Source organism: Lathyrus oleraceus, chromosome 3, assembly GCF_024323335.1.
Source record: "Lathyrus oleraceus cultivar Zhongwan6 chromosome 3, CAAS_Psat_ZW6_1.0, whole genome shotgun sequence".
In the NCBI taxonomy this organism is placed as follows: Eukaryota; Viridiplantae; Streptophyta; class Magnoliopsida; order Fabales; family Fabaceae; genus Lathyrus; species Lathyrus oleraceus.
This window is the reverse complement of record NC_066581.1, coordinates 237,322,447-237,466,625: the sequence shown is the minus strand read 5'-3', so window position 1 is coordinate 237,466,625 and position 144,179 is coordinate 237,322,447. Positions and strand designations below refer to the sequence as shown.

Genomic DNA, 144,179 nt, shown 5'->3' with positions numbered 1-144,179 from the left:
TAGGAATTGCAACCAAAGTCTGTCTGATATGGCAAACATCATAAACTTTATACTCTCTAGGACAACCACCTACCATGTTGATTGAAGCATTACCATGAGCGGGCAAGGGATTGGCTTTCACATTTGGTGCACGGTCCTCGAAGGACACCATCCCACTCTTTATAAGCTTCTGTACCTCATACTTCAACGGGTAGCAGTTCTCTATGTCATGGCCAGGGGCTCCCTGATGAAAGGCGCAACGGAGTTCAGGCTTGAACCACCATGGAAGTGGCTCGGGAATTTGAGGTGGATTTCTGGGTTGAAGTAGGTTCTTGAGAACCAAAGATGGACACAGTTTGACATATGACATAGGAATAGGTTTAAAAGAGACCTTTTTCCTCTCGAAGTTTGGTTGTTGATTATTGTTGTTGTTGTAGTTGGTCTTTTGTTGCGGTTGTTGTTGATGTTGTTGTTGCTGAATCGGAATAGATTGATTGTTGGAATTATTGGAAAACACTGGAATTACTAATGAAACTTGATGTTGATGTTGACGCGGTTGAGGATTTCTTCTGACATGAGGCCTCCTCTGCCTCCCCATAGAAACTGAGTTGGTTTCCCCTTCCTTCCTTTTGGCATAACCACTTCCATACTTTTTGTTGGACGACGCTTCTTCCTTGGACAGACGTCCTTCGCGGACTCCTTATTCTAACCTTATCCCCATGTTCACCATTTCGGTAAAGTCACTGGTGGAACTGGCAATCATTCTTTCATAATAAAATGAACTCAAGGTCTTCAGGAAAATATTTTTCATCTCCTTCTCTTCCAATGGAGGATTAATCTGAGCAGCAAGTTCCCTCCATCTTTGAGCGTACTCTTTAAACTTCTATTTATCCTTCTGAGACATAGACCTCAGTTGGTCTCTATCAGGCGCCATATCCATATTATACTTGTATTGCTTCACAAAATCTTCACCCATATCGTTGAAAGTGTGAACACTTTCACTGTCTAGCCCTATATACCATCTCAGAGCAGCACCAGTCAAACTACCTTGAAAGTAGTGAGTTAGTAACTGATCATTATCAGTTTGAGTTGACATCTTTCTGGCGTACATAACAAGGGGACTAAGTGGACAAGTGTTTCCCTTATAACTTTCAAAGTCAGGGACTTTGAACTTCATCGGGATCTTTACATTCGGTACCAAGCAGAGTTCAGCAGCACTCTTCCCAAACAGGTCTTTTCCTCTCAACGTTTTCAACTCCTTGCGCAGCTCAAGGAACTGATCCTTCATTTCATCCATCTTCTCATAAACATTTGGGCCCTCAGACGAATGAGAATGGTAAATGGTATCCTAAACATGAGGCAAGGTATGAGCAACTGGAGGTGGCACAGACATGAACGGGCTAGATGCTGACATAGAAGCAAAAGTGGGTGCAAACCCTTCAGACATGAAATTTGGTGGCATCCCCCACGGGAATCCAACATGCATAGACGAACCAAATTGAGTAGCAGCAACAGGAATGGTTGAGGTAGCAACCTCAGAGATAACAGTCCTCTGGGGAGGAGTTGCGAGAGTTGGTGAAGACTGATTCTGCGCAGCAAGAACAGACTCCATCATGGCAGTCAGTTGGGCAATCTCATCCTTCAGCTCTTTGTTCTCTTGTTCTGAATGCTCCATAATTCTGGGTTGATTGACACGAATTTTGTATCGGTGAGTCAGCTTGGCTGAAGAACTGAAGAATAACCGATAAGACATCTGGCAGAAGAAAACCTGCTATGCAAACGATGCATGAAATGCAATGTTTTTGTTTATTTTAAATTTCAAGGAACATATGTGAAGTTCTACTTTCAAATATATTCAAATAATAATAGTAATGGCAATTTGATTGACCATAAAATCATTTTTTATTCATAAAATTTGGAAGGATTACACTGAGTACAATTTCAGAAACCATAGTACAAATACAAGAGAAAAGGAAACTAATCATCCTAAGAATCCCCTAACAGCAGTGTCAGATGATCTGGCTGCAGGCGCGTACTTCCTTCAGATGCATCAAATCTCGGACTCGAAAGATGTCTTCATCTAAGCCTTCTCAAGGACAAGCTGATCAACAATCTTCTTCCAAGCACCGGAAGGATGAGGCATACTAGAGGAAGATGAACCCTTTGGCTCTCTCTGTCTCTTCATTGCTCGATCTTCAAGAAGTTCAATAAGTGCATCATTGTCCTTTGACTCAAGCTGTAACTCCTCATGCTTTCGACTCAAAGCATGGAACCGCTCTTCCCACATATCTTTCTCTTGCTTCATCTTGGCGAGTGCGTCTTCCATATCCTCTACATCTTGGTTAGGGAGAGTTGATGTCTCAACCACAACCAAATACATAGGTCTTTTACAAGCATACGACATCTTCAACTTCAAAGCTCTCTTCTTTACCCAAGTAGTGTAAGCTTCCAAAGCTACACAGTTGTACGAACCAAACTCGTATCTTCCTTTCTTATGCATATTATGCAAAGCATGTACCATTTTCTGCTTTAAATGTTAGGGATCTTTACCCTCTTGATAGAAAAGACCTTCTAACTAAGTGTTATTAGGTTTATCTCTCAAGGGAACCCAAGTTGACGACGAGCCAAAGTAGGGTTGTAATTGATTCCTCCTTGTGTACCAATGAGGGGCACATTAGAGAATTCACCACAACTGTCAATAATATTCAAGCCACTCAATGTAGAATCATACCAAACAATATCATTATTAATGAGATACATAGGTCTCTGAGACCACCGTAAATATTGTTTGTTCTCCATAAAAGCAGGCGCCTGAGGCAAGTGGGAAATAAACCACTTGTATAGAAGAGGAACACAACATACAATAGTCCCACCACCTTTAGAATTCCTTAAATGCAAAGAGAAATATATATCACCCAACAGAGTAGGAATAGGATTCCCAATCAAAAAAATTCTAATGGAGTTAATATCGACAAAACCGTCAATGTTAGGGAACAAAGCTAAACCATAGATGAGCAACACAAAGATGGCTTCAAAAGCATCCACACTACCAGCTTGAGAAAAGACAATAGCTTTACCAATGAGAAACTCATAAGTCAACCAAAACATTCCTCCTTTCTTCACCCAATGAGCCTCAATCTCATACTTCTTCAGATGAAGAGCTTCAACTATGATATGAGATATGGGAATCTCCTCTAATCCACTAAAAGGCACTTTGTCAGAAACAGGTTTTCCTAAGAGATGGGCATACTCCTCTAACGTAGGCATAAGCTGATAATCAGGAAAAGTGAAGCAACGGTAGAGAGGGTCATAAAACTGAACCAACACACTCAAGAGTCCTTCAACCACATCAGTAGATAACACAGATAGAAGCTTCCCATGATGTTGCTTGAGTCCAAGGGATCTAATACAAAGGATGATAACTTCCTTAGCTCTTTTAAATCAGGACATCTGAAACTGTACTTCTTAGTGTTCCTTCGTCCATAATCCATGGTCTGAAAACATTTGCAAATAAGACCTTATTTCCTTGAAGTTACTTTTGTGTGATAAATGTCATGATGTACATGGATGCATGAATGCAACAATCACAAATAAGGGATCATACACAAGGCAAACAAACAAAGGTCAAGGGATGAATCAAGTCATTGTCAAGATCAATAATCCATTTTGGCGGATTATGGTTTTCACTTTATCAACACCCAAGTTTCATTGATATTGACAAGACTTGATTAGATCAACCAAGAATCAAAGGGTTTGTTACGAGTCACAAGCATGGAGTCAGGTTAAGAACCATTTCAAAGGAGTGTACTAAGGATAAAACCTGTAGATCATGTTCTAAAAAGTTCCCAGAGTCTTAATTCCATCTATCGGATATTAAAGGTTAGGATGACTGACTCATCAACCCATAATATTCTCAAGAGAAACTCGTTTGAGTGTAGTATTGTGTAACAAATGTTATTAAGTCTACACCTGAACAGTCTCTGCACTATATCCTAAATAGGCTAAGTTGGGTTAAATGTTCTACGGTCCTCAGCTTCTCGGACCCCAAATCAGAGAAAGTAATGCCTAACCACAAATAACTTGTGTGACATTAGTAACTCCAAAAGGGTCTCCACTGAATAGATGGATCTCAAGCCAACTTGTTAAGGACTACTCCACACAAGTCGAACATGACTATACCATCCTCCTATCCTAATTGCACTCAAGTTCGGGTTAGAACTTATCTCACCACTCAGAGATCACCAAGCATAACAAGCAGATTATATCACACAAAAACTTACGGTTCAATTTCATACAATTGACTTTTCAAAATAACATACAACAACAACAACAAACAACAATAAAAAAAACCCATAAAATCTCGAACAAGAAGAAAATTATGTGAAACATAACAATAACATACACGAAAACGAGAGAATAAGAAAGAAGAATAATACATTTATGTATGAAGAACAAGATTGAGGCTATACTATAGAATAGGAAAGATAACGATAAAGAAGAAGAGAGAAAGTGTGCGTTGGGATTTTGATGTGAGAGATATGACGATACTGTCAAGAAGCGAGAGTTAATTCGCTTATATATGGGTAAACAATTTCACCATAGTCGTATCCAAAAACCGTGATGAAATATAATGACTTTCATAACGGTTGACATTAACAACCGTGGTGATATGTACTTTAACTTTAACATATATATCATATTATAAAGACAACACTCAATTTAACGAAAAAATAGAAAATTGTTGGAGCTGAGATTCAAACTCTGTCACTCCATGAAAGTATAATCACGGTTAATTAGTTTGACCGTAATGCAATATTTTTTCATAAATATAAAATAACAAAGCGTGTCTAAAAATAAGATATTACCATGAATAAAAGTTACACCGTTGTAATTTAATGTTACAAAAGGTCTATTTTGTAGTAGTGATATTTTAATTCAACAATTATTGTAATTGTAAAATTCCGTCATACAATTAATTAGATAAGTTAGACAAAAATTTCAAAATTCAATTCAACTGTAAAAGAACGATTTAATTAGTCTCGAAGTAATAGTTAAATATTGCATTTCTCTAATGATATAATAGTTAAATATTGCATAGAAATATGTATATATAGAAATATATATATATATATATATATATATATATATATATATATATATATATATATATATATATATATATATATATATATATATATATATATATATATATATATAACCATAGTGACACATTTGCTTTAGAGAAATATTTGCAAACAATGGTCCTTATAAAAAATTTAAACAACGTCACATGACATATTTTGATGTATTAGATACCCATTTGTAAACAATACCCTGATAGTGAGCCCAATCAAACCACTATCATATATATCATAAAGAATTCAAATTTTACTACAAAATTGAACATAGATTCATTCATTTCTTACATAATCATCAGTAGTAGAGTAACACACTCGTTATTCTCTCATTTCTTATTGAACTTATAATAACATAGTCATAGTTCTCTTATTCTCATAGAAATAGTAGAAAATAAAAATTAACATTTATGAAAAGGAAGCTCGTACTGTCGGAGCAATGCAAAAAAACATAAAAAATCATAAGATTTGATAGAATGAATTACATGATCTTGTGATGAAAACTAGTTAGATTTAATATCGGAAAATCCTTCATTAAGTTGTAGGGTCGTTGTTATTTTTAAAAATATATCAAATATAATAACAAATATTAGACAAAATAAACAATTGAATAAAATAAAACTATGAACAAAATATGGTTATATATATATATATCATGTTTGAGATTTTCTAAATCTTCCAAGTGTCATTTAATATCCTCTTTTAATGGATGTGAATTTCATTCTGTAGCGGTAAATTTATGACCATTAAGATATGGATAAACTTAACGTCAATAAAACCTGAGTCGTCACCGCGTTTTTATTGTTTACAAAGGAAAAGGGAAAAGTACGAACAAAATCCAAAGATAAGAAGTTTTCAAATCAAAATTAATAAAAGGCCAGAGATTACAGGTAAGAGGGTTGGTTTAACAAAGAGAATGTTATAGCACCCAAAGTGTCATGGGTACTCCAAGGGAGCCATTTTTTACGTGTGTATGTGTTTTTGGTATAAAAAGATGTTTGCAACAAATAGAGTGTGAGGATGAGAAAAGAATTCATTAATTATATTTTTGTGTTTGACAAGACCTTCGGACTTGTGTCTACGTACCAACATAAAAATGAGGGATCAAAACCTCGTAGTTCATGGTAACAATTTCAAAATGAATGGTTTGCTTTTAACAAAAGTTTAAATTTTAAAAGAGACGCAAATGGCCCAAAAATTTGAATGAGGATTAGTTCTTTTTGTCTTTTGAAATTTTTAAGTCAGTATGATTAAGTTCATTTATAAGTTTGATTTAAGAAAAGAGTTTAAAAATGCAATGACATAAGGTCAAAGTTTCTAATTTGCAATAAAGTCTAAGTTTTTAAATCACAAGCAAAGAAAGTTTTTGAAAAGGGAGAGAGATTTTGAAATTTAAGAAGTGGGAAGAGATGAAGAGACTAATTCTAAGCATAAAATTAAAAGTTAAGATTTGAAAAGATCTGACCTATGGGATGCAATCCAACAGACAAGAATGTCATATAGAAAACCCAATTTCCCTTTGGACTTCATTGGTCAATGAAATGAATGGGAAAGAATGGGATTGAAGATCAAGAAGGGGGGGGGGGGGGGGGGGGGGGGGGGGAGATGAGAGAAACACAAATTGGTCATGGGAGAAATTTTATCAAATTAAAATCATTTATTCATTTTGGGAAATGAAATGTACATTTCATCAATCCCCTAAATTCAATGATTTTAACTTAACAAAAGTCAAAGCAACCTTGACCAAGGCCCAAACACATAGTCAAACATCACAAGTCAATAAAAATGGCTCAACATAATTTCTATACAATTAATCAATTAAAAATCAAATTAAAAATGCATTTAAATTAAATTTAGTTTGGTCAAAACCTAAAACTCTTCAAAATACCAAATAAATGACCAAGAGATTTATCCTAGGTCAAAAAAGTTCAAAGGACTTTAGATAAAAAATTTCATGATTTTTGAAAAGTCAGAAGTATTTTTAAACAATTAAAAATATGCACAAAAACAATTAATTCATGAAAAATAGAAAAATTAATCCAAAATATAATTTTAATTCAGAAAATGAAAGAGGAAAATATTTTAAGATTTTTGGTGAAAGTCCCATATTTTTTGGATTAAAAATGAAATTAATATGAATTAATCAAAAATATGGGTTGAATATAAAAATTAAAAAATTAAAAAAACAAGGGTCATCATATCTCCCTCATTAATTGATGTGGCAGATCTGATGGCCACACACGTGCATTCCACCATATTACTTGGTCAATGCGTTGTACACGTGACAATCACAATGAACGTTTGAGATTAAAACATTTGATTATATTAGATGGCTTGGACTTTGCCAACACACTACCGGAGCCCTAGATCCGGTCATCTTCTCCGGTGATCACCACCAGTCTGGTTCAGGCTCAACTTCATGAAAAATGAAAAGTGAATACACTAATTTGAAGGAAAAATGCTCAGGATCACAAATCTAGCCTCAATTTTCTCCAATTCCAAGTATATAAAAAGATACAGGGATTTGAATTTTGAGGATCATGAATTGAGTTGCTTCGATTTGACCTCAAAGCAACTCAATCTTCTTGCTTACATTGGTAGAACTTCAGCCAACCAAAAATCACAAAGAATGGTGATGAATTGAGACAGAATCGAAGAGATGAAGTTTCTGAAAAATCACCTTCGAGTTGATTCAATTTCACTTGATCTTGATTTGGATTTGCTTGCTTTCTCTTCCTCTTGCTTGCAGAAACCAATTGAGATGAAAAGGGAAGTGAATTTCTGGAGTTTGAACTTCTAAACAGAGGGTATGGATTGGTCTGGCAAACCTTGGGCGAGGTGTTGATGAAGTTCTGATCACATTGCTTCTATATTTATAGCCAATGCATATGTTTTCCACACACTTTCATTTCAATGTCCAAAATTAGTAACATCCTTCACGAGCTTGCATGGGCGTGTACAAAGCCGAAAGAATGATTGGCAAAGGTCCAAAAGTGTGCACGTGCCATGTTGAAAGTGTTGCATTAAGCCATGCATTGTTGAATTGAATTGGATCATGAATTTCTTCCAAATGGTACCTCACATTGCACCTATGCACAAGTCCTTCATTTTTTGGCCAAATGAGATGATCATGAACTTTTTGGAAAGGTGAGATCAAGGGGAACAACTTTCATGTTGAACATGTTTTCATTTTAAGCTTGGATCATGATGAATTTTGAGGTGGAAGTTTGGGAAATCAAACATATTTGAAAATTTTCTAAATCCCAAGTCAAATGTTCACTTCTTCCACCTTGAATAACTTTTGCTATGGACTTCAAATGAAAACAATTCCTTCATCAAAGTTATATCTCTTTCAAAACTCTTAAATTTGGTCACAAATTTGACCTCATTTGGATTTGGCATGAAGGAGTTATGCATTTTAAAAGTTGAGGAAAATCACTTGTTCAATGGTATTGGCCCAAAATGACCTATAATGTTTCCTCTTGGTAGATGCATTTGAAAGTTTAATTTATACTTACTGCAAACATAAAAGTTGAAGTAGGAATATTTAATTTGATCATGGAATTTGAATGGATTTCATATCATAAGAATTGAGCAAGTTATGGTCCTTGGAAGTTGACCTCCTAACTAGGGCACATACAAAATGAGCTATAATCTTTCACCATAAAAAATGACTTTCCAAGCAAAAATAGCTCTTGACTTAAACATGAAAGTTGTTTGGAATGTCATTTTGAGAAACCTTTATCTTGGAATCATTTTTATACGATAAATATTGTAGGAGATAGGGTCTAGGGAACCCCAGTTTTGACTAGTTGACTTTCTCTGGTCAACCACCATGAACCAACTTGCTAGCTTGATATTCTCTTGACTTTTGGGACTCATGAAGGATCATATATTTGTAAGATTATGTAATATGAAGAATACCTTGAAATATTTGATCAAATGTTGAAGAAACGTGTTGAAGAAGTCACACAAGATACTCAGATGAATTAGGGTTTCCAAGGCAAACAAACTTCAAACTCTTGATGAATTATTGATCAAAATAACATGTGAAGATCATGGGGATCCATATATGATGTATAGGGTCAATTTGAACCATTTCTTGATTGAACTCTTTGCATTGAGGGTCTCAAACCCTAGATATGAGCTTGAAGGAAGATAAGTGAGCATACACACTACCTACAAAAGCAACAAACTATACATTGACATATTTTTGGTATTTTTGTTAGTAAATAATAATAAAAAGTATGATACAATCAAAAGTGCTTGGTGATCTCTCCCAATGCAAACCTAATGGATGAGGGGTAAGGAGGATGCCAAGGTGTGATCCCAAAGCTAATGCGTATGATGAGCTAGCATGAGGGGTCTTAGGGTCAAAATTGGGGTCTTACACATCCTCCATTCTATCATCTAACCCTCGAAACACTTTTTAATCTTTTTTCAATTATATCTCTCTTATGAGATGTTATTGAACAAAAAAAATAAGAATCCTTTTATGTAACTTCTAGTCTTGATCAATAAAATACACAGTAAGAATTATATAATTAATATTTTGCACAGTAGTCAAAGCATCAGTTGTTAGACAATCATTTTGATTTGTTTTAGTAAACAAGTTTCTTAACTTATGTTTCACACTCATATAAAGGCTCAAAGAGTCCCTAGCAATTGAAATCCTTCACGGAAGTAGGAGACTAGGTTGTGTAACACTCATAAAATGATGAAATCCTTAATTTTCAACAAAGGAAAAGAAAACTCATCCACAATTATCATTCTAGCTAAAGCTTGTCTACACAATTCAATATCAAAAGGGACACCAACGAGTGCATTATAGTTCCTTTACCGCCTCCTTGAAGGCTAATAAAATAGAACTATAGTGGAAATAAATGACTAGAAAGTAAAGAGTTAAAGGATGAGAGAAAAACATAAGAATTATAAAGGCTTGGTCTAATTAAATGACCTACTCCTCTCCCCAGGAATTCCTTCTTGAGAGTTTCCACTAAGATGTGAGTTTTTGACAGGATTTTCCCATGAACCTACATATACAAGGATTGGAGTTTTATAATGGGTAACTTCCCAACCAACACAAAGTTTTAACTATATAGAGTTCTACAACCAACCGAGAGCTTTTGACAATAGGCAAAGCTCACGAACCTGAAGGTAGAGAAAAATAAGAAAGAGGGGTTTGAATTGTTTTCAAAGAAATTAATTTTTTTTTGCAACAACACACACAGAATAAATAATAACAACACAAACGATTTATCCTGATTCGCTTGAAATTCAAAGCTACTCCAGTCCACCCGGCCAAGGTGATTTTGCCTTCAACAAGGACTTAATCCACTAATCTCGACAAATTACAAAGTTCGTCTAAGAGTTCAACAACCTCTTAGCCCTCTCAAGTCTACAGACCTACATAAGTCACTTGAGGAATCAAAAGCAATTACAAGAATTACAAAGTGTTTCGCTAGATGCTTCTAAATAAGTAATATAGACACAATTCCAGAACAGTGAAAGATAACCACATAATATTGAGCAACAACTCTTGTATAGAAACCTTTTCTTACAACAATAATGGTGAAGAAATAATATTGTATGCGGTGAGTTGTTCTTCGGAAGAATGGTGAGAAGGTTGTATTACAATGTTATTTTATCAATGTTGTCTAAGAGTCCCTTATATAACACTTGAGATAATACCGCTAGGGGGAAATCAATAAAGATTTCGTGCCAACTGTGGGAGATAAATGTAGTAAATTTCTTGTCTTTTCCATAGCATACTTGGAGCATAATTAAATGTTTCCTTAAAAGGATTGAACTATAATTTGAATGTTTCCAACTTAAGTTTCTGACCAAGTGACATCTGATGGCGTGATTATGAGCATGTGTCAGAGTGAGGTGAGCATGATCAGAGTATTCAGAGTTAGAGTCTTCAGATATCTCTTGCAGAGTCTTCAGATAGAAATCTCAATCAGATCATCAGAGCTTAAACTTCAGAGTCAGATTCTTCAGGTGATTGTTCCTCGTATGCATTTTGTTTAGACACAAATGTGATTTCTCTTTATGTTGGGTCAGCGCTTCTAGACTAATTCAGATGCCAGATATTCGTTACTTCAGAGTCATTTTAACTTAAAATCCCACACACTTAAGAAAATTGTAAGAGTACCAAATTGTTTCATTATTTGTTATCATTAAAACTTAGAGATATATTGCAGAATCAAAATCTTGTTCTTACAATCTCCCTATTTTTTATGATGACAAAACTTAGGATTTTGATGAAACAATAAGCACTTTCAGAGATACTAAATTGAAAAAGATCAGAGTCAGATAGAAAAGTGACCCCCCCTGAGATTAGCAATTTCCCCCTAAGTCTGATATTTAAAATGTTTTAAAGATGTTTAGTATCAGATATGGGTTTATGGGGTAGAGAATTTCTTACCAGATCTTATTAGGTTGCTTGACTTGATTTAGTAGTTTCTCAGATAAAAATGCAGTTTCCCTTGATTCAGATAGGTCCTGAGAATTGACTTAGAACTATGCAATAATTTTATGTCAGAATGTAAGTAGTGCATTTCTAAGATTTAGATAAAATAATTCATCAAAAGACTTCTATCTAATTCTCCCCCTTTTTGTCAGACTCAAAAAGTAAAAAAGGCCAGAAATTCATTGATTAGAAAAACTTTAGAGAGTACAGCGACAAAAGAGTAGAAACTAAGCCTTAGAATTAAAAACACTTATAAATAATATTACAGAGAAATCCTAAAGTGTCTAAGGTTTAGGTGGAGGAGGCATCCTCTGAAGTAGCTCAACTAGCAAGCTCTGAATGCTGGTGTTGACCTGATCTTGTTTGTCGAGTTTGGCTCTAACCAGTTGATGTTCCTTCTGTAACTATTCTAGAGTTCTTATGACTAGAGGGGAAAGATCAGTCGTTGATGACTCTCCTTGAGTCAGAGAAACCTCAGTAGCTTTATCAGATACAACCTTCTGAGCAACTTCTGTGGCCATCTTTGCTTCTGCCTCTTGCTCAACTTTCTCCTTGGTAGCAGCTTCTGCAGCTGCTTTCTTAGCAACCTCCTTGGCAGCTTTCTCAGTTGTTTCCTTTTCAGCCTTCTCAACCGCTTCCTTCGCAAACCGAGCCTCTAGCCTTTCCTCAACATCTATAATGAAGTCATTTCTAACTTGTTCAGAGAGGCCCTTCATCTTGAAGATCTTATAAGTCATCCATCTGATGAATCTGTTCCAGTTAGTCCTTACTTCAGAAGGATTCTCGCTGGTGATGGAATCGTCAGAGAGCTTCTTGAACCTAGAAGCTGAACTTTTATAGAATTTGTCTAATGCCTCATCAAAGGTGGGTAGGGTGAGTTCAGGTTTAGAAGGTTCAGGAATAAGTTGGTCTGCTGGTACAGAAGGAGTTCTTTTTGAATCAGTTGTGTCTTGAAACTCTTCAAGGTTTGGGGAGGTTGGGTCGGGATAATCTGAACCAGAATGTTCAGAGTCGGAGGTGAGGTCATATTAAGGAGGGGAGTTATAGGTGGTGGAAAGGGTTGGTGATAAGGGTTCGTTGAACATGAGGGCTTCAGAGTGTGGGATGGAGGTTGTTTGGAGGTTGAAGAGAGGTAATGGAGGATAAATTGTGATGGTTTTGAGATGGATGGGGTTAGAGGTTGTGGGTTCTGATGGAAAGGTTTAGTTAGATGGGTTTGGTTCAGAAGGAATTGGTATGGATGGTGTTGGTTCATATGAGGTAGGGAGTGAGGTTGTTGGTTGTTGAGATTTGGATTTTCCTGTGGTAGATGGAGTGGAGGAAGTTGTAATTGTGGTTGAGAGTGTGGAAGGTGGTAGAGGAAGTGATGAGTGTAGGTGTTTAATTGGCTGCATTATATGGTAAAACACTAGATGGTTACTAATATCTTGACTGATGTCATGACATGTATGTGTGACTACAGTGTAGTTACTGCAGGACTAGCTAACACAGGATTTATTGAATGTCAAACTGGATGCTGTGACATTCATACCTGTCAACAGATACTAAGGAATAGAACAGCAGGTATTCTGTTAGAATTTAGTATCTATTTCCAGTCTGGTTATCAAGGAAAGACCAGACCTGGCATAAGGCCTACTGACTGAATGTCAAACTGGATGTTATGACATTCATCATTGACAGCAGCTGCTGAAGATTAGACAGAGTGGTGTTCTGCTATACTTCAGCATGTAACTTAGTTTGTTCTTCAAAAGAATAATAGAACTAACTTAAGGCCAATTGTGTAAATGTTAAGTTGGACACTTTGACATTTATTAATGTAAGCTTTCACTGTAGTATGGTCATTTTGATCATGTACAGGTCAGCAAAATTGTACAGTCTGTTTTCTGGAAAAACAGACTCAGCATATGGACCTTGATGTCAAGCTGAATGTCGTGACACTCATGCCTGACAGCATATGCTATATTGTAGGTTGTTCAGTTTTCTGTTTCAGCTTTTTCTCAGGCTATTCTTCAGGAAGTCAACAGCTTAGAGAAAAACCAGGAAATCAACAACCAATCTACATTCAATGAACCTAACAAATAGCCTATTTGTTAGTAACCTAAATGTTGAATTTATGGGAACTTGTGTGACCTTAAATTCAGGAGAATACAGGTGCAAAAGCCCAGGATACTGCAATATAAAAGGAAGGCGTTCCTTCATTCAGTTTCAGGGATTTTGAGGCGTGAAGATTTTGTGTGTCCATCATACTTCACTGCTGTATTTTTGTGAGTCTTGTATTAGACGTATCTTGTAAGCCAAGTCATTATCAAGTAGATGATAGCTTTGGCATAGGGTGTTCATTGAGTTGTAAGTGTTGTGTCACTCAAAGCTTTTAAGCGTGAGTGCTGTGTATCTTGATTAAAGCTGTGAAGCACAATCAAGAGTTGTTTGAAGTGTGACTTCAACTTGTCTTTAATATTGTTTAAAGATAGTAATCACTGAGGTGATTGAGGGGGAGTGAGTAGGAACTCTGATCTTAGGTTAAGATTGAAATTGCATTGGGTAGGGATTAAGTGATAAGTTGTAAACGGGTGAGTTTAGCTTTGAATTGATACTACTAATAGTGGATTTCCTCCCTGGCTTGGTAGCCCCCAGACGTAGGTCATGTTGGACTGAACTGGGTGAACAAACACTTGTGTTATTTACTGCACTTACTGTTAAGTTCTGCATAATCCCTGTCTGTGCAGAATTGGATGTCATAACAACCAGTGTGACATCCAAAGTCTGATAACTAGAATTTCAATTGGCATCAGAGCAGGCACCCTGCCTGTGAACTTCTGGGTGAGATCTAGGGAAGTTACTTTCTAGTACCATGGACAAGGAGTTAGGACACTCAAACAGACCACCCATGTTGGATGGCTCTAATTATGATGACTGGAAGCCTCGTATGATAGCCTTCTTAAGGTCTCTAGACAACAAAGTCTGGAGAGCTGTCAACAAAGGATGGGAACATCCAATGAGGACAGGTGAAGATGGAGTCAGTGTGCAGATTCCTGAAGAAGAGTGGGACAAGGAGCAAGAGGCATTAGCTCTTGGAAATTCCAAGGCCTTGAATGCATTGTTCAATGGAATCAGAAAGAACATCTTCAGGCTGGTACACCACTGTGAACTAGCTAAGGAAGTTTGGGATACCCTCAAGGTAACTCATGAAGGTACTTCCAAGGTGAAGATGTCCAAACTTCAGATGCTGACCACCAAGTTTGAAAATTTGAGGATGAAAGAGGATGAGACTATTCATGACTTTCACATGAATATTCTTGAAATTGCAAACACCTCTGGTGGACTAGGTGAGAAAATGGCTGAAGAGAAACTTGTAAGAAAGATTCTCAGGTCCTTGCCTAAGAGATTTGCTATGAAGGTCACAGCCATAGAGGAGGCGCAGGACATCTGCAACATGAAGGTGGATGAACTCATTGGTTCCCTCCAAACCTTTGAAATGGGCTTGGGTGAGTATGCTGAGAAGAAGAACAAAAGCATAACTTTTGTATCTAATGCTGAAGAGGAGTCAGAAGCAGGATATACTGGAGGTGATGAAAGTATATCAGAAGCCTTAGCCATGCTTGGGAGACAGTTCAACAAGTTCGTGAAGAAGATTGATCAAAGAGGTAGACCCAATGTCAAGAACATCCCGTCTGACATTAAGAAAAGATCAACTTCTGATGAGAAGTTCAATCACGGCAAGGGAATCCAGTGTCATGGTTGTGAAGGGTATGGACACGTCAGAGCTGAATGCCCTACTTACCTCAAATTGCAAAATAAGGGGTTAGCTATCACATGGTCTGAAGGAGACTCTGAAAGTGAATCTGAAGGAGAATCTGCCAAACATGTCACTGCACTAACCAGTGTATGTGCCTCTGAAGATGACTCAAGTGCAGATGAACTGACCTTTGATGAACTTGCTGCAGCCTATAAGAAGTTGTGTTCCACCAGTGTAGAAGTGTGTGCACAAGGAGAAAAGCAAAAGAAACTCATCAAGGAACTGGAAGATGAGAGACAGATGCAACTGTCTGTCATAGAGGGTCTAAATGGTGAGATAACCCTGCTGACCTCCAAGCTGAATCAGATGACTAAATCCATCAGAATGATGAATAAGGGAACTGACACCTTGGAGGAGATTCTAAAGGTGGGACAGCCGTGTGGAACCAAATCTGGCCTTGGATTTGGGAAAAGATCCCCAACTGAACACAAACGCCCAAAGGCTAAAGTTCAGAAGTTCAAGCGGAAGTCAAAGCCAATGTCTCAACATCGAGGAACTAGGATGAATGATCATCAGAAGAGGAAATACCAGGAGTGGAGGTGTCACCACTGTGGTAGGCTTGGTCATATAAAAGCCTTCTGCTACTGGATTCAAGGTTTCCCTAACCAAGCCTTGCATGTTAAGCCTAAGCATAAAACACATAAGCCCTATGCTTCCATTAAGAAGCAACAATGGTATGCTAGGATAACACACACTGCTCTAAGGGCCTCTTCCAGAGAAGACTGGTACTTTGACAGTGGATGCTCAAGACACATGACTGGTATGGAAAATCTACTGGTAGATATTCAACCTCACACTACCAGCTATGTGACCTTTGGTGATGGTGCCAAAGGAAAAATAAAAGGTGTGGGAAAACTGGACTGTTCTGGAGTGCCAAAACTGAATAATGTGCTGTTAGTAAGAGGACTAACTGCAAACCTCATCAGCATAAGTCAGCTGTGTGATCAAGGGTTTCATGTTCAGTTTACTAAGGAGCTATGCATTGTGACAAATGGTGACAATCATGAAGTTATGAGAGGAACCAGGTCCAAAGATAACTGCTACCTGTGGGAACCTGAAGTCTCAAACCTTTCCACAACATGCTCCTCAGCCAAGGAAGAACAGGATGTGAAGTTGTGGCATATACGTCTTGGACATCTTCACTTACGGGGAATGAAGAAGATAATATCCAAGGAAGCTGTCAGAGGAATTCCAAAGCTCCTGATTGATGAAGGAAGAGTCTGTGGAGAATGCCAGGTGGGCAAGCAAACCAAGATGTCACATCCAAAGCTGGGACATCCCACAACCTCCAGAGTTCTGGAACTGTTGCACATGGACCTAATGGGACCTATGCAGGTTGAAAGTCTTGGTGGGAAGAAATATGCATACGTGGTGGTGGATGACCATTCCAGATACACGTGGATAAGCTTCATCAGGGAGAAGTCAGATACATTTGATGTCTTCAAAGACCTGTGCATAAGACTTCAAAGGGAAAAGGACAGTTGTGTGGTCCGGATTAGAAGTGATCATGGTACGGAGTTCAAGAATTCCAAGTTTGATGAGTTTTGCTCGTCTGAAGGAATAAGTCATGAGTTCTCCTCACCTATAACTCCTCAGCAGAATGGAATAGTTGAAAGAAAAAATAGAACTATTCAAGAATCTGCTAGAGCAATGATTCATGCAAAGAAGCTCCCCATGCACTTCTGGGCTGAAGCAATGAACACCGCATGATATGTTCACAACAGAGTCACCTTGAGAAAAGGAACCTCCTCCACTCTATATGAAATATGGAAAGGCAGAAAACCCACTGTGAAGTACTTTCATATCTTTGGAAGTAAATGCTACATTCTTACAGATCGTGAACAGAGAAGGAAGCTAGATCCCAAAAGTGATGAAGGTATATTTTTGGGATACTCCACAAACAGCAGAGCCTACAGAGTGTTCAACTACAGGACCAATGTCCTGATGGAATCCATAAATGTTATTGTGGACGATAAAGAGGAAGGAACCGATGTCATGGAGGATGTTGAAACATTCCTTGACAGTTCAACTGACAGTCCAGTCAAGTCTAAAGAAGTACAGGAACCTCCTCCTGAATGTGAAGTAGATGCAACCACCAAAGTGCCATCTATCAGAATTCAGAAAGACCACCCTAAGGATCTTATCATAGAGGATCCCACCAGTGGTGTAACTACCAGGTCAAGAGGAATAAACTCAAATTCCTGCTTTGTATCCAAGGTTGAACCAAAGAATGTGAAGGAAGCCCTGACTGATGAATACTGGATCACTGCCATGCAAGAGGAACTTGAGCAGTTCAAAAGGAATGAAGTCTGGGAGCTAGTTCCAAGACCTGAAGGGACCAACATCATTGGTACCAAGTGGATCTACAAAAACAAATCTGATGAGAAAGGAGTAATTACTAGGAATAAAGCAAGACTAGTAGCTCAAGGATACACTCAAGTAGAAGGGGTAGATTTTGATGAGACATTTGCTCCTGTGGCTAGACTTGAGTCCATCAGATTGCTGTTGGGGGTAGCATGCATCCTGAAGTTTAAGCTATTCCAAATGGATGTGAAGAGTGCATTCTTGAATGGCTACCTGAATGAAGAAGTCTATGTGGAACAACCTAAAGGGTTCTGTGATCCTAACCAACCTGAGCATGTATACAAGTTGAGGAAAGCCTTGTATGGGTTGAAACAAGCACCTAGAGCATGGTATGAAAGGTTAACCGAATTTCTGACCTCAAATGGATACAGAAAGGGTGGCATAGATAAAACCTTGTTTGTGAAGGATGAAGAAGGCAAAATCATGATAACTCAAATCTATGTTGATGATATAGTCTTTGGTGGAATGTCAGAACAAATGGTTCAACAATTTGTTCACCAGATGCAGTCTGAGTTTGAAATGAGTCTAGTGGGAGAACTGACCTATTTCCTTGGAATGCAAGTAAACCAAATGGAGGACTCTATGTTTCTCTCCCAAAGCAAGTATGCCAAGAACATAGTTAAGAAGTTTGGTATGGATAATGCTAGGCACAAGAGGACTCCTGCTCCCACTCATCTGAAGTTAACCAAAGATGATGGAGGGCCTAGTGTTGATCAATGCCTGTATAGAAGCATGATAGGTAGCCTGTTGTACCTAACTGCAAGTAGACCTGACATTTCTTATGCAGTTGGAGTGTGTGCCAGATATCAAGCAGAGCCTAAGGTGAGCCACTTGAATCAAGTCAAACGGATCCTCAAGTACGTCAATGGGACATGTGACTATGGGATGCTGTACTCACATGGGTCTGAGCCGGTCCTATCTGGGTATTGTGATGCAGACTGGGCTGGGAGTGCTGATGACAGATAAAGCACATCAGGTGGATGCTTCTTCTTAGGAGACAACCTCATATCTTGGTTCAGCAAGAAGCAGAACTGTGTCTCTCTGTCCACTGCAGAGGCTGAATACATAGCAGCTGGAAGCAGTTGTTCCCAACTGGTTTGGATGAAACAGATGCTCACTGAGTACAATGTCACTCAAAATGTCATGACATTGTTCTGTGATAATCTCAGTGCCATCAATATCTCCAAGAATCCCATCCAACACAGCAGGACCAAACATATTGACATTAGGCACCACTTCATCAGAGATCTGGTGGAAGACAAGGTGATCACTTTGGAACATGTAGCCACGGAGCTTCAACTGGCTGACATATTTACAAAGGCTCTGGATGCTGCTCAGTTTGAAAACTTAAGGAGCAAACTGGGAATATGTCTCTCTGAGGCCTTATAGCAACCACTGATGTTTGGGATAAATTGTTTGATATCTCTGCCTATTAAACAATTTGTACTAGGCTATGATTGGTCACCAGATCATAGCTATGCTACCTGCAACAAGGGTGGTTACAGGAGGGTAAGGAGACACCCTACTGTGAGAAGACCAATGTATCTACAGGAGTTCAAGGATGTTGTTCATGCAGGAGTGGTTCTGGATGTCAGAAACAACATCATGGCATCTGATATGGTGGTACCTACTGTAAAGCAAAAGTGGGTGATTACTTGATCAAAGCTGTGAAGCAAGATCAAGTGGATGGTAACTTGGTTGAAACTGTGAAGTAAAACCAAGTCTGTAACTCTGTCGTTAGTCTCTGGTTATGTTGTTGGCTTTGGCAACATTTTTGACAAAAAGGGGGAGTAACCCCTGAACAAACAGAGTGGGTGTCTCTACAACAGACACTCATGGGTCTCTACAACAGACTCTCAGGACGACAGATTCCTCCCCTGCAGCAAGTGTGTGTGAAGTTTTTATTTAACTTCCATGTGTGTGAGTGTGCTGCCACTCTGAGTGTATTAGCTAGTATTATTTCCTGCTAGGTGTGTGATTCCGCTGCTGTGAACTCTGTTATGGGGATCAAAGTGTTTTAGCCAAAAATTTGCCAAAGGGGGAGTTTGTAGGTGTTTAATTGCCTGCATTATATGGTAAAACACTAGATGGTTACTAATGTCTTGACTGATGTCATGACATGTATGTGTGACTACAGTGTAGTTACTGCAGGACTAGCTAACACAGGATTTATTGAATGTCAAACTGGATGCTGTGACATTCATACCTGTCAACAGATACTAAGGAATAGAACAGCAGGTGTTCTGTTAGAATTTAGTATCTATTTCCAGTCTGGTTATCAAGGAAAGACCAGACCTGGCATAAGGCCTACTGACTGAATGTCAAACTGGATGTTATGACATTCATCATTGACAGCAGCTGCTGAAGATTAGACAGAGTGGTGTTCTGCTATACTTCAGCATGTAACTTAGTTTGTTCTTCAAAAGAATAACAGAACTAACTTAAGGCCAATTGTGTAAATGTTAAGTTGGACACTTTGACATTTATTAATGTAAGCTTTCACTGTAGTATGGTCATTTTGATCATGTACAGGTCAGCAAAATTGTACAGTCTGTTTTCTGGAAAAACAGACTCAGCATATGGACCTTGATGTCAAGCTGAATGTCGTGACACTCATGCCTGACAGCATATGCTATATTGTAGGTTGTTCAGTTTTCTGTTTCAGCTTTTTCTCAGGCTATTCTTCAGGAAGTCAACAGCTTAGAGAAAAACCAGGAAATCAACAACCAATCTACATTCAATGAACCTAACAAATAGCCTATTTGTTAGTAACCTAAATGTTGAATTTATGGGAACTTGTGTGACCTTAAATTCAGAAGAATACAGGTGCAAAAGCCCAGGATACTGCAATATAAAAGGAAGGCGTTCCTTCATTCAGTTTCAGGGATTTTGAGGCGTGAAGATTTTGTGTGTCCATCATACTTCACTGCTGTATTTTTGTGAGTCTTGTATTAGACGTATCTTGTAAGCCAAGTCATTATCAAGTAGATGATAGCTTTGGCATAGGGTGTTCATTGAGTTGTAAGTGTTGTGTCACTCAAAGCTTTTAAGCGTGAGTGCTGTGTATCTTGATTAAAGCTGTGAAGCACAATCAAGAGTTGTTTGAAGTGTGACTTCAACTTGTCTTTAATATTGTTTAAAGATAGTAATCACTGAGGTGATTGAGGGGGAGTGAGTAGGAACTCTGATCTTAGGTTAAGATTGAAATTGCATTGGGTAGGGATTAAGTGATAAGTTGTAAACGGGTGAGTTTAGCTTTGAATTGATACTACTAATAGTGGATTTCCTCCCTGGCTTGGTAGCCCCCAGACGTAGGTCATGTTGGACTGAACTGGGTGAACAAACACTTGTGTTATTTACTGCACTTACTGTTAAGTTCTGCATAATCCCTGTCTGTGCAGAATTGGATGTCATAACAACCAGTGTGACATCCAAAGTCTGATAACTAGAATTTCAATGAGGCAAGTTGCCTAGAGCCAGATGAGTTCAGATCTTATGAGATATAGATCTTACCAGAAGGTGCTAAAGAAGAGGTCAGGGGCATTGGCTTCTTCTTGGTCGCTGAAGACTCTCCTAGCTTAAGAATCTTCTTCTTCTGGACAGTCGTCTTCTGAGAGGGTTCCCTCTTTCTCTTCAAGAAGTTAGGAGGATGATCTGGGAGCCAATCCATGCTGAAGTCAGAGATGTCGTAGCCTTGAGCTTCCAGATCTTGCAGATAACATGTTATAACTTCTAGAGGGTCAATCTTGGAGAAGAGGTACGTCTCATTCACTTTCTCTCTTGTATCCTTCAGTTCATCCCAAGAGGTGTTTCTGGTGGGTTTGACAGGGACCTTGTCAATCAGTCCCATACTCTTCATATTCCTCCCATTGAGAGGCTTCCCAACATCCATTGTGATGTCTTCCATCCGATTCAACTGAATGAGATGATCCACCAGACTACTCTCAATCAGAACATCTGAAATCAACCTGCCCAGAGGGATGTAGTTCCTTGGCTTCATGTTGTTCCTGGTATCTCTAACAGAGTCTCTTAGGTATTTGAGAGAAGAGATGGAAGGTTGAGCTCCAGAACCTTGTGCACATAGTAGAGGATGCACTTATGATATGTGTTGACATAGTCAGAAGAGATGGATGATGGACAGTAGTGGATGCATCCCAAAATTATCTTGATCCACACCCTCAGATTGTTGTGCAGCTCTTGATTCTTAGAGGATGTTCGTCCTTCAGGGTCCTAGGAAAAATGATGGGGATAATTTCCTGGGACATGTACTTAGCCCTAGGATTGATGTTGTAAATTATTTTGCACCCAACTTTCTCCATGTTCAGAAGCGCAACAATATACTTTTAAGTTATTACTATCTTGATACCCAAAACATGAGAGACGATGTACTGATCGTCACAGTCAGCAAATCTCCGGAATTCTTTCACCAGATTTGTGTAGATAGGACGATAGATACGGTTGAAGTAGGTGAGCCAACCCTGATTCTTCAATTCTGGTGTTAGATCCATACCATTGTCTTTGAGTTTTTCAAATTCCACCAGCAACTCACGTAGAACTTCCAGTTGTTCAGATGGTGTTGATAGGTTGATGTGGGTTGGACGATCAGGAACATAGGGTTATTGATAAGGGGTTGTTGTTTGAAGAGTAGTAGTGGGGGCGACCTGTTCTTCTGGGGTATTCATCTCTTGAGAGAACTGGAATCCTTGTTGTCCTTGAGCATTCATGATGAAGTTGTAAATAAAAAGATGAAGAGAAGTTACAGAGAAAATTTGGAGGTTTAGGTTTATGTAGGTAGTGAATAGTGAAAGTGTGAAAGTGGAAGTCGTGGGAGAATATAAACAAAATTAAAATATTGCAAAAACAAACGGTAACTTGAGAAGGAACACAAAACTAATTGTTGCTAGGGAAAAATTAAATGTAGCTAATGATGAGATTCTAATCTCAAGATTTGCACACTTCTCGAGGGGATACCAACAATTTTTCCCTTAAGTTATGAGCTAGACATATGTCTAGAAGAGCCAGAGCCACATGTTTGAGAGACCACGTGTTGATGTATCCGGAGTCAAGAATACCAAAAGGTTTCTGACTAGAGAAGTTTTTGATAAATATATCTTCTACCTTGTAGAAGTGTGTTTACCAGTGATTTCTGATAAACAACCGCTTCCAATATTATAGGTTTTTGGTAACTTACAGGATCGACTAGATTGATCCTAGGACATGTGTCTCAAGAACTATTATTACGGTGATTTGACTCATGGTTAAGTTTGTTTCTGGTTTATGAACAGCGAAAAGTGTTTTGACAATAATTCTGAACGAAATTTATGACTTTATGAATAAAGAGTAAATGACAATAACTTTGTAGGAAAGGGTTCTTAAAGATAACGAAAGTACTTGGAAAAGGTGAAGATAAGTGACTTGAAGTAAATGTTTTAAATTTTGAGAAAGTACTGGAAATGGAAACTTGGCGAAATGTAAATGCAAAGGTAAAAATGATGATAAAATACTGAAAATAAGGGCAATTCGACAGAAGAAAAGACAGTGAATAATTTTAATTTTAATGACTTGCATGAAATAGATAACATGAACGAAATTATGGTGTTCTTCATACATACATTTTCAGCATAAAACTCTTTTCTCTCGCTCTGGTACTTTGAGTATTTTTTGTGAATTTCTGTATATTTGTTTGAACACACCTGGAATCTAAAACTAAGACCCCTATTTATAACAATTCAACCCTAACGGCCTCTACATAGATGACTTCCACGTTCGACATTTTCAAACGTTGCATGTCTCAGATGTTTCCACGTGTTGGCCTGACGAAACTGCTTCGTTCAAATTTCAAATCTTTCCCGCTTGAAGCTTTGACTCTTTCAAAACGCCTACGTCGAAGAGGGCTTTGTGGAGATATAAAAATCTTCTAAGTTTCAGGCTTCGACAATAAAAATTTGTTCACCCAAGAAAAGAATTTAACAGACAGCTTCGACACAACCATTTTTTTTATTCTCCAAAACGTAAGACTTCCAAAGAACTTCAACTACTTGTCGAAATCTCCAGTTAACAAAGTGTTAGAATCAAAATCAGATAAACATCATATGCTTGAGTTAGAGTCTAATTTTACATTAGAGATGAGAAACACAGGTTCAAAGTCATTCTGGGCAATCTGCCATGTTTAGATTTTTCAGAATGAAGAGAAATCTATCTTTAGCTAAGAGTTTTGTAAAGATATCAGTCCATTAATAATCTGTATCTATACATTTTAAAGCAACTATCCCTTTCTGAACATAATCTCTAATAAAGTGGTGTTTAACTTCTATGTGCTTCGCTCTAGAATGTAAAATTGGATTCTTACTTAAGCAAATAACATCAGTATTATCATAAAAGATAGAAATGTTACTCTCATAAATCTGAAAGTCCTTACGCTGATTCTTCATCCAGAGCATCTGAGTGTTGTAAAGTGAAACTGAGATATATTATGCTTCTGTAGTTGATAGTGCAATGGTTGATTGTCTTTTACTTGCCCATGAGATGAGGTTTCCTCCCAGAAACTGACAATTCTCATATGTGTTTGTACGTTATAACCTATCTCCAGCATAATCTGCATCGCAATACCCAGAAATCTTGTACTTTGATGTTTTCTTATATATCAAGCCAAGATTAGGTGTTCCTTTCAGATACCTAAGGATTCTCTTAACAACAGTTAAGTGAGATTCTCTTGGATCTGACTGAAATCTAGCACACAGATATACGCCGAATAATATATCAAGACAAGAAGCATACAAATAAAGGAGAGACCCTATCATACCACAATAGAGTTTCTGACAAGCCTTTTGACTTACCTCTTCCTTCTCCAGAATGCAAGTAGGATGCATGAGAGTCTTAGCTGGCTTGCTTTCTGACATGTCAAATTTCTTCAAAAGATATTTTACGTATTTGATTTGATAAGCATATGTGGCCTCTGATGTTTGATTGATTTGAATTTCCAAAAAGAACTTCAGTTCTTGCATTAAGCTCATCTCAAATTTTGCCTGCATTAACTCAAAAACAATTTGGCAAACAGAGGGGTTAGCATAACCAAATATTATATCATCAACATAAATCTGACAAATCATTAGATTGTTTCTCATGTTTTTGCAAACGAGAGTGGAGTCCACTTTGCCCATGATAAAATCATTTTCTAGAAGAAATGAACTAAGTCTTTCATACCAAGCTCTGGGAGCTTGTTTCAGACCGTAAAGAGATTTCTTAAGTTTGAAAACATGTCCTAGAAGTTTTGAATTTTCAAAGCTAGGAGGTTGATGGACAAACACTTCTTCAGAAATGTAACAATTCAGAAACTCACTTTTGACGTCCATTTGATATAATTTAATAGAATAATTAACAACAAAAGATACAAGGAGATGGATAGATTCTAAACTCGCAACTGGAGCAAAGGTTTCATTGTAGTTAATTCCTTCTTGTTAACTGTAACCTCGTGCCACCATACGTGCTTTGTTCCTGACGACTTCACCCTTTTAATTTAGCTTGATTCTATAAACCCACTTAGTTCCAATCACATGGGTTCCGTTGGGTCTTGGTACAAGATCCCAAACGTCATTTCTGGAAAAATGATCAAGATCTTCTTTCATTGCCAGAATCCATTCTTTATCTTGAAGAGTTTCTTCACGGGATGTTGGCTCTATCATAGATACTAATCCTAGAAGTGTTTCTTCAGAAACTTTGAATGTTGATCTTGTTCTGACAGGTTCAGCCTTGTTCCCAAGAATTAGTTCTTCAGAAATATTATGCCTATTTCTTTGTCATTCCTAATTGATTATGCATTCAGGTTCTTCTGAATTTCCTCTTTCTTCTTCTTCAGAACCATTTGTCTTTTCGTCAAAGCCTGCAAGTGTGATCTCCAGATCTGCAAATTTCTCAACTAGCTTTGACTTTTCAGAGTCAAGCTTGCCATCAAATATGACATGAATTGATTCCTCCACAATTTGTGTTTATGTATTGTATACTCGATATCCTTTAGAACGTTATGAGTATCCCAACATAATACACTTTTGTGCCTTAGAGTCAAACTTGTTCAGATTGTCTTTAGTGTTCAAAATAAAATAAGAGCATCTAAATGATGAAAATAAACAATGTTGGGTTTTCTTCCGTTGCACGGTTCATAAGGAGTCTTCTCTAGAATATGTCTGATGGAGATTCTATTTTGAATGTAACATGTTGTATTCACATCTTCTGCCCATAAATGTTTAGCCACATTAGTCTCATTGATCATGGTTCTGGCCATTTCTTGGAGAGTCATATTCTTCCTTTCTACAACTCCATTTTTTGTGGAGTTCTAGGACAGGATAAATCATGTGATATTCCATTAGAGTCAAAGAGTTCTTCAAAAAGTTTGTTTTCAAATTCTCCACCATGATCACTTATGACTCTGATAATCTTAGAGTCAAATTTATTTTGCACTTTTGAGCAAAAACTGGAGAACACAGAATGTGACTCATTCTTGTGCCTTAATAATTTTACCCATGTCCAATGATTGTAGTCATCAACAATGAGAAGTCCATACTTCTTACCATTTATTATATTGTCTTAACAGGTCGAAAAAGATCAATGTGTAGAAGTTCTAGAGGTCTGAAGGTGGAAACAACATTTTTGGTTTTGAAAGTTGTTTTAGAAAATTTCCTTTCTGACATGCTTTACAAAGAGCATCTGAAGAAAACTTCAGCTTAGGAAGGCCTCTAACTAACTCAGGTTTATTTATCTGAGAAATCCTCCTCAAGCTAATGCGACCCAAGCATCTATGCCACACCCATTGCACTTCATTAACAGACATCAAGCATTTCACATTTTGATTTTCCAAATCTGAAAGTTTTATTTTATAAATGTTGTTTTTCCTCTTTCTAGTGAAAAGGATTGTTCCATTTTTATGATTGACAATCTTGCACGTTTTTTGATTAAAAATAATATCATAACCGTTATCAGTTAATTGACTTATGCATAACAAATTGTGCATTAATCCCTCAACATAAAAAAACATCAAAAATAGAGGGAAGAGATCATTTACCAACTGTTCCAGATCCTCTGTTTCTTCCTTTCTGATTTCCACCAAATCCTACGAAACCAACATCTTTAAGTTCCAGGTCTTAGAACATATGTTTTCTTCCCGTCATGTGTCACGAGCATACATAGTTCAAGTACCATGATTGGTATTTTAACTCTGCTGCATATGATATTTGCAATGTACACTATTTTATCTTTTGGTGCTCAGAATCTTTTGGGTCCTTTAGGATTAGTTTTCCCAGAGTTTTTGAGAACTTTGGGTTTTCTAGCGTTACTGGACTTCTGTGTCCGTGTCGGTGTATAATGGTAAGAAAAAGGAGATTTTGGTTTGTTTTCTATAGAAGGTTTCTGATCATATTCATCGGAGTCATAACCAATTCCTTTTTTTCAATTATGACTTACACCATAGTGTAAGACCCCAATTTTGACCCTAAGATCCCTCATGCAATTTCATCATATGCATCTGCATTGGGATCATAACTTGGCATTCTCCTTACCCCTCTTTCATTGGGTTTGTTTTAGGGCAGATCATCAAGCACCATGTGATTGTATCATACTTGTATTTTAGCATTTCACTAACCAAAATACCAAAAATATGTCTTTGTATTTGCCTAACTCTTTGTATTTTAACAATCATGGGAAAAATTAAATGTAGCTAATGATGAGATTCCAATCTCAAGATTTGCACATTGCTCGAGGGGATATCAACAATTTTGCCCTTGAGTTATGAGCTAGAGATATGTCTAGAAGAGCCAGAGCCACATGTTTGAGAGACCATGTGTTGATGTATCCGGAGTCAAGAATACCAAAAGGTTTCTAACTAGAGAAGTTTCTGATAAATATATCTTCTACCTTGTAGAAGTGTGTTTACCAGTGATTTCTGATAAACAACCGTTAGTTTTCCAATATTATAGGTTTTTGGTAACTTACAGGATCGACTAGATTGATCCTAGGACATGTGTCTCAAGAACTACTATTACGGTGATTTGACTCATGGTTAAGTTTGTTTCTGGTGTATGAACATCGAAAAGTGTTTTGACAATAATTCTGAACGAAATTTATGACTTTATGAATAAAGAGTAAATGACAATAACTTTGTAGGAAAGGGTTCTTAAAGATAACGAAAGTACTTGGAAAAGGTGAAGATAAGTGACTTGAAGTAAATGTTTTAAATTTTGAGAAAGTACTGGAAATGGAAACTTGGCGAAATGTAAATGCAAAGGTAAAAATGATGATAAAATACTGAAAATAAGGGCAACTCGACAGAAGAAAAGACAATGAATAATTTTAATTTAAATGACTTGCATGAAATAGATAACATGAACGAAATTATGGTGTTCTTCATACATACATTTTCAGCATAAAACTCTTTTCTCTCGCTCTGGTACTTTGACTATTTTTTATGAATTTCTGTATATCTGTTTGAACACACCTGAAATCTAAAACTAAGACCCCTATTTATAACAATTCGACCCTAACTGCCTCTACATAGATGACTGCCACGTTCGACATTTTCAAACGTTGCATGTCTCAGATGTTTCCACGTGTTGGCCTGACGAAACTGCTTCGTTCAAATTTCAAATCTTTCTCGCTTGAAGCTTCGACTCTTTCAAAACTCCTACGTCGAAGAGAGATTTGTGGAGATCTAAAAATCTTCTAAGTTACAGGCTTCGACAATAAAGATTTGTTCACCCAAGAAAAGAATTCAACAGACAGCTTCGACACATCCATTTTTTTTTATTTATTCTCCAAAACGTAACACTTCCAAAGAACTTCAACTACTTGTCGAAATCTCCAGTTAACAAAGTGTTATAATCAAAATCAGATAAACATCATAAGCTTCAATCAGAGTCTAATTTTACATTAGAGATGAGAAACACAGGTTCAGAGTCATTCTGGGCAATCTGCCATGTTTAGATTTTTCAGAATGAAGAGAAATCTATCTTCAGCTAAGAGTTTTGTAAATATATCAGTCCATTAATAATTTGTATCTATATATTTTAAAGCAACTATCCCTTTCTGAACATAATCTCTAATAAAGTGGTGTTTATATTCTATGTGCTTCGCTCTAGAATGTAAACTTGGATTCTTACTTAAGCAAATAACATCAGTATTATCATAAAAGATAGAAATGTTACTCTCATAGATCTGAAAGTCCTTAAGCTGATTCTTCATCCAGAGCTTCTGAGTGTTGTAAAGTAAAGATGATATATATTATGCTTCTGTAGTTGATAGTGCAATGGTTGATTGTCTTTTACTTGCCCATGAGATGAGGTTTCCTCCCAGAAACTGACAATTCTCATATGTGTTTGTACGTTATAACCTATCTCCAGCATAATCTGCATCACAATACCCAGAAATCATGTACATTGATGTTTTCTTATATATCAAGCCAAGATTAGGTGTTCCTTTCAGATACCTAAGGAGTCTCTTAACAACAGTTAAGTGAGATTCCCTTGGATTTGACTGAAATCTAGCACACAGATATACGCCGAATAATATATCAAGACAAGAAGCATACAAATAAAGGAGAGACCCTATCATACCACGATAGAGTTTTTGACAAGCCTTTTGACTTACCTCTTCCTTCTCCAGAAAGCAAGTAGGATGCATGAGAGTCTTGGCTGGCTTGCTTTCTGACATGTCAAATTTCTTCAGAAGATATTTTATGTATTTGATTTGATAAGCATATATGGCCTCTGATGTTTGATTGATTTGAATTCCCAAAAAGAACTTCAGTTCTTGCATTAAGCTCATCTCAAATTCTGCCTGCATTAACTCAAAAAAAAATTGGCAAACAGAGGGGTTAGCAGAACCAAATATTATATCATCAACATCAATCTGACAAATCATTAGATTGTTTCTGATGTTCTTGCAAACGAGAGTGGAGTCCACTTTGCCCATGATAAAATCATTTTCCAGAAGAAATGAACTAAGTCTTTCATACCAAGCTCTTTGAGCTTGTTTCAGACCGTAAAGAGATTTCTTAAGTTTGAAAACATGTCCTAGAAGTTTTGAATTTTCAAAGCTAGGAGGTTGATGTACATACACTTCTTCAGAAATGTAACCATTCAGAAACTCACTTTTGACGTCCATTTGATATAATTTAATAGAATAATTAACAACAAAAGATACAAGGAGACTGATAGATTCTAACCTCGCAACTGGAGCAGAGATTTCATTGTAGTTAATTCCTTCTTGTTAACTGTAACCTTGTGCCATCATACATGCTTTGTTCCTGACGACTTCACCCTTTTAATTTAGCTTGTTTCTATAAACCCACTTAGTTCCAATCACATGGGTTCCGTTGGGTCTTGCTACAAGATCCCAAACGTCATTTCTGGAAAAATGATCTAGATCTTCTTTCATTGCCAGAATCCATTCTTTATCTTGAAGAGTTTCTTCACGGGATGTTGGCTCTATCAGAGATACTATTCCCAGAAGTGTTTCTTCAGAAACTTTGAATGTTGATCTTGTTCTGACAGGTTCCGCCTTGTTTCCAAGAATTAGTTCTTCAGAAATATTATGCCTATTTCTTTGTCATTCCTAATTGATTGTGCATTCAGGTTCTTCTGAATTTCCTCTTTCTTCTTCTTCAGAACCATTTGTCTTTTCGTCAGAGCCTGCAAGTGTGATTTCCAGATCTGCAAATTTCTCAACTAGCTTTGACTTTTTAGAGTCAAGCTTGCCATCAAATATGACATGAATTGATTCCTCCACAATTTGTGTTTATGTATTGTATACTCGATATTCTTTAGAACGTTATGAGTATCCCAACATAATACACTTTTGTGCCTTAGAGTCAAACTTGTTCAGATTGTCTTTAGTGTTCAAAATAAAATAAGAGCATCTAAATGGATGAAAATAAGCAATGTTGGGTTTTCTTCCGTTGGAGAGTCATATTCTTCCTTTCTACAACTCCGTTTTTGGTGGAGTTCTAGGACAGGAGAAATCATGTGATATTCCATTAGAGTCAAAGAGTTCTTCAAAAAGTTTGTTTTCAAATTCTCCACCATGATCACTTATGACTCTGATAATCTTAGAGTCAAATTTATTTTGCACTTTTGAGCAAAAACTGGAGAACACAGAATGTGACTCATTCTTGTGCCTTATTCATTTTACCCATGTCCAATGGCTATAGTCATGAACAATGAGAAGTCCATACTTCTTACCATTTATTGATGTTGTCTTAACAAGTCGAAAAAGATCAATGTGTAGAAGTTCTAGAGGTATGAAGGTGGAAGCAACATTTTTGGTTTTGAAAGTTGTTTAAGAAAATTTCCTTTCTGACAAGCTTTACAAAGAGCATCTGAAGAAAACTTCAGCTTAGGAAGGCCTCTAACTAACTCAGGTTTATTTATCTGAAAAATCCTCCTCAAGCTAATGCGACCCAAGCGTCTATGCCACACCCATTGCTCTTCATTAACAGACATCAAGCATTTCACATTTTGGTTTTCCATATCTGAAAGTTTTATTTTATAAATGTTGTTTTTCCTCTTTCTAGTGAAAAAGATTGTTCCATTTTTATGATTGACAATCTTGCACGTTTTTTGATTAAAAATAATATCATAGCCGTTATCAGTTAATTGACTTATGCATAACAAATTGTGCATTAATCCCTCAACATAAAGAAACATCAAAAATAGAGGGAAGAGATCATTTACCAACTGTTCCAGATCCTCTATTTCTTCCTTTCTGATTTCCACCAAATCCTACGAAACCAACATCTTTAAGTTCCAGGTCTTAGAACATATGCTTTCTTCCCGTCATGTGTCACGAGCATACGGAGTTCAAGTACCATGACTGGTGTTTTAACTCTGTTGCATATGATATTTGCAATGTACACTATTTTATCTTTTGGTGCTCAGAATCTTTTGGGTCCTTTAGGATTAGTTTTCCCAGAGTTTCTGAGAACTTTGGGTTTTCTAGCGTTACTGGACTTCTGTGTCTGTGTCGGTGTATAATGGTAAGAAAAAGGAGATTTTGGTTTGTTTTCTATAGTGTAAGACCCCAATTTTGACCCTAAGATCTCTCATGCGATTTTATCATATGCATCTGCATTGGGATCATACCTTGGCATTCTCCTTACCCCTCTTTCCTTGGGTTTATTTTAGGAGAGATCACCAAACACCATGTGATTGTATTGTACTTGTATTTTAGCATTCCACTAACCAAAATACCAAAAATATGTCTTTGTATTTGCCTAACTCTTTGTATTTTAACAATCATGGGAAAAATTAAATGTAGCTAATGATGAGATTCTAATCTCAAGATTTGCACACTGCTCGAGGGGATATCAACAATTTTGCCCTTGAGTTATGAGCTAGACATATGTCTAGAAGAGCCAGAGCCACATGTTTGAGAGACCACGTGTTGATGTATCCGGAGTCAAGAATACCAAAAGGTTTCTGACTAGAGAAGTTTCTGATAAATATATCTTCTACCTTGTAGAAGTGTGTTTACCAGTGATTTCTGATAAACAACCGCTAGTCTTCCAATATTATAGGTTTTTGGTAACTTACAGGATCGACTAGATTGATCCTAGGACATGTTGTAGCGGTGTATTCATCACTTTATGATTTATTGATTAAACCCAAAAGCAAAGCATACAAAGGTAGAGTCGCCACCGCACTTTTATTTATCCAAAGGAATGGCTAAAAAGTGAACAAAAGCCTAAGAAGTTTTACACATAGAAAACTAATGAAAAGGTCAGAGATCTGGGTAAGGGGTTAATTACGCAATGGGAAGGTGTTAGGCACCCAAAACGTCCTAGGTACTCCTAGGGAACCTCTTTTCACACTTGTTGTACAAAATGTTTATTTGTTTATGAAATATTTATTGTGCAAACATGGATTGAAGGGATGAGAGAAGAATGTACAATTTTTATTGTTTTTGTGTTTGAACGGATGAACCCGTTGCCTACGTACCTTTCCATGGAAGGTAAGGATCAAAACGCCGTAGTTCGGCTAAAAGATTTCCAAAAAGTAAGTGGATTGATTTTAAACAAAAGCCCTAAGGTCTTTCATTATCCACGGGAGAAAACTCAACCTATGCAATAACAAGTCCACCATGTGAGAATAGCTTCGACATACTAGAGGGGTTAACCCTGTTTTCAGTATGGAAGTCTTACAGTTTGATCACTAAGGACAAAAGTCGAGATTAACATCAACCACTAAGATAATTGAAATCTATGGCTAATGTATGAAAATTTTGATTAAGAAGTGGACTGAGCCACAAAAGCAATTGAGTGAGTGAAATTTACCAGTTTGGAGTATTCACGAAAGATGGTCAAAGAATGATTAGAGTTCAATTCAAAGAAGTATTATCAAAAGTGAAGTTTGAAAATCAAAGACCTAAATCCTAGGTTTCTAATTTGAAAAGAAGTGAAAATGTTTGCACAATAGTTTCAAGTTTGGGTTAACATGCAAATGGAGGTTTAAAGAAACAAAAGGTGGGAGGGTGAGGAAGTAAAACTTCTTAGATGTTCACCTCTTGAGATCATATGTAGATGATTCAAGTGATTCCTTTGGAATAAGCAACAATGCAAATAACAGGTAAACAGAGTATCAAGCAAGGCCAACAAAGATGGATACTGGATGCCAATCACTGGACTTATACCAATCTCCTACAACAAAAATGGATACCAGATGCCAATAAATGGACTTATACTAGTCTCACAAGAGAAACAAAACATGGATACCAGATGCCAATCAATGGACTTATACTAGTCTCACAAAGAATGCTCATAGGAAACAAATGCCAATAACTGGACTTACAATTGACTCCTCACAAAAAACAGACAAATGCAATAGGCAAGAGGAAACAAATTGCCAATAAATGGTCTTACACTTGACTCCTACCAAATCACAAGAAAATAACTGCCAATAACTGGACTTACAATTGACTCCTCAATGGTCAAAGGAAACAAAGATGTCACAAAGCAATGAACAAATGATTATGAAATGATATACAAGTAATGATGATAAATTCACAAAGCACACATAAGCAAATATGCACAGATGAATCAGGTAAGCAGACAAACAAGTCAATTAGCACACACTATATACAATCAATTAGGCTCAAGCAAGGTTAGGCTTTACAACCAACTGGAATGGGGTATTTTGTGCTCTTAACCCTAACATTGAGAGTTAGGGTGAAGCAGATGAAATGGAGATGAGGGGTGTACCTCATAGCTCTTATCCCTGGTCAGGGAGAGCTTTGATCAATGGAAAGTGTGGGAGTTCATAAAGTTGGAACTCTTCTCCATAAATGATTGACTCTATAAGATCTTGGGTTATTATTCACCATGCATCAACACATGGTGTGATCAAGGTGAATGACACACTGAGTAGCAGGAGATGGCTTACACATCTCTTTTATCTACCAATTGCCTCATAAGAGGACTTTTCCTGCTTGGCACAAAGTTAAACAAGCACAAACATTACCTCTTAAGGAGGGCTTCAGACAGGTGCCTGCCAAAGTAACATGGCAGGTCTTCCAGACTACATGAAGATTAGAGATTATACCTAAGTGGTTAAGCAACCAAGCAAAGCAAAGTTCAAATGAACTTAAAGCAACTTAAGAATTTTGAAGCTATTTGGGTGATTGTTGACAGATTGACAAAGTCGGCCCATTTCATTCCGATCAGAATGGATTATCCGTTAGAGAGATTAGCTGAGTTGTATATTGAGAAGATTGTAAGTTTGCATGGTATTCCGTCGAGTATTGTTTCGGACAGAGATCCTAGATTTACATCGAAATTCTGGGAAGGTTTGCAGAAGGCTTTGGGAACTAAACTGAGATTGAGCTCTGCATATCACCCGCAGACTGATGGTCAGACTGAGAGGACGATTCAGTCATTAGAGGATCTTTTGAGAGCTTGTGTTTTGGAAAAGGGAGGTGCTTGGGATTGTTATTTACCTTTGATTGAGTTTACCTACAACAATAGTTTTCATTCGAGTATTGGTATGGCACCGTTTGAAGCTTTGTATGGTAGGAGATGTCAGACACCTTTATGTTGGTATGAGTCCGGTGAGAGTGCTGTGGTTGGACCGGAGATTGTTCAACAAACTACGGAAAAGATTAAGATGATTCAGGAGAAGATGAGAATTGCTCAGAGTCGTCAGAAGAGTTATCATGACAAGAGAAGGAAGTCACTTGAGTTTCAAGAGGGAGATCATGTGTTTCTTCGTGTTACTCCGATAACTGGTGTTGGTCGAGCTTTGAAGTCAAAGAAGTTGACACCTCGATTTATTGGTCCTTATCAGATTTTGGAGAGGATATGAGAGGTAGCCTATCGTATCGCTTTACCGCCGTCACTTGCGAATTTGCATGAGGTTTTTCATGTGTCTCAGTTGAGGAGGTACATTCATGATCCGTCGCATGTGATCCAAGTAGATAATGTACAGGTGAGAGATAACCTGACTGTTGAAATATCGCCTATGAGGATTGAGGATCGAGAGTTGAAGCAGTTGCGGGGTAAAGAGATTGCCTTAGTGAAGGTAGCTTGGGGAGGACCAGTAGGTGGCAATGTGACTTGGGAACTGGAGAGTCAGATGAAAGAGTCTTATCCGGAGTTATTTGCTTGAGGTATGTTTTCGAGGACGAAAACTCTTTTAGAGGGGGAGGGTTGTAACACCCCGAATAAAATAAGGCTAATTATTTAATTTGAATTAATATAATATTTATTAATTTAATTAATTAATTGGAAATATTATTGGATTATTATTATTATTTTGGAAAATATATAAGTTGGAATAAGAAAAAGGGTTTTCATTGTTGGTAAAGAGTTTTACGTGAAAAAGCAGAGAAGCGATAGAAAAGTGGAAAAGGGCAAAGGGGAAGAGCAAGAGCAGAGGTTGAAGAACGGAAAGGCTTGAAGCTCAAAGATTTGCCGGATTAACTCAGGTAAGGGGGGTTTATCGTCGTTTGATGGGTATTATAGATTAACATGTCATGGGTAGTGATAGCCGTTGAATTGACCCTAATTGGGATTATGAATGCTGGAAAATTTCGTTGGATGAAACTGTGTTTAGGCTGTAATTGAATATGTGTTTGGGTTAGTTGTGAATTTCCGAACGTATGGCTTTTTACGGAATTGGAATCGGAGGTCCGGAAGTCCTCCAACGGCGGAAAATGCGGAGAACTCTGCATTCTGCCTTGTGTTAGCGCAGGGACTGCTGTTTTGCCTGCGTTAACCGGTTAACCCAGGGTGTTAACCGGTTAACACTGTTATAATTTGTGAAAATGTGCTGTTTTGCCTGCGTTAACCGGTTAACCCAGGGCGTTAACCGGTTAACACTGTTGCGTTTTGCCAGAAAATGTATTTTTGTCCTGCGTTAACCGGTTAACCCAGGGCGTTAACCGGTTAACACTGTTGGAAATTGGAAAATTTGATATTTTAATGTTGTGGACATAATTGGTGATTGGCTTATTCTCGTTGATTTCGATGAGTAATTTTGTTGAGTTTATGTTATGCAGTGTTGATATAAATATGTTGATAAGTTGTGTTAAGTTGTTGAAAATACTGAGTTGTAGGCTTGAAGAGCCAACGTTGATTATAAGTTGATTATGTTGAAAACCTTGTTGTGTTGCTGTTATTATTATGTTGTCGGGATTTAAAGTCGTGTATGCCATGTACATTCATATGCATTAAGTCGGAGCTTTGCTCACACCACGTTGGCCTGGATTGGCAAAAATCGGAGCTTTGCTCACACCACGTTGGCCTGGATTGGCAAATTTTAAGTTGAAAGTTGAAGGCTTATGCCTTGATGCCCACTAAAATGGCAATGATTTTAAGTTGGGAGTTTTACTCCGAATGGTACCACATGCATGACGAGTCGAGTCTCATTTGAGTTGCATTTTATGTCGTTATTGAGTTGCATTTTACGTTGTTATCGAGTATGATATTTGAGTTGATGTGCCGTTACTGAATGCATGATATGATTAGGGTGATTAACGTGAAATTTTACTTAACATAACATGATAATTTATAATGTGTGTTATATCGATTGAGGAACTCACCCTTACAACTATTTTTCAGGTAACGAGCAATGAGTTGAGTAGAAGCTAATGCTTGGAGTCTAGTGTAGTCTACGTAGTGGGTCGTGCTCTGATAGATGTAACATCGGGACGGGATGTTTTAATTGTTTATTGTCGGTTGTTGAACCATTTTTCATGTAATACGTTATATGTTTTGAATAATTGGTTGATTTCTATCCGCTGCGAATTATGCAAACAAAAATGTTTATTTGATTAAATAAAGAGCATGACAGTTTTTATGGTGTGAAATGTTGTGTGACACCCTTGGTGCATGATTACTCTGATATAAATATTGTTGTTGTTATTAACTAATTGGGGTATTTTAGAAGGGTGTTACATTAGTGGTATCAGAGCAGGTCGGTCTGTCCGGCCAGTTGTCGTGTCGTTACTGTCTAACAATTGTGTAATTGTTACTAGTCTAACTTTTAAGTTGTGTTGTAGTGATAAGTTGGAATGGCTGGAAGGAATGACGCTGCAATGGCTGCCGCAATGCAAGCAATGGCACAAGCTGTGCAGAACTTGCCAAATGCTGGTGGTGATGCTGGATCACGTAGCTTAGCGACTTTTCAGAGAGAGAATCCGCCGGTGTTTAAGGGGAAGCATGATCCAGATGCAGCCTTGGGATGGTTGAAAGAGATTGAGAGAATCTTCCGTGTTATGGATTGCACTCCAGCTCAGAAGGTTCGGTATGGTACTCACATGCTAGCAGTCGAAGCTGATGACTGGTGGCTAGAGACTCAAGAGAGGTTGACCGTGGCAGGTGAAGTCATTACTTGGGATGTATTCCGTAGGGAATTTCTGAGGAAGTATTATCCGGAAGATGTCCGTGGTAAGAAAGAAATTGAGTTCCTTGAGCTGAAGCAAGGAAACATGTCTGTCACTGATTATGCTGCAAAATTTGTGGAGCTGTCCAAATTTTATCCTCATTACACTGGTGCTGGTGCTGAATTTTCAAAGTGCATCAAGTTTGAAAACGGATTGCGCTCTGAAATTAAGAAGGCTGTTGGGTATCAAAAGATACGCATTTTTACTGAATTGGTTGATAGCTGCAGGATATTTGAAGAAGACAATAATGCTCATTACAAGATTGTCAGTGACCGCAGAGGCAAGCAACATCAAAATCGTGGCAAGCCGTATGATGCTCCAGCTGGAAAAGGGAAGCAAAGAGCTGCTCCGGCTCAGAGGGCTAGTGGGGGAGGTGCTCCTGCTGGTATAGTTTGCTTCAAATGTGGTCAGGCTGGTCATAAGAGTAATGTATGCACTGCTGAAGTAAAGAGGTGTTTTCGCTGTGGTAAGATTGGTCATGCAATAGCTGATTGCAAGCACAAGGAAGTGATTTGTTTTAATTGTGGCGAAGAAGGGCATATTGGAAGTCAGTGTCAGAAGCCAAAGAAATCTCAGACAGGGAGGGTGTTCGCATTGACCGGAACTCAAACCTCCAGTGAGGACAGACTTATCCGAGGTACGTGTTATATTAATGGCTTTCCTCTTGTAGCTATTATTGACACAGGTGCGACTCATTCCTTTATATCTTTGGATTGTGCTGTGAAACTTAAGTTAGAGATATCTGAGATGTTTGGTAGTATGGTAATTGATACTCCTGCGAAGGGTTCAGTGACTACTACTTTGGTTTGTTTAAATTGTCCCTTGAGTATTTTTGGTAGAGACTTTGGGATGGACCTAGTGTGTCTTCCACTAGTGCAGATTGATGTTATTCTGGGTATGAACTGGTTGGTGTTTAACCGAGTTTCTATCAATTGTTTTGATAAGACGGTGGTCTTTCCTGAGATTGAGGAGGGAAAGAGTTTGTTTCTATCAGCAAGGCAAGTAAATGAGGAAGTAGCTGATGGGGCAGAGTTGTTTATGCTGTTAGCGACTTTGGAGGCTAAAGATAAACTGGTGATTGGCGATCTAGCCGTGGTGTGTGATTTTCCTGATGTGTTTCCGGAAGAAGTGAACGAATTGCCGCCAAAGCGTGAAGTGGAGTTCTCGATTGATTTGGTACCTGGTACTAGGCCGATATCGATGGCTCCGTACCGTATGTCTGCTGTTGAGTTAACTGAATTGAAGAGTCAGTTGGAAGATCTGTTGGATAAGAAATTTATTCGTCCGAGTGTGTCACCGTGGGGTGCACCAGTGTTGTTGGTTAAGAAGAAAGAAGGTACTATGAGGTTGTGTGTGGACTACAGGCAACTGAATAAAGTGACGATCAAGAATCGGTATCCTTTGCCGAGGATTGATGATTTGATGGATCAGTTGGTTGGTGCAAGTGTGTTCAGCAAAATAGATTTGAGATCTGGGTATCATCAGATCCGTGTGAAAACCGAGGATATTCAGAAGACTGCTTTCAGAACAAGGTATGGACATTATGAGTATTCTGTAATGCCTTTTGGTGTGACTAATGCGCCTGGAGTATTTATGGAGTATATGAATAGGATTTTCCATCCGTACCTAGACAAGTTTGTTGTGGTGTTTATTGATGATATTTTGGTGTATTCGAAATCTGAAGAAGAGCATGCCGAACATTTGAGAGTGGTTTTGGAAATTCTACGAGAAAAGAAGTTATTTGCTAAACTATCCAAGTGTGAATTTTGGTTAGAAGAGGTTAGTTTTCTTGGTCATGTGATTTCAAGAGGTGGTGTTGCTGTTGATCCTTCTAAGATAGAAGCGGTATCTAAGTGGGAAGCTCCGAAGTCTGTTGCTGAGATTCGAAGTTTCCTTGGTTTGGCTGGTTATTATAGGAAGTTCATTGAGGGATTTTCTAAGTTGGCGTTACCATTGACGATGTTGACTAGGAAGGGGCAAGCGTTTGTTTGGGACTCAAAATGTGAAGGAGGTTTCCAAGAGTTAAAGAGAAGGTTAACTACTGCTCCTATCCTGATATTACCGAGTTCGTCGGAATCATTTGAAGTTTACTGTGATGCTTCATTGTTGGGTTTGGGTGGTGTGTTGATGCAGAATAAGCAGGTTATAGCTTATGCTTCAAGACAGCTGAGGGTTCATGAGAGGAACTATCCGACGCACGATTTAGAGTTGGCAGCTGTGGTATTTGTTCTGAAGTTATGGAGGCATTACTTGTACGGGTCAAGATTTGAGGTTTTCAGTGACCATAAAAGTTTAAAGTATTTGTTTGATCAGAAAGAGCTGAATATGAGACAGAGAAGATGGTTAGAGTTTCTGAAGGATTATGACTTTGGTTTGAATTACCATCCGGGTAAAGCAAATGTAGTGGCTGATGCGTTGAGTCGGAAATCATTGCATATGTCTATGTTAATGGTTAAGGAGTTGGATTTAATTGAGCAGTTTAGAGACTTGAGTTTGGTGTGTGAGAGTACTCACAATAGTGTTAAATTGGGAATGTTGAAGTTAACAAGTGGTATTCTGGATGAGATCAGAGAGGGTCAGAAATCCGATGTGCTTTTGGTTGATAAGTTGACTCTAGTGAATCAAGGTCAAGGTGGCGAATTCAGAGTTGATGAAAATGGTATTCTGAAATTTGGTAAGCGGGTGTGTATTCCGGATGTTGCCGAACTTAAGAAGAGTATTCTTGAAGAAGGACATCGTAGTGGGTTGAGTATTCATCCTGGAGCTACGAAGATGTATCATGATTTGAAAAAGTTATTTTGGTGGCCGGGAATGAAAAGAGAAATTGCTAGTTTTGTTTATTCTTGTTTGACTTGTCAGAAGTCAAAGATTGAGCATCAGAAGCCGTCTGGGCTAATGCAACCGTTGGCTATTCCCAGAGTGGAAATGGGATAGTATCAGTATGGATTTTGTTTCTGGTTTACCGAGGACAATTAAGAATTTTGAAGCTATTTGGGTGATTGTTGACAGATTGACAAAGTCGGCCCATTTCATTCCGATCAGAATGGATTATCCGTTAGAGAGATTAGCTGAGTTGTATATTGAGAAGATTGTAAGTTTGCATGGTATTCCGTCGAGTATTGTTTCGGACAGAGATCCTAGATTTACATCGAAATTCTGGGAAGGTTTGCAGAAGGCTTTGGGAACTAAACTGAGATTGAGCTCTGCATATCACCCGCAGACTGATGGTCAGACTGAGAGGACGATTCAGTCATTAGAGGATCTTTTGAGAGCTTGTGTTTTGGAAAAGGGAGGTGCTTGGGATTGTTATTTACCTTTGATTGAGTTTACCTACAACAATAGTTTTCATTCGAGTATTGGTATGGCACCGTTTGAAGCTTTGTATGGTAGGAGATGTCAGACACCTTTATGTTGGTATGAGTCCGGTGAGAGTGCTGTGGTTGGACCGGAGATTGTTCAACAAACTATGGAAAAGATTAAGATGATTCAGGAGAAGATGAGAATTGCTCAGAGTCGTCAGAAGAGTTATCATGACAAGAGAAGGAAGTCACTTGAGTTTCAAGAGGGAGATCATGTGTTTCTTCGTGTTACTCCGATAACTGGTGTTGGTCGAGCTTTGAAGTCAAAGAAGTTGACACCTCGATTTATTGGTCCTTATCAGATTTTGGAGAGGATATGAGAGGTAGCCTATCGTATCGCTTTACCGCCGTCACTTGCGAATTTGCATGAGGTTTTTCATGTGTCTCAGTTGAGGAGGTACATTCATGATCCGTCGCATGTGATCCAAGTAGATAATGTACAGGTGAGAGATAACCTGACTGTTGAAATATCGCCTATGAGGATTGAGGATCGAGAGTTGAAGCAGTTGCGGGGTAAAGAGATTGCCTTAGTGAAGGTAGCTTGGGGAGGACCAGTAGGTGGCAATGTGACTTGGGAACTGGAGAGTCAGATGAAAGAGTCTTATCCGGAGTTATTTGCTTGAGGTATGTTTTCGAGGACGAAAACTCTTTTAGAGGGGGAGGGTTGTAACACCCCGAATAAAATAAGGCTAATTATTTAATTTGAATTAATATAATATTTATTAATTAATTAATTAATTGGAAATATTATTGGATTATTATTATTATTTGGAAAATATATAAGTTGGAATAAGAAAAAGGGTTTTCATTGTTGGTAAAGAGTTTTACGTGAAAAAGCAGAGAAGCGATAGAAAAGTGGAAAAGGGCAAAGGGGAAGAGCAAGAGCAGAGGTTGAAGAACGGAAAGGCTTGAAGCTCAAAGATTTGCCGGATTAACTCAGGTAAGGGGGTTTATCGTCGTTTGATGGGTATTATAGATTAACATGTCATGGGTAGTGATAGCCGTTGAATTGACCCTAATTGGGATTATGAATGCTGGAAAATTTCGTTGGATGAAACTGTGTTTAGGCTGTAATTGAATATGTGTTTGGGTTAGTTGTGAATTTCCGAACGTATGGCTTTTTACGGAATTGGAATCGGAGGTCCGGAAGTCCTCCAACGGCGGAAAATGCGGAGAACTCTGCATTCTGCCTTGTGTTAGCGCAGGGACTGCTGTTTTGCCTGCGTTAACCGGTTAACCCAGGGTGTTAACCGGTTAACACTGTTATAATTGTGAAAATGTGCTGTTTTGCCTGCGTTAACCGGTTAACCCAGGGCGTTAACCGGTTAACACTGTTGCGTTTTGCCAGAAAATGTATTTTGTCCTGCGTTAACCGGTTAACCCAGGGCGTTAACCGGTTAACACTGTTGGAAATTGGAAAATTTGATATTTTAATGTTGTGGACATAATTGGTGATTGGCTTATTCTCGTTGATTTCGATGAGTAATTTTGTTGAGTTTATGTTATGCAGTGTTGATATAAATATGTTGATAAGTTGTGTTAAGTTGTTGAAAATACTGAGTTGTAGGCTTGAAGAGCCAACGTTGATTATAAGTTGATTATGTTGAAAACATTGTTGTGTTGCTGTTATTATTATGTTGTCGGGATTTAAAGTCGTGTATGCCATGTACATTCATATGCATTAAGTCGGAGCTTTGCTCACACCACGTTGGCCTGGATTGGCAAAAATCGGAGCTTTGCTCACACCACGTTGGCCTGGATTGGCAAATTTTAAGTTGAAAGTTGAAGGCTTATGCCTTGATGCCCACTAAAATGGCAATGATTTTAAGTTGGGAGTTTTACTCCGAATGGTACCACATGCATGACGAGTCGAGTCTCATTTGAGTTGCATTTTATGTCGTTATTGAGTTGCATTTTACGTTGTTATCGAGTATGATATTTGAGTTGATGTGCCGTTACTGAATGCATGATATGATTAGGGTGATTAACGTGAAATTTTACTTAACATAACATGATAATTTATAATGTTTGTTATATCGATTGAGGAACTCACCCTTACAACTATTTTTCAGGTAACGAGCAATGAGTTGAGTAGAAGCTAATGCTTGGAGTCTAGTGTAGTCTACGTAGTGGGTCGTGCTCTGATAGATGTAACATCGGGACGGGATGTTTTAATTGTTTATTGTCGGTTGTTGAACCATTTTTCATGTAATACGTTATATGTTTTGAATAATTGGTTGATTTCTATCCGCTGCGAATTATGCAAACAAAAATGTTTATTTGATTAAATAAAGAGCATGACAGTTTTTATGGTGTGAAATGTTGTGTGACACCCTTGGTGCATGATTACTCTGATATAAATATTGTTGTTGTTATTAACTAATTGGGGTATTTTAGAAGGGTGTTACATTAGTGGTATCAGAGCAGGTCGGTCTGTCCGGCCAGTTGTCGTGTCGTTACTGTCTAACAATTGTGTAATTGTTACTAGTCTAACTTTTAAGTTGTGTTGTAGTGATAAGTTGGAATGGCTGGAAGGAATGACGCTGCAATGGCTGCCGCAATGCAAGCAATGGCACAAGCTGTGCAGAACTTGCCAAATGCTGGTGGTGATGCTGGATCACGTAGCTTAGCGACTTTTCAGAGAGAGAATCCGCCGGTGTTTAAGGGGAAGCATGATCCAGATGCAGCCTTGGGATGGTTGAAAGAGATTGAGAGAATCTTCCGTGTTATGGATTGCACTCCAGCTCAGAAGGTTCGGTATGGTACTCACATGCTAGCAGTCGAAGCTGATGACTGGTGGCTAGAGACTCAAGAGAGGTTGACCGTGGCAGGTGAAGTCATTACTTGGGATGTATTCCGTAGGGAATTTCTGAGGAAGTATTATCCGGAAGATGTCCGTGGTAAGAAAGAAATTGAGTTCCTTGAGCTGAAGCAAGGAAACATGTCTGTCACTGATTATGCTGCAAAATTTGTGGAGCTGTCCAAATTTTATCCTCATTACACTGGTGCTGGTGCTGAATTTTCAAAGTGCATCAAGTTTGAAAACGGATTGCGCTCTGAAATTAAGAAGGCTGTTGGGTATCAAAAGATACGCATTTTTACTGAATTGGTTGATAGCTGCAGGATATTTGAAGAAGACAATAATGCTCATTACAAGATTGTCAGTGACCGCAGAGGCAAGCAACATCAAAATCGTGGCAAGCCGTATGATGCTCCAGCTGGAAAAGGGAAGCAAAGAGCTGCTCCGGCTCAGAGGGCTAGTGGGGGAGGTGCTCCTGCTGGTATAGTTTGCTTCAAATGTGGTCAGGCTGGTCATAAGAGTAATGTATGCACTGCTGAAGTAAAGAGGTGTTTTCGCTGTGGTAAGATTGGTCATGCAATAGCTGATTGCAAGCACAAGGAAGTGATTTGTTTTAATTGTGGCGAAGAAGGGCATATTGGAAGTCAGTGTCAGAAGCCAAAGAAATCTCAGACAGGGAGGGTGTTCGCATTGACCGGAACTCAAACCTCCAGTGAGGACAGACTTATCCGAGGTACGTGTTATATTAATGGCTTTCCTCTTGTAGCTATTATTGACACAGGTGCGACTCATTCCTTTATATCTTTGGATTGTGCTGTGAAACTTAAGTTAGAGATATCTGAGATGTTTGGTAGTATGGTAATTGATACTCCTGCGAAGGGTTCAGTGACTACTACTTTGGTTTGTTTAAATTGTCCCTTGAGTATTTTTGGTAGAGACTTTGGGATGGACCTAGTGTGTCTTCCACTAGTGCAGATTGATGTTATTCTGGGTATGAACTGGTTGGTGTTTAACCGAGTTTCTATCAATTGTTTTGATAAGACGGTGGTCTTTCCTGAGATTGAGGAGGGAAAGAGTTTGTTTCTATCAGCAAGGCAAGTAAATGAGGAAGTAGCTGATGGGGCAGAGTTGTTTATGCTGTTAGCGACTTTGGAGGCTAAAGATAAACTGGTGATTGGCGATCTAGCCGTGGTGTGTGATTTTCCTGATGTGTTTCCGGAAGAAGTGAACGAATTGCCGCCAAAGCGTGAAGTGGAGTTCTCGATTGATTTGGTACCTGGTACTAGGCCGATATCGATGGCTCCGTACCGTATGTCTGATGTTGAGTTAACTGAATTGAAGAGTCAGTTGGAAGATCTGTTGGATAAGAAATTTATTCGTCCGAGTGTGTCACCGTGGGGTGCACCAGTGTTGTTGGTTAAGAAGAAAGAAGGTACTATGAGGTTGTGTGTGGACTACAGGCAACTGAATAAAGTGACGATCAAGAATCGGTATCCTTTGCCGAGGATTGATGATTTGATGGATCAGTTGGTTGGTGCAAGTGTGTTCAGCAAAATAGATTTGAGATCTGGGTATCATCAGATCCGTGTGAAAACCGAGGATATTCAGAAGACTGCTTTCAGAACAAGGTATGGACATTATGAGTATTCTGTAATGCCTTTTGGTGTGACTAATGCGCCTGGAGTATTTATGGAGTACATGAATAGGATTTTCCATCCGTACCTAGACAAGTTTGTTGTGGTGTTTATTGATGATATTTTGGTGTATTCGAAATCTGAAGAAGAGCATGCCGAACATTTGAGAGTGGTTTTGGAAATTCTACGAGAAAAGAAGTTATTTGCTAAACTATCCAAGTGTGAATTTTGGTTAGAAGAGGTTAGTTTTCTTGGTCATGTGATTTCAAGAGGTGGTGTTGCTGTTGATCCTTCTAAGATAGAAGCGGTATCTAAGTGGGAAGCTCCGAAGTCTGTTGCTGAGATTCGAAGTTTCCTTGGTTTGGCTGGTTATTATAGGAAGTTCATTGAGGGATTTTCTAAGTTGGCGTTACCATTGACGATGTTGACTAGGAAGGGGCAAGCGTTTGTTTGGGACTCAAAATGTGAAGGAGGTTTCCAAGAGTTAAAGAGAAGGTTAACTACTGCTCCTATCCTGATATTACCGAGTTCGTCGGAATCATTTGAAGTTTACTGTGATGCTTCATTGTTGGGTTTGGGTGGTGTGTTGATGCAGAATAAGCAGGTTATAGCTTATGCTTCAAGACAGCTGAGGGTTCATGAGAGGAACTATCCGACGCACGATTTAGAGTTGGCAGCTGTGGTATTTGTTCTGAAGTTATGGAGGCATTACTTGTACGGGTCAAGATTTGAGGTTTTCAGTGACCATAAAAGTTTAAAGTATTTGTTTGATCAGAAAGAGCTGAATATGAGACAGAGAAGATGGTTAGAGTTTCTGAAGGATTATGACTTTGGTTTGAATTACCATCCGGGTAAAGCAAATGTAGTGGCTGATGCGTTGAGTCGGAAATCATTGCATATGTCTATGTTAATGGTTAAGGAGTTGGATTTAATTGAGCAGTTTAGAGACTTGAGTTTGGTGTGTGAGAGTACTCACAATAGTGTTAAATTGGGAATGTTGAAGTTAACAAGTGGTATTCTGGATGAGATCAGAGAGGGTCAGAAATCCGATGTGCTTTTGGTTGATAAGTTGACTCTAGTGAATCAAGGTCAAGGTGGCGAATTCAGAGTTGATGAAAATGGTATTCTGAAATTTGGTAAGCGGGTGTGTATTCCGGATGTTGCCGAACTTAAGAAGAGTATTCTTGAAGAAGGACATCGTAGTGGGTTGAGTATTCATCCTGGAGCTACGAAGATGTATCATGATTTGAAAAAGTTATTTTGGTGGCCGGGAATGAAAAGAGAAATTGCTAGTTTTGTTTATTCTTGTTTGACTTGTCAGAAGTCAAAGATTGAGCATCAGAAGCCGTCTGGGCTAATGCAACCGTTGGCTATTCCAGAGTGGAAATGGGATAGTATCAGTATGGATTTTGTTTCTGGTTTACCGAGGACAATTAAGAATTTTGAAGCTATTTGGGTGATTGTTGACAGATTGACAAAGTCGGCCCATTTCATTCCGATCAGAATGGATTATCCGTTAGAGAGATTAGCTGAGTTGTATATTGAGAAGATTGTAAGTTTGCATGGTATTCCGTCGAGTATTGTTTCGGACAGAGATCCTAGATTTACATCGAAATTCTGGGAAGGTTTGCAGAAGGCTTTGGGAACTAAACTGAGATTGAGCTCTGCATATCACCCGCAGACTGATGGTCAGACTGAGAGGACGATTCAGTCATTAGAGGATCTTTTGAGAGCTTGTGTTTTGGAAAAGGGAGGTGCTTGGGATTGTTATTTACCTTTGATTGAGTTTACCTACAACAATAGTTTTCATTCGAGTATTGGTATGGCACCGTTTGAAGCTTTGTATGGTAGGAGATGTCAGACACCTTTATGTTGGTATGAGTCCGGTGAGAGTGCTGTGGTTGGACCGGAGATTGTTCAACAAACTACGGAAAAGATTAAGATGATTCAGGAGAAGATGAGAATTGCTCAGAGTCGTCAGAAGAGTTATCATGACAAGAGAAGGAAGTCACTTGAGTTTCAAGAGGGAGATCATGTGTTTCTTCGTGTTACTCCGATAACTGGTGTTGGTCGAGCTTTGAAGTCAAAGAAGTTGACACCTCGATTTATTGGTCCTTATCAGATTTTGGAGAGGATATGAGAGGTAGCCTATCGTATCGCTTTACCGCCGTCACTTGCGAATTTGCATGAGGTTTTTCATGTGTCTCAGTTGAGGAGGTACATTCATGATCCGTCGCATGTGATCCAAGTAGATAATGTACAGGTGAGAGATAACCTGACTGTTGAAATATCGCCTATGAGGATTGAGGATCGAGAGTTGAAGCAGTTGCGGGGTAAAGAGATTGCCTTAGTGAAGGTAGCTTGGGGAGGACCAGTAGGTGGCAATGTGACTTGGGAACTGGAGAGTCAGATGAAAGAGTCTTATCCGGAGTTATTTGCTTGAGGTATGTTTTCGAGGACGAAAACTCTTTTAGAGGGGGAGGGTTGTAACACCCCGAATAAAATAAGGCTAATTATTTAATTTGAATTAATATAATATTTATTAATTTAATTAATTAATTGGAAATATTATTGGATTATTATTATTATTTTGGAAAATATATAAGTTGGAATAAGAAAAAGGGTTTTCATTGTTGGTAAAGAGTTTTACGTGAAAAAGCAGAGAAGCGATAGAAAAGTGGAAAAGGGCAAAGGGGAAGAGCAAGAGCAGAGGTTGAAGAACGGAAAGGCTTGAAGCTCAAAGATTTGCCGGATTAACTCAGGTAAGGGGGGTTTATCGTCGTTTGATGGGTATTATAGATTAACATGTCATGGGTAGTGATAGCCGTTGAATTGACCCTAATTGGGATTATGAATGCTGGAAAATTTCGTTGGATGAAACTGTGTTTAGGCTGTAATTGAATATGTGTTTGGGTTAGTTGTGAATTTCCGAACGTATGGCTTTTTACGGAATTGGAATCGGAGGTCCGGAAGTCCTCCAACGGCGGAAAATGCGGAGAACTCTGCATTCTGCCTTGTGTTAGCGCAGGGACTGCTGTTTTGCCTGCGTTAACCGGTTAACCCAGGGTGTTAACCGGTTAACACTGTTATAATTTGTGAAAATGTGCTGTTTTGCCTGCGTTAACCGGTTAACCCAGGGCGTTAACCGGTTAACACTGTTGCGTTTTGCCAGAAAATGTATTTTTGTCCTGCGTTAACCGGTTAACCCAGGGCGTTAACCGGTTAACACTGTTGGAAATTGGAAAATTTGATATTTTAATGTTGTGGACATAATTGGTGATTGGCTTATTCTCGTTGATTTCGATGAGTAATTTTGTTGAGTTTATGTTATGCAGTGTTGATATAAATATGTTGATAAGTTGTGTTAAGTTGTTGAAAATACTGAGTTGTAGGCTTGAAGAGCCAACGTTGATTATAAGTTGATTATGTTGAAAACCTTGTTGTGTTGCTGTTATTATTATGTTGTCGGGATTTAAAGTCGTGTATGCCATGTACATTCATATGCATTAAGTCGGAGCTTTGCTCACACCACGTTGGCCTGGATTGGCAAAAATCGGAGCTTTGCTCACACCACGTTGGCCTGGATTGGCAAATTTTAAGTTGAAAGTTGAAGGCTTATGCCTTGATGCCCACTAAAATGGCAATGATTTTAAGTTGGGAGTTTTACTCCGAATGGTACCACATGCATGACGAGTCGAGTCTCATTTGAGTTGCATTTTATGTCGTTATTGAGTTGCATTTTACGTTGTTATCGAGTATGATATTTGAGTTGATGTGCCGTTACTGAATGCATGATATGATTAGGGTGATTAACGTGAAATTTTACTTAACATAACATGATAATTTATAATGTGTGTTATATCGATTGAGGAACTCACCCTTACAACTATTTTTCAGGTAACGAGCAATGAGTTGAGTAGAAGCTAATGCTTGGAGTCTAGTGTAGTCTACGTAGTGGGTCGTGCTCTGAAAGATGTAACATCGGGACGGGATGTTTTAATTGTTTATTGTCGGTTGTTGAACCATTTTTCATGTAATACGTTATATGTTTTGAATAATTGGTTGATTTCTATCCGCTGCGAATTATGCAAACAAAAATGTTTATTTGATTAAATAAAGAGCATGACAGTTTTTATGGTGTGAAATGTTGTGTGGCACCCTTGGTGCATGATTACTCTGATATAAATATTGTTGTTGTTATTAACTAATTGGGGTATTTTAGAAGGGTGTTACACACATCATGAAGCATCACCAATTATGGAACTTGGATGTTCAACCTGAAATCAAAGCTCAAACATAAGCAACAAACCACTAGGTCAAAGCCTAGGGTCAAAGATGGAGAAAAATTTGAAACAGGAGCTGAAATTTAACATGAATCAACTTCAATCACATATTGAAACATTCCAAAAGGTCTCACATCAATATCATTAACCAAAAGCATTTCATGATCAATTGAAGTTCAAGGCAATTTCAAAGCTCATATGTGATCAACATGAATGAAAAATTCAAATCAAAACAGAAATGATTCAAATAAATCTGGAAAAATTCATGCATATTCAAGACATCTAACATGATCAACATACAAAATATCAGGAGCATTGGAGATCATTTGGCATGGCAAACACATCATACAAGTTGAACATCAAAAGGTGTGACACAAATTGTCACACCAACTTAGCACAAGCATAAAACAGAGATGATGCATAGGAAAAATACCAAATCAAAGCCAAAATGTCAAGCACTGTGTCTAGTTTCATCATGCAAAATTTCAAGCTCATTGGATAAGAAACAAACATTTCACAAAGGAATAAGCAAGGCAAGGTCAAATAAGGACACACGTTCAATCATTCTAGCACCAAATAAAATCCAGCCAAGCACAATTTTGAAATTAATGATCAAAAAATAATAGACAGAACAAGGATCACAATGCAAAAAATTGGGATGAATTTGGATGATTTTTGAATTTGTTATGAATTTTGGAAGATGAGAAAAAATTTAAAAAACATCTGAAGCATAGTATATAAAATAAGGAGGGAAAGTGGAAAATGATGAAGCATTTGAAAATATTGCACAGCCAGGAATCGAAGTCAGTATGCATTTGAATGTTGCGCGCCTCAACCAAAACGGTACCGTTTAGCCTAAACCCTAGCGCGCCAACAAAATTCGTAGCTAATTCAAAAAATCGTAGCAAAATCAAAGCAGAATGGTAGCAAAACCTGGAAACTCAAGATCTTCATCTTCATGAAGATGAACAGTGCACACATTCATGCACGTCCAGAAAAATTATTCCAGAAATCCAAATCAAGCATATCAACATGTAGCATATTCAATGGAGATCATGAATCCATGCATGGCTAAGCTTAATTCCAAGTATCAAGATCAAATCGAACCAAACAAAATTCATGCATGAAACTTTAATCTACTATAACTCAGTCAATATTGCATGGAAATTCACGATTCAAAGCTCAGAATCATCAGCACATTAAGATCTAAAACAACATCATAATAGATTTGAGAATTAGAGAGATCGATTCATGACCTCTTGAAGTGCAGATCCGTTGAATCGTGTTATCCAGGCCTTGTGATGCTCCAAGACTCTTCTATGATGCTTGTATGGATGATTGAATGAGAGATTGAAGCTCAATTGCTCTTGATTCCAACAGAATTTGACATCACCGTTAATGCTCCAAGCTTTGAGTATGAACAAAACAGGCACGGTTTGCTTTGGTTCCACGTCCAAACTTGCTCAAGAACTCTTCAGGATCAAGAATCAACCAGTAGAAATGGCTTGGATGTGAAGAATTTTGAAGAAAGTTTGAGAGAAAAAATTTGGAGAATTTGAGATTCAGATCTGAAAGTTGTTGCTAATCTGAAAACAGTTAGGGTTTATGCTTATATATGCAATGCTAATCATGTTTAGCAACTGTTTAAACCAAAGCTAATTGGAATTAACCAAGTTATGGAGTGTATGCACAAATTGGTTTTTCACCCCTATGCATGGAATGCATGTGTGAACAGTACACGAATCTGATTGAAATCCACTCAAACAAGGCCCATGCAAGTTTCTGAATTGGTTTTGTAAGCCCATGATCAACCAAAATTGTTTTATGGAATTTTCTTCATAAAACTTCATGAATGTGCACTTGATCATGCAAGTGAAATTCATGTCATGTAATGGATGTTTTGGAAAGTAGAGGTTATGAGGATGAAAATGCAAAAAGAGCCACTTGAATTGGAGCTTTGGTTTGAAAGTTATGCTCATTTGAATCTTCAAGTACACTTTGCCATGATTTGATCATATCTCCTCAACCACACATGAGAAATCCATGATCTTGGACTTTTTGGAAATGGGAGAGAAAGATCTACAACTTTTATGTTCAACAAAAGTTCATTTGAAGCCTTCTTGATGATGTAATCTTGAGTTGAAGTTGGTGAAAAACCTTGCCATTTTTGGAAAGTTCAAATTATAGGTCACTTGCTATTTTGGGAAATTTTTGACTTGACCTCAAATTCTTCAATGTGAGTGTTTGAAATGTCAAATGAGACTTGTTTGAACATGAATGAAGTATTTCTAGTCACTTCCCACCTCCAAATCCACAGTTGACTTTGCAGTTGACTTTCTAGGGTTTCAGTTGACTTGAAGATGTCCTGATGAATTTCAAACCTCTACCACTTGGGATTTTGCTTCAAAATGTCATCACAACTCATATGAGCTCTTGTGAATGGTTGTGGGATCCAAATCTCATGAGTGACCACCACCTATTGCTCAATGACTGCCTTCAATTGCCTTGACTTGTGATTGCTTCATCTGCAAGTAACAAGGTTAGATGACATATTTTTGTACTTTTGGTTAGTGATTAAAAGAAAAGCAAATGATATACAATGCAAACAATGCTTGGTGATCAAGAACCACTCAAAAGAGGATAACCCACCCACAAGGAAGCAAGCAAGGTGCACAATGATCCTTGAGGCAATGCAATGATATGATATGATACCATGAGGGATCTTAGGGACAAAATTGGGGTCTTACAGATGCCCCTATTTAAGGTCATTCTAGCCGGAGAAGTGAAGGTTGAAGTCTTCATCTCGACGCGGTAGAATGGGCTTAAATAACCATAATGAGACAAATTTTTGGTCCCTGAGAGACCTCATGATGCAGATGTATGCATGCAAGCAAACTATTTCTCTGTGGGGATATGAGTCCACAAAGAAGAAAAGACGATCCATCGGAGTAATATACTCGCCAGGAACAAAGACTCTAACAGGACTCTCATGGGGATAAGAAAAGAATGCGTAATTAGGACACGACTCTGAACTAAGGGAAAAACTTGACATTGCATGAGCAGGGCACGACTCGAAACTAGAGACTACACTGGGGAAAAAAACTCAAACTGGGGAGGAAAGAGTTCCAAAGGAAGACAAATCCCTTGGAAAGACTCAAGCTGACTCACAAAGAATGCGTGTATTGGGAAAAGCGCCAACACAACGAGACGAGAAACCATAACTCCGCTGGGGAAATCTAACAAAGACTTTCTAGGGGAAGCCAAAGGATGAGATGTTACTAGTTAGCGAGTAACATGCTCAGGAAGAATGAATATCTAAGACCTGTGTACGGGTGAGAGATATCAATCGACCAAATCATCTGAGGAAATCCTGAAAAAGGTATACTTCAACTCAGGGAAATCTGACTCCACAGGGGACCAAGGTCAAAATAGGGAGCAGACAGGAAGGAACACCAAGGATACCGGGTTGTAGGCATGTAACAGGTGACCGACCAAGGCGTGAATTGGTGTGTGTTCCAAAACACTCATCATCCTGAAGAAAGCTAGAAAAGCAGACTTGTTTATAGGATGGACATTTGATTCTATAAAGAATGCAAATCTTACTCAGTTGGGGAAAGAAACAAAGGATTCAACCAAAGAGTGCATGAGATATATTATCGATAGCCGTCAAAACGTAGATAATACACTCGCATGGAAGATTATCCATAACCGGGTTGTAGGTTGTTAAAGGATAAATCTACCGAAATCGTGAATTGGTTTGTGTTCCAAAACACTCATCATCCTGAAGAGAGCTAGAAAAGCAGACTTGTTTATAGGATGGACATTCAATTCCACAAGGAATACGAATCTTACTCTGATGGAGAAAATAATCAAAAGATTGACCCAAGAGTGCATGAGATATATTATCTATAGCCGTCAAAACATAGATAATAACCTCGCATGGAAGATTATCCATAACCGGGTTGTAGGTTGTTAAAGGATAAATCATCCGAAAAGAGAAATAATCGTTACCAACAACAGGGTAGACGAAAGAAAATGACTCGCAGAGGATAAATTGCAAGCGTCCGGCAATTATCCAGGAGAAAAGGGTGAACATTCAGTTCCGCAAAGGGACGACGAATCTTACTCAACTGGGGAAACACGAAAGGCTTCGACCAAAGAGTGCATGAGATATATTATCTATAGCCGTCAAAACGTAGATAATAACCTCGCATGGAAGATTATCCATAACCGGGTTGTAGGTTGTTAAAGGATAAATCATCCGAAAAGAAAGGCATCGGGATACCAAACTAGGTATTGTCGCATTACGCGAAAAAACGGCGGGAAAACGAAACAACAGAGCCGCCACCGTGCGTTATTTATCCCAAAAGAGTGAAAGGAAACGCTCAGAGTAAACCTGGAAAAAAGCATGGTCTCGCGACCAAAGAGAATGGGATCGGGAGTCGGTTATGCGAAGGGAAGGTATTAGCACCCCTACGCATCCGTCGTACTCGACGGGATCCATGCACAAAAGGAAGGAAAATGGTTGCTAAAACACTGCTCACAAACAAACACACTGGCTGAAAGAGACACAAGAAAACAAACGAGACTGACTCGGCGGGATATCGCATCCCGGGCCTACTTAGTCTATCAAGCATAGACATCAGAGTCTAAGTAGTTCGGACTGGGGAAAAACACATGCTTGCTAGGATGTCGCATCCTATGCATACGTATCTTCTTGGACTAAGAAGAATCAGAGCATTCGTAGCTCGGCTAACGCACGCCAAACACAACAGACACAGGCAAACGTGGAATCCGAATGCCAATCGCTGGACTTACATCAGATTCCGAACCAAAACGCACCCACACTGGAAACCAGATGCCACTTGATGGACTTACACCGGACTCCAAGCACACAACAAGAGGATACGGAATGCCAATCGTTGGTCTTACATCCATCTCCTGACACACACAAGACAAAACAAAAAGGGCGCCCGGAGAGATCAACTCATCTCCTGCCTACGTACCTCATTTGGTATGAAGATCAGGGCGACGTAGTTCCCCTACGCAGGGACACAAGACTAGCCTAACCAGATAACAGAGGGAGACACAACTAGGGAGACTAACTCGAGCCTAGATGTTATCATGCAAAATCATCCCTAAGTCAAGGTTGATATCTAACTTGCACAGGAAGCAAGCTAAACCTAAGCACAGGCAATAGCAAAGTAAACAATCACAGATAGCACACACTATATACACACCAAGTGGGGCTCAAACAAAGGTTAGGCTGCAAGAGCAAGCCAACTGGAAGGGTAATGTTAGCTCTTAACCTTGACATTGAGAGTCAAGGTGAAGCCAGATGAAAGGTGAGTGAAGATTAGACTTCACAGCTCTTATCCCTGGTCAGGGAGAGCTTCAGACAATGAAGTGTGGGTCCAGAAAGTGGGAACCCTTCTACACTTGTGACACTGACTCAACTGATCTTGGGTTAATATCCACAAGGCATCAACATGTGATGTGAGCCAAGGGACGACTCAACAGAATAGCAGGAGGTGGAATACACACCTCTTGTGTCTGCCAATTGCCTTAACAAAGGTCTTTTTCTGCTTGGGGACAAAAATAAACAAGCACAAACATCGCCTCTTAAGGAGGACTTCAGACAGGTGCCTGGCCAAGTAACAGGCCAGGTCTTCCAGACTACATGGAGAAGAGATCATTATACCTCAGTGCTCAAGCTAGCAAGCAAAGCAAACACAAGTTCACAAGGGAACTATAGCAACTAAGGTACCTGAAATCAATCCAACATAATCAGTACTCAGCTCAAACAAAAGCAAACAGACAATGGTCAATAGTTAACTATACAGTCAAACAACAGTCAATGCACAAAGGTGCAAGCCATAAGACACAAGTTCAAGTCTCAATGCCTACAAAATAAACTCAAAGTTAGTCATAAACAAGCTATAAGCCAACTCCAATTGAGTGCACATCATCAATCATAAGCAATTGTTCTCTTAACCTGAAACAAAGCTCAAATGTGAGAGCACAAAACCACTAGTACAAGACTAGGGTCAAAATGAGAACAAAAACTCAAAACAGAACATGAAACTTATCAAAAATCAAGATCAATCAAATAAGAAACAAATCCAAGTGGTTTCACATTCATATCATCAACCATTATCATTTCATAAGGCAAAGAGTGCAAAACATGCAATTTAGAACCTCAAAGAACCAAACAGAAAGATTCAACTCAAATCAATTCACAAACATTTCAATAAATCCCCAAAAAACTCATGGTCAAACATCATTCATAACATGACAATCAAACCAAATTTCAAGTTATTTGGACCAAGGGAAGCAAATCAATTAAATTCATAAAGTCAAGCCAAGTTCAAACAAGCTCATACAAGGCATCAAAACATGCATCCACTTCAAGCAATCATAAAACATAGACCAAGCATGATAAATGAATGAAATCAAAGCCATGGCAAACTTCAAGGTGTCTATAATACACATGCCAAATTTCAAGTCCATCCAATAAACCACCAGAATTTCACAAATCAAATAAAATCATGTCTCACAAGAAGTCCACATTTGGTCAAACAGGGGAGAAATTATCAAACAAATAGGAAATGCATTCAAAAATTCCAGGAAAATTCACATTCAAACTCAACATTCATAAGTATCAACATGCAAAAATCCAGCTCAATTCAAGTTCAATAAGCATGGCAAATAAAATCAAGAAGTTGGACATGAATGGTGTGACACAAATTGTCACACCTCTATTCAAAAAACCATATCTCACAATCCAGAAACTCAAAAATCACAAACCACGTATCAAAATGCTCCTAAAGGTGTCTAGAATAAGCACAAAACATTTCAGCCTCATCCAATTAAGCATCATTATTTCACAAGCAAAATGGCATGGAAGGTAAAAATTGGATACACATGAACAAACCCTAGGCAAAACAGAAATCCACACGTGCATTAATTCTGGAAAAATCACCATAAAAAACTAGAGATCATGAAGAACATTTCCCAAAAAATCCCATATTATTTGGACAAATATTGAATGACTTATGATTTTTCTAAGATCAGCATACAAAATGAAATAAAAATTGAAATAAAAAATGAATTAAATGGAATTATGGACTGAAAATGGCAATTTGGTAAATACGGAGCCACTTAAGTGAAACGCTGCGTTTCACTTAAGTGTGTGGCGCAACGCTATTGGCTCATGGCTCGCGAACACTGAAACGCATGCAGCAGCAAGGCAAAATGGATCAAAACATTTCTGGAGATGAAAAACCTAGAATCTTCAACAAGTTCATCACGTGTTCATATCACCAAGATCCAATGTTCACAGAAATGCACGAAACTTATATCAATCGAACCAGCATTCATCACACATTACTAATCTAATCATGATTTCATCCAATTCTAACTACATGAAGAGAATCGAATCAAATAAGTTTTGCAATCAAAAATTCAAATCCAGATATCTTGATCAAATCTCAATGGAAATTCATGATTCAAGTTGCAGAATGTTCAGCATGGAAAGATCTACCAAAAGCATAGCCTAATTTCATGAATTGAAAGTTTTGAATTCCAACCTTGTGTGAAGTGCAGATCTCGATTTGTTGAATTCAGAGCTCCAATGGTGAAAACAGATCTTCAATGATGCAAAGGAAGATGAATGAAGGATATTCTTTAGCTCAACAGTGCTCAGGTTCGAAGAAATCTCAAACTGCCATGGATGTGCAAGGTTCCAACAGTTCCAATTCTTCAAGCTTCTCCACACTTTTGCTTCAAACAGATCTTCAATAAAGCCTGTAGAAGATGATCAACACAAGAACAAGCAAAGGCAATGGCGAAATTTGATGAAAAAAAGTTCAAGAAAGTTTGAGAAAGTTTGAGAGAATTTGAGAAATTTTCAATTTGGATCTGAGATTGTGATTGTTAATTCCAATTTTCTGTTATGATTAACACTTTATAGTCCCTGTTAATCCACTTCCTTAATCAAGATTAGCAACAATGGACTGGATTAGTGAATGCTTTTGTTATGTCATTTGGCCAAAATGCCCTTTTTCCAATTGAACCAATGGAACAGTAGAAAACCAGTTGAAGCAAGTCACAAAACCTGTTTTGAAGTGATTGGAAATGGTTTGGCATGAAAATTGCATGTACTTTTGAAAATCACCTTTTTTCCCACCAAAATTTAAATGGTTCACTTGAAAAATGGACTTTTGATGTGATGATTTTTGATGAAATGTGATGATGGATTATGATAGTGCATGTCAAATGGAGTTTGCTCAAAAAAGAATCACTCAAATTGGCCAAATGGTTCAAAAGTTATGCCTCCTTGAAGTTCAACTTTTCTTGAAAATGATTTGATCATAACTTGCCAACCACAAATAAGAAATGGGTGTTCTTGGACTTTTTGGAACGGTGAGAGCAAGATCTTCAACTTTCATGTTGGACAAAATTCCATTTGAAGCTTGTATGATGATGTAAATTTGAGGAGAAGACCTTTCCATTTTTGGCAGTTTGAAATTACAGAACACTTACTATTTTTGGAAACGTTTCCTCTGACCTCAAATTCTTCAATCTTGATATTTGAAATGTCAAATGAGACTTGTGTGGACATGAATGAAGCCTTTCAAACCAACTCCCACCTTCAAATCCTTGATTTCTGGCACAGTTGACCACAGTTGACCACAATTGACTTTCTAGGGTTTCAGATGAAATTCAGCTTGACTGTTGAGCTTTGATCATCCAATCCTTGGCTAAACCACTTCAAAATGATCCTTGAATCGTATGAACTTATTGAATCAACCCTAGGGATTTGTTTCAATAAGAAATGCACTTGCTTGCTTGCTTTTCTTGCTTGACTGATTCTCCTGATCATCTTGACCTAATCTTGTCTGATGACTTGCACTTGGGCAAAGGACAATGCAATGCTATGCAATGGACTATGTAATGTTAAGGACCTAATCATGAAAATGTATGTACAAATGGGAGGTGCAAATTTGAGGTGCTACAGCTGCCCCTATTCAATCAACTGGGAACCCGAACGGATGAGAGCAACGGCTGTCAGACTTTCAGGGTAAACAGGGATTGAATACCGAAGAACCGTAGAAATTTGCACAATGCTGGGATCCAACAACGGAAACGTCCACTGGGATCTGATATTTATTGCTGGGGATTTTGATTTTGCTGATTCTTTTCCTTCTCAAAGATACAACCACCTCCAGACATCTCGAGACGATGAATGGGAACAGAAATCACAACTAGACGTCAACGGACGACTAGGAAAAACTCGATGTTTACCAAGACCAACGGAGAGGTAACCAATCATTAATGAATGACTGGAGGAGATACAACCACATGTCAGCGGACATAGTGGGAAAAACTCAACGTTTACCAAAACCAACGGAGAGGTAACTCTACTGGGGATGACTAGGAAAAACTCGACGTTTACCAAGACCAACGGAGAGGTAGCCAGACATCAACGGACGACGGATGAACTGGGAAGACTCGACCAGATGTCAACGGACGAAAGGGAGAAGCTCGACGTTTATCGACACCAACGGAGAAGGAGACCAGACATCAACGGACGACGGATGAACTGGGAAGACTCGACCAGACGTCAACGGACGAAAGGGAGAAGCTCGACGTTTATCGACACCAACGGAGAAGGAGAAAACTCGACCAGACGTCAATGGACGAACGGGAGAAGCTCGACGTTTATCGACACCAACGGAGAAGGAGAAATACTGGGGAATATACAACTAGATATCAACGGATAACTAGGAAAAACTCGACGTTTATCGACACCAACGGAGAGGAGAATCTGAGGTGAAAGGGATACAACTAGTTATCAACGGATAACTAGGAAAAACTCGACGTTTATCGACACCAACGGAGAGGGGAAGCCACTTCACTAAGGAAGGGGTGTAACAACCGGAAACCGAATAGGATGTCCAACAACGACTCTACTGGGATTCTGGATGGGAAACAACCAGACATTAACGAATGACTGGGGAATAGGATACACAATCAAACGTCAACGGACGAATGAGAAAAACTCAACGTTTACCGAGACCAACGGAGAGGTAACTCTGCATGGGAAAATATATCACCAACAACCATCAACAGACGATCGGGAAAAACTCGACGTTTATCGAAACCAACGGAGAGGTAATTCGGGGGGAATCAACAGCCATTAACTAATGATCTGTGGGGAATAAGCAACTATACGTCATCAGACGCATATGAAAAACTCTGAAAGGAATACAACTGGTTATCAACGGATAACTAGGAAAAACTCGACGTTTATCGACACCAACGGAGAGGTGACCCTACTGAGGAAGAAAATACAGCCAGTTGTCAACGGACAACTAGGAAAAACTCGACGTTTATCGACACCAACGGAGAGGAGGATTCTTCTGGGGAAGAAAAATACATCCAGTTGTCAACGGACAACTAGGAAAAACTCGACGTTTATCGACACCAACGGAGAGGAGGAAAGCTTCACTAGGGAAGGAGAACGACGTTACGAACATCGAAAGATGATGTTTACCGACACCAAAGAAGACCAGACACTTACACATGACTGGGAAAGCACCGAAAGATGGTGTTTACCGACACCAAGGAAGACCAGACACTTACGCATGACTGGGACATCACCGAAAGATGGTGTTTACCGACACCAAGGAAGACCAGACACTTACGCATGACTGGGAAATCACCGAAAGATGGTGTTTACCGACACCAAGGAAGACCAGACACTTACGCATGACTGGGAAATCACCGAAAGATGGTGTTTACCGACACCAAGGAAGACCAGACACTTACGCATGACTGGGAAATCACCGAAAGATGGTGTTTACCGACACCAAGGAAGACCAGACACTTACGCATGACTGGGAAATCATCGAAAGATGGTGTTTACCGACACCAAGGAAGACCAGACACTTACGCATGACTGGGAAGTCACCGAAAGATGGTGTTTACCGACACCAAGGAAACAACACACGCGGGTGCTGACAGGACGACATCTACATATGTCAGGGCCAGGCTACACACTTGCAGGGGTCTCACTGGGGAGAATCAGGCTTTCCTTTCACCGACGGATGAGGAAATAAACCTCTCTGAGGGGTATCACTCCTGAACACCGTCAGGAGCAACTGTAGCAAACGTGATGTACAGATGTTGAACAGTAATCCGTCTCTGCCGGGGACACGGTCTGATTAGGGTTTCGAACACATGAATGCATATGTTTGAATTTTTCTATGGCGTAATGCTCCATATTGAATGGAAATGCTACGCATTTTTGAGGATGCAATGATCACTATATGCAAAATGCAAATTATGAAAAGCTCTGGCTGGGGAGCCAACACTGATTAGATACTCCAACTCTGTGGGGAGACTCTTATTGGGGAATGCTTTGCGGGGAGAGCACCGACTTCTCACTCATGCTGGAGAAAACAACACTGTTGCTGGGGAAAGGATAAACTCCGCCGGGGGGTACATCCTTCATCATATCCAAATCCACTCGGGGACTCTGCTTGAGAAGCAACCAATATGACCCCGCTGGGGAATCAACAAACAACTCGCTGGGGAGTAAACAAGGCAACTCTGTCGGGGAATGATAAAGCGACTTCGCTGGGGAAGACTCAACCAATCCTCAGGTAGGATAAACTCTGCTACAGGGGATAACTGCTACTCCGCTGGGGACGGCCCACGCAATCCACAAGTAGGATAGACTCAGCCGGGGATGCAGCTGCTACGGAAAACTCAACCTATCCACAGGTAGGATAAACTCTGCTGGAGATATATTTCTTTGAAACCCGCTCCACTCGGGGAACTTGCTGAGGAAAGACCCACACCATCCTGCTGAGGAAAGAAACTCTGGTGGGGAAGACGTTCACGACCATGCTGGGGATAACAGTACCTCAAACCCAACTGCTGGGGAACACCTCCACTGGGTAACAGGTTTACTCTGCTGAAAATACGATGTCCTTCCACCTCAGTGGGGAACTCAACTGGGGAAGCACCTGCCAGGCAATCAGCTGGGGTAGGCAATCCTTAGATCTGTTGGGGAATAGCAGGCACTATCCACAGACACTTCTGCAGGGGAACATAGCTCTGATAGCTTCCATACTGACTTGGGGAAATGTCTGCTGGGGAATCACGTTCAACCCTGCTGAGGAGGTCCTGATCTTGACATATGCCGCGGAGTCAACACCCTCAAACCCACTGGGGAGATACAGCTTATTTGACATAGGATGCCGGTCGATTCATCGGACACTGGTAATCATCATCTCACCACAGTGTCGACTTTCTACTCTTGAGAACTCCCAGACTCGTCTGGATTTTTCTGCTCCATCATTTTGCATTCCCGAATCGTCCGTACTCCGCGGAGATCGAACTCCTGGGATTCATGCAAACTTCCCAAACATCAGACTTTGAAGAGTCTTCTTGATTAACCTTCCAGGATCGTCGTCTTAATCCCTCACTGTCCTTTCACCGTTCCTCTATCCCTTGCCCCTGATTGGACTCTGTGGGGATCTTTTGTCAAAAGGGTTCACATTATCACCGGCAAGTGAATGAAGATATCTAACAACACCTGCATAGGAGATTGTCAGATAAAAGCGTGCCCCAGGCGTGCCTCAGGCGTGCCAACATTTCAACACCTCGGTCACTCAAACTTCCGAATAAGATTTCCAGATTTCAATCTCATAAGCATGCATCGGAAGGGACCTCCATGCTTCAAAATGCAAATATTCTTATCAAAATAAACAGATGTTTTCGTAATCAAAGCGGTAATGACACAAAAAACAAAATTTATTTGACTGAACACACACTTTATTGACTGAAACAAAAGGTGGCTCAAAATCGAGCAACACACAGGAAGCAAACCCTGAAAAGAGGTGATTGCACCCAAAAGGAGAACTCTATCCTAGTGGCAATGTGAAACCGTGATCTCACCGGGATTCCAACTCGGTTACACCCCATATGTCCTCAAGACTTTTCGCACTTTCGGCCTTCTGAACCAGACGCTTCCGATCGAGCTCTATCGGAGATTAGCCATGATGTCTTAACCGAAGCACAAATGATCATGCTGGACGCAGTTGTTCGTTTCATTCCCTCTTTTGGCTGGACCGCCCTTTCGGGTTTCAGTCCACCGGGATACCCTTTTTTGCCCAGGTCGCCCTTGTGGGGTTTTCGACTTGCCGGGTGTACAGTTTTTTTTATTATCCCTAACTTTTGCCCGAACCTTTTCTCTTTTTCTTGGTTCGCCGGGATGCCCTTTTTTGCCTGGACTCTTTTATTATTTTTTTTCTTGTCCAGCGGGTCAATTTTTCCACGAAGTATCTTTTAACTGCGTCCGCATGCACAGGGGATGGAAAATCGTCATCATCCATGGTCATCAATCAACAAAGCTTGTCCTGAGAAACCTTCTTGACCATGAATGGGATCCATAACTGTCTATCCATTTGCCCCACGATCGTTTTGAGGAGAAAGGATCCTTTTCAATACCAACTCTTCCACGTGGTACGCACGAGGTCACACTTCTCGGTCAACAACACGCTTCATTTACTGAGTACAACTGCCCCACGACAAGTAACTGTCATCCTCTTTTATCAATCAGGCTCGACGCGTCATACTGGGTCCTTATCCACTCATCCCTTTTTCCAAGTTTACGTCCAACGGGACCCCATGGCGAAACCTGGGTCTCAAATGGTAGTACAACTTTCATCCCAGACCTGAGTGGGAAAGGCGTTGCCCCAGTAGATGCACGTACCGATGTACGACACTCAGGATACCAACTTCGTACTCAGCCACCATGTCTTTGGTGCATTCAAATGTGCTCCGGAAAGCACTAACTTATTCACCTTTAAACTCCCCCATCAGACATCAGAATCCGTTCGGATTCAGGGTCAGGCCCCTCCTCCGGGATCGGTCACTCTCAATCTTTCGATTTGAGTACCTCGAGATGTCCTCATCAGGGAACTCAGACTTCCTTGGTTGAGAATCATCAATGGGTTGCTGAGATAAACATACAGTACTCCTTTTGATTGCTTTCTGCTGGGTATACTGAATAACGTATTTAGTCAACGTCATTTGCCCTCTCGCACCCTGTCCGGTCCATGCTAACTTCTCAAGCACATACTCGATCAGATCCATCTTGGACATCCACAAAGTGGTATGAACTAGCATGCTGTCTCAGTCGGCGAGTAGCCTATGCCAAAGTACATCAAGTTTTCTCGAGCAGTGAGTGTATTGTTTCACAGTCGATAAACTTTTTGCTTAGGTAAATTGCATGCTCTTTTCGACACGACTAGTCATGCTGACCCAATACACCTCATAGACCCCTTGAGGGCTGTCGAGCACCAGATTAACATTTATTCCTTCCACGGGAGACATCAGAATCGGAGGTTCCTGCAACTTATTTTTCCATCTTTCCATGCCCCTTGGCAATCATCATTCTACCTGACCGTTTGTTCTCTTTTTTTTCGGTTCGGTTCAGGCATTTCTGACTTGCTTTTTTTTTTTTTTTTTGTAGGATCGACCTCGATTCCTTTTATTTGCTCACAACAAGCCTCGGTAGCTTGACGGACAGCACTCCATAAGTGCACTGATTCGGACTCAACAGTACGAGTTATCTCAACCGGTCAAACAACTTGCCCCAGTCTACCGGATGCCCTTGTTCTACTTGGGATTTTGCCATCATGTCATCAACATGGCATTTGCTTTCACGATGAATCATATCATGAAACAAAGTCACCATAGACCTCTGATACGTGGCACCGGTCTCTTGTGACTGAATGGCATCACCTCATAACAAGAAGGTGCCCCTTGTGTGATGGACATGGTTTACTTCATATCATCTGGCAGTAATTCAATCTGGTCTTGGCCAAGAAGCCATCCATGAAGATAAACACTGAGACCTGAGCTATATAATCAACCAATACCTCATTGTGACGTACCGGGAATTCATCTTTCAGATTAGCTCTGTTCACATCTTAAGGGTCCATACACATTCCCTCTTTCTCATCCTTTTCGGCACCGGCTTCCGCTTCTCTGGAGAACAGTCTTCTCTTAATGGCAGCTTGTGCCCCACACCATTGGTATTCCATCTTGGTGGATCTTGATACAACCAGGCACAAATATCAACCTGCTCTTTCAACAGGGCTGCCATTCTGTTCTCGACTTGCCTCTGAAGCGGCCTCAACTTTCACTTCCTGACCTCGGCGGTGCTTGGAATAACAATCTTGAATCACCTTCTCCTATTGTTTCAATGACCTGGCTAATTTCGGCAGATCACAATCTTCTCCACCTTGTTCTTAAGCTTGACAGGTCGGATGGTTGAAGTCATACAGAGGTGTAACCGAATTGTTATCAACAAGATCAGGGGAATGGTCACTTTTGGGGTTGGAACCTAGACAAATTCAAAAGGAAAAAAAACGAAAAACATTGCCATTTTTATTTTTAAAACTGCAAAAATAAATGAAAAACAGGGAACACCGCTTTTAATCACAAAAACATCCATTTGTTACTGATGCAAAATGTTGCAAAATGAAACACATGAGGTGGCCCTTACAATGGACCATTACGTTTCGGGCAAAACGTATGGCTTTCATGCAAACAAAATTAAAAACCAGAAATACTACACTTCCGGATGAGCAACAGTGGTGATTTTGGAGGCTTTCCAATTCTCTGGTACGCACGACTTTATCCACAACTCGAGCTCGCGGTCACAGTCGATCTCTTCACTCACTGAATAGGCATGACCAGGATCCAGCATTCCTGCACTGACGAAGATATACGGTGGACGACGTCCTCTGTTTGGTCTAGACAACTCTTGATCTGGATAACCAATCCCGAACATGTCAGCCTTTACCACTATGTCAATGATTCTCCCCCAGCCTTGGGCTTCTTGGTTCTTCACCACTTCCAGGGCTTGTTTATACGAAGAAAAGGACAGCCTTTTCTCTTTCTCAACAACAAGGGCATTCTCCACCTTGACGATTTTAATTGCTTGACTTGGTGTTTCAAATTTTTCACTGTCCGTTTCTACTTCCTTCATCTTCTGGGTCGTGTCTCTCATCACTACACATCCCTTTGTGGCGACGGCCGCACAACAACTATCAGCACCAGGGAAAGCTCCATCCTTCATCAGAGGTTTTGGGACCACAGCCATTGGAACCTTTAATTGATCCTCCTTAGTCACCTCCATTCTTCTCTTGTCCTTTTTCACCATCTTTACTTTTATAGGACCCTGCCTGGGTACGGGGTTGACATCCCCATTCATTATCTGTGCCAAGCTGATGGCCTTAGAGTCCACCATGTCCTGGACAACGTGCTTGAAAGCTCTACAACCCTCAATGATGTGCCGGGGTGCCCCAGAATGGAAATCGCATTTAGCATTCTCATCATAGTTTGGAGGTCTCCGCTTTCGTTCCACGGGAATCAATATCCTTGGTCTGACTAACCCCAGATCCCTCAATCTTTCGAACAGGAGAGTATAAGTCATCGGTGGCTCCTCAAACTGACGATCAACCTTCTCCTTCTTCACTAGGCTCTTAGCCCTCGGTGCTCTCTGTTGAGGTGGTGGTTGTTGCTGTGGTACAGTTGGGTTATCAACAGGAGTGGTTACAGCGGCAGCATAAGGGTGATAACGATCCTTACCGCGTTCTTTCTTTGTCTCCACACCTCTTGATTCAACCTCCTTTTTGAGTGGACCACCGCCAGATGGTTTCTTTGCCACAGTACCGGAGGGATTTGTTACTTCGGATGACGGAGCCTTTCCCTGAACTTCCTCCTTTGTCATCCAGCTTTCAATCCTATCCAACCTCTCAGCAATCGCCTTCTACCCCAAGGCGAGCCCCTGCACGGCCTTGAACAACTCCCCTATCATCTCTTTCATCTCAAGAAGGTCGGCGCTGGGTGGATCCATCCTGAACAGAAGAGCTATGCACACCGGTTGACACCTACAAAACAGCAAATGGGTTAGTATGACTCACACATGCAATGTCTATCCGTACCAGGAATATTCTGTCCTTTGATTCTAGCGTCACTGAGACAAATAATTTTCATCAACAACATTCAGACATCTGGACGTCTCTCAACCAGAATCTTAATCAAAGATGGACCCCGAGTACGGGTAGACATGAGCTGAATGCAGATGAATGCGAAATGATGATGATGCAAATGCATGAATGCAGGTCACTGTGCCACCAAGTCATTTGAAGACCCATTAAGTCTCTGGCCCAGTCACAGTCATCTGAGGGACTAAGTCACCATAAATCCGACTTGGGGAGTTCCGAAATAAACGGAACCGGAGATTATATCACCGTCATCACAGGAATATCCACTGAACGGATGACAACCAGATCCTCTGAACGAGTACTCTCAAATTCAACCCGGGGATCCGAAATAAACGGAACCCGCTGATAAACCACGGACAGAACTCCGGCGTCCCAGAAATAAATGTCCATAATTCACAGTCACCATCAGTACCCAGAGTCACCAACAAGTCAGCTACAGTACCTGTAATAATGATCATTCCCTCCCCACTCACGGGTGAATTCTAGGCCAGGGTAAGGTCGAGAGAAACGCAGCATAAATAACCTTTCGCAGAATATCATCATATACACACCCGAAGTATGTAACGATAATACCCCACCAGGGTCTGAACTGCTCGTGATATCAATGTTCCGCTAAGTGGCGCATATCACCCGCTTCCCATGAATCACTCTATTCCTAGGTTTCCTAGATTTCACTCATAGCCTGGGTATTGGGCCTTTTACCTCGAGTAACTCCCACCCCAAACAGAGAAACACAGCACAGCCAGCACAGATGAATATGAATGAATGCAAACATTAATGCACACAATAAATGCAAACAATAAATAAATGAATGCAATAAACAACAGCAAATAGCAACCAAAACCCTATCCTAGAGAGCGCTAGGACAGACTCGCTTAGGGAAGATGGACCAGCAAGAGGTCAACTTCTCTTTTCCCCAGCAGAGTCGCCAGCTGTCGCATTACGCGAAAAACCGGCGGGAAAACGAAACAACAGAGCCGCCACCGTGCGTTATTTATCCCAAAAGAGGGAAAGGAAACACTCAGAGTAAACCTGGAAAAAAGCATGGTCTCGCGACCAAAGAGAATGGGATCGGGAGTCGGTTATGTGAAGGGAAGGTATTAGCACCCCTACGCATCCGTCGTACTCGACGGGATCCACGCACAAAAGGAAGGAAAATGGTTGCTAAAACACTGCTCACAAACAAACACATTGGCTGAAAGAGACACAAGAAAACAAACGAGACTGACTCGGCGGGATATCGCATCCCGGGCCTACTTAGTCTATCAAGCATAGACATCAGAGTCTAAGTAGTTCGGACTGGGGAAAAACACATGCTCGCTAGGATGTCGCATCCTATGCATACGTATCTTCTTGGACTAAGAAGAATCAGAGCATTCGTAGCTCGGCTAATGCACGCCAAACACAACAGACACAGGCAAACGTGGAATCCGAATGCCAATCGCTGGACTTACATCAGATTCCGAACCAAAACTCACCCACACTGGAAACCAGATGCCACTTGATGGACTTACACCGGACTCCAAGCACACAACAAGAGGATAAAGAATGCCAATCGCTGGTCTTACATCCATCTCCTAACACACGCAAGACAAAACAAAAAGGGCGCCCGGAGAGATCAGCTCATCTCCTGCCTACGTACCTCATCTGGTATGAAGATCAGGGCGACGTAGTTCCCCTACGCAGGGACACAAGACTAGCCTAACCAGATAACAGAGGGAGACACAACTAGGGAGACTAACTCGAGCCTAGATGTTATCATGCAAAATCATCCCTAAGTCAAGGTTGATATCTAACTTGCACAGGAAGCAAGCTAAACCTAAGCACAGGCAATAGCAAAGTAAACAATCATAGATAGCACACACTATATACACACCAAGTGGGGCTCAAACAAAGGTTAGGCTGCAAGAGCAAGCCAACTGGAAGGGTAATGTTAGCTCTTAACCTTGACATTGAGAGTCAAGGTGAAGCCAGATGAAAGGTGAGTGAAGATTAGACTTCACAGCTCTTATCCCTGGTCAGGGAGAGCTTCAGACAATGAAGTGTGGGTCCAGAAAGTGGGAACCCTTCTACACTTGTGACACTGACTCAACTGATCTTGGGTTAATGTCCACAAGGCATCAACATGTGATGTGAGCCAAGGGACGACTCAACAGAATAGCAGGAGGTGGACTACACACCTCTTGTGTCTGCCAATTGCCTTAACAAAGGTCTTTTCCTGCTTGGGGACAAAAATAAACAAGCACAAACATCGCCTCTTAAGGAGGACTTCAGACAGGTGCCTGGCCAAGTAACAGGCCAGGTCTTCCAGACTACATGGAGAAGAGATCATTATACCTCAGTGCTCAAGCTAGCAAGCAAAGCAAACACAAGTTCACAAGGGAACTATAGCAACTAAGGTACCTGAAATCAATCCAACATAATCAGTACTCAGCTCAAACAAAAGCAAACAGACAATGGTCAATAGTTAACTATACAGTCAAACAACAGTCAATGCACAAAGGTGCAAGCCATAAGACACAAGTTCAAGTCTCAATGCCTACAAAATAAACTCAAAGTTAGTCATAAACAAGCTATAAGCCAACTCCAATTGAGTGCACATCATCAATCATAAGCAATTGTGCTCTTAACCTGAAACAAAGCTCAAATGTGAGAGCACAAAACCACTAGTACAAGACTAGGGTCAAAATGAGAACAAAAAGACAAAACAGAACATGAAACTTATCAAAAATCAAGATCAATCAAATAAGAAACAAATCCAAGTGGTTTCACATTCATATCATCAACCATTATCATTTCATAAGGCAAAGAGTGCAAAACATGCAATTTAGAACCTCAAAGAACCAAACAGAAAGATTCAACTCAAATCAATTCACAAACATTTCAATAAATCCCCAAACAATTCATGGTCAAACAGCATTCATAACATGACAATCACACCAAATTTCAAGTTATTTGGACCAAGGGAAGCAAATTAATTAAATTCATAAAGTCAAGCCAAGTTCAAACAAGCTCATACAAGGCATCAAAACATGCATCCACTTCAAGCAATCATAAAACAGAGACCAAGCATGATAAATGAATGAAATCAAAGCCATGGCAAACTTCAAGATGTCTATAATACACATGCCAAATTTCAAGTCCATCCAATAAACCACCAGAATTTCACAAATCAAATAAAATCATGTCTCACAAGAAGTCCACATTTGGTCAAACAGGGGAGAAATTATCAAACAAATAGGAAATGCATTCAAAAATTCCAGGAAAATTCACATTCAAACTCAACATTCATAAGTATCAACATCCAAAAATCCAGCTCAATTCAAGTTCAATAAGCATGGAAAATAAAATCAAGAAGTTGGACATGAATGGTGTGACACAAATTGTCACACCTCTATCCAAAAAATCATATCTCACAATCCAGAAACTCAAAAATCACAAACCACATATCAAAATGCTCCTAAAGGTGTCTAGAATAAGCACAAAAAGTTTCAGCCTCATCCAATTAAGCATCATTTTTTCACAAGCAAAATGGCATGGAAGGTACAAATTGGATACACATGAACAAACCCTAGGCAAATCAGAAATCCACACGTGCATAAATTCTGGAAAAATCACCATAAATAACTAGAGATCATGAAGAACATTTCCCAAAAAATCCCACATTATTTGGACAAATATTGAATGACTTATGATTTTTCTAAGATCAGCATACAAAATGAAATAAAAATTGAAATCAAAAATGAATTAAATGGAATTATGGACTGAAAATGGCAATTTGGTAAATACGGAGCCACTTAAGTGAAACGCTGCGTTTCACTTAAGTGTGTGGCGCAACGTTATTGGCTCATGGCTCGCGAACACTGAAACGCATGCAGCAGCAAGGCAAAATGGATCAAAACATTTCTGGAGATGAAAAACCTAGAATCTTCAACAAGTTCATCACGTGTTCATATCACCAAGATCCAATGTTCACAGAAATGCACGAAACTTATATCAATCGAACCAGCATTCATCACACATCACTAATCTAATCATGATTTCATCCAATTCTAACTACATGAAGAGAATCGAATCAAATAAGTTTTGCAATCAAAAATTCAAATCCAGATATCTTGATCAAATCTCAATGGAAATTCATGATTCAAGTTGCAGAATGTTCAGCATGGAAAGATCTACCAAAAGCATAGCCTAATTTCATGAATTGAAAGTTTCGAATTCCAACCTTGTGTGAAGTGCAGATCTCGATTTGTTGAATTCAAAGCTCCAATGGTGAAAACAGATCTTCAATGATGCAAAGGAAGATGAATGAAGGATATTCTTTAGCTCAACAGTGCTCAGGTTCGAAGAAATATCAAACTGCCATGGATGTGCAAGGTTCCACAGTTCCAATTCTTCAAGCTTCTCCACACTTTTGCTTCAAACAGATCTTCAATAAAGCCTGTAGAAGATGATCAACACAAGAACAAGCAAAGGCAATGGCGAAATTTGATGAAAAAAAGATCAAGAAAGTTTGAGAAAGTTTGAGAGAATTTGAGAAATTTTCAATTTGGATCTGAGATTGTGATTGTTAATTCCAATTTTCTGCTATGATTAACACTTTATAGTCCCTGTTAATCCACTTCCTTAATCAAGATTAGCAACAATGGACTGGATTAGTGAATGCTCTTGTTATGTCATTTGGCCAAAATGCCCTTTTTCCAATTGAACCAATGGAACAGTAGAAAACCAGTTGAAGCAAGTCACAAAACCTGTTTTGAAGTGATTGGAAATGGTTTGGCATGAAAATTGCATGTACTTTTGAAAATCACCTTTTTTCCCACTAAAATTTAAATGGTTCACTTGAAAAATGGACTTTTGATGTGATAATTTTTGATGAAATGTGATGATGGATTATGATAGTGCATGTCAAATGGAGTTTGCTCAAAAAAGAATCACTCAAATTGGCCAAATGGTTCAAAAGTTATGCCTCCTTGAAGTTCAACTTTTCTTGAAAATGATTTGATCATAACTTGCCAACCACAAATGAGAAATGGTTGTTCTTGGACTTTTTGGAAAGGTGAGAGCAAGATATTCAACTTTCATGTTGGACAAAATTCCATTTGAAGCTTGTATGATGATGTAAATTTGAGGAGAAAACCTTTCCATTTTTGGCAGTTTGAAATTACAGGTCACTTACTATTTTTGGAAACTTTTCCTCTGACCTCAAATTCTTCAATCTTGATCTTTGAAATGTCAAATGAGACTTGTGTGGACATGAATGAAGCCTTTCAAACCAACTCCCACCTTCAAATCCTTGATTTCTGGCACAGTTGACCACAGTTGACTTTCTAGGGTTTCAGATGAAATTCAGCTTGACTGTTGAGCTTTGATCATCCAATCCTTGGCTAAACCACTTCAAAATGATCCTTGAATCATATGAACTTATTGAATCAACCCTAGGGCTTTGTTTCAATAAGAAATGCACTTGCTTGCTTGCTTGCTTGCTTGACTGATTCTCCTGATCATCTTGACCTAATCTTGTCTGATGACTTGCACTTGGGCAAAGGACAATGCAATGCTATGCAATGGACTATGTAATGTTAAGGACCTAATCATGAAAATGTATGTACAAATGGGAGGTGCAAATTTGAGGTGCTACAGGTATATAATGATGACCGATCAAAAGGAGCAACAACATTACCAACAGAAGGGTAAGTGAAAGAAGACTCGCTGGGAATACATTGATGAAAATCAATGATCCGGGGAACATAATCACTGGCAAACGGTGAAAGGACCCGCTGGGGATAAAATTGCTTACTCAGAGCAATTATCCACAAAAGACTTGCTGGGGATATAAGTGCTTACTCAAGCAACTATCCAAACAAAGGGAACATCCACATCGAATATTAGATGAAGATAACCACAAGGAGGGGATTACATCTACCAAATACTGGGTAGAAAACCACAGACGAGTAACTGTCACCGGTTGGGATGAACAACAAAGTTAACTCTGCTAGGGGAGAAAAAAGGGTTTAGCTACCGGTTAGTAGGTAGAAAACCGCACAGATAGGACTTACGACTGCTGGTTTGTAGGCAGAGGGCCAAAAGTTCCACTGAGGATAAGATGAATGAGCGCCGGTTAGTAAGCAGCTATTCATTTATACCACAGGGAAGCACAAGAGACAGTTGAAAAAAGGGCCAATTTAGGATCAAACCAAAAAGGCGAACTGAATCAAGACTCGTCCTAATGAGGATAGAACTCAAATAGGGAAACCCATCCCAATATGTGTATTGGGAGGAAACGGGAGTAACCGTCATCCACGAGGATGTATCTCAGTGGGGAAATGGCAGGAAAGGATTGACACTTTCTGCTTAAGGGTTGACTCTAAATTGAGAGATTAGACACCCGACATCTGCTTGGAGAGATCCACTGGGGAGATCTGCATCACCATTAGCAGAAGACAACAATCAAAAGATATATGGCAAAAATGCAACATGAATATCTGTATGTTTATGATTATGCATGAATATGCGTGATTTATGTTTGATGAATGCTGACAAAACAGACATTTCTAACACAAACAGGCCCAGGGAAAAAACACCCGGTACTACACCACCAGAAGAAAATCCAACTGGAAGGCCGATCTCCTGGAGATCAGAATGCTAAAAAGCAAAGATCTGCGAGGGAGCAAGAGATCAGAGATATCAAGGGAAACACCAAATCTCTGAGCAATGGATCAACAATCAACCCAACTAGGGAACAAAAGTTCACAGCAGGCAGAAATTGCCACGGAAGCAACTCTGTTGGGGATGTAGAGAAAACACGAGATTTCTGCAAGAGATATCACCAGTCTCAGCTGGGAAACACAAAGTTCACTGCACAGGCAAGAACTGCTGAAGAGTACAGAAAACACGAGTAGAATCCGGTTGCACAAGTAATTCTACTGGAGATACTGTTAGCGATTCCATTGGGGAACAACCCACTGAGGGAGAAAAGATCACACAAGTAGATTCTGCCATACAAGCCACTCTACTGGGGATCAAAACATCAAGAAATCACCCAAATTTCTGCAAGGGAAGAAATCAACACAGATGCAATCCGTCATGCAACCAATATACTGGAGACTTGCCCGAGAACGAGAAGGAGAGATGGGGATCAACCGCCAAATACCGAACCTTCACAGAATACCACAACTGCTGAGTAGGAGAGAATCACTGCTCTGCTGAAGGGGAAGGAGGTGAAAACCTCAACAAGCACTTCTGATGGGGAGATATCAACAACTTCCGCTAGCGACTTCACCGGGGAAAAAGATAGAGTAACAGGGTGTCAACCCACCAACTACTGAATCTTCCACAAGGAAATCGACCGTGCTGGGGGAGAGAAAAACTGCTGGAGAAGAAAACGAGGTCTTCAACAAGCACTCTGCTTTGGGGATACAGAATCTTAACAGAAATTATGTTTGGGGAGAAACCCCAACAACAACTCTGCTTGGGGAGAAACCCCAATAACAGTCTGGAGAAAGAGAGATACAGCCATGCCAGGAGTAATGAACGAATGTCTTACCTGGTTGGAAATCATGCCACCCTTGGGAGAGCACTGAGAGATTCTTAAGTATCCTTTCATCATTGTGATTGTTCACTTTGTTCGAAACTAATTTGTTTTGAAAAATTTGTTTTGTTTAAAACAATGACATTTTATCAATTAAAACATGCAAAACATTTGTTGAATTGAAACAAATAAGAGTGCAAATAATTGGATAAAAGCTCAAATTGATTTGATGGAATGGTAGTCTGCGAATGGCGAGACTCCATAGATCTGCACAAGTTTGAAATCAGTGATATATATTGGAAGAGGGCTACATTGAACATAATGATCCTTTCTCTACCAAATTGAATCTCGATGTATTCAAAGCTTCAGTCGGCGACGAATCGAGAATCTCTGACGAAAAGACAGTTGTGGAACAGAAAGTCTTGTCAGGATGCAGTTACTTGCCAAATCCCTAATTTTGCCTAGATTTCCCCAGGGTGAGGTACTCAATCTAGCGGGATGCAAATTCATCTTTTTCATGTCTCTAATTTTTGCCTGGATCGCCCTTTCGGGTTTTCCACCGAGACGCTCATTTTTGGCCTAAGCCGTCCTTTCGGGTTTTCAACTTAGCGAGCTATTCTGTTTTTTCTTGATTTGCATAGCATCTGAATTCACAGGACGAGTGAAATCCTCCCCATCCATTGTTGTAAGCACCAAAGCACCGCCTGAAAAGGCTCTCTTGACAACATATGGACCTTCATAGTTTGGAGTCCACTTGTCCCTAGAATCGGGCGCGAAAGACAAAACTTTCTTGAGCACGAGGTCACCTTCTCGGAACATACGAGGCTTGACCTTCTTATCGAATGCTTTCTTCATTCTCTGCTGATATAACTGACCATGACACATGGCAGTCAATCGCTTCTCTTCAATCAAATTTAGTTGGTCGTAACGACTCTGAATCCATTCAGCATCAGTCAACTTGGCTTCCATCAAGACTCTCATTGATGGGATCTCCATCTCTACTGGGAGAACAGCCTCCATGCCGTAAACAAGAGAGAAAGGGGTTGCCCCTGTTGAAGTGCAGACAGATGTACGATATCCATGCAAAGCAAATGGCAGCATCTCATGCCAATCTTTGTACGTAACAACCATCTTCTGGATAATCTTCTTGATATTCTTGTTAGCAGCTTCAACAGCCCCATTCATCTTTGGTCTGTAGGGAGAGGAGTTATGGTGTGCATTCTTGAATTCAGCGCACAACTCTTCCATCATCTTGTTATTCAGATTAGATCCATTATCAGTAATGATCTTATCTGGCACACCATAACGGCAAATAAGCTGATTCTTGATAAACTTCACGACCACCTCCCTGGTCACATTCGCATATGAAGCGGCTTCAACCCATTTGGTGAAGTAATCAATTGCTACGAGAATAAACCTGTGTCCGTTGGACGCTTTCGGTTCAATCATGCCGATCATGTCGATTCCCCACATAGAGAAAGGCCATGGTGATGAAATCACATTCAGAAGTGTCGGAGGAATATGAATCTTATCCGCATAAATCTGACACTTGTGGCATCTCTTCACATATTTGCAGCAGTCAAACTCCATTGTCAGCCAATAGTAGCCTGCTCTCAGCATCTTTCTAGCCATGGCATGTCCATTGGAATGAGTACCAAATGAACCCTCATGGACCTCAGTCATCAACAGGTTTGCTTCGTGTCTATCCACGCATCTGAGCAGAACCATGTCATAATTTCTCTTGTAAAGCACTTCACCACTGAGGTAGAAACTGCCTGACAACCTTTTCAAAGTTTTCCTATCTTTCACAGATGCCCCAGGCGGGTAAACCTGGTTCTGAAGGAAATTCTTGATATCAAAATACCAAGGCTTATCATCATTGACTTCTTCAACTGCAAATACGTGAGCTGGTCTATCCAAGCGCATCACGGTAATGTTGGGAACTTCATTCCAATACTTGACCACAATCATGGAAGCAAGCGTAGCAAGCGCATCTGCCATCCGATTATCCTCTCGAGGAATATGATGAAAGTCAACTTCAGTAAAGAACGTTGAAATCCTCCTCGCATAATCTCTATACAGGATGAGACCAGGCTGATTCGTCTCCCATTCACCCTTGATCTGATTGACAACTAGGGCCGAATCACCATACACGTCAAGTTGCTTGATTCTCAAATCAATACATTCTTCCAGTCCCATAATACAGGCTTCGTACTCAGCCATATTATTCGTGCATTTGAAAGTTAGCCTTGCTGTAAAAGGAATATGTGTGCCATGAGGAGTAATGATTACTGCCCCAATTCCATTTACGTACTGATTTACAGTGCCATCAAACACCATCGTCCATCTAGAACCAGGTTCCGGACCTTCATCAAGTGTATGCTCATCACAATCTTTCATTTTCAAATACAGAATCTCCTCATCTGGGAAGTCGTACTGAACAGACTGATGATCTTCAATCGGCTGGTGCGCTAAATGGTCAGCCAAGATACTACCTTTGATAGCTTTCTGAGCTCGATACTCAATATCATACTCAGACAACAACATCTGCCAACGGGAAATCCTCCCAGTTAAAGCAGGCTTCTCGAAGATATACTTGATTGGATCCATTCTAGATATCAACCAAGTTGTATGATTTATCATGTACTGGCGCAAACGCTTAGCAGCCCAAGCCAAAGCACAACACGTCTTCTCAAGCATAGAGTATCGAGACTCACAATCAGTAAACTTCTTACTGAGGTAGTAGATAGCAGATTCTTTCTTCCCTGATTCATCTTGTTGACCGAGTACACAACCCATCGAGTCTTCAAGAACAGTCAGATACATGATCAGAGGTCTTCCTTCTACAGGCGGTGACAAGATCAGAGGTTCCGACAAATACTCTTTGATACTGTCGAAAGCTTTCTGGCAATCCTCGGTCCAATCAAGAGACTGATCTTTCCGAAGGAGCTTGAATATCGGTGCACATGTGGCAGTCATGTGGGATATAAATCTGGAAATATAGTTCAAGCGGCCAAGAAAACCTCGGACTTGCTTCTCAGTTTTGGGCGCAGGCATCTCTTGTATTGCTTTGACCTTTGCGGGATCAACCTCAATACCTCTCTTGCTGACGATAAAGCCCAACAACTTGCCAGAACGGACTCCAAATGTACATTTGTTCGGATTCAGACGAAGCTTGTACTTCCTCAAACGCTGAAAAAGCTTCAACAAATGCTCAACATGTTCACCTTCCGTTCGTGACTTAGCAATCATGTCGTTGTCGCATCGCGCGAAAAACCGGCGGGAAAAGAAGAACAACAGAGCCGCCACCGTGCGTTATTTATCCCAAAAGAGGGAAAGGAAACGCTCAGAGTAAACCTGGGAAAAGACATGGTCTCGCGACCAAAGAGAATGGGTTCGGGAGTCGGTTATGCGAAGGGAAGGTATTAGCACCCCTACGCATCCGTAGTACTCTACGGGATCCACGCACAAAAGGAAGGAAAATTGGTTGCTAAACACTGCTCAAACACACACACACACACTGGCTGAAAGAGACAAAAGAAACTGACTGAAACTGACTCGGCAGGATGTCGCATCCTGGGCCTACTTAGTCTATCAGGCATAGACATCAGAGTCGAAGTAGTTCGGACTGGGGAAACGACACATGCTCGCTAGGATATCGCATCCTATGCATACGTATCTTCTCGGACGAGAGAAGAATCAGAGCATTCGTAGCTCGGCTGACACGCACACAAACAAACAAGACACAGGCAAACGTGGAGCCCGACTGCCAATCACTGGACTTATGTCAGCATCCGAACCTAAACACACGCAAAGAGGCAAACGTGGAGCCCAAATGCCAATCACTGGACTTACATCGACATCCGAACGAAAAACACGCACACTGGAACCTAACTGCCACTCGATGGACTTACATCAGCTTCCAAGCACACAACAAAACAAAACAAAGACACAGGCGACAAATTGCTAAGGAGTCAGGCACTCGAGCCTAGCGACTGTCAGACAGCACACACAAAAAGAAAAAGGGCGCCCGGAGAGATCAGCTCAATCTCCTGCCTACATGCTTCATCTGGTATGAAGATCAGGGCGATGTAGTTCCCCTACAGAGGGATAAAGGACTAGCCTAACCAGATAACAGAAGGAGACACAACACTAGGGAGACTACGACTCGAGCCTAGATGTTGTCATGCAAATCATCCCTAAGTTAAGGTTTCTAGCTAAATGGCACAAGGGCCAACCTATCCTAAGCATGGCTCACACAGGAAGCAAGCCACACGCACTTAACTTGCACAGGAAGCAAGCCAAGCAAAACCTAACTTGCACAGGAAGCAAGTCTAAACTAATCCTAACTTGCACAGGAAGCAAGTCAAACAATCCTATCTTGCACAGGAAGCAAGTCAAACAATCCTATCTTGCACAGGAAGCAAGTCAAACAATCCTACAAGCACAGATAGCACACGCTATACACAAACAAATGGCTCAAACAAGGGTTAGGTTTTAGTCAAGGGGTCATATCAACCTCAACAAACAAACCTCTGGAATGGGGTGAGTGTTGCTCTTAACCTTGCCATTGAGAGGCTAAGGTGAAGCAGATGAAAGGATGAAGTGAGGATGAGACCTCACAGCTCTTATCCCTGGCCTGGGAGAGCTCAAGACAAGAATGTGTGGGTTCAGAAAGTGGGAACCCTTCTACACATTTAAAACTGACTCAACTGTACAGTTGTACAAGATCTTGGGTTTGTATCCGCAATGCATCAACACAGTGGTGTGAGCAAAGCAGATGACACACTGAATAGTGGGGGATAGATTGCATATCCCTACCTTCCACCAATTGCCTCTTCACTTAGGAGGACTTTGACTCTATGCAAGGACAAAGTTAAACATCCACAAACATTGCCTCTTAAGGAGGACTTCAGACAGTTGCCTGGCCAAGTAACAGGCCAGGTCTTCCAGACTACATGAAGACAAAGAGACATACCTCAATGCAAATTGCTTATACAAGCAAAGCAAAGCAAAAAGTTCACAAGGAACTAAAAAGCAACTAAAGTACCTGAAACAGTCAAGCAGATGTTAGTATGCAACTTCAAACAAAGTAAAAGGAAACAGAGGTCAACAGTTAATTGGAGGCAAATGAATGTGCAAGGCACAAGGCTTAAGGCATGTGAGCCAAGCCACCTACAAGACAAAGAAGTTAGACAATGGTATTTAAGCAAGCTCAATCAAAAGAATTGGTCTCAATGGCCATTTGATGGTCAACCTGAAAACACAAGCTCAAAGGTGAGTAACAGGACCACTAGGACAAGCCTAGGGTCAAAAGAGAATGAAAAAGTCAAAACAGCAAAGGATGAGTGTCCAAAATCATGCTCAAACAATTAAGAAACACAACCAATTGGATTCACATTCATATCAATCATCATCATCATTTTATGAACAAATTAGGTCAAAAACATGGTAAACAGAAGCTCATAGAAGTCAACAGCAAGACTTGCATCAAAACCAATCTCAAACATTTCCAAAAATCACTAAATAAATCATGATCAATCATAACCCACAGCATGGTAAGCATGTCAAATTTCATCTCATTTGGACAAGTGGAAGGCAGTCAATGAAAATCTTAAAGTCAAAGCCATTTTGAACATGCTCAAAGAAGTCAACCAAACATGCATCAACTTAGAAAATTCATAAATCAGTGATAGCATATGATAAATGAATGGGACTAAAACCATGGCAAAGATGAGGATGTCTAGTTATCTCATGTAAAATTTCATGTCCATCCAATAAAGTATGAGAATTCCACAAATGAAATGGGAACATGTGTCACACAAAGTCAATATTTGACCAAGCAGGGGAGAAAATCTCAAACAATTAGGAAAATGCCTCAAATAATTCCAGGAAAATTCACATGTAAACTAGACATACAAGAGTAGGTTCATGAAAAAAATCAGATCAATTGGAGGTCAAGAAGCATGGTAATGAAAATCATGAAGTTGGGCATCAATGGTGTGACACAAATTGTCACACCCTAATTCAAAAATTCATAACTCACAAACCACAAATGATAAATTCACAAACTTTACACCAAAATCACCACGAGTGTGTCTAGTTTGAGCACAAAAAATTTGGGAGCCATTGGATGTATTCTCATCATTTCACAATTGATTTGGCAAAGTGTACAAAATTTGGTCACATGTCACAAACCCTAGCACCATTTAAAAATTACTCATCCAAAAATTCTGGAAAAATAATGATAAAAAAGTAGAGATCATGATGAACACAACACAAAAAATCCCATTAAATTTGGATTAAAAATGAACAAGTTATGATTTTTGTAAGTTAGGCATGGCAAATGAAACAAACATTACAAAACAAAATGATTAATGGAAAAAATAAAGAAACAATGGGGGGTCAACGCCCCGGTCAACGCGCCAACATGGCCAATAGCAGGACGGCATGGCAGCGCTCTTTTTTAATATATATTTTAGAAGGCGTTAAATAAATGAATTGGCATTGCGCCCCAGTGGTAAAACACTTGGTATTTGAAGCAAAGGTCTGGGGTTCGAATCCCCCTCGCCCCAGGCCTTTATTTGGCTTATTTTTGCCTTAATCAACAGTGCGCGGACCAATCACATTGCACCTTCAACTAACCTCATGCAGCATTAATTAGAAAGCCATGGATCAAAACAACTTTGCAGCAGGAAATGTTTTACAGTAGCAGCAAGTTCCTCAATATAAACCCAGGTAAATTTTTTTTTTTTTTTTTTTTTCCAAATTCAAAAACAAATATATCAATACGTGCATCTTTCATCACACATTCACAATCCAACAACCATTTTCATGGAATCATGCTATCATGGACAAATCACATAAAAACATAAATGAACATCAAATTTCAAATCAACATTTCTTCCTAATTACTCAACCATTTTCAGTGATTTAAAGCTTAATAGAATCAGCATGGCAAGACCTATACAAAGCATAGCATGATTTAGCAAATGGTTAAGTTTGATTTCTTACCAAATCTGAAGCAAAGTTGTGATGCAGTTGTTGTTTGGCTATATTTGCTCAAAACAGATGCTCAACAAACTTCCACAAGGTGAATGGTGAAGGAAGCTTGGCTTGAGATAGCTTGAAATGGCTCTAAATAGTTTCTGCCATTAATGAAGCTCTTCCAAAACAGTCCATGAACATGGCTTTACAGCTGCAAAATGATGGTTGAAACAGGTCCACAATGTTGTATGGATGTTGTTTTAGGCAAGGTAATGTTCAGTTCTTTGGAGTTTTTGACAGACTTTACAAAATGAGGAATGAGCCAAATGAGAGAGAGAGATTTTTTTTTCTGTTAGAATGTGGCTGCTATTAGTGTGTAACATGACAGAAAAATGATGAAAAACCTGCTATGTTGTGGTACAAAGGATGGTCCATGGATATGTGGGATATGGTGGTTGCAAATTGTACTTTTCTTCCCATTTTCAAGCAACTAGGCATGGCTATGTGATGGGTGTAAGTACTTGCACGAAAATGACTTGTAACATGACCAAAATATGATTTCTAAACATGTTTGAATGGCCAAATGGTAAAAAAATGATTATATCAAAAAGTCAACCCTTGGTCAAACTTGAATTTAAATGAGACAAGTCAAAAAATGCCATTTTGATTGGTGAAGTTTTGGCTCATGAAATTTATATTTTTGGAAAGAGGGGATCAAATGTGACTTGTAGGAAAAAACCCCACCAAAATTGGCCAAACGGTTTGAGAGATATGGTCTTCTGAAGTTCAAGATTTTCTGAAATCGATTCGATCATAACTTGCCAACCACACATGGGAATTAAGAGTTCTTGGACTTTTTGGAAATGGGAGAACAAAATCTTCAACTTTCATGTTGGGAAAAAATTCATTTGAAGCTGGTATCAAGATGTAATTTTGAGGATCAAGACTTTCCATTTTTGGTAAGTTTCAGTTACAGGTCCAGTTTCCCTTTTTGGAAATTTCTGATCTGGCTTCAAATTCTTCCATGATGGTGTTTGACATGATATATGAGGACTATTTGGCCATGAATGAGCTCTCACAAACCAATTCCAATCATCAAATCACTGATTAAATGGACAGTTGACCAACAGTTGACTTTTAGGGTTTCTGACTGATTGTGCATTGACTGATGAATTCCAAACCCTAATTCCTTGAGAACTTGACTTCAAATGATGTCCCAAGTTGCATGAACTCTTGATTATTGATCATGGTGCCCAAATTCCACAAGAATGGTCACCGTCCACTGCTTTGACTGACTGTTGACTGTCTAGGGCTTTTGACTGTTTGTGCATGAACTGATGACCTCTGAGCCTTCAATCCTTGACCAAAATACTTCAAATGGACCTCCAAGTTATGTGAACTTGTTGGACAAACCCTAGGGCCTTGACTCCTTGAGAATTGTACTTGCTTGCTTGGTTGACTGATCTCCTGATCCGTTTGACCTAATTCTTGATTGGCTTGTACTTGAGGCAAAAGAGGCAATGCAATGCTATGCAATGGACCATGATATGCTATGACCTAATATGAAAATGTATGTACAATGATGGGTGCAAATTTGAGGTGCTACAGCTGCCCCTATTCAATCAGCTGGGAACCCGAATGGATGAGAGCAACGGCTGTCAGACTTTCAGGGTAAACAGGGATTGAATACCAAGAACCGTAGAATTTGCACAATACAGGGATCCACCAATGGAAACGTCCACTGGGATTTGATATTTATTACTGGGTATATATTTTTTGGTTTTGTTTTCAAAGGGTACGGCCACATCCAGACATCACAACGACGGTGAATGGGAACAACAATCACAACTAGATGCCAACGGACAACTAGGAAAAACTCGACGTTTATCGGGACCAACGGAGAGGTAACCAGACGCTATTGAATAACTGGGAGGGATACAACCATACGTCAACGGACGAAATGGGAAAAACTCAACGTTTACCAAGACCAACGGAGAGGTAACCAAACATTAATGAATGAATGGAAGGGATACAACCATACGTCAACGGACGAAATGGGAAAAACTCAACGTTTACCAAGACCAACGGAGAGGTAAATCCACGTGGGGACAGGTACAACTAGACATCATCGGATGACTAGGAAAAACTCGACGTTTATCGACACCAACGGAGAGGAGGAAACCCTACTGGGGAGAGTGAACACAACCAAATCATCAACGGATGATTGGGAAAAACTCGACGTTTATCGACACCAACGGAGAGGTAAATCCACGTGGGGACAGGTACAACTAGACATCATCGGATGACTAGGAAAAACTCGACGTTTATCGACACCAACGGAGAGGAGGAAACCCTACTGGGGAGAGTGAACACAACCAAATCATCAACGGATGATTGGGAAAAACTCGACGTTTATCGACACCAACGGAGAGGAGAATACTTCTTCGGTCTGAATACCGGAAAATTGGCCTTGTGCCATGAGTACATCGACCTGATCGTCGGAAACTCCTTCGGTCTGAATACCGGAAAATTGGCCTTGTGCCATGAGTACATCGACCTGATCGTCGGAAACTCCTTCGGTCTGAATACCGGAAAATTGGCCTTGTGCCATGAGTACATCGACCTGATCGTCGGAAACTCCTTCGGTCTGAATACCGGAAAATTGGCTTTGTGCCATGAGTACATCGACCTGATCGTCGGAAACTCCTTCGGTCTTGAATACCGGAAAAACGTGAGACATATTATCTATAGCCGTCAAAACGTAGATAATACACTCGCATGGAAGATTATCCATAACCGGGTTGTAGGTTGTTAAATGAATAATCGACCGAAAAGAAAGGCATCTGGGTACCAGACTCGGTATGCAAAATATGACCGATCAAAAGAGGATAAAGCTGCTTACTCGGAGCGAGTATCCAAAAAGAAGGGGAAGACCCAATGGGGACAATACTGCTTGATCAAGGCAAGTATCCAGAGGGGAAAGAATATCAATATCACAAACCGGATACTGATAACTGCACAGAGGGGATTACATATACCGGTTAGTAGGCAGAAAACCACGGAAAAGTAACCAGTCATGCATAGGATGAATACAAAGGGTTAACTCCAACAAGGGGATGAAAGCGGGATTTTACAACTACCAGCTTGTAGGTAGAAAACCACAAAGATAGGACTTACAACTACCGGTTCGTAGGTAGAAGCCAATGGAAAAGTAACCAGTCATCATCGGGATGAGCACAAACGGTCAACTCCAACAAGGGGATGAAAGTGGGATTTTACAACTACCAGCTAGTAGGTAGAAAACCACAAAGATAGGACTTATAACTACCGGTTTGTAGGTAGAGGCCAACAAATTCCGCCGAGGATGAAATGAATGAGTGCCGGTTAGTGAGCGACTATTCATTTATGCCCCAGGGCAGCACAAGAGATAGTCAACAAGAAGCCAATTTAGGATCGATCCAAAAAGGCAGACTGAATCAAGACTCATCCTAATGAGGAAAGAACTCAATAGGGAAAACCCATCCCATTAGGGAGGGAACGGAAGCAACCGTCATCCACGAGGATGTATCTCAGTGGGGAAATGGCAGGAAAAGATTGACACTTTCTGCTTAAGGGGTAGACTCTACATGGAGAGATCAGACACACCCATATCTGCTTAAGGAAAAAAGATCCAAGCTGGCAAGATGCTAACAATTGGGAGTAACACTGATGGGGATACCCACTCGACCGAGGAATCACTTGTTCGGAAAACACCAACCTCTCGACCATGTTGATGAACCCAATTCTGAAGCCGATCCAATGGCGCGATGCTAAACTCTTTCCAACAACCCAATCTCGGCTGGTCGCCACGGCCTAGGGCTAATGGATATGCTTGCAATGTAGATGCATGAGTTTTTCCTTGTTTTACACAATGCCCCATGATTATGGAAATGCTATGCACTAATGATGCGATATGCTATGCTTATCTAAATGATGAATGCATAAACACACGTCTCCTTCAGAGACAACACCGGGGAACCCCAGGAACTGTGCTAGGGATCCTATAACCATGTCAACTTCCATCCTGCTGGGGAAAGACAAACTTTTGCTGAGGAAAAACCATCAACACAACCTCTGCTGGGAAGACAGCTTCAGACTTGGAAAACAGTCACAACTCCGCTGGGGATACAGATATCAGTCTATTACAGAAACCCGTCCAATCCACTGGTAGGATGAACTCTGCTGGAGAAATAAATGCTACTTCACTAGGGACGACCCAACCAATCCATATGTAGGAGAATCACTGCTGGTGATGCATTTCATAAGACCCGCTCCACTCGGGGAACTTGCTGAGGAAAACCACACCATTCTGCTGAGGAGAACAATCCTAGTGGAGAGAACAACCGTAGTGGTGAGAGTAACAACTCTGTTGAGGATGATAACACGTCATATCATACTGGAGATGAATTCCCACAAACCTGCTTGGGATAAGCACTTACGGCCATACTGGAGATAATAGCATCACGAAACCAATTGTTGGGGAACACACCAACAGTCTACTGATAAACTCCACTGGGGTGCTCCCGGGGAAAATAACTGCCAGGCGCTCAGCGGGGATTCTCAACTGGGGAAATTTGCAAGCATAAGCCTGCTGGGGATAAACAATCCTCAGACCTGCTGGGGAAAGAAGGTACTGTCTACAGGCATCTCTGCAGGGGAAATAACTCTGATAGCTTCAATACTGACTTGGGCTGGGGACGTGATAACCTTCAGGCTTGCTGAGGAGACAACGATCTCGAATCTGCCAGGGAGATCACACTCTCAATCCTCTGGGGAGATACAGCTTGTTTGACAGGGATGTCGGTCGACTCGTCGAACACTAGTATCCATCATCCACCCATAGTGCTGACTTTCCACTTTTAAGAACTCCCAGACTCTTCTGGACTTTTCTGCTCCATCATCTTGTATTCCCAACTCGTTCGTACTTCACGGAGGTTGAACTCTTGGGATTTATACATACTTTCCAATCATCAGACTTTGAAGAGTCTTCTTGATTAACTTTCCAGGATCGTTGTCGTAATCCTTCACCGTCTTTTCACGGTTCATCAATCCCTTGCCCCTGGTTGGACTCTGAGGGGATCTCTTTGTCAAAAAGGTTCATATTACCACTGGCAAGTGAATGGAGATGTCTAACAGCACCTGCACAAGAGATCGTCAGATAAAAACGTGCCCCAGGTATGCCCCCGGTGTTCTGATATTTCAACACTTAGGTCACTCAGACTTCCAAGTAAGATTTCCAGATTTCAATCTCAAAAGCATGCATCGAAGGGACCTCTATGTTTCAAAAAGGCAAATATTCTTATCAAAATGAACAGATGTTTTCGTAATCAAAACAGTAATGACACAAAAACAAAATTTATTTGACCGAACACACGCTTTATTTGACTGGAATAAAAGATGGCTCACAATTGAGCAACACACAGGAAGCAAACCCTGGAAAGAGGTGATTGCACATAAAAGAAAAAATCTATCCTAGTGGCAACGTGAAACTGCGATCTCATCGGGTTCCAACTCAGTTACACCTCATATGTCCTCAGGACTTTCCGCACCTTCTGTCTTCTGAACAAGACGCTTCCGATCGGTCTCTGTCGGAGATTATCCAAGTCATCATGAGCACGAATGATCATGCTGGACGCAGTTGTTCGTTTCAATCCCTCTTTTGCCTGGACCGCCCTTTCGGGTTTCAGTCCACCGGGATACCCTTTTTTGCCCAAGTCGCCCTTGCGGGTTTTCAACTTGTCGGGTGTACAGTTCTTTTCTTTTATTTTTATCCCTAACTTTTGCCCGAACCTTTCTCTTTTTCTTGGTTCGCCGGGATGCCCATTTTTGCCTGGACTCCTTATTCTTTTTTTTTGTCCAGCGGGTTCCTTTCACGAAGTATTTTCTCACTGCGTCCGCACTCACAGTGGATGGAAAATCGTCGTCATCCGTGGTCGTAAGCAACAAGGTTCTGTCAGATGGGACCCTCTTGACCACGAATGGACATTCATAACTATTTGTCCATTTGCCCCACAATCGTCTTGAGGAGGAAGGATCCTTTTCCACCAATTCTTCCACGTGGTATGCGCGAGGTCACACTTCTTGGTTAACAACATGCTTCGTTTACTGGGTACAGCTGCCCCATGCCAGGTAACTGTCAGCCCTTTCCTTAATTGGACTCAACATGTCATTCCGAGTCTTTATCCATTCAGTCTTCTCTAATTTCTCATATTTCTGTGAGGAAGACACTGCCCTAAGTAGATGCACATCCCTAGGTTCGATATCCAGGATACAGACTTTATGTTCAGCCACCATTGTTGGTGCAACCAACTGTGATTCGGGAAGCACTACCTCATTTACCTCATCTCTTTCCCCCTCAGACATCGGAATCCGTTCGGATTCGGGGTCAGACACTCTCAATCTTTCGATTTGAGTACCTCGAGATGTCCTCATCAGGGACCTCAAACTTCCTTGGTTGATAACCTTTCCATGGGTTGCTACTAGCTTCTTCAAACACATCTCTGATCAGATCCATTTTGGACATCCACAAAGTGGTATGAATCAGCATATACTGTCTCAGTCGGCGAGCAGCCTATGCCGAAGTACATCAAGTTTTTTCGAACAGTGAGTGTATTGTTTCACAGTCGATAAACTTTTTGCTTAGGTAAATTGCATACTCTTTTCGACAAGACTAGTCATGCTGACTCAATACGCACCTCGTAGACCCCTCGAGGGTTATCAAGTACCGGATTAACAGTTATTTCTTTCATTGAGGTATCGGAATCAGAGGTTCCTGCAACTTTATCTCTCTTTTTTTTTTTTTTTTTTTTTTTTTTTTTTTTTTGTTTAGCAGGATCGACCTCGATTCCTCTGATTCGCTCACAACAAGCCTCGGTAGCTTGATGGACAACACTCCATAAGTGCACTGATTCAGACTCAACAGTATGAGTTATCTCAACCGGTCAAACAACTTGCCCCAAGTCTACCGGATGCCCCTGTTCTTCTTGGGACTTTGTCATCATGTCATCAACATGGCATTTGCTTTCACGATGAATCATATCACGAAACAAAATCACCGTAGACCTCTGATACGTGGCACCGGCCTCATGTGACGGAACGACATCAACTTAGAATAAGAAGGTGCCCCTTGTGTGATGGACTTGGTTCACTTCATACCATCTGGCAACGATTCAATCTGGTCTGGGCCAAGAAGTCATCCATGAAGATAAACACTGAGACCTGAGCCATATAATCAACCAGTACCTCATTGTGAAATACCGGGAATCCGTCTTTCAGATTAGCTCTGTTCACATCTTGATAGTCTATTCACACCTTCTCTCTTTCTCATCCTTTGCCGGCCTCAGCTTTTGCTTTCTAACCTCGGCGGAGCTTGGAGTAACAATCTTGAATCGCTCCTCGTGCGGTTGAATCACCTTCTCCTCTTGTTTCAATGACCTGGCTAATTCCAACAAATCACAATCTTCTTCGCCCTTTTTTTTTCTCTGGCATGATAGGTCGAATTGTCGAAGTCATACGGAGGTGTAACCAAATCGTTATCGGTGAGATCAGGAGAGTCACTTTTAAGGTCAGAACCAAATGAGTCAAAAGGAAAGAGAATAAAAACATTGCCATTTTTATTTGTATTTTTATTTAAAACTGCAAAATTAAATGAAAAACAGGGAACACCGCTTTTAACTACAAAAACATCCATTCATTACTGATGCAAAAATGTTGCATAATGGAACACATGAGATGGCCCTTACAATGGACCATTACGTTTCGGGCAAAACGTATGGCTTTCATGCAAACAAAAACTGAAAAATAGAAATACTACTCTTCAGAACGAGTGACAGTGATGCTTTTGGAGGCCTTCCAGTTGCCTGGTACGCATGATTTTATCCACGCCTCAAGCTCGCGGTCGCTGTCAACATCTTCAGCCATTGAACGGGCATGGCCAGGATCCAACATCCCTGCACTGACGAAGGTGTATGGTGGGCGACATCCTCTATTTGGTCTAGACGACTCTTGACCCGGCTGATAACCGACCCCAAACATGTCTGCTTTTATCACGATGTCAATGATCCTTCCCCAGCCTTGCGCCTCTTTGTTTCTCACCACTTCCAGAGCTTGTTTATAAGAAGAAATGGACAACTTCTTCTCTTTCTCAGCAACAAGGGCCTTCTCTACCTGGACGGTTTCAACTGTCAGACTGGGTGCTTTGCATCTTACATTATCCACTTCTACCTTCTCCATCTTCTGGGTCGTGTCTTTCATCAATACACTTCCCTCTATGGTGACAATCGCACAAGAATTATCACTAACAGGGAAAACCCCATCCTGCTCCAGAGGTTTTGGGACCACGGGCACTGGAACCTTTAGCTGATCCTCCCCAGCCATCTCCAATCCTTTCTTGGCCTTCTTCACCATTTTGACTTTTACAGGACCCCTTCTGGGCGCAGGGTTGACATCCCCCTTCATAATCTGGGCCAAGTTAATGGTCTCGGAGTCCACCATGTCCTGGACGACATGCTTAAAAGCTCTACAGCCCTCAATGTTGTGTCCGGGTGCCCCAGAGTGAAACTCGCACTTGGCATCCTCATCATAGTTCGGTGGCCTCTTCTGCTGTTCTGTGGGAATCAATATCCTTGGCCGTACTAAAGCAAGATCCATCAACCTTTGGAACAGAAGGGCGTAAGTCACGGATGGTTCCTCAAACTGACAATCCTCTTTCTTCTTCTTCACCTGGCTTTCAGCTCTCGGTGTCTTCTGTTGAGGTGGCAGTTGTTGCTGTTGAGCAGGTGGATTACTGACAGGAGTGGTTACAGTGGCAGCATAAGGATGATAACGATCTTTGCTACGTTCTTTCTTTGCGGGCACACCAACTGGCTCAAACTTCTTCTTGAATGGGCCACTGTCGGAGGATTTCCTTGCTACAGTACCGGAAGGTTTGTTCACTTCGGAGGACGGAGCCTTCTCCTGAACTTTATCCATTATCAGCCATTTCTCGATCCTTTCCAATCTTTCAGACATGGCTTTCTGTCCCAAGGCAAGCCCTTGCACAACACTGAACAACTCCCTCATCATCTCTTTCAGTTCAAGGGTATCGGCGTTGAGAAGATCCATCAGCTTGGATTTGTTGACCCCCAGCAGGTTATCTGAACAGACGAGCTATGCGTACAGGTTGAATACTGAAACCTACAAAACAGCAAACGGGTTAGTATGACTCACACATGCAATGTTTGTCCGTACCAGGAATATTCAGTCCTCTTTTTTTCTGGTTTCATCGAGACAGATAAAATTTCATCAACAACATTTTGACATCTGGATGTCTCTCAACCGGGGTTTTTAATTTAAAAATAATGGACCCTGAGTACGGACAGACATGAGTTGAATGCAGATGAATGCGAGATGATATGATGCAAATGCATGAATGCAGGCCCTTGTGCCACCAAGTCAACTGTAGACCCTCTGCTTTTCTGAATCAGTCAATCTGTGGGATCAAGTCACCATAAATCCAACTTGGGGGGTTCCGAAATAAACGGAACCGGAAATTATATCACTTATCTTTACAGGAACAACCACTAAACGGGTGACAAACGGATCCTCTGAACAAGTACTCTCAACTCAGCCCGGGGATCCGAAATAAACGGAACCCGCTGATAAACCATGGACAGAACTCTGGCGTCCCAGAAATAAATGCCCCATAATTCACAGTCACCATCAGTACCAAGAGTCACCAACAAATCACCAATCAATCAGCAACTGTACCTGTAATGATCAAACCCTCCCCACTCACGGGTGTTATCTAGGCCATGGTAAAGTCGAGAGAAACGCAGCATAAATAACCTTTCGCAGAATATCATCCTGTGCACACCCGATGTATGCACCAATAATATCCCACCAGGGTCTGAACTGCTCGTGATATCAATGTTCCGCTAAGTGGCGCCATACCACCCGCTTCCCATGAATCACTCTATTCCTAATCATCCTAGATTTTCACTCATGGTCTGGGTATTGGACCTTTTACCTCCACTGACTCCCACCCCAAACAGAGAAACACAGCCAGCACAGTAGATGAAAATGAATGAATGCAATCATTAATGTACACAATAAATGCAAACAGTAGACAATGAATGCAAACAGTAAATAATGAATGCAATAAATAAACACAGCACAAAGCAACCAAAACCCTAACCTAGAGAGCGCTAGGAGAGACTCGCTCAGGGAAGATGGACCAGCACAGGTCAACTTCTCTATAGTCCCCAGCAGAGTCGCCAGCTGTCGCATCGCGCGAAAAACCGGCGGGAAAAGAAGAACAACAGAGCCGCCACCGTGCGTTATTTATCCCAAAAGAGGGAAAGGAAACGCTCAGAGTAAACCTGGGAAAAGACATGGTCTCGCGACCAAAGAGAATGGGTTCGGGAGTCGGTTATGCGAAGGGAAGGTATTAGCACCCCTACGCATCCGTAGTACTCTACGGGATCCACGCACAAAAGGAAGGAAAATTGGTTGCTAAACACTGCTCAAACACACACACACACACTGGCTGAAAGAGACAAAAGAAACTGACTGAAACTGACTCGGCAGGATGTCGCATCCTGGGCCTACTTAGTCTATCAGGCATAGACATCAGAGTCGAAGTAGTTCGGACTGGGGAAACGACACATGCTCGCTAGGATATCGCATCCTATGCATACGTATCTTCTCGGACGAGAGAAGAATCAGAGCATTCGTAGCTCGGCTGACACGCACACAAACAAACAAGACACAGGCAAACGTGGAGCCCGACTGCCAATCACTGGACTTATGTCAGCATCCGAACCTAAACACACGCAAAGAGGCAAACGTGGAGCCCAAATGCCAATCACTGGACTTACATCGACATCCGAACGAAAAACACGCACACTGGAACCTAACTGCCACTCGATGGACTTACATCAGCTTCCAAGCACACAACAAAACAAAACAAAGACACAGGCGACAAATTGCTAAGGAGTCAGGCACTCGAGCCTAGCGACTGTCAGACAGCACACACAAAAAGAAAAAGGGCGCCCGGAGAGATCAGCTCAATCTCCTGCCTACATGCTTCATCTGGTATGAAGATCAGGGCGATGTAGTTCCCCTACAGAGGGATAAAGGACTAGCCTAACCAGATAACAGAAGGAGACACAACACTAGGGAGACTACGACTCGAGCCTAGATGTTGTCATGCAAATCATCCCTAAGTTAAGGTTTCTAGCTAAATGGCACAAGGGCCAACCTATCCTAAGCATGGCTCACACAGGAAGCAAGCCACACGCACTTAACTTGCACAGGAAGCAAGCCAAGCAAAACCTAACTTGCACAGGAAGCAAGTCTAAACTAATCCTAACTTGCACAGGAAGCAAGTCAAACAATCCTATCTTGCACAGGAAGCAAGTCAAACAATCCTATCTTGCACAGGAAGCAAGTCAAACAATCCTACAAGCACAGATAGCACACGCTATACACAAACAAATGGCTCAAACAAGGGTTAGGTTTTAGTCAAGGGGTCATATCAACCTCAACAAACAAACCTCTGGAATGGGGTGAGTGTTGCTCTTAACCTTGCCATTGAGAGGCTAAGGTGAAGCAGATGAAAGGATGAAGTGAGGATGAGACCTCACAGCTCTTATCCCTGGCCTGGGAGAGCTCAAGACAAGAATGTGTGGGTTCAGAAAGTGGGAACCCTTCTACACATTTAAAACTGACTCAACTGTACAGTTGTACAAGATCTTGGGTTTGTATCCGCAATGCATCAACACAGTGGTGTGAGCAAAGCAGATGACACACTGAATAGTGGGGGATAGATTGCATATCCCTACCTTCCACCAATTGCCTCTTCACTTAGGAGGACTTTGACTCTATGCAAGGACAAAGTTAAACATCCACAAACATTGCCTCTTAAGGAGGACTTCAGACAGTTGCCTGGCCAAGTAACAGGCCAGGTCTTCCAGACTACATGAAGACAAAGAGACATACCTCAATGCAAATTGCTTATACAAGCAAAGCAAAGCAAAAAGTTCACAAGGAACTAAAAAGCAACTAAAGTACCTGAAACAGTCAAGCAGATGTTAGTATGCAACTTCAAACAAAGTAAAAGGAAACAGAGGTCAACAGTTAATTGGAGGCAAATGAATGTGCAAGGCACAAGGCTTAAGGCATGTGAGCCAAGCCACCTACAAGACAAAGAAGTTAGACAATGGTATTTAAGCAAGCTCAATCAAAAGAATTGGTCTCAATGGCCATTTGATGGTCAACCTGAAAACACAAGCTCAAAGGTGAGTAACAGGACCACTAGGACAAGCCTAGGGTCAAAAGAGAATGAAAAAGTCAAAACAGCAAAGGATGAGTGTCCAAAATCATGCTCAAACAATTAAGAAACACAACCAATTGGATTCACATTCATATCAATCATCATCATCATTTTATGAACAAATTAGGTCAAAAACATGGTAAACAGAAGCTCATAGAAGTCAACAGCAAGACTTGCATCAAAACCAATCTCAAACATTTCCAAAAATCACTAAATAAATCATGATCAATCATAACCCACAGCATGGTAAGCATGTCAAATTTCATCTCATTTGGACAAGTGGAAGGCAGTCAATGAAAATCTTAAAGTCAAAGCCATTTTGAACATGCTCAAAGAAGTCAACCAAACATGCATCAACTTAGAAAATTCATAAATCAGTGATAGCATATGATAAATGAATGGGACTAAAACCATGGCAAAGATGAGGATGTCTAGTTATCTCATGTAAAATTTCATGTCCATCCAATAAAGTATGAGAATTCCACAAATGAAATGGGAACATGTGTCACACAAAGTCAATATTTGACCAAGCAGGGGAGAAAATCTCAAACAATTAGGAAAATGCCTCAAATAATTCCAGGAAAATTCACATGTAAACTAGACATACAAGAGTAGGTTCATGAAAAAAATCAGATCAATTGGAGGTCAAGAAGCATGGTAATGAAAATCATGAAGTTGGGCATCAATGGTGTGACACAAATTGTCACACCCTAATTCAAAAATTCATAACTCACAAACCACAAATGATAAATTCACAAACTTTACACCAAAATCACCACGAGTGTGTCTAGTTTGAGCACAAAAAATTTGGGAGCCATTGGATGTATTCTCATCATTTCACAATTGATTTGGCAAAGTGTACAAAATTTGGTCACATGTCACAAACCCTAGCACCATTTAAAAATTACTCATCCAAAAATTCTGGAAAAATAATGATAAAAAAGTAGAGATCATGATGAACACAACACAAAAAATCCCATTAAATTTGGATTAAAAATGAACAAGTTATGATTTTTGTAAGTTAGGCATGGCAAATGAAACAAACATTACAAAACAAAATGATTAATGGAAAAAATAAAGAAACAATGGGGGGTCAACGCCCCGGTCAACGCGCCAACATGGCCAATAGCAGGACGGCATGGCAGCGCTCTTTTTTAATATATATTTTAGAAGGCGTTAAATAAATGAATTGGCATTGCGCCCCAGTGGTAAAACACTTGGTATTTGAAGCAAAGGTCTGGGGTTCGAATCCCCCTCGCCCCAGGCCTTTATTTGGCTTATTTTTGCCTTAATCAACAGTGCGCGGACCAATCACATTGCACCTTCAACTAACCTCATGCAGCATTAATTAGAAAGCCATGGATCAAAACAACTTTGCAGCAGGAAATGTTTTACAGTAGCAGCAAGTTCCTCAATATAAACCCAGGTAAATTTTTTTTTTTTTTTTTTTTTTCCAAATTCAAAAACAAATATATCAATACGTGCATCTTTCATCACACATTCACAATCCAACAACCATTTTCATGGAATCATGCTATCATGGACAAATCACATAAAAACATAAATGAACATCAAATTTCAAATCAACATTTCTTCCTAATTACTCAACCATTTTCAGTGATTTAAAGCTTAATAGAATCAGCATGGCAAGACCTATACAAAGCATAGCATGATTTAGCAAATGGTTAAGTTTGATTTCTTACCAAATCTGAAGCAAAGTTGTGATGCAGTTGTTGTTTGGCTATATTTGCTCAAAACAGATGCTCAACAAACTTCCACAAGGTGAATGGTGAAGGAAGCTTGGCTTGAGATAGCTTGAAATGGCTCTAAATAGTTTCTGCCATTAATGAAGCTCTTCCAAAACAGTCCATGAACATGGCTTTACAGCTGCAAAATGATGGTTGAAACAGGTCCACAATGTTGTATGGATGTTGTTTTAGGCAAGGTAATGTTCAGTTCTTTGGAGTTTTTGACAGACTTTACAAAATGAGGAATGAGCCAAATGAGAGAGAGAGATTTTTTTTTCTGTTAGAATGTGGCTGCTATTAGTGTGTAACATGACAGAAAAATGATGAAAAACCTGCTATGTTGTGGTACAAAGGATGGTCCATGGATATGTGGGATATGGTGGTTGCAAATTGTACTTTTCTTCCCATTTTCAAGCAACTAGGCATGGCTATGTGATGGGTGTAAGTACTTGCACGAAAATGACTTGTAACATGACCAAAATATGATTTCTAAACATGTTTGAATGGCCAAATGGTAAAAAAATGATTATATCAAAAAGTCAACCCTTGGTCAAACTTGAATTTAAATGAGACAAGTCAAAAAATGCCATTTTGATTGGTGAAGTTTTGGCTCATGAAATTTATATTTTTGGAAAGAGGGGATCAAATGTGACTTGTAGGAAAAAACCCCACCAAAATTGGCCAAACGGTTTGAGAGATATGGTCTTCTGAAGTTCAAGATTTTCTGAAATCGATTCGATCATAACTTGCCAACCACACATGGGAATTAAGAGTTCTTGGACTTTTTGGAAATGGGAGAACAAAATCTTCAACTTTCATGTTGGGAAAAAATTCATTTGAAGCTGGTATCAAGATGTAATTTTGAGGATCAAGACTTTCCATTTTTGGTAAGTTTCAGTTACAGGTCCAGTTTCCCTTTTTGGAAATTTCTGATCTGGCTTCAAATTCTTCCATGATGGTGTTTGACATGATATATGAGGACTATTTGGCCATGAATGAGCTCTCACAAACCAATTCCAATCATCAAATCACTGATTAAATGGACAGTTGACCAACAGTTGACTTTTAGGGTTTCTGACTGATTGTGCATTGACTGATGAATTCCAAACCCTAATTCCTTGAGAACTTGACTTCAAATGATGTCCCAAGTTGCATGAACTCTTGATTATTGATCATGGTGCCCAAATTCCACAAGAATGGTCACCGTCCACTGCTTTGACTGACTGTTGACTGTCTAGGGCTTTTGACTGTTTGTGCATGAACTGATGACCTCTGAGCCTTCAATCCTTGACCAAAATACTTCAAATGGACCTCCAAGTTATGTGAACTTGTTGGACAAACCCTAGGGCCTTGACTCCTTGAGAATTGTACTTGCTTGCTTGGTTGACTGATCTCCTGATCCGTTTGACCTAATTCTTGATTGGCTTGTACTTGAGGCAAAAGAGGCAATGCAATGCTATGCAATGGACCATGATATGCTATGACCTAATATGAAAATGTATGTACAATGATGGGTGCAAATTTGAGGTGCTACAGTCGTCGACATAGACCTCTATCTCCTTGTGCATCATATCATGAAACAAGGTAGTCATAGCTCGTTGATACGTGGCTCCGGCGTTCTTCAAACCGAAGGGAATCACTCGATAACAGAATGTTCCCTAAGGTGTGATGAATGTTGTCTTCTCCATATCCTCGGGTGCCATCTTGATTTGGTTATAACCGGAAAATCCGTCCATAAACGAGAAGACTTTGAATTTAGCTGTATTGTCTACCAACATGTCAATGTGTGGTAGAGGAAAATCATCTTTTGGACTAGCTTTATTCAAATCACGGTAATCGACACACATACGGACTTTTCCGTCTTTCTTAGGCACAGGCACAATATTGGCCACCCATAGAGGATATGTAGAAGTCACCAGAAACCCCACATCAATTTGCTTCTGAACTTCCTCTTTGATCTTCACTACCATATCTGGATGAGTTCTTCTGAGCTTCTGCTTCACAGGCACGCACTCAGGCTTCAAAGGCAGGAAATGTTGTACAATATCTGTATCTAGACCCGGCATGTCTTCATACGACCAAGCAAAGATATCGGAATATTCTCGTAGCAAACTGATCAACCCCTTCTTGACAGACTCTTCAAGAAGTGTCCCAATCTTCACCATACGAACACAATCTTCAGACCCCAAGTTGACTGTTTCCAGATCCTCAAGGTGTGGCTGAATGATCTTCTTCTCGTGCTCAAGGAGACGGGTGATCTCATCAGGAATCCCTTCAACATCATCTTCCTCTGCTTCAAATACAGGGAATTCAAACCATTATGCAGATGAAAAAGATTGCTTTATTCTTGTTTTTTAGGTTTTTTTGTGATCACTGATTTCATGCAAAAAGCAAAAAGTGAAAACAAATAGAAAAACAAATGTTTAACAATGCATTAATTGAATGAAAACATCATTGTATATATGATGCCAACAATGTCATCACTTCTTCTTTTGGCATGGGAGAAGGGTTTTCAAACAAAGTGAACAAATTACGCTGACTTATGAATGACCGTAGGAACATCCACATCGGCCCAATTGTGGCAGACACCACCAGGGATAACAAAGTTGCTCAAGTCCTCTGCATCTTCTTCCAGAATAGCAGCAACTTCCTCATCTTGATCAGCATGGATGAAACCTCCACTCTTGAACAGCCCTCGTTCGTTGAATGCCCCAGAAGAATAGCCAATGCCAGCCCGGGACTTATTGTCTTCAAGCTCGATCATCTTTCCTAAACCAGCAACTGCACCACATTCAATGGCCAGTTTCGCATCACGATAGGAAGCAAATGAAGGAGACTTCTTCTCAATTGGCTCAGCAATAGACAAAGCTTGGAAAGGCGTTCCAACTTCATCCTCAACATAAATATATGAGAAAGAAGACAAGTGGCTAACTAGGAGAGCCTTTTCTCCCCCTACCATAACCTGTTTCTTGTTCTTGACGAATTTCAGCTTCTGGTGTAGGGTGGATGTCACGGCGCCAGGCTCGTGAATCCATGGTCTACCAAGGAGACAGCTATAAGATGGGTGGATATCCATAACCTGAAAGGTGATCTGGAAATCACTTGGTCCAATCTTGATTGGGAGATCAACTTCCCCAATCACGGTCTTGCGCGACCCATCAAAAGCTTTCACAACAACACCACTCTGCCTCATGGGAGGCCCCTGATATGACAGTCTCGAAAGAGTGGTCTTTGGCAGTACATTCAAAGATGACCCAGTGTCCACCAACACGTTGGACATGGCGTCGTTCTTGCAATTCATAGAAATATGTAAAGCCATGTTGTGGTCTCTTCCCTCCTCAGGGAGATCAGCGTCACAGAAACTCAAAGTGTTGCAAGCAGTAATGTTTGCAACGATACTATCAAACTGTTCAATAGTGACGTCGTGATCGACATAAGCCAGGTCCAAAACTTTCTGCAGAGCCTCCCTATGGGGTTCTGAATTCAGAAGCAAATATAGCACGGAGATCTTGGATGGCGTTTGTAGAAGTTGATCTACAACGTTGTACTCACTCTTCTTGATGAGCCTCAGCATCTCATCACAGTCTTCATTCACAGTGCCACTCGGGCCAATAGAAGAAGCAGGAGTCTTTTGTACAGAGGAGGGTTTGGCAACAGGTGCCGGATTCGGAACATTCACTGCAGTCCCAACCGGACGCTCAGCAGAATCAGAAACAACGTGAGGCTTCGGGGGTGCAGAGAACACACGACCACTACGGGTCAACCCGCTCACATCAGCAATATTTACCATCGAGGTTGAAGGCAACGGCTTTTCTTTCCCATCTTCGACAGCAATAGCACTGTAACGAAAGGGAATCGCTTTCTCAGAAGAAAAAGGCACAGGGCCTGCAGGCTTGATGACCAGAGAAGGAGAAACCTTCTGTTTGCTGCCATCATAACGGATGACAACAGGCTCTGGGATCTTGAACACAGGAGAAATCACATTTACTTCTGGTTCATCTTCATCAACATTTCTGTTCTGCAGAATCTCAATGGTACCCTCGTCTAACAGCTCTTGAAGCTCTCTGCGCACTTGGAGGCAACCCAATCTGTTGACGGAGCAGATACGGCATCTGTCATGGTCGTGCTCCAAATGACTGTAGTCACATAGCAAATGATGCAACTCGACCAACGACTATCGAATATGGCTTACATATTTGACTTTGTATTTGCCAGGGCAACCCTGGACCATGTTAACTGACTTCCCATGCTCGGGCAATGGGTTCTTCTTAACATTAGGGCTTGAGTCCTCGAAGCTCAAGATGCCGCATCTCATAAGGTCCTGAACCTTAGTCTTCAACTGAAAACAATTCTCTACATCGTGGCCCGGAGCGCCAGAATGATAGACATAGTGAAGATCAGGCTTATACCACCAGTGAGGGTTGACCGGTATAGCCGGAGGATCTCTCGGAGTAATTAGCTTCCGCTCTATCAAAGAGGGATACAGCTCTGCATAAGATACAGGAATCGGATCAAAAGTGATCTTCTTCCTCTCAAAATTCTGACCAGCTGGATTACTACGAGGCTGATAAGCCTGCTGCTGAGGGCGATGCTGTTGTTGATGATACTGTTGAGAAGATTGTTGTTGATTGTGTTGCCGATGATGATATTGTTGATGTTGTTGATGCTGATAAGGCTGAGGATTATCTCTGAAAACAGGTGCTACACTAGCCACCTGGTGCTGATGACGCACAGGCTTCCTCTTGGCAGAGGGTCTTCTAGGTTTAGCATGGGACTGCACAGCATGTGCCTCCCCATCTTTCTTCTTAAACGCCCCATGTCGTTTAGAAGAGCCTTCATCTTTAGACAGACGTCCTTCCCGGACTCCTTCCTCCAGACGCATCCCCATGTTCACCATCTCGGTGAAATAAGAGGGAGCACTCGCAACCATCCGCTCATAGTAAAATGAACTAAGAGTCTTCAGAAAGATCTTAGTCATCTCCTTCTCTTCCAGCGAAGGAGTAATCTGAGCTGCCAGCTCTCGCCACCTCTGGGCGTACTCTTTGAATGTCTCTTTGTCCTTCTGAGACATGGCTCTGAGTTGATCACGGTCAGGAGCCATATCTACATTACATTTGTACTGCTTGACGAAGGCTTCGCCAAGATCGTTGAAGGACCGGATGTTTGCACTATCAAGGCTCATATACCACCGAAGAGCAGCACCAGACAAACTATCCTGAAAATAATGAATCAGCAGCTGATCATTATCTGTTTGAGTAGACATTTTCCTGGCATACATCACCAGGTGACTGAGCGGGCAGGTGTTCCCCTTATACTTCTCAAAGTCAGGGACTTTGAATTTGACGGGTATCTTCACACCGGGAACTAAGCAGAGTTCAGCAGCAGATTTTCCGAACAAATCCTTCCCTCGAAGGGTCTTCAATTCCTTGCGGAGTTCAAGGAATTGGTCATTCATCGCGTCCATCTTTTCATGAACATCGGAGCCCTCAGACGGCTCAGAATGATAGATGGTGTCGTCTACCCTGGGAGTGGTATGCACGACAGGAGGAGGCATTGCGAGGACCGGGCTAGATGCCGACATTGAAGCAAAGGTAGGAGCTGGAAGATCAGGCATAAAACCTAGAGGCATACCCCACGGAAACCCGGGTGGCATGGCTGGCATGAAGTGGGCATTAGCAGCTGGCACTATTGAGGAAGCAACCTCTGAGATAACAGTCCTCTGGGGAGGAGTTGCAGGCGGTAGAGACGGTTGATTCTGAGCAGCCAAGAGTTGCTCCACCAAAGCGCCCAGTCTGGCGACCTCTTCTTTCAGCTCTCGGTTCTCTTGTTCCAACTGATCCATCACTCTTGCAGAATTAGCTCGGGTGTAGTACCGATGTGTCAGCTTGTCTTCAAAATAAATGAAGAGCACAGAGTTAGGCCGCAGACAAGAAGACCAGAACAACACCTGCTTATGCAAATGATGCATGCAATGCTCGTGCATATGCTTTGTGTTTATTTCAAGGAACTTTTAGGGTCCTATTTGCAATTTTTTTGAAATATTAAAGCATTTAATCGCATATGGAAAAATATCTCATCAAATATATATTCGAGACAAAGAAGTACAGCATTGTTGATTATTACAAAGGGAAAAGGAAAATAGACATCCTATGGATCCCTAGAAGCTCGAGATGCTGGAAGACGAGATGCACAAAGCCTCTTGATCTCTCTCTCATAGGCTGCTTCCATATTCGCTTTCTCTTTCGCGAGTCGATCATACTTCCTCTTCCAAAATTTGGAAGACTGAGGAAGTAAAGAAGTCCAGGTATCATTCGGATCGTCTATCACCTGATGCTCGAGGAACTCGATCAGAGCGTCCTTCTCCTTAAGTTGTTGAAGCAACTATTCCCTTTCACGGATCCAGGCACGTGAAAGGTCTTCGTCTCTCAACTCCTCTACGCCTTGGTTAGGGAGGGTTGAAGGTCCAGCCACAACCAAAGGTGTAGGTCTCGGATAATCATATGGCATAAGATACTCAAATGCTCTCTGTCTGACCCAAGAAGTATACGGCTCCAAAGTAATGCAGTTCTTCGGACCCAACTCATTTCTACCCTTCTTGTGAATCTTGCGCCAAGCGCGGATTATCCTGGCTTTCAGGCCTTGGGGATCTTTACCCTCCTAAAAGAACACACCTCCTAACAGAATGTTATGGGGTTTATCCTTTAGGGGGAACCCAAGCTGACGACGTGCTAAGATAGGATTGTAGCTGATCCCACCACATGTACCAAGAAGAGGCACATTAGGGAATTCACCACAATAATCAATGATCTGAACTGTATCATACACGCGATCATACCAAGAGATATCATCATTGGTGAGAGACATAAGTCTCGTAGACCACCATAGACATCCCTTGTTCTTCTTGAAAGCAACCGTCTGCGGTAAGTGAGAAATAAACCACTTATACAACAGAGGAAAACAGCACACAATAGCTCCTCCACCCTTTGCATTCCTCAGATGCAAAGAGAAGTAGGTATCACCCAACAGAGTCGGAATGGGATTAAGAACTGAAAAGATCCTAATGGCGTTCACATCCACAAATTTGTCGATGTTGGGGAACAATACCAAACCATAGATGAGCAGCACGAATAGGGCCTCAAAGGCATCCTCACTCATGGCCTTCCGATAAATGGTAGCTTGAGCGACGAGGAAATCAGAAGGAAGACCCTGAATTCCACCTTTGGTGGTCATATGCGCTTCAATCAGGGATTCATCTATGTGGAACAAGTCTGCAATCTCTCGAGAAGTCGAAATACTCTCTAAGCCACTGAACGACATCTGATCCATAATAGGAATACCCACAAGATGAGCATACTCCTCGAGCGTAGGCAACAGCTGAAAATCCGGAAAAGAGAAGCAGTGATACAGAGGATCGTAGAATTGCGCCAAAGTACTCATCAACCCTTCATCCACCTGAGTAGTCAACAGAGGCAGAAGCTTCCCATAGCGAGCTTTGAAACCCAAGGGATCTAATACATAAGATGTCAGATTCCTTAACTCTTTCACATCGAGCTGTCTAAAGCTGTACTTCTTTGTATGCCTTTTTGGTCTTTCCATGTCTGAAAATTTTGCAAATAAACCCTTTAAGTTCCTTGAAAATTTTCTGATTTTTCTGATGACATGAATGCAGATGAATGCATGAATGTATGAATGCAGCAATCACACTCAAGGATCAAGCAAAGCACACCAGACAAAGGTCGTGGGAAAGCTCATAGTATCCCTAATATCAATCATCCATTTTGGTGGATTATGGTTTACACCTTATCGACACCCAAGTTCCATTGATATTAACGATACCTGAACCGGCTCAATCATCCTTAATATCAATCATCCATTTTGGTGGATTATGGTTTTCACCTTATCGACACCCAAGTTCCGTTGATATTAAGGATGTCTGAACGACTCAACCACGAATCACGGGTTTGTTGAGAGTCACGAGCATGGAGTCCCGGTTAAGAACCACCCAAAGGGAGTGTACTAGGATTTAAACCTGCCGAACATGTTCTACAAGAAGTTCCCATAGTCATCATCCCATCCTTCGAATATTATCGGAGGAACGAATACTCGTATTCCAAAAATATTCTCAAGAGAGACTCTTATGAGTGTAGTATCGCGTAACAATCGCATCAGATCTTACATCTGAACGACCTCCGCACTACGTCCTAAAAATAGGCCAAGATGGGCTTGGTAAACTAAGGTCCTTGGCTTCTAAGGCACATGATTGAAAGAATAATGCCTAACCACAAATAACTTGTGTGACATTATTAATCCAACATGACCTCCACCAAGTGAATGGGCTCGCAAGTCGACTTGTTAAGGAATACTCCACACAAGTCGACGAGACTATGCCATTCTCCTATCCTAGAGTGCACTCGAGTTCGGGTATAGAACTCATCTCACAGAGATCACCAAGCAAGCAACAATTGTATATCAAGCAATTCAAACATTACAATCAATACAGTAATCCTAAATTGTACAAAAATATGTCATATAACAAGTAAACAAATATCATACAACAAGGGTGAAAAGTAGGCAAAACCACCAAGGAAGGTCTAATGTTGTCCCCAGCAGAGTCGCCACTTTTCTGTAGCGGTGTATTCATCACTTTATGATTTATTGATTAAACCCAAAAGCAAAGCATACAAAGGTAGAGTCGCCACCGCACTTTTATTTATCCAAAGGAATGGCTAAAAAGCGAACAAAAGCCTAAGAAGTTTTACACATAGAAAACCAATGAAAAGGTCAGAGATCTGGGTAAGGGGTTAATTACGCAATGGGAAGGTGTTAGGCACCCAAAACGTCCTAGGTACTCCTAGGGAACCTCTTTTCACACTTGTTGTACAAAATGTTTATTTGTTTATGAAATATTTATTGTGCAAACATGGATTGAAGGGATGAGAGAAGAATGTACAATTTTTATTGTTTTTGTGTTTGAACGGATGAACCCGTTGCCTACGTACCTTTCCATGGAAGGTAAGGATCAAAATGCCGTAGTTCGGCTAAAAGATTTCCAAAAAGTAAGTGGGTTGATTTTAAACAAAAGCCCTAAGGTCTTTCATTATCCACGGGAGAAAACTCAACCTATGCAACAACAAGTCCACCATGTGAGAATAGCTTCGACATACTAGAGGGGTTAACCCTGTTTTCAGTATGGAAGTCTTACAGTTTGATCACTAAGGACAAAAGTAGAGATTAACATCAACCACTAAGACAATTGAAATCTATGGCTAGTGTATGAAAATTTTGATTAAGAAGTGGACTGAGCCACAAAAGCAATTGAGTGAGTGAAATTTACCAGTTTGGAATATTCACGAAAGATGGTCAAAGTATGATTAGAATTCAATTCAAAGAAGTATTATCAAAAGTGAAGTTTGAAAATCAAAGACCTAAAGCCTAGGTTTCTAATTTGAAAAGAAGTGAAAATGTTTGCACAATAGTTTCAAGTTTGGGTTAACATGCAAATGGAGGTTTAAAGAAACAAAAGGTGGGAGGGTGAGGAAGTGAAACTTCTTAGATGTTCACCTCTTGAGATCATATGTAGATGATTCAAGTGATTCCTTTGGAATAAGCAACAATGCAAATAACAGGTAAACAGAGTATCAAGCAAGGCCAACAAAGATGGATACTGGATACCAATCACTGGACTTATACCAATCTCCTAAAACAAAAATGGATACCAGATGCCACTCAATGGACTTATACTAGTCTCCCAAAAGCAAAGAAACAATGATACCAGAGGCCAATAAATGGACTTATACTAGTCTCACAAGAGAAACAAAACATGGATACCAGATGCCAATCAATGGACTTATACTAGTCTCACAAAGAATGATCATAGGAAACAAGTGCCAATAACTGGACTTACAATTGACTCCTCACAAAAAACAGACAAATGCAATAGGCAAGAGGAAACAAATTGCCAATAAATGGTCTTACACTTGACTCCTACCAAATCACAAGAAAACAACTGCCAATAACTGGACTTACAATTGACTCCTCAATGGTCAAAGGAAACAAAGATGTCACAAAGCAATGAACAAATGATTATGAAATGATATACAAGTAATAATGATAAATTCACAAAGCACACATAAGCAAATATACACAAATGAATCAGGTAAGCAGACAAACAAGTCAATTAGCACACACTATATACAATCAATTAGGCTCAAGCAAGGTTAGGCTTTACAACCAACTGGAATGGGGTATTTTGTGCTCTTAACCCTAACATTGAGTGTTAGGGTGAAGCAGATGAAATGGAGATGAGGGGTGTACCTCATAGCTCTTATCCCTGGTCAGGGAGAGCTTTGATCAATGGAAAGTGTGGGAGTTCAGAAAGTTGGAACTCTTCTCCACAAATGATTGACTCTATAAGATCTTGGGTTATTATTCACCATGCATCAACACATGGTGTGATCAAGGTGAATGACACACTGAGTAGCAGGAGATGAATTACACATCTCTTTTATCTGCCAATTGCCTCATAAGAGGACTTTTCCTGCTTGGCACAAAGTTAAACAAGCACAAACATTGCCTCTTAAGGAGGGCTTCAGACAGGTGCCTGCCAAAGTAACATGGCAGGTCTTCCAGACTACATGAAGATTAGAGATTATACCTAAGTGGTTAAGCAACCAAGCAAAGCAAATTTCAAATGAACTTAAAGCAACTTAAGTACCTGTGGAAACATCAAACAAATCAGTACAATACTCAGACAAACAGATAACAGTCAATAAGCAACAAACAATCCCAATGTACAAAATGTGTAGGCCATAAGGCAAACTCAAATGAGTTAGCATCAACCTACAAAACACACAAGTGTTAGTAATCAAAAGCAAACATCAATGTTCACATCATGAAGCATCACCAATTATGGAACTTGGATGTTCAACCTGAAATCAAAGCTCAAACATAAGCAACAAACCACTAGGTCAAAGCCTAGGGTCAAAGATGGAGAAAAATTTGAAACAGGAGCTGAAATTTAACATGAATCAACTTCAATCACATCTTGAAACATTCCAAAAGGTCTCACATCAATATCATTAACCAAAAGCATTTCATGATCAATTGAAGTTCAAGGCAATTTCAAAGCTCATATGTGATCAACATGAATGAAAAATTCAAATCAAAACAGAAATGATTCAAATAAATCTGGAAGAATTCATGCATATTCAAGACATCTAACATGATCAACATACAAAAAATCAGGAGCATTGGAGATCATTTGGCATGGCAAACACATCATACAAGTTGAACATCAAAAGGTGTGACACAAATTGTCACACCAACTTAGCACAAGCATAAAACAGAGATGATGCATAGGAAAAATACCAAATCAAAGCCAAAATGTCAAGCACTGTGTCTAGTTTCATCATGCAAAATTTCAAGCTCATTGGATAAGAAACAAGCATTTCACAAAGGAATAAGCAAGGCAAGGTCAAATAAGGACACACGTTCAATCATTCTAGCACCAAATAAAATCCAGCCAAGCACAATTTTGAAATTAATGATCAAAAAATAATAGACAGAACAAGGATCACAATGCAAAAAATTGGGATGAATTTGGATGATTTTTTAATTTGTTATGATTTTTGGAAGATGAGAAAAAAATTAAAAAACATGTGAAGCATAGTATATGAAATAAGGAGGGAAAGTGGAAAATGATGAAGCATTTGAAAATATTGCACAGCCAGGAATCGAAGTCAGTATGCATTTGAATGTTGCGCGCCTCAACCAAAACGGTACCGTTTAGCCTAAACCCTAGCGCGCCAACAAAATTCGTAGCTAATTCAAAAAATCGTAGCAAAATCAAAGCAGAATGGTAGCAAAACCTGGAAACTCAAGATCTTCATCTTCATGAAGATGAACAGTGCACACATTCATGCACGTCCAGAAAAATTATTCCAGAAATCCAAATCAAGCATATCAACATGTAGCATATTCAATGGAGATCATGAATCCATGCATGGCTAAGCTTAATTCCAAGTATCAAGATCAAATCGAACCAAACAAAATTCATGCATGAAACTTTAATCTACTATAACTCAGTCAATATTGCATGGAAATTCACGATTCAAAGCTCAGAATCATCAGCACATTAAGATCTACAATAACATCATAATAGATTTGAGAATTAGAGAGATCGATTCATGACCTCTTGAAGTGCAGATCCGTTGAATCGTGTTATCCAGGCCTTGTGATGCTCCAAAACTCTTCTATGATGCTTGTATGGATGATTGAATGAGAGATTGAAGCTCAATTGCTCTTGATTCCAACAGAATTTGACATCACCATTAATGCTCCAAGCTTTGAGTATGAACAAAACAGGCACAGTTTGCTTTGGTTCCACGTCCAAACTTGCTCAAGAACTCTTCAGGATCAAGAATCAACCAGTAGAAATGGCTTGGATGTGAAGAATTTTGAAGAAAGTTTGAGAGAAAAAATTTGGAGAATTTGAGATTCAAATCTGAAAGTTGTTGCTAATCTGAAAACAGTTAGGGTTTATACTTATATATGCAATGTTAATCATGTTTAGCAACTGTTTAAACCAAAGCTAATTGGAATTAACCAAGTTATGGAGTGTATGCACAAATTGGTTTTTCACCTCTATGCATGGAATGCATGTGTGAACAGTACATGAATCTGATTGAAATCCACTCAAACAAGGCCCATGCAAGTTTCTGAATTGGTTTTGTAAGCCCATGATCAACCAAAATTGTTTTATGGAATTTTCTTCACAAAACTTCATGAATGTGCACATGATCATGCAAGTGAAATTCATGTCATGTAATGGATGTTTTGTAAAGTAGAGGTTATGAGGAATAAAATGCAAAAAGAGCCACTTGAATTGGAGCTTTGGTTTGAAAGTTATGCTCATTTGAATCTTCAAGTACACTTTGCCATGATTTGATCATATCTCCTCAACCACACATGAGAAATCCATGATCTTGGACTTTTTGGAAATGGGAGTGAAAGATCTACAACTTTCATGTTCAACAAAATTTCATTTGAAGCCTTCTTGATGATGTAATCTTGAGTTGAAGTTGGTCAAAAACCTTGCCATTTTTGGAAAGTTCAAATTATAGGTCACTTGCTATTTTGGGAAATTTTTGACTTGACCTCAAATTCTTCAATGTGAGTGTTTGAAATGTCAAATGAGACTTGTTTGAACATGAATGAGGTATTTCTAGTCACTTCCCACCTCCAAATCCACAGTTGACTTTGTAGTTGACTTTCTAGGGTTTCAGTTGACTTGAAGATGTCCTGATGAATTTCAAACCTCTACCACTTGGGATTTTGCTTCAAAATGTCATCACAACTCATATGAGCTCTTGTGAATGGTTGTGGGATCCAAATCTCATGAGTGACCACCACCTATTGCTCAATGACTGCCTTCAATTGCCTTGACCTGTGATTGCTTCATCTGCAAGTAACAAGGTTAGATGACATATTTTTGTACTTTTGGTTAGTGATTAAAAGAAAAGCTAATGATATACAATGCAAACAATGCTTGGTGATCAAGAACCACTCAAAAGAGGATAACCCACCCACAAGGAAGCAAGCAAGGTGCACAATGATCCTTGAGGCAATGCAATGATATGATATGATACCATGAGGGATCTTAGGGACAAAATTGGGGTCTTACAGATGTGTCTCAAGAACTACTATTACGGTGATTTGACTCATGGTTAAGTTTGTTTCTGGTGTATGAACAGCGAAAAGTGTTTTGACAATAATTCTGAACGAAATTTATGACTTTATGAATAAAGAGTAAATGACAATAACTTTGTAGGAAAGGGTTCTTAAAGATAACGAAAGTACTTGGAAAAGGTGAAGATAAGTGACTTGAAGTAAATGTTTTAAATTTTGAGAAAGTACTGGAAATGGAAACTTGGCAAAATGTAAATGCAAAGGTAAAAATGATGATAAAATACTGAAAATAAGGGCAATTCGACAGAAGAAAAGACAGTGAATAATTTTAATTTAAATGACTTGCATGAAATAGATAACATGAACGAAATTATGGTGTTCTTCATACATACATTTTCAGCATAAAACTCTTTTCTCTCGCTCTGGTACTTTGACTATTTTTTGTAAATTTCTGTATATCTGTTTGAACACACCTGAAATCTAAAACTAAGACCCCTATTTATAACAATTCGACCCTAACGGCCTCTACATAGATGACTGCCACGTTCGACATTTTCAAACGTTACATGTCTCAGATGTTTCCACGTGTTGGCCTGACAAAACTGCTTCGTTCAAATTTCAAATCTTTCCCGCTTGAAGCTTCGACTCTTTCAAAACTCCTACGTCGAAGAGAGCTTTGTGGAGATCTAAAATCTTCTAAGTTATAGGCTTCGACAATAAAGATTTGTTCACCCAAGAAAAGAATTCAACAGACAGCTTCGACACATCCATTTTTTTTATTTATTCTCCAAAACGTAACACTTCCAAAGAACTTCAACTACTTGTCGAAATCTCCAGTTAACAAAGTGTTAGAATCAAAATCAGATAAACATCATATGCTTGAGTCAGAGTCTAATTTTACATTAGAGATGAGAAACACAGGTTCAGAGTCATTCTGGGCAATCTGCCATGTTTAGATTTTTCATAATGAAGAGAAATCTATCTTCAGCTAAGAGTTTTGTAAAGATATCAGTCCATTAATAATCTGTATCTATACATTTTAAAGAAACTATCCCTTTCTGAACATAATCTCTAATAAAGTGGTGTTTAATTTCTATGTGCTTCGCTCTAGAATGTAAAATTGGATTCATACTTAAGCAAATAACATCAGTATTATCATAAAAGATAGAAATGTTACTCTCATAGATCTGAAAGTCCTTAAGCTTATTCTTCATCTAGAGCATCTGAGTGTTGTAAAGTGAAGCTGAGATATATTATGCTTCTGTAGTTGATAGTGCAATGGTTGATTGTCTTTTACTGGCCCATGAGATGAGGTTTCCTCCTAGAAACTGACAATTCTAAAATGGTTTGTACGTTATAACCTATCTCCAGCATAATCTGCATCACAATAACCAGAAATCCTATACTTTGATGTTTTCTTATATATCAAGCCAAGATTAGGTGTTCCTTTCAGATACCTAAGGATTCTCTTAACAACAGTTAAGTGATATTCCCTTGGATCTGACTGAAATCTAGCACACAGATATACGCCGAATAATATATCAAGACAAGAAGCATACAAATAAAGGAGAGACCCTATCATACCATGATAGAGTTTCTGACAAGCCTTTTGACTTACCTCTTCCTTCTCTAGAATGCAAGTAGGATGCATGAGAGTCTTGGCTGGCTTGCTTTCTGACATGTCAAATTTCTTCAGAAGATATTTTATGTATTTGATTTGATAAGCATATGTGGCCTCTGATGTTTGATTGATTTGAATTCCCAAAAAGAACTTCAGTTCTTGCATTAAGCTCATCTCAAATTCTACCTGCACTAACTCAAAAAAAAATTGGCAAACAAAGGGGTTAGCAGAACCAAATATTATATCATCAACATAAATCTGACAAATCATTAGATTGTTTCTGATGTTTTTGCAAACGAGAGTGGAGTCCACTTTGCCCATGATAAAATCATTTTCCAGAAGAAATGAACTAAGTCTTTCATACCAAGCTCTGGGAGCTTGTTTCAGACCGTAAAGAGATTTCTTAAGTTTGAAAACATGTTGTAGAAGTTTTGAATTTTCAAAGCTAGGAGGTTGATGGACATACACTTCTTCAGAAATGTAACCATTTAGAAACTCACTTTTGACGTCCATTTGATATAATTTAATAGAATAATTAACAACAAAAGATACAAGGAAACGGATAGATTCTAACCTCGCAACTGGAGCAAAGGTTTCATTGTAGTTAATTCCTTCTTGTTAATTGTAACCTTGTGCCACCATACGTGCTTTGTTCCTGACGACTTCACCCATTTAATTTAGCTTGTTTCTATAAACCCACTTAGTTCTAATCACATGGGTTCCGTTGGGTCTTGGTACAAGATCCCAAACGTCATTTCTGGAAAACTGATCTAGATCTTCTTTCATTGCCAGAATCCATTCTTTATCTTGAAGAGTTTCTTCACGGGATGTTGGCTCTATCAGAGATACTAATCCCAAAAGTGTTTCTTCAGAAACTTTGAATGTTGATCTTGTTCTGACAGGTTCGGCCTTGTTTCCAAGAATTATTTCTTCAGAAATATTATGCCTATTTCTTTGTCCTAATTGATTGTGCATTCAAGTTCTTCTGAATTTCCTCTTTCTTCTTCTTCAGAACCATTTGTCTTTTCGTCAGAGCCTGCAAGTGTGATCTCCAGATCTGCAAATTTCTCAACTAGCTTTGACTTTTCAAAGTCAAGCTTTCCATCAAATCTGACATGAATTGATTCTTCCACAAATTGTGTTTATGTATTGTATACTCGATATTCTTTAGAACGTTATGAGTATCCCAACATAATACACTTTTGTGCCTTAGAGTCAAACTTGTTCAGATTGTCTTTAGTGTTCAAAATAAAATAAGAGCATCTAAATGGATGAAAATAAGCAATGTTGGGTTTTCTTCCGTTGCACGGTTCATAAGGAGTCTTCTCTAGAATAGTTCTGATGGAGATTCTATTTTGAATGTAACATGTTGTATTCACATCTTCTGCCCAGAAGTGTTTAGACACATTAGTCTCATTGATCATGGTTCTGGCCATTTCTTGGAGAGTCATATTCTTCCTTTCTACAACTCCATTTTTTGTGGAGTTCTAGGACAGGAGAAATCATGTGATATTCCATTAGAGTCAAAGAGTTCTTCAAAAAGATTGTTTTCAAATTCGCCACCATGATCACTTATGACTCTGATAATCTTAGAGTCAAATTTATTTTGCACTTTTGAGCAAAAACTGGAGAACACAGAATGTGACTCATTCTTGTGCCTTAATAATTTTACCCATGTCCAATGAATGTAGTCATTAACAATGAGAAGTCCATACTTCTTACCATTTATTGATGTTGTCTTAACAGGTCGAAAAAGATCAATGTATAGAAGTTCTAGAGGTCTGAAGGTGGAAACAACATTTTTGGTTTTGAAAGTGGTTTTAGAAAATTTCCTTTCTGACATGCTTTACAAATAGCATCTGAAGAAAACTTCAGCTTAGGAAGGCCTCTAACTAACTCAGGTTTATTCATCTCAAAAATCCTCCTCAAGCTAATGCGACCCAAGCATCTATGCCACACCCATTGCTCTTCATTAACAGACATCAAGCATTTCACATTTTGGTTTTCCAAATCTGAAAGTTTTATTTTATAAATGTTGTTTTTCTTCTTTCTAGTGAAAAGGATTGTTCCATTTTTATGATTGACAATCTTGCACGTTTTTTGATTAAAAATAATATCATAACCGTTATCAGTTAATTGACTTATGCATAACAAATTATGCATTAATCCCTCAACATAAAAAGAACATCAAAAATAGAGGGAAGAGATCATTTACCAACTGTTCTAGATCCTCTATTTCTTCTTTTCTGATTTCCACCAAAGCCTACGAAACCAACATCTTTAACTTCCAGGTCTTAGAACATATGCTTTCTTTCCGTCATGTGTCACGAGCATACAGAGTTCAAGTACCATGACTGGTGTTTTAACTCTGCTGCATATGATATTTGTAATGTACACTATTTTATCTTTTGGTGCTCAGAATCTTTTGGATCCTTTAGGATTAGTTTTGCCAGAGTTTCTGAGAACTTTGGGTTTTCTAGCGTTACTGGACTTCTGTGTCTGTGTGGGTGTGTAATGGTAAGAAAAAGGAGATTTTGGTTTGTTTTCTATAGAAGGTTTCTGATCATCTTCATCAGAGTCATAACCAATTCCTTTTTTTCAATTATGACTTACACCATAGTGTAAGACCCCAATTTTGACCCTAAGATCCCTCATGCAATTTCATCATATGCATCTGCATTGGGATCATACCTTGGCATTCTCCTTACCCTTCTTTCATTAGGTTTATTTTAGGAGAGATCACCAAGCACCATGTGATTGTATCATACTTGTATTTTAGCATTTCACTAACCAAAATACCAAAAAATATGTCTTTGTATTTGCCTAACTCTTTTGTCGGTAGGGCATGATGATCAAAATTCATCAAGTTCATACCTAGGGTTTGAGACCCTCATGGCTAAAAGCACAACCAAGGATTTATCCACAATGTCTCTAAGCATCATATATTAATTCCAATGATCTCTACATGTTATATTTATCAAGCATTTTTCAAGAGTTTGGAAGTGATTTGCCTTGGAAACCCTAGTTCGACTGGGTATCTTGAGTAACTTCTCCAAGAAGCTATCTCACCAATTGATCAAATTTCTCAAGGGACACTTAATAATTCATCATATTATGCATATATGATCTACCATGAGCCTAAAAAGCCAATAGAATTGAAGGTTAGCAAGTTGGTTGATGGTGGTTGGCCAGATGAATTCATCTAATCAAAACTGGGTCTCCCTAGACCCTATCTCCTTCAATTTTCACCATATGAAAATGATTACAAGAGAAACGTTACTCTACATGACATTCCAAACAACTTTCATGTTGATACCTAGAGCTAGTTTTTCTTGGAAAATCATTTTCTATGTTGAAACATTATAGGTCATTTTGTCTAAACCCTAATTTGAAAGTCAACTTCCCAAGGCCATAACTTGCTAAATTTTTATGATATTAAATATTTCCAAGTTTCCCAATCAAATTCAAGATGTCTACTTCAACTTTGATGTTAGGAGTAAGAGCTAATTCAACTTTTATGAGCATGTGATATGAGGATACATTATAGGTCATTTTTGACCTATACCATTGAACAAGTGATTTTCCTCAACTTCAAAAATGCACAACTCTATCATTCTAAATCCAAATGACATGAAATTGGTGATAATTTTGAAGGTATTTAGAATAGATACAACTTTGATGAAGATACGTTTCTCATTTGAAGCTCACATAAAAAGTTAAGCAAGGTGGAATATTGAGATATGTGGCTTGACACTTAGAAAAAATTTCAACATGTTGAAATTTCCAAACTTCCACCTCAAACTTCACCATGATCCAAGTTCCAAATGAAAAAGTGTCCAACATCAAAGTTGTTCCCCTTGATCTAAGCTTTCCAAAGAGCCCAAGTTCATGCATTTTGGATAATGTTTGCTAGGGTTGCACATGGCTTTAACAGGTCTGCATGATTGGAAGAAATCAAATGCCAAATATCACATTTCACATTGCCTTGACATCCAAGCCTCATTTGAACTTCAGAATGATTGCAAGTGGACCAAATTAGATTGCTTCATGGGCCTGTACATGCCCATGCAAGCTTGTGCATCACCATGTCCAAATTTAGCAATTTTTCAAGTGTGCAAATATCAGTCCCAATTGCTATAAATACAGGCCCTTGGAGCTCAATTCAAACATACCTTGCGCGCCAGCTTTGCCCCCCAATTAAAACCTTCACCATTCAAAGGAAAACCTGAGAATTTTCAACTAGAAAATTGAGTTTGAATCTCACTGTTTGGAGATTCAGAAACTCCAGGATCCAAAGCTTTGTACCATTGCCAAACCTCTCCTGCAAGCATCTCAAGTGTGATCAGATCAAGGTTGAAGCAAGCAAGATCCATTTCTGCACAGCATTGAAGGTAAATTTCAGAAAACTTCTTCTCTTCGATTCTCACTCAATTCTCATCAATTCTCTTGAATCTTTGGTTGTCTGAAGTCCTACCAATGTAGGCAAGAAGATTGAGTTGCTTTGAGGTCAAATCGAAGCAACTCAGTTGTCACACCTCAAAATTCAAATCCTCATATCTTTTTATATATTTGGAGTTAGTTGAAATTGAGGTCAGATTCGTGCTCTACGCCATTTTTTCTTTCAGATCATGTCCTCCTTTTTTATTTTGGTGATGGTTGAGGGTGGACCAACCCGGTGAGGTCCACCGGAGAAGAAGACCAGAGCTCTGGCTCCGGCGGTATGTTGGCACGTCTCTAGACCACAGGATCCATTTGAAATGTTTTAATCTTAGGCGTTGGTTTTGATTACCACGTGTGTGGCGCGTTGACTAAGTTCCACTATGGAACGCGCGTTTCCATCCACTTAATATGCCACCTCAATTAATGAGGGAGATGAAGTGGCTCACATTTTTTTGATTTTTTTATTTTTGTTATAATTCATTTGATTTTCATTAATTCATATTAATTTTAATATTGATCCAAAATATATGAGAGTTTCACCAAAAAAATTTAAATAAATTCCTCTTTCATATTCTGAATTAAAATTATTTTTTGGATCATTATTAATATTTTTCATGATTTAATTGATTTTGTGATTATTTTTAATTGTTTAAAAATACTTTTAAGTCTTTAAAAATTCTGAAATTTTTTCTCCAAGGTCCTTTGACCTTGTTTGACCTATGATAAATCTCATGGCCATTTCTTTGGTGTTTTGATGAGGTTTTAGGAATTTGACAAACAATATTTAATTTAAATGCATTATTTTAGTATTTTTAAATTGAATAAATGCCAAATATTTGTGTTGACCTCTTGTGATGGTTTGTGTAAGTTTGACTTGTATTGTTGGGCCTTGATCAAGGTTGATTTGACTTTGCTAGGTTAATATCATTGGATTTAGGGGATTGATGGAATATACATTCCATCTCCCAAAATGAGTGAATGATATTAACTTGGTAAAAGTCCTCCTTTGATCAATTTGAGTTTTGATCCATTCCCCTCCCTCTTCATCTAATTCCCCTTCTTCATGCATTCATTTCATTTGTCATATGATATCCCTAAATCCTAAGGCTAGTTGATTGCAAAATTAACATAAGTATGGATGAGATTAGGCCACCTCTTTTGCATATCCTTTTTGTGTGTGGTATGTTTCATGAGCATAGTCCATTATAATATGTCTCTAACATGCATTAACACCAAAATTCTATTACCCCGCTTCAAATAGTTGTGACTTCTACATAAGTCCAATTACGATTGCTTAACATAGCGCTAAATTTTTGACACAAAAGGCATAACATTCTAGTTAGTGAGATTGTAAGTCTCCCCTCTTTCATGGTATTGTGTGGAAACTTGGCCTTTTTTCCTTCCTTTGGAAGATGTCTTGGTTCAAGGATCCATGCTTGTGATAAGTGGGTTGAGTATTCTCCAAAGAATGATTTAAAACAAAAGCAAAAGCAAAACCATACTAACTTCTAACTTATTAACAACTAACATTTAATTTCAAGTCCTTTATTTTAATGCACTTTAATTTTTAAGTTCTATTCATTTGCCATTCATCATACCATTCTAATTGTTTATGTTAATGCCATTTTCACTTTGTCCATTTGGATCGTATTGTGTGATATATATTATTTGTGTATATTTTGTTTGTTTGTGTGGTCTTTGACCATTAATGTACATAATAAGAATAAAAACCCTAAAAAACTTTTGTGTGGACTGTTGACTTGACCTTGAACAATTGGACTTAGAATTTAGGCAACATTCCTATGCTAAAAGACTTGGCCAAATTCAACTTTTGTGAAACCAAGTGCTTGCAATTTGAAACTTCATCTGATACATCTTTGAAGATCCCTTTGAGTTCATCTGCAACATGGTCATTGTGAAGCTGTTATTTTGAACCTGTGACTTGTGGAATTCATCTGCTACATGGGCAAATTTGAAGGAGATCATTGAGTGGCTAAGGCTTGGATGGGGCTATCTTTATTTGATGCCTTGCTCTTCAAGATAATATTGTATGCATTTGTTTGTGGCTTGATTCTAATGTCCAAGGGAATTTGGGGTTTCTATAAGACATTCTTGTCTATTGGATTGCCACCCATTGGTCAGACCTTTTCAACTCTTAACTTTTAATTTTGTGCTTAGGATTAGTCTCTTCATCTCCTCCCCATTTCTTTAATTTCAAAATCTCTCCCTCCTTTTAAAAAAATTCTTCTTTGCTTGAACTAGTTTTGTTCTAAAGTTTGACCACTTTACAAACTAGAAACTTTGGCCTTATGTCATTGCTTTTTCAAACTTCTTTTCTTAATCAAACTTGTAAATAAATTTAATTATACTTGACCTAAACTTTCAAAAATCCAAAAAGAACTAACTCACTCAAACCATTTTTAGGCCTTTGTGCCTTTCAAACATAATTTTTGTTAAAAAACAATGCATCCACTTTGAAATTTATACCACGAACTACGAGGTTTTGATCCCTCATTTTTAAGTTGGTACGTAGGCACAAGACCGAAGGTCTTGTCAAACACAAAAATATAATTAATGAATTCTTTTCTCATCCCCCCATTCTATTTGTTTGAAAACATCACTTTGTACAAAATACATATGCATACAAAAAAGGGCTCCCTAGGAGTACCTAGGACACTTTGGGTGTTAACACCTTCCCTCTGTATAACCAACCCCCTTACCTGTAATCTCTGACATTTTATTAGTTTTGATTTGAAAACTTCTTACTTTTGGGTTTTGTTCGCACTTTTCCCTTTTCCCTTGGAAACAATAAAAGCGCGTTGGCGACTCTTGTTATTTGATGTCTTGCTTATCCATAACTTGATGATCATGAATTTACCGCTACACATAGATCATAGAAGCCATTTTGCTTCTATCTAGGATGTTGTTCATAAATTTTTGAAAACCTTTATCATATTTGTATATCATAGTGTCAGAAGTAGGCGGAGATTTAGAAAGAGTTTCCTCAAGCTTTGAACATTTCTTAGTTGAAAAATCTTTTTCTCTTTCAAGAATAAAATTATTTTCTTTGAGTTCAGAAACTTCTTTCTCAAGCTTGTCACACTCTTCAACGGTCTATACATGAACCTTTTTCAGATTTTTGAATTTCTGTTAAAGTTTCTGATACAAGCTCAGAGATTTTGACAAACAAGATTCAAGATCAGAACGAGAAAAGTCAAACAATACCTCTTCAGAGTTAGACTTTGTTTTAGATGAACTTCCAGATGTAGTAGCCATGAATGCTACGTTTGCTTGCTTCTCTTCAGAATCAGATTCTGGAGCTTCAGATCCAGAGTCGTCCCATGTTGCCATAAGTCTTTTCTTCTTTGCTTTGAATGAGTTCTTCTTGAAGCTTTATTTTCTGGAGCTATCCTTCTTTAGCTTTGAACGGTCATTTCTGTAGTGTCCAAGCTCTTTGCGTTCATAACATCTTACTTCCTTGTTGGGTCTGCCTCTGGAGGTTGAATCTGGACGGTCTCCCTTTTGTCCGGGTCTTCTAAATTTGTTTTGTCTTTTTCTCCATAGCTATTTGATTCTTCTGGAAAGAAGAGATAATTCTTCTTCATCATCAGAATCTTCATTCTCAGAGTCATCACCTTCTTCCTCTTCAGCTTGAAAGGCTTTGTTCCTTTCTGGCTTTCTCCTTTCTGATCTAGACTTTAGAGCAAAAAAATTTCTTTTTTTCTGAGGTTCATCTTCTTCTAGCTAAATTTCATGACTTCTGAGAGATTTGATAAGTTCTTCAAGACTTATGTTGTTCAGATCCTTAGATAACTTCAGAGCAGTAACCATAGGTCTCCATTTCTTGGAAAGACTTTTGATTATCTTCTTGACGTGATTTGTTGTAGTATATCCTTTGCCTAGAACCTTGAGTCCTGCAACCAAGGTTTGGAACCTTGAGAATATCACTTCAACAACTTCATCATCTTCCATTCTGAAGGCTTCATATTTCTAGATTAAGGCCAGAGTCTTAGTCTCTTTAACTTGGTTGTTGCCTTCGTGCGTCATTTTCAAGGAGTCAAAAATATCTTTGGATGTTTCCCTGTTGGTTATCTTCTCGTACTCGTTAGGAAATAACGTTTAACAGAATGGTTCTAGCTTTATGGTGATTCTTGAAATCATGTTTCTGATTGTTGCTCATTCTTCTTCTTGTAATAGGAATGCCAATTGCAGAGATGGGTAGCTCATAACCATTTGTAACCATATCCCAGAGATCAGCATTGTAGCCTAGGAAGAAACTCTCAATTTTGTCCTTCCAGTAGTCAGATTTTTCTCCATTAAAAACTGGAGGTTTTACGTTGTAGCTATCTCTTTCATTTGTGTTGGCCATAAAGTTTTTCTCACCTTGGGTCTCTCTACACGGTTAAGTGTTTACTTCATAAATCAATAACATACCCGAAGCTCTAATACCAATTAAAGGTAGAGAAAAACAAGAAAGGGGGGTTTGAATTGTTTTCACATGAATTAAAATATTTTTGTAACAACACACACACAAAATAAATAATAATATCACAAATAACTTATCCTGGTTCGCTTGAAATTCAAAGCTACTCCAGTCCACCCAGCCAAGGTGATTTCTCCTTCAGCAAGGACTTAACCCACTAATCTCAACAAATTACAAAGTTCGTCTAAGAGTTCAACAACCTCTTAGCCCTCTCAAGTCTACTGATCTACACAAGTCACTTGAGGAATCAAAAGCAATTACAAGAATTACAAAGTGTTTTTCTAGATGCTTCTAGATAAGCAATATAAACACAATTTCAGAAAAGTGAAAGATAACCACACAATATTGAGCAACAACTCTTGTATGGAAACCTTTTCTTAAAATAATAATGGTGAAGAAATAATATTGTATGCAGTGAGTTGTTCTACAAAAGAGTGGTAAGAAGGTTGTATCACAATGTTATTTTATCAATATTGTCTAAGAGGCCCTTATATAGGACTTGAGATAATATCATTGGGGGGAAATCAATAAAGATTTCGTGCAAGTTGTGGGAGATAAATGTAGTAAATTTCTTGTCCTTTCCATAGAAGACTCAGAGCATAATCAAATGTTTCCTTAAAAGGATTGTACTATAATTTGAATGCTTCCATCTTAAGTTTTTGATCAGGTGACATCTGATGGCGTGATTCTAAGCATGTGTCAGAGTAAGGTGAGCATGATCAGAGTGATCAGAGTTAGAGTCTTCATATATATCTCTTGTAGAGTCTTCAGATAGAAATCTTAGAATCAGATCATCAGAGCTTGAACTTCAGAGTCAGATTCTTCAGATGATTTCTCCTCAAATGCATTCTGTTCAGAGTCAGATGTGATTTTTCTTTGTGCTGGGTCAGTGCTTCTGGACTAATTCAGATGTCAGATATTTCAGAGTCATTCTAACTTAAAATCATGCACACTTAAGAAAATTGTTAGAGTACCAAATTGTTTTATTCTTTGTTATCATCAAAACTTAGAGAGAGATTGCAGAATCAAAATCTTGTTCTAACAGAATGGACTGCGAGTTTTAACTATGGAGACCTCTCCAACCAAACATATATCTTACTTGGTTTACCTCAACAACAAAATATGAAATTTTTAACATGGTTTAGGTCACAACAAACATAAATATTCTCTTAATGAGAATTTACAAATATATCCTTACATCAGACCAAAAACACCTTACAAATATGAAGATTTCACTCTCAAAAGAACTAAGGAAAATGTGAGAAAATAAAGAGAGAATGAGGAAAGTGAAAGAAATTTATTTCAATACATTTTCTGGTGTGTGAGAAATGAGAAAGGATTGAGAATTATTTCAATTTATTTCAATACCTTTGACTTTAGCACTTCACTAGAAGCTAGAATCTTCTTATGTTGAGGATTGAGATGATGTTCAAGAGAAACACCATCATCAGATAAACCACTTGATCAAAGATATTTGCTGACCTCACCATACACCGCTTGACATTAGGTGTTGTCCTCCAACCAGATCTCAAGGAACCACAAGCTTGATCACCAAAAATTGAACAACATAACTAGATCAACAAGCACATTCACTTAACCAATGCATTAGATAATCTTCACATACTTCAGTTGCAACAAAAATGAATTATCTCAAAAGATGACACTTAGATCTTCAAGCACCATCACTTGATCAAAAAATTAAGCACCGCCACTTGATCAACATGTCAAGCATCAACACTTAATATACATATCAAGCACCACAACTTATTCAACATATCAAATGATATCATCTGAACCAACAAACCTTGAACAACACGACTGATGAAAACTTCTCTTAAGAATGTTGCCAACATCAAAACGAAACTGATCATTGCAGATGTCATACCTGCAAGCACATAGATCCAGAGAATAAACCAAACTCAAATGTTTTATTTAAAGTTGAATTTAGAGCTAAATAAAAAATATTAAGAACTTGCAAGGTCAATTTAAAATGGCATATTCTAATGCACGATGTCATAGAGATAATGAAAAACCAAAGTTTAGTTTTAGAGGAATAGTCAATAGCAAAGATGGGAAGGTTTGAGCGGGGTCTTGAGGTGAAAAGAGTTCAGTGAGGAACTCACTATAACCGTGATGACAAAGGAGAAGAGGTCTAAGATATGGAAAAATGAGTTCACTGAAGGATAGAAGGGAGTTCTTCTCTGTTGAAAGATGCAAAAGTTGAGAGGAAAGTGAAAGTGAATGAAAATTGGTGCACATAGATCCAATGATAAAAAAAAATTGGTGCATTAGTGAGGAACTTAATTGAACCTTCATGTTACACGTCATTATCTTATAGATATAGTTAGTGAAAACTAAAAAAAGATGGCATGGTTTGGCCTAGAATGTAAATGTTGTTTGAGGGCTTAACATGCCTAATAATCCTCAATAAAGGTTGTTCTTGAATTTTACAAGAGTAGTGATAAAAATAACTCTTGGATAATTTACAACAAATCCCCTTCCAGAATAACTTCCTCACTAAATCCAAGAACGTTTCTCAAAGCGCTATGGCTAAAATTAAGTTAGAGAAAGATTTTTTTATAGAAAGAGAGAGATTGATAGAGAAAAAGGTGAGATATCTCACTTTTTTTAGATGTTTAGAAATGAAGGGGGAGACCTCTATTTATATTCCAAATGATGGTTCAAAATGGAAATAGTCCATGGGTAAAATTAATGTCCTAATCAATTAGGAACACGCAATAATCCATTTTTACTGTCCAAATTGGAAGGTTTCGTAGAGAGTTGTTGCAATTCATTAAGACACTATAATAATTGATTATGGGCTTATTTTCCCTTATCTAATCAATTAGGCAACTCAAAATCTTTCCCTAATCAATCTGAATGTTCCCAGTTCATATGGCTAGGCTCAAAAAGATTTTTAGGTGATTATATTTGAAAAATAGAGGCTTCGAAAATAGTTTTAGTGTATGTGTGATTTAGTCATACTACTTTACAAAAATGCCCTTGTGTTTTTACAAAATACTGATCACTCAACTAGACACGATCATGTGAGCTTTCACACTTCATCTCTTTCATACTCTGGATCTTCAAATACTTTTGTCGGATACACAAATCATATACACACTTCACTTGAATCTTCTTGAGATTAAGGCTTGAAATGTCTTCAAGTTATATGCCATCATCAGAAGATTTCATTTGTGATCATTAAACCTTAATTCTTTAGTCTAATGGCTTGATCAACCATCTCGCACATCTTTGACCGCTTGAACGAGCTTTAACATTTGCTTATCTTAATGCTTTATTGTCATACTTCAAGGGATGTTTCATCTTCATGTGTTTTTATCATCAAAATCATGATGTTATCAGGGCCAAACAAATCTTATTGAGCTTTGATCACTTTCCTAATTATTCAGGCAAGCACATGGTTTCACACTTTGTTATTGTTCAAAGTTTCCATCAGCATTTGTTAAACATATGCCCCAACAATGTGCTAATATCTTTTATAGAACAAAGCTGGAAGCCCATCCAGTCTAAGGGCCTTTAAGGGAGGAATTTGAAAAAGAGCATTTTCTACTTCACTGATAGTATAAGCTATTGTGCACCGGTGCTTATCCTCATTAGTAAGCTTTATGCGGACAACATGACACACATGAGCGATATTTATAGGGAAAGAGGAAGAAAATATATCTGAAAAATGATTAACTGAGATTTTTTCACAATGATCATCGCCTTTCCACTAAACTCCAATTTCATCTTTGAGTTTCTTGATAGAGCTTCTTGATAGAGTTTGTTTTCCATCATTGGTCCGATTTTCCGTGATTTTTTTTTAGTGTTGCAATCATCGTCTCTAAGCTACACCACCCTACTCCTCAATCTCCATATCATATCTTCTAATTGCAACATATTGTTTCGCCGACTCACTAGAGTATATATATATATATATATATATATATATATATATATATATATATATATATATATATATATATATATATATATATATATATATATATATATATATATATATATATATATCCATATCATATCTTCTAATTGCAACATATTGTTTCGCCGACTCACTAGAGTGTATATATATATATATATATATATATATATATATATATATATATATAACATAGTGTTTTTTTTATATGGATAAAGTGGACATTTTTACTCAACTAACCCACTTTTTAAAATAAAATCCAAAATAATCCACTTTTCATATTAATTCTCAAACTACCCCATTTTGAAGAGGTGGCGCCAGATGAATTGGCGTCTGCTCTCTAAGTTAAACAGGTGGCGCCAATTGGATTGGCTAGTGCACTTGGTGTTACCAATCCAATTGGCGCCCATGTGTAAAAAAAGAGAGGATACGCCAATTGGTCTAGCGCCTCTGTGTATTGCGTATTTTTTTGACAAACAATGTACTTTTTAGATAAAAGTCAAAATCGGACCAATTGATATTAATATTAACATGCGTTTACATACGAATACCATAAAGACTAATGTCGTTGACCAGGATGACCTAATCGACCTCCGGTACCACATCCTTAGCTACCCGAACATGTGGCCCTAACCCATGTTGATGCGAGTTGGTTCGTTGGTTAGACGGAAACATACCTAAAGGCAAAAAAATTAGAAGTATTGAGAGACTTAATGCCTTACGTGGATGGGTGCGAGTAAAAAATGATAAGGATGCTATGGAAGTGATGTTTTTACCAAATGATATATGTTTGATTGTTGCAATTAGTTAGAAATATTATTTTTAAATGTTGTGGTTGTCGCGTAAAAAGTTAACTGTTGACCAAAAGTCAATTTTTGTATAAATGGTCAATTTTGTAGTCTTTGTATATGTATGGACTTTGAATGTGATTGTATGAAGTGATATTTGATATTTGAATGCATTGACTGTTTGAACTGAATTGTATGGATATGAAAGATATTGAAATGAATGAACATGATAACATGAATCAACATGGAATAGACTAAGTGATGAACTTGATAAATACCTAATCATTGATCAATGGACATGGTCATAACTTGGATGAACAATGCCAAGAATGAAACAAAAACTCTAACAAGGCCCAAGATGTACAATGAATCAGGTCATAATCAAATATTCATGAACCAAACAACAATGACAATGCAAATAACATGAATGACATTGGCCAAATGAAATAAGTTAGCCATGGACTAAGCATGAGGATATGATCAGATGCAATGTTAGGGATGAATTGAATCAAATGGAAGTTGTGATGTCATGGAAATGGGTTTGAACCAATGAACATAGACAAACAAAAGATGAACATGTAAGACTAAGAAGTGAATGTTAAACAGACCAAAGAAACCTCCATAATAGACCATGAACAAGTGGACCTTGAATGGATCTTGACTAGACAAGTGAAGCATACACAATGGATGACGCAACAACCATATGGCTTCCAAACACCACAACAATCATTTCAACCTTTCCTCGACGCATCATTCACACCAATGTCTCCCTTCAATCGTCATGGTCGTCCTCCAATAACTCAAACACATCCCAACTACTCTAGCATGGGTCACGAACTCAACTATGGCGGTAGCGCTTCATTGCAGGTGGTTGTGATGTTCTTGGACCCTTAAATCCTCAAACACCTGGGGTGAATCATCAACGTGGGTTAGAGCCACGCGTTCGGGTAGCTAGGAGACGTGGTACCGGAGGTCGGTTAGGTCATCCCGACCAACGACATTAGTCTTTATGGTATTCATATGTAAACGCATATTAATATTAATATCAATTGGTCTGATTTCGAATTTTATCTAAAGCGTACATTGTTTTTTTTTAAAAAATACGCAATACACAGAGGTGCTAGACCAATTGGCGTCTCCTTTACTTTTTTACACATGGGCGTCAATTGGATTGACAACACCAGGTGCACTAGCCAATCCAATTGACATCACCTCTTTAACTTAGAGAGAAAACGTCAATTCATCTGACGTCACCTCTTCAAAATGAGATAGTTTAGAAATTAATCTAAAAAATATGTTATTTTAGGAATTTAAAAAAAAAATAGGTTAGTTGAATAAAAATTTAGATAAAGTGTACCGTTGATATCATATCATTAACTAATACTGTTCTATCTATTTATTTGGGCTTACATGCTAGAATATTGTCCCTCAAAGATGTACTACTTGTTGATATTTGCAAATTCCCACAAACTACTACTCTATCAGTTCACTTCTCCACCAAACCTATTTGGGCTATATACCATATAGAGGTTTCCACTTTTGAAATACCTAAACACACAGCTAAAACAAAAAGTAATTAATTATAAGTTTTAGTGACAACTTTTTGAGATCAGTTAAAGTTTGATTCTTGTGTTTTGAGAAAAAGGAACATGAGGCGCAGCCTTTATTGACAACGTTGTTTTCAACCTTAGTATATGTGTGTCTATGTTTATATCCACGTGTATGTTCCTTTTCCCTGTTCAACAGTGCCTAATTAGATGACAAAAATTTCCTAAAAAGCAAAAGATCCACTAAACAAATCCTGCATAATTAGTTTTAACTAACGACATGTCCCTAATCACGGGACCCATTTCTAATTATGCACGTGAATGGAATTGGCCAGAAGCATTAGCTTTTGCGGTCGTGCGTTATGTAATGATACAGTATTGGTTTATGTCTACTTCACTTTATCCATTTTCTTCAAATAAACAGTCGTGACCTTAACAACGATGATACACTAATTAAGAATCTGTCTTTTTAGTATAATAGCTTTTCCTATAAGTTAAAATTAGCTTTTGCACCGATTTTTTCTTCTGAAATTTCCTAGTTCAATATTTTCAACTATTGATATTAATATTTTTTTTCTTCTGAAATTAGCTAAGGGTTTTTTCACTTGTTAAAAACAAATAGTTACAAGATGAATATTAATATTAATGTTTTAAAAGTTAAATTGGATGTCAAATCGTTGAAACTTTTATTTAAAATTAAATTTCTTAAAATGATTGAATTTACTTTTGAATCTTAAATAAATAAATAAAATTATAGTATAGAACTAAACTTATAGATAAGACATACAAAATCGAAAGTTCACAATTTATTAAAATATTATAAAATAAATATTTTAAAATTTTATTATAAGTTTAATACAATAAGTTCAATTATAGATATAAATTTACAATAGAATGATACATTTAATTTCAACTTTAATTCAATAAAAATTTAAAATAACTAATAAAGTATAATAAAATATTTCAAACTATAAATAAAAATAGTAGAATATGATATCTAAAATAAACAAATAAAATATTTAAAATAAAATTCAAATATTTTTAGAATATCCAAATTTAATATGATAAATTAAACATAACAATATTGGTCTAGGAGAACTTTATTGGATCTGAAACCATATTTGGAATGTCGATTTCTGGTAACCCTGAAACCATATTTCTTCTTTTCAGATCTTTGATGTCTTTGAAATTGAGATGATCAAGTCTATAGTGTCATATTTCTTCTATTCTGAGACATAGGTGCCTTCAAGATTAACCTTCCACCTGAGGCGAGAACTATTATCATATTTGTCTTCGATCGACACTTTATAGTTCTTTTCGACCAATTGCCTTATGATGAGCAAATTACTGACCTTTTGTCATCTTTCCTCATAATCAGAACATCATCAATACCTTCAGTTGCTAGAGTATTGTCATTTGCAAATTTTACCATGTTCTTCATTTAGGGTTTCATGTTGGCAAACCAATATTTCCTACCAGTCATGTCTAATGAGCATTTTGAGTCCAAGTACCATTGGTCCTGTAATTTTTCTTCATCTCTTGTTACGACCATTAACAACATCTCTTCTTCTTCATGCTCTGCAAACTTTGCATCAGTTTCCCGATTCTTCTATTTTTCAGGACAATTGTAACGTCACAGACTTCTTTTAGGATTATCGACTGGCCCCACAAACCAACACGGGTCTTTTCAGCATATTTTATTCTCACTGACATGTTTTCCAAGAAACTTCCCAGAAGGTCATTCATCCAAATACTACTCCAAGTCAAGCATGCTTGACTATGAAGTTCTTATCTGTTGGGCTACCGAAAAGAAGATGCATCTTGTTAGCATAGGTAACACCAATTAATCCTTATAAGCCTTCCTTCAACCATGCAGTCCTATACCTGCATAGCCTCAGGATCCCTCTCATTTTGATGTGAATTCGATTTTTCCCTAGAAACTGATAAGAATGACTCATTATCATGCCTCGTGCTTCGACAACCACTCTCTCGCCCTCGGGTGTTACATTTAACCAATCCCCGCCCTCTTTGACCTCGGGTGTTACATGTCCACCAGCTTCCGCTTGGTTCGTCCCTGAACCACATCGTACTGTGAGAGGTATGCTCTGATACCATTTGTAACTCTCCATACCGCTTTCAGGATTATGGACTGACCTCACAAACCAACACGGATCTTTTCAGCATGCTTTATCCTCACTTGCACGTTTTCCGGAAAACTTCTTAGAATGTCACTCATCCAGATACTACTCCAAGTCAAGCATGTTTAACTATGTAGTTCTTATTTGTTGGGCTACCAAAAAGAAGATGCATCTTATTGGTATAGGTAGTACCAATTAATCCTTATAAGTCTTCCTTCAATCATGCAGTCTCATACCTGTACGACTGTTAGGGACCAATTATCACTACTTTTCATATATTATTATTGGTCCCTTTTACCATTTTCTTATCGAATTTACACACTTTTATTCTCACAATTTAGTAAATATGCAATTAAGTTTATTTTAATTATGTTTTGAGTAGATATTTCACTTATTTGTTAGTTTTGTAGAAATTTTGGACAAGAGAGCATTGGATTGCATGAGCAAATTTGGAAGGAGCTTGATGGGCATTTTGGAAGCACACTTGACGAATAAATTTTGGAAGAAATAGTGTTGAGGAAGCTTGCAAGGCAAAGAAGTTGTACTTCCTTCAGTTCGCGCCGCGACCCATGTTGGCGCTGCGAACCTTGCGAAGACAGCAAGCTTTTTAATTTGTTTGGGCCACTTGTTATGTTTTGAACCCAACTTTAGTGTGACAGTTTTAGAACATTTGGAGATCACTTTTCTGTTTTAGACCAAAAGGAGATTATTAGGGAAAGAATGAACTCTTTAAATACACAATGGGAGAAAAGGAGAGATTATCACAAGTTTTGGAGAAGAAAAATAGATGCCATTTTTGTATTCCATTTTGCTGTCAAACATGGTGATGAGGAGCTAAACCCCACTTTGTCCAGATTAGAGGTAGTAGCTATCCCTTATTGATTATGTAATCCTATTAACTCTTGTATGTGATAATTGATTATTGATGTAATGATTAATACTTTCACCCTATTTTGAATATTCAGATTTGAGTTTGAAATTCTAGTTATCAGACTTTCGATGTCACACGGGTTGTTATGACATCCAATTCTGCACAGACAAGAATTATGCAGAACTTAAAAGTAAGTGCAGTAAATAACACAAGTAATTGTTTACCCAGTTCAGTCCAACATGACCTACGTCTGGGGGCTACCAAGCCAGGGAGGAAATTCACTATCAGTAGTATTAATTCAAAGCTAAACTCACCCGTTTACAACTCTTCACTTAATCCCTACCCAATGCAATTTCAATCTTACACTAAGATCAGAGTTCCTACTCACTCCCCCTCAATCACCTCAGTGATTACTACCTTTAATCAATATTAAAGACAATTTTGAAGTCACACTTCAAACAACTCTTGATTGTGCTTAACAGCTTTAATCAAGATACATAGCACTCACGCTTAAAAGCTTTGAGCGACACAACACTTACAACTCAATCAACACCCTATGCCAATGCGATCATCTACGTGATAATGGCTTGGCTTACAAGATATGTCTAATACAAGACTCACAAAAATACAACAGTGAAGTATGATGGACACACTAAATCTTCACGCCTTAAAATCCCCAGTTCTGAATGAAGGAACGACTTCCTTTTATATTGCAGTACTTGGGCCTTTGCACTTGTAGTCTCCTGAATTTAAGGTCACGCGAGTTCCCCTAAATTCCACATCTAGGTTACTAACAAATAGGCTATTTGTTAGGTTCATTAAATGTAGCTTGGTTGTTGTTTTCCTGGATTTTCTCTCAGCTGTTGAATCCCTGAAGAATAGCCTGAGAAAAAGCTGAAATAGAAAACTAAACAACCTACAATATAGCATATGCTGTCAGGAATGAATGTCACAACATTTAGCTTGACATCAAGGACCATATGCTAAGTCTGTTTTTCCTGAAAACAGACTGTACATAATTTGCTGAACTGTACAGGACCAACCTGTCCATTCTACAGTAGCAGCTTACAATAATAAATGTCAAAGCATCCAATTTGACATTTACACATTTAGCCTTAAGTCAGTTCTGTTTTACTCTTGAAGAACAGACTAAGAAACATACTGAAGTGTAGCAGAACTCTACTCTGTTTATTGTTAAGTATATGCTGTCAATGATGAATGTCATAACATCCAGTTTGACATTCAGATAGTAGGCCTTATGCCAGGTCTGGTATTTCCTTGATAACCAGACTGGAATTAAACACTGAGTTCTAACAGAACACCAACTGTTCTATTCCTCAGTATTTGCTGACAGGGATGAATCTCACCACATCCAATTTGACATTCAACAAATCCTGTATTAGCTAATCCTGCAGTAAACTTCACACCATGTCATGACATTAGTCAAGACATTAGAATCCAGCTAGTGTTTTACCATACAATGCAGCCAATTAAACACCTACAAACTCCCCCTTTGGCAAATTTTTGGCTAAAACACTTTGATCCCCATAACAGAGTTCATAGCAGCGGAAATCACACATCTAGCAGGAAATAGACCTAGCTAATACACTCAGAGTGGCAGCACACTCACACATATGGAAGTTAAGTAAAAACTTCACATAACAGCACACATACAGAAGTTAAATAAAAACTTCATCACACATCAGCTGCAAGGGAGGGGATGTTGAATCTGTCATGAATATCTGTTTTAACACAATAACCTGTTGTCCTGGGGTATCACCTGTTACTCCCCCTTTTTGTCAAAAATGTTTCCAAAGCAACACTTTAAATTTCAAACCACAGAAAAAAACAGAATTACACACAAATGACAGAGTTACAGACTTGGTTTTGCCTCACAATTTCAACCAAGTTAGCACCCACTTGATCTTGCTTCACAGCTTTGATCAGGTAATCACCCACTTTTGCTTTACAGTAGGTACAACCATATCAGATGCCATGACTTTGTTTCTGACATCCAGAACCACTCCTGCATGAACAGCGTCCTTGAATTCCTGCAGGTGCCTAGGCCGCCTCACGTTAGGATATCTCAGTATCCTATTGTTGCCACACTTGTTGTAAGTGGCATAGCTATGATCTGTTGACCAATCAGAGCATAGATCCAATTGTTTAATAGGCAGAGATATTAAACAATACATTCCAAACATCATTGGTTGCTATAAGTTCTCAGAGAGACATATTCCCAGTTTGCCCCTTAAGTTTTCAAACTGAGTAACATCCAGAGCCTTTGTAAATATGTCAGCCAGTTGAAGTTCAGTGGCTACATGTTCCAAGGAGATCACATTGTCTTCCACCAGATCTCTGATGAAATGATGTCTAATGTCAATATGTTTGGTCCTGCTGTGTTGGATGGGATTCTTGGAAATATTGATGGCACTGAGATTATCACAGAACAATGTCATGACATTTTGAGTGACATTGTACTCAGTGAGTATCTGTTTCATCCAAACCAGTTGGGAACAACTGCTTCCAGCAGCTATGTATTCAGCCTCAGCAGTGGACAGGGATACACAATTCTGCTTCTTGCTGAACCAAGATATGAGATTGTCTCCCAAGAAGAAGCAACCTCCTGATGTGCTTTTTCTGTCGTCAGCACTCCCAGCCCAGTCAGCATCACAGTACCTAGATAGGACAGGTTCAGAACCATGTGAGTACATCATCCCATAGTCACAAGTCCCATTGATGTACTTGAGAATCCTTTTGACTTGATTCAAGTGACTCACTTTAGGCTCTGCTTGGTATCTAGCACACACTCCAACTGCATAAGAAATGTCAGGTCTACTTGCAGTTAGGTATAGTAGGCTACCTATCATGCTTCTATACAGACATTGATCAACACTAGGCCCTCCATCATCTTTGGTTAACTTTAGATGAGTAGGAGCAGGAGTTCTCTTGTGCCTAGCATTATCCATACCAAACTTCTTAACTATGTTTTTGGCATACTTGCTTTGAGAGAGAAACATAGAGTCCTCCATTTGGTTGACTTGCATTCCAAGAAAATAAGTCAGTTCCCCAACCAGACTCATTTCAAACTCAGATTGCATTTGGTGAACAAAATGTTTTACCATTTGTTCTGACATTCCACCAAAGACTATATCATCCACATAGATTTGAGCAATCATGATTTTCCCTTCTTCATCCTTCACAAACAAGGTTTTATCTATCCCACCTTTTCTGTATCCATTTGAGGTCAGAAATTCAGTCAACCTTTCATGCCATGCTCTAGGAGCTTGCTTCAACCCATACAAGGCTTTCTTCAACTTGTACACATGCTTAGGTTGGTTAGGATCACAGAACCCTTTAGGTTGTTCCACGTAGACTTCTTCATTCAAGTAGCCATTCAAGAATGCACTCTTCACATCCATTTGGAACAGTTTAAACTTCAGAATGCATGCTACACCTAACAGCAATCTGATGGACTCAAGCCTAGCAACTGGAGCAAACGTCTCATCAAAATCAACCCCTTCAACTTGAGTGTATCCTTGAGCTACTAGTCTTGCTTTATTCCTAGTAATTACTCCTTTCTCATCAGACTTGTTTTTGTAGATCCACTTGGTACCTATGATGTTGGTCCCTTCAGGTCTTGGAACTAGCTCCCATACTTCATTCCTTTTGAACTGCTCAAGTTCCTCTTGCATGGCATTGATCCAGTATTCGTCAGTCAGGGCTTCTTTCACATTCTTTGGTTCAACCTTGGATACAAAACAGGAATTTGAGCTTATTCCCCTTGACCTGGTAGTCACACCACTATTGGGATCCCCTATGATAAGATCCTTAGGGTGGTCTTTCTGAATTCTGATAGATGGCATTTTGGTGGTTGCATCTACTTCACATTCAGGAGGAGGTTCCTGTACTTCTTCAGACTTGACTGGAATGTCTGTTGAACTGTCAGGGAATGTTTCAACATCCTCTATGACATCGATTCCTTCCTCTTTATCATCCACAATAACATTTATGGATTCCATCAGGACATTGGTCCTGTAGTTGAACACTCTCTACGCCCTGCTGTTAGTGGAGTATCCTAGAAATATACCTTCATCACTTTTGGGATCCAGTTTCCTTCTCTGTTCACGATCTGTGAGAATGTAGCATTTACTTCCAAAGATATGAAAGTACTTCACAGTGGGTTTTCCGCCTTTCCATATTTCATACAGAGTGGAGGAGGTCCCTTTTCTCAAAGTGACTCTGTTGTGAACATAGCACGCGGTATTCATAGCTTCAGCCCAAAAGTGCATAGGGAGCTTCTTTGCATGAATCATAACTCTGGCAGATTCTTGGATAGTTCTATTTTTCCTTTCAACTATCCCATTCTGCTGGGGAGTTATAGGGGAAGAGAACTCATGACTTATTCCTTCAGACGAGCAAAACTCATCAAACTTGAAATTTTTTAATTCCGTACCATGATCACTCCTAATTCGGACAACACAACTGTCCTTTTCCCTTTGGAGTCTGATGCACAGGTCTTTGAAGACATCAAATGTATCTGACTTTTCTCTGATGAAGCTTATCCATGTGTATCTGGAATGGTCATCAACCACCACGTATGCATATCTCTTTCCACCCAGACTTTCAACCTGCATAGGTCCCATTAAGTCCATGTGCAGCAGTTCCAGAACTCTGGAAGTAGTAGGATGTCCCAGCTTCGGATGTGACATCTTGGTTTGCTTGCCCACCTGGCATTCTCCACAGACTCTTCCTTCATCAATAAGCAGCTTTGGAATTCCTCTGACTGCTTCCTTGGATATGATCTTCTTCATTCCCCGTAAGTGGAGATGTCCAAGGCGTCTATGCCACAGCTTTACCTCCTGTTCTTCCTTGACTGAAGAGCAGATTGTGGAGAAGTTTGAGACTTTAGGTTCCCACAGATAGCAGTTATCTTTGGACCTGGATCCTCTCATAACTTCCTGATTGTCACCATTTGTCACAATACATAGCTCCTTAGTGAACTGAACATAGAACCCTTGATCACACAGCTGGCTTATGCTGATGAGGTTTGCAGTTATCCCTCTTACCAACAGCATATTATTCAGTTTTGGAAGTCCAGTGCAGTCCAGCTTACCCACACCTTTTATTTTTCCTTTAACACCATCCCCAAAAGTCACATAGCTGGTCGTGTGAGGTTGAATATCTACCAATAGATTTTCCATACCAGTCATATGTCTTGAGCATCCACTGTCAAAGTACCAGTCCTCTTTGGTAGAAGCCCTTAGAGCTGTGTGGGCTAATCTAGCATACCATTGTCGCTTCTTGTTGGAGACATGGTGACTATATGTCTTATGCTTAGGCCTGACATGAGGGACTTGGTTCGGGTAACCATGAAGCATGTAGCAGAAGGCTTTTATATGCCCAAGCCTACCACAGTGGTGACATCTCCATTTCTGGAATTTCCTCTTCTAATGATTATTCATCCTGGTTCCCCGATGTTGAGACATTGGATGTGACTTCCGCTTGAATTTCTGAACTTTATCCTTTGGGCGTTTGTGTTCAGCTGAGGATCTTTTCCCAAAGCCTAAACCAGATGTGGTTCCAGACTTCTGTCCCCCCTTTAGGATCTCTTCCAAGGTGTCAGTTCCTTTATTCATCATTCTGATGGATTTAGTCATCTGATTCAGCTTGGAGGTCAGCAGTGTTATCTCACCATTTAGACCCTCTATGGCCGTCAGATGCTTCAGTCTCTCATCTTCCAGCTTCTTGATGAGTTTCTTCTGCTTTTCTCCTTGTACACGCACTTCTGCACTGGTGACACACAGCTTCTTATAAGCTGCAGCAAGTTCATCAAAGGCCAGTTCATCTGCACTTGAGTCATCATCAGTGGCACAAACACTGGTTAGTGCAGTGACATGTTTAGCAGATTCTCCATGAGATTCACTTTCAGAATCTCCTTCAGACCATGTGATAGCTAGCCCCTTATTTTTCATTTTGAGGTAAGTAGGGCATTCAGCTCTGACGTGTCCATACCCTTCACAACCATGACACTGGATTCCCTTGCCGTGGTTGAACTTCTCTTCAGAAGTTGATCTTTTCTTGATGTCAGACGGGATGTTCTTGACATTAGGTCTACCTCTTTGATCAATCTTCTTCACGAACTTGTTGAACTGTCTCCCAAGCATGGCTAAGGCTTCTGATATGCTTTCATCACCTCCAGTACATCCTGCTTCTGACTCCTCTTCAGCATTAGATACAAAAGCTACACTTTTGTTCTTCTTTTCAGCATTCTCACACAAGCCCATTTCAAAGGTTTGGAGAGAACCAATGAGCTCATCCACCTTCATATTACAGATGTCCTGAGCCTCTTCTATGGTTGTGACCTTCATAGCAAATCTCTTAGGCAAGGACCTGAGAATCTTTCGAACAAGTTTCTCTTCAGCCATTTTCTCACCTAATCCACCAGAGGTGTTTGTAATTTCAAGAATATTCATGTGAGAGTATTGAATAGTCTCATCCTCTTTCATCCTCAGATTTTCAAACTTGGTGGTCAGCATCTGAAGTTTGGACATCTTTACGTTGGAAGTGCCTTCATGAGTTACCTTGAGGGTATCCCAAACTTCCTTAGCTAGCTCACAGTGGTGTACCAGCCTGAAGATGTTCTTACTGATTCCATTGAATAATGCATTCAAGGCCTTAGAGTTTCCAAGGGCTAAAGCCTCTTGTTCCTTGTCCCACTCTTCTTCAAGAATTTGCACACTGACTCCATCTTCACCTGTCTTCGTTGGATGTTCCCATCCTTTGTTGACAGCTCTCCAGACTTTGCTATCTAGAGACCTTAAGAAGGCTATCATACGAGGCTTCCAGTCATCATAGTTAGAGCCATCCAACATGGGTGGTCTATTTGAGTGTCCTATATCCTTGTCCATGGTACTAGAAAGTAACTTCCCTAGATCTCACCCAGAAATTAACAGGTAGGGTGCCTGCTCTGATGCCAATTGAAATTCTAGTTATCAGACTTTCGATGTCACACGGGTTGTTATGACATCCAATTCTGCACATACAAGAATTATGCAGAACTTAAAAGTAAGTGCAGTAAATAACACAAGTAATTGTTTACCCAGTTCAGTCCAACATGACCTACGTCTGGGGGCTACCAAGCCAGGGAGGAAATTCACTATCAGTAGTATTAATTCAAAGCTAAACTCACCCGTTTACAACTCTTCACTTAATCCCTACCCAATGCAATTTCAATCTTACACTAAGATCAGAGTTCCTACTCACTCCCCCTCAATCACCTCAGTGATTACTACCTTTAATCAATATTAAAGACAATTTTGAAGTCACACTTCAAACAACTTTTGATTGTGCTTAACAGTTTTAATCAAGATACATAGCACTCACGCTTAAAAGCTTTGAGCGACACAACACTTACAACTCAATGAACACCCTATGCCAATGCGATCATCTACGTGATAATGGCTTGGCTTACAAGATATGTCTAATACAAGACTCACAAAAATACAGCAGTGAAGTATGATGGACACACTAAGTCTTCACGCCTTAAAATCCCCAGTTCTGAATGAAGGAACAACTTCCTTTTATATTGCAGTACTTGGGCCTTTGCACTTGTATTCTCCTGAATTTAAGGTCACGCGAGTTCCCCTAAATTCCACATCTAGGTTACTAACAAATAGGCTATTTGTTAGGTTCATTAAATGTAGCTTGGTTGTTGTTTTCCTGGATTTTCTCTCAGCTGTTGAATCCCTGAAGAATAGCCTGAGAAAAAGCTGAAACAGAAAACTAAACAACCTACAATATAGCATATGCTGTCAGGAATGAATGTCACAACATTCAGCTTGACATCAAGGACCATATGCTAAGTCTGTTTTTCCTGAAAACAGACTGTACATAATTTGCTGAACTGTACAGGACCAACCTGTCCATTCTACAGTAGCAGCTTACAATAATAAATGTCAAAGCATCCAATTTGACATTTACACATTTAGCCTTAAGTCAGTTCTGTTTTACTCTTGAAGAACAGACTAAGAAACATACTGAAGTGTAGCAGAACTCCACTCTGTTTATTGTTCAGTATATGCTGTCAATGATGAATGTCATAACATCCAGTTTGACATTCAGACAGTAGGCCTTATGCCAGGTCTGGTATTTCCTTGATAACCAGACTGGAATTAAACACTGAGTTCTAACAGAACACCAACTGTTCTATTCCTCAGTATTTGCTGACAGGGATGAATCTCACCACATCCAATTTGACATTCAACAAATCCTGTATTAGCTAATCCTGCAGTAAACTTCACACCATGTCATGACATTAGTCAAGACATTAGAATCCAGCTAGTGTTTTACCATACAATGCAGCCAATTAAACACCTACAGAGTTATTGTTGAGAAAGGTTATTCAAGTCTTGACTTAAAGTATGCTTTCAAGTAGTGAATAAATTGTAGAAATAGATTTATACACTACTTTTCTTTTGTATCAAACATTAAAGACTGTTATATTAATAGTTAGATGGAGAAATCGTCTAAAGATTAATATAGTGATTATCACAATCTCATTTAGAAATAAATGTTATTGAGAGGATACTTGAATATTATCAATAATCTTGAATCCATATAGCTGTCACTAGGGAAACATAAGAAATTGGGATAGTGAACTCCAATCTTGGCAAGCCTTTTATATTTGATTTTAAAACTAATTTCATTGTCTTAGTGTCATTTTAATTAAGAGACAACAATTCACTCAAAAACAACTTGGTTACTTTTCAAACTTACAACAATTGATATTATAGAACAGCGGTAATATCAATCAATCTCTGTGGATACGATATACAAATATTTTCCGAAAATATACTCTTTAACAAATTGGCGCCGTTGTCGGGGATTAGTGTTCGATATTGCAAGCATTACAATAATTCATTGTTCTAAGTTTTTTGTTTTACTACTATCACTCTTGTGTTTCACTTGGTTTGTTAGTTTTGTAGATTCTAGTGCATGCGAGGAAATGCTACCGAGGAGCAATTTTAATTTGATCTCGAAATTGAAAGAACACTTTGAAAGCTCAATAGCAAAACACGAAGAAGAAGGAAACTAGCCGAAGAGAGGAATCGGAGAGAAAAAGCATCTACGTCTTCACTTGTTCAAATTGAAGAAGTGGGTGTAGAAACTTTTGAAGGAAACATGGCGGGTGAAGTTCCTACCGAAATGTCCGCTAAAAGTCCAAGGCGGAATGCCCAATTTGCTCGTGGTGGAAGGAATACGGAGATGAAAACCGGAATCCTCCAACTCCTTTATGCAAATCTATTCACCGGAATGGACCATGAAGATCCGTATACCCATCTCACCAAATTCTATGAGATTGTGGGTTCTACGGGAATAGAGGAAGCGGGTGAAGAAGCATTATTCAAAAGAATGTTCCCATATTCCTTAGTGGGAAAGACAAAAGAGTGGTATCTTGATCAAGCACCAAGAGTGATGACGGATTGGAATTTATTAGAAGAAAAGTTTCTAGAAGATATTTTCCTCAATCCCGATTCATGGAAGCCAAAACGGATATTGCGGTATTCACTCAAGGGAGCAACGAGTCTCTAAACGAGGCTTGGGAAAGATTCAAGTCAATGTTGAGAAAATGCAAAGGCCATGGTTTTGATGAACTCACTCAAATCCATATTTTTCTAAATGGGCTCCAATCGACTCACAAAACACTTTTGGATGCTACCGTGGGTGGCTCTCTTATGTCAAAGCACACGGAAGAGGCGAAAGTCATTATTGACCGGATGGCACTCAATAATCGTCAAAGTCAACATGATCGTAGTCCTTCACAAAGGAAACCGGGAGTCCTTGAATTAAATACCAATGATGCTATTCTTGCCCAAAACAAGTTACTTTCTCAACAAGTGGAGTTACTCACTCAACAAATGTCCAAACTTCCACAACAAATGAAGGAAATTCAAGGATCTCAAGCTAGACATCAAGTGGCATGTTGTGAACTATGTCAAGGAGATCATCCAACCGGTTATTGCCCTCCATTGGAAGAAGTGAGTTATGTGAACAACCAAAATCAAGGTTATCAAAGGCAACCTCCACCTCACAACAACTCATATCCAGGGAACAACCAAGGCTGTCAACAATCAAGATTCAATAACCAAAATTTTCAGCAACAAAGTCCATATCAAAGTCCAAATTCTCAAGTCCAACAATCGTAAGGTGGAAGTTCAAAGCTAGAAGATACTCTCACACAATTCATGCAAGCCTACATGGCAAACCAAAAGAGCAATGAGGCAGCTATAAAAAATTTAGAGAATCAAGTAGGCCAACTTGCGAAGCAATTGTCGGAATAACAAGCGGGTTCTTCTTTCTCCGCCAACACTCAAACCAATCCGAAGGAGCATTGTAAAGCAATTGTTACTAGAAGCGGTAAAGAGGTGACAAGTGGAAGAAGTGAGGATGTTGCAGTAGAGGATGATATGAATGTCGTAACTGAAAATGAAGAGAACGAAGTGGTGGTGGAACATGAAAAGAAAAAAGAGGAAAAAATTGTTCAGTTCGCGCCGCGACCCCCTTTGGTGCCGCGAAAAGAACAGGGTCAGAATGGTTCAGCTGAACAAGAGGGTGAAGCATGTGAGAAGGATGAATCAAAGGCAAGAAAGAGGAAAAAAGGAGATAAAGGAGTGAGTGTTATTCCAGCTCAACATCTACCTTACTCGCACGCACCATCAAAGAAGGAGAATGCTAGACACTATGCACGGTTTATGGATATATTTAAGCAACTTCAAATAAATATTCCATTTTCCGAAGCATTAGAGCAAATGCCAAGGTATGCGAAGTTCATGAAGGATATTCTTACAAAGAAGAAGAGATATGTGGAAGACGAGACAATCTTGCTTGATGCATGTTGTAGCGCCATAATCCAAAAAACTCTCCCAAAGAAGGAATCCGATCCGGGCCGAGTCGTTTTACCGGTGACCATTGGAGGCACTTAAATTGGCAATGGTTTGATCGATTTGGGATCTAGCATCAATTTAATTCCCTTATCCATTGTTAAAATATTGGGGAATATTAAGATGAAATCTACAAGGATGGCTTTGCAACTAGCTGATAAGTCTACCACTTCACCATATGGAGTTGCTCAAGATATGCTAGTAAAGGTGGACAAATTCTTGTTTCCGGTAGATTTTGTGGTAGTGGACATGGATGAGGATTGTGATGTTCCTCTAATTCTTGGAAGACCATTTATGAAAACAGACTGAATGATGATCGACATTGATGATGGACTCATGAAAGTAAGAGTGCAAGATGAAGAGGTAACTTTCAATCTTTTTGAAGCCATGAAGCACCCTAACGACAAGCATGACTCTTTCCGAATCGATGCCACCAAGGAGGAAATCTTGGAGGTTGCAAATCAAGTTCATCTTTCTAATCCGTTAGAGAGATCTCTTATAGGAGCTTACAATGTTTTAACCGAAAATGAAGAAAAAGAAATTAAAGCATTTTTGGATGAATTGGAGTCTTGCGGAGAGATTGCTTATCATGAGGAGAAAAATGAGGACTTGGATGTGAAAAAGAAAGTGGAAGAGCCAAAGTTAGAGTTAAAGATGCTACCTCCACACTTGAAATATGTGTTCCTTGGTGATGACCTTACTAAACCGGTGATCATTAGCAATGCCTTGTCCACAAAAGAGGAGCATAAGTTGATACAAGTGCTGAAAAAGAATGAAGGTGCAATAGGATGGGTATTATCCGATTTAAAGGGTATTAGTCCGGTTTATTGCATTCACAAGATCATGATGGAAGAAAATTACAAGCCCGTTGCACAACCTCAAAGGCGCTTAAATCCATCAATGAAGAAAGTGGTGAGAAAAGAAGTTATCAAACTATTGGAGGCCGGAATGATTTATCCTATCTCCGATAGTGAATGGGTGAGTCCGGTGCAAGCAGTTCCAAAGAAGGGTGGTATGACGGTTGTTAAAAATGATAAAAATGAGTTGATTCCAACTAGAACGGTAACCGGATGGAGGATGTGCATTGACTATAGGAGGCTAAATCAAGCTACAAGGAAAGAACACTTCCCGCTACCTTTCATGGACCAAATGTTGAAAAGGTTGGGCGACAAGAATTTCTATTGTTTCTTATATGGTTATTCGGGTTACAACCAAATTTCGGTCAATCCGGTGGATCATGAGAAAACGGCTTTTACATGTCCTTTCGGCATTTTTGCTTACCGAAGAATGCCTTTTGGATTATGTAATGCACCGACAACATTTCAACGGTGTATGCAAGCAATATTCTCGGATTTGATCGAAGAGTGCATTGAGGTGTTTATGGATGACTTTTCCGTCTAAGGGTCGTCCTTTGACTTATGCTTGAAAAATGTTGATGTGGTTTTGGAAAGATGTGTGGAAACAAATTTAGTGCTCAATTGGGAGAAATGCAATTTTATGGTCACCGAAGGTGTTGTTCTTGGTCACAAAATCTCTTCCGAAGGGCTAGAAGTTGATAGAGCAAAGGTGGAAGTCATTGAAAAACTACCACCTCCAACAAACATCAAAGGAGTAAGAAGCTTTCTTGGACATGCCGGATTCTATCGAAGATTCATCAAGGACTTCTCAAAGATAGCAAAGCCCTTGAGTAATTTGCTCAATAAAGGTACGCAATTTCTTTTTGATGAGTCGTGTCTAAAAGTATTCCATGAGTTAAAAGACAAGTTAGTCACCCCATAATCGTTGCACCTAATTGGACACTTGATTTTGAACTTATGTGTGATGCAAGCGATTATGCGGTTGTTGCGATTTTGGGTCAAAGAAGAGCTAAAAAATTTCATGCCATCCACTATGCTAGTAAAGTTTTAAATGAGGCGCAAGTCAATTATGTGACAACCGAAAAGGAGTTACTAGCTATAGTGTATGCATTGGAAAAATTTAGAGCTTATTTGATCGGGTCCAAAGTTGTAGTTTACACCGACCATTCGGCAATCAAGTATCTACAAACCAACCCGGATTCCAAACAAAGACTAATTCGTTGGATTTTGTTATTACAAGAATTTGATTTGGAAATCCGGGATAAAAAGGGTTCTGAAAACTTGGTAGCGGATCATTTGTCCCGATTGGTTAATATGGAAATTACAAGTAAAGAAGAAGAAGTGAGGGAAGAATTTCCGGACGAAAAGCTTTACGCGATTCAAGTGAGGCCTTGGTTTGCCGATTTTGCTAATTATAAGGCAACCGGTTTGACACCGGAAGACCTCACTAGTAATCAAAGAAAGAAATTTTTAGCGGATGCAAAGTACTATGTGTGGGATGACCCGTATTTGTTCAAAGCGGGTGTGGACAGTATTTTAAGAAGGTGTGTGACACTTGAAGAGTCAAAAGATATCCTTTGGCATTGCCATAACTCTCCGTATGGAGGTCATTATAGCGGTTTGCGAACAACCACTAAAGTCCTCCAAGTGGGATTCTATTGGCCGTCCGTGTTTAAAGACGCACATGAACATGCAAAGAATTGTGACACATGCCAAAGAAGCGGAGGGATAGACAAACGAGATGAATGCCTCTAACCAACATGTTGGAAGTGGAAGTATTTGATTGTTGGGGCATTGATTTTGTTGGCCCATTCCCCTCTTCTTTCTCTAATGAGTATATTCTTGTAGCCGTTGACTATGTGTCAAAGTGGGTGGAAGCGATTGCTTCACCTAAGGCCGACTCCAAAACCGTGATAAGATTTCTAAAGAAAAACATATTTTCATGTTTTGTTGTGCCTAGGGTGTTAGTAAGCGATAGGGGATCACATTTTTGCAATACACCCTTGGAAAAAGTCTTGGAACATTATGGTGTAAAGCATAAATTGACTACTCCTAACATCCATAAGCAAATGGTCAAACGGAAGTGTCAAATAGAGAAGTAAAAAGGATACTTGAAAAAATTGTTTCAAGCTCAAGAAAAGATTGGTCTTCAAAATTGGATTAAGCTTTGTGGGCGTATCGTACCGCCTACAAAGCTCCTATTGGACTATGTAACACCTCAAAATTTGCCCTCCTCTCTTGGGACTAGCTTAGCATATTGCATCTCATTTTTAGGATATTAGGCATTACATCTTTGCATATCATGTGGAAACAATGAGCAAGTCATCCTCCTAGGTCTTTCTCAGAAGATAGAGAGGTTGAGAGATTCAAGCCTGAGGGTCTTTTAAATTGATCACTAATCATCTGAGGTTGTGCTTCAATTAGGGTTTTTGGTTTCTCAAGGAGATTGGGCATTATCTTGGTTGAAATGGTACATCATCATCATCATGATTCATTATTTCTGATCAGGTTCCTTGGGATTAGGGTTTTGACCTCTGGTCAACCCTAATCAGTTGCATTATACCAATCAGGGTTTTTCAAGGAGATGAGGTTTTTATTGAGGTGGAGATAATCATATGATTTTATTGAGCTTGTATAAGCTAGGGTTTCATTTTGGGAGTTATTTCATCAAGTGGTTAAGGCTCAAAATCATCTGTGCATGTTCAAGTCATCTGTCAACCATAAAAGTCAACTGCAAGTCAACTGTTGGATTTGGAGGTGGGAAGTGGTTAGAGATACTTCATTCATGTTCAAACAAGTCTCATTTGACATTTCAAACATCAACATTGAAGAATTTGAGGTCAGGTCAAAGCTTTCCAAAAATAGAAAGTGACCCATAATTCAAACTTGCCAAAAATGGAAAGGTTTTCAACTCAAGATTACATCATCAAGAAAGCTTCAAATGAAATTTTGTTGAACATGAAAGTTGTAGATCATTCTCTCCCATTTCTAAAACGTCCAAGATCATCAATTTCTCATGTGTGGTTAAGGAGATATGATCAAATCTTGACAAAGTGTACATGGAGCTTCAAATGAGCATAATCAAAACTCCAAATTGGATGGCTCTTTTTGCATTGCTCTTATTTTGATCTCTAGTTTCCAAATCTTGCATTATATGACATGCATTATCATCACATGAATATTTGGAAATTCACTTGATTTTTGGAGGGAAAATATGGAATTTAAAATTTGTGCATTATTTGAACATTGTGTCATTGCCTTTAGCTCCAAAACAGATTTTTGAGTGAAAATGAATCACAATTCGTGTACTGTTCACATGCATTTTCATGCATAAGGGTGAAAGTCCCAATTTGCATTTACACCTCATATTTGTTAATTCCATTTGCATTGGCTTAAACTTGATTAAGGC

The 144,179-nt window shown here is 39.3% G+C and overlaps 2 protein-coding genes across 2 annotated transcripts; both read left to right on the top strand.

Moving 5' to 3' along the window:
- Positions 1-37,294: 37,294 nt before the first annotated feature.
- Positions 37,295-38,197, top strand: LOC127126575 (uncharacterized; the record flags this gene model as incomplete). Its single annotated transcript, XM_051055521.1, has 1 exon — positions 37,295-38,197. A coding segment is annotated over exon 1 (903 nt), but the record flags the coding sequence as incomplete, so codon positions are not given.
- A 5,352-nt stretch (positions 38,198-43,549) lies between these two features.
- LOC127130631 (uncharacterized) lies at positions 43,550-140,226 on the top strand. The gene is made up of 3 exons (XM_051059602.1): positions 43,550-44,453; positions 139,318-139,643; positions 140,218-140,226. The coding sequence occupies exons 1-3, from the start codon at positions 43,550-43,552 to the stop codon at positions 140,224-140,226; spliced, it is 1,239 nt and encodes a 412-aa protein (XP_050915559.1).
- Positions 140,227-144,179: the final 3,953 nt, after the last annotated feature.

Bases quoted from the DNA above. Each gene is read 5' to 3' on its own strand.
- LOC127130631 (XM_051059602.1), top strand. From the start codon at position 43,550: ATGGCTGGAAGGAATGACGCTGCAATGGCTGCCGCAATGCAAGCAATG. The intron at 44,454-139,317 runs AAGGGCATATTG...CGGAATAACAAG, and splicing joins TTGTTTTAATTGTGGCGAAG to CGGGTTCTTCTTTCTCCGCC.